Raw genomic sequence first — 144,179 nt, 5'->3', positions numbered from 1 at the left:
ATTTATTCACAACAGTTTTTTCAAACAGAGACAAGTTAAATAGAGCTCACAGAATCACAGATTGGTTTGGGTTGGAAGGGACCTTAAAGATCCTTTAGTTACAACTCCCCTGCCATGGACAGGGATACTGTCCTCTAGAAAAGGTTGCTCAGAGTTCTGTCCAACTTGGCCTTGAACACTTCCAGAGATGGGGCAACCACTTCCAGTGTCTTGCCACTCTCACAGGGAAGAATTTTTTCCTAATATCTAAATCTACCCTCTTTCAGTTTAAAGCCATTATCCGCTGTCCTATTTCTACACGCACTTGTGAAAAGTCCCTGTACAGCTTTCTTGTAGCCCCCTTTAGGTACTGGGAAGCTGCTAGAAGGTCTCCCCAGAGCCTTCTCTTCTCCAAACTGAACAACCCCAACCCTCTTAGCCTGTCTTCACAGGAGGGGTGCTCCAGCCCCTTGGATCATCTTTGTGACTCTCCTCTGGACTCACCATCAGGTTCTTCTTATGTTGGGGGCCCCAGAGCAGGACACAGTACTCCACGTGGGTCTCAGGAGAGCAGAGCAGAGGGGCAGAATCACCTCCCTGCACTGCTGGCCATGCCGCTTTCGATGCAGTCCAGGACATGCTTGGCTTTCTGGGCTGTAAGCACATACTACCAGCTCGTATTCAGCTTTTTGTCCATCAACACTTCCATGCCCTGCTCCTCAGGGAGGAGGAGCCTGCATTTGTGCTCAGGATTGAGCTGACCCAGGTGCAGAACCTGGCACTTGGCCTTGTTGAACTTTAGGTTTGCTTCAGCCCACCTCTCAAGCCTGTGAAGGTCCCTCTGGATGGAATCCCTTCCCTCCAGCCTGTCGACCACATCACACAGCTTGGTGTCATCAGCAAACTTACCTAGGGTGCACTCCATTCCACTGTCCTTGTTGCTGACAAAGATGTTGAACAGTGCCAGTGTTAATACCAACCCCTGAGGAACACTAGTCATCACTGGTCTCCACTTGGACATCGAGTCGTTGACCACAACATTTTGAAGGTGACCATCCAGCCAATTCCTTATCCACTGAGTGATCCATCCATCAAATCCCTGTTTCTCTGATTTAAAGACCAAGATGTCATGCAGGACAGTGTCAAATGCTTTGCCTATTTATTTTCCATGTGACTTAGCATAACTTCCAGGAGGATATGCTCCAGGATCTTGCCAGACACAGAGATGAGATTGCCTTGTAGTTCTCCAGGTCTTATTTTCTTCCCCTCTTTAAAAATGGAGATTGTGTTTCCCCTTTTCCAGTCAGTGGGAACTTCATAGGACCACCATGACTTCTCAAATATGACGGATAGCAGCTTAGCAGCTTCATCCACCAGTTCCCTATGGACCTGCAGATTTACCTCATCAGATCCCACATTCAGGTGCCTTAGATGGTCTCAAATCTTATCTTCTTCTAGTGGGTGGTTCTTTATTCTCCCATTCCCTTCCTTTGCCCTCTGAGACTTGGGTGGTGTGTCTGGAGCAGTTACCAGTGAACACTGAGCCAAAAGAGCCATTGAGTAACTCAGCCTTCTCCATATCCTAGGTAACCAAGTCTGCCTTTCCTTCAGGAGAGGGCTCACATTTTTCCTAGTCTTGCTTTTATCACTGGAGTACCAACGGGAGCTTTTCTTGCCCTTGATATCCCTGGCCAGATTTAATTCTATCTTTCCAAATGTGATACCTGGCTGCTTAGACAATTTCTCTGTATTCCTCCCATACTATCTGTCCATACTTCCACCCTCTGTAGGCTTCCTTTACGTGTTTGGGTTTTTCCAGGAGCTCCTTGTTCATGCATGGAGGCCTGCTGGTATTTTTGACTGACTTCCTATTTGTTGGGATGCATTGTTCCTGAACTTCGAGGTGATCCTTGAATATTAACTATCTCTTTTGGGTCCCTCTTCCCTTCAGGGCTTTATCCCCTGATATTCCACCAAGCAGATCCCTGAAGAGACCAAAGTCTGCTCTCTGAAGTCTAGGGCAGTGATCTTTCTGTGCACCCTCCTCACTGCCCCAAGGATCTTGCATTCCACCATTTCATGGTCACTGCAGCCCAGGCTGCCTTTGAGCATCACATTCTCCTTGTTGGTGATAACAAGGTCCAGCACAGCAGCACTTCTCATTGGCTTTTCTATCACTTGGAGAAGGAAGTTATCACCAACACATTCTAGGAAAGCTCATGCCAGAAATCTAGGGTTGCTTACACCAGCGTCTAGCAATGCAGCCCAGAAAGGATACACATGTGGATCTCACTAGTGGGAGGAGGTAAGTTTCCTGCAAGCCTAATCAAAGAAAGAGAAAGCACACAATGTGATACTTATTACAGTTGTGCCCTGTGAAACAAGAACACACATACACTTTGTACTCAGCTGAGACAATGTTGTGTATGAGCAGAAACAACTGTGCTGCAGCATCTTGGTGTCTGCTCACCAGGACTATGTTAAGCACAAGATGATAACAAGCTAATAGGTATTTCCTGCTTAACAATTATATGAATAAAAAACAGAGCAGCACATGCCAAACATCAGTAAAATGTGGCCAGCTCACAGCTGGGGAAATACACCCTAGCAACAGATCATAAACCAAACACAGGAGCAGCAACACTGGTGACCAGAGAAAGAAAAAAGCTTTTGTCAGTAACAGAGATACTTCATATAGTCGTGACAGCCAACCTTCAAGATGACAAGTAACTCCTCCACAGCTATCAAACCAGCTGACTGAAAACCAACTGCAGGAAAACAGCCTCTTCTCTTTTTTTCAGGGAGAGGGCTATCACAAGATACCCCAAGTCTAAATGACTACAGATGTGAGAAAACAGCTGTACCAAGAAAAACAAATAGCTTCCTCTCAGCCCCAAACCAACAGCATATGCCGTAATAACATCCCAGTTCTATCATCATGATTTATTTTTTTTTATTTTCATTCCATCAAAGAAGCAATTTAAGAGGTAACACTTGCTGGAGTGATCGCTACCGGAAACTGCACTGAGTCCTCTCCCTTGGACTAACTGAAGCTGCAGCAGAGCCTCAAGAAGTGTTTAGAGATGTACGAGTCATCTTCCCTATGGCTGTCCAATGAAAATGTTTGGGGTGTTAAATGTCATTAACTTGTCACAGCTTAAATTCTTCAAAAAGAGGGGAGGTGACAGATAGGGATGGAGAAACAATCAGTGCCCTGACAGTGCCATGTAGGAACATGGGAAGGTCCTTTCTGGGACTGTGAAAAGCTTCAGCTGGAAAAGTTTGAACATTTTATTTCAAGAAACTAAAACTAAAGATTTTGATATTTCTTTTTGAAACTACATATTTCCTTTTAATAGAAACATGTATCTTACAGAAAAGAAAAAATCTTGAATATTTTTAAAGTTAAGCTCAACTGGAAAAATTCTTTCAACCATTTTCTTCCAGTTTAGCTACAAGTCCGTTGCTTTCCTGGTTTTAATGGAAACCTTAACAACTTAGTGTAGTGATACGTCACCCAAGGCGCACATATGTGGAAGAGAAATGATGTTTTTTCATTTTTATTTTTTTTACCTGATCTTTGCCCAGAAATAAACACCAGAAATAAACAGCTTTCCCAATGTAGCCCAAGAGTGACACAGAATCACAGAATATTCTGAGCTGGAAGGTACCCACAAGGATCACTGAGTCCAAATCTTCAGTGAACGGCCCATACAGGGATCAAACCCACAACCTTGGCATTATTAGCACCAAGATCCAACCAACTGAGCTGATCTCATGACCCAGTTTGGGCAGTAAATCCCATCATCCCCATCTCTGCTGCCCACATTACCAGTAAGGGCTGGTGCTGAGCTGGGTGGCCCTGGGTAGAGGACCTGTAAGCAAACCGTGGGGCAGGCCTAGGTGGGGTCAGACCCCAGCTTTATGTCCAGGAGCAGACAGAGCAGCAGGTCACAGTGAGGGTAACAGCAGCAGCAGTGCACAATGGACAGCGAGACCACTGTGCAACCTTAAAATGACAGCGCTGCACCATCCACCCCGTGTCAGGGCTCCTGTGCAGGACTCTGTTTGGCAAGTGAGCTTGACAGACCACCACTGTGTTTCCTCCCCCTCTCAACAGTTAAAATTGCAGTGCTAAAAAGACGATATAGAAGAAAGTAAAGAAAAATAACAAAACAATCAACTAAGAGTAATAAAAACCCAGCTAATGTTCTTTGCTCAGCCAGAAGGATCCCTGATCACTAGTTTTTCCTGGTCTGCATTCACATGTCCAGCTCCTCCCGTTGTGCTCTCCAGTCAGAAACAAAGCCAGTAGGGAGGACTCCAGTGGGATGGTACAAGGACACCACTGAAGTTACCAAAATGAGAATTTGGAGGCAGAACCCACTATTGGCTCACTCATAAGCTTATGAGTGGCTGCAGGCAATTTCCCAGGTCTCATTTCATTAAAATCATTCCCCAGGAGCTGTACTTAATTACTTCAGTGGGATTCGCGTATGTTCTTAAGTATTTTCCCAAATCAGGACCTTAATTGCTCTGTGCCTTTGCTGCCCATCTGCAAGATAGGTTTAACATTTGCTTTCTCCTGAGCTCTTACTATTTAGATTTGCATTCTCCCAGTTGAAGCCTGTCTCGCAGTCTCTGTCTGCTCAGCACTTTGTCTGATAAGGCTGAGGTTTCACTTGAGCTATTTTAGGCCTCGTCACATTTCACACTTACAAAAGCCACACTCCAAAACCTGGTGGCCTTTGTGTGTTTTTTGTGTCTCTAACAGTGACAAAATAAGTTGCTTGTTGATTTGGGAGCAAAGCAGCAAGTGGTATTTTTTACTTTAACACCATCACAAATAGAATAATTACATGGCACTTTGAGGCAATTTGCTAAAGACACTCACACATTTCAAGAGGGTAAAATTACTTTATCTTAAGCAATTATAAAAAAACTAATTAGTGAAACTGACTGTGAGCTCTTATAAGTGTGCTTTGTGGAGATGTTGCTATTGATGTCAGACAGCAAGCCTCCAGTTTATGAGTTATTTTCAGGTAATGAAGAAGCTCTTGCAATGCAATAAACACATTCTTTTCATCTGAGATTTTCTTATCCAAGATGTGCATAGATTCCCAAATTAATAAGTCAGTGTTCCGGCCTTTCCTACAGTCTCATCACACCATTGTAACTTTGTCAGGTGAGCAGCAAGATAATCACTGGAGCAGCTGGGCAGCATCTTCATGAGAGGAAGGACAGCCAGGATATCACCACACTTGGCAGAAAACAGACTTGGGGCACATCCCAGGTGAATGCACTCACTGCTGCACTGTCCCCAGAGGAACTTTGTTTTGTACTCCAGGACTAGTGGCCAGAGAAAACAGCTTTGAAAGAGCTTTCTAGCTATGATATAAGGATTAATCATCTATTAATTCTTTCTGTCATCTCCCTGCAAACTGACAAAAGACCTGTGGGCAAAAAGGGGTTATTTGCCATTTGAGACAGTGGGATCTGTGAAAACAGAAGAGACTGCATTTCTGTTTAGATTCTACTAGCTGATAAAAAATGAACGTGGACAAAATGTCTTCGTGAAAACACTACTTTAAAATTCTGTGAGGAGAACAGTCACATCCAAACAAAAACACAGTTTCTGGGTTGTTGGAGTGTTCCTTTTATTTTCAGACAAAAGGTATCCGTTATGGATGCATTAATTGTTGCAGGCAGTGAAATTAGTCTTAAGCATTAGTGATGAACAGGAGCGACTTAGCTTTACAGAGTTAATAAAATACAAACCGGAGATGAAGTGAGTCCCCAGGTCTGGGCTTTTTTTTGGAGAGCTGTTAAAGTAATTGTCAGCAGAACATTACACCTCAGTGTAAATCTAGGGACATTTTGCAATAAATAGCTTTTATAAAAAAATCCAGACTTAGCATAGAATTTAGCATAGAATTTTAAACCATCTGTGCACTGTCACTCTTATACTGACATCTCATTTATTTGTGTATTTTACCCATAAGATCTGATGCGAGTGGTAATAGGAAGAGAATATCTCCATTAAAATCAGAGATAACACAGATAAGCATTTCATTCTTTTAAGGTATAAAATTTGTTTAATTTCATTTTAAAACCACATCCACATTTAGGTTCCTCTTAATCTGTGTCATAAAAGTTAGAATTTATGTTTATAAAGCTACGATAGCATAGATACTTTGTACATGAAACTTAATTAAGTGGAAAAATGGACAATTATACTCCTTCCCCATAGGGAAGAAACTATGGAATATACAAGTGTGTTCTTTAGTTATAACTTGTGCTTTACAAAATCGCTTGTTTTTTGGATTGATGTACAGACACATAAAACTTATGTTCTTAATAACCAACAACTCCAAATGTGGTATCCACATTTCTGAACATCTAATTATAAGTAGGCAATAGATCTGAGGTGATTTCAGTACGGGAAAACAGAAGAAGATGAACTAAAAAATCAAGGATTGGTAAGCATTACATGTTAGATCTTACCACTGATATCTCCCTTTGCTGGTTCATCCATTGCTCCAAGTAGTAATATAGTAATGTTGTCTCCATTAAAACATTTGGCTACCTTGGATAGAATCTGGGCTTGCTTACAGTTCCTGTATCTTAGATCAGAAGGGAATGACTTTTGCCCCCTGTCTGCTGTTTTCATAAAGAAGACCTCATTCCTTATTTTAAAGTGCACAAAACAGCCTCTTTTTTTTTAGCGTTTGGGTAATCCATTTATTTAAGACTTCTCAGTCATGATACATTAATAGCTACATATTCCCACGTATTCATTACAAACTTTTAAAATCTTTTGCAAGGAGCTGACCTTCACACCTGTAACAGTTATAATTGTATTAAATGCATAGCTCATCGCTATTGACAGCCATGGCATGATTTCCAAGCAAGAGAGGTTAACTGGTAGACATCAACAGCAAACTATGGTCTGGAGGATTTTCCTCCCCATTTTCTTAATGTCTTGTCATAGTTCTTTTTTAACTAGCTGTTGATAAGAAGCAATAAATCTACTCAAGTGCTGACAGGGACAATCCAGACAATTGTTGCTCTCTAACTGAGGTGGAACAGGTTTTCTTTTGGTTTGTTTATTTGTTGAACATAATCTAACACTTATTTCCTTTTGTATGTGAGAAATTTACTACCTGTTCCCCTCTGGCAGATGTTTGAGACAGTGTCATCCTACACGAAAGCTATATATTTAGAGATACAGCGAGGTCCAGACTTGGTAATCATCATTAATCTATGTGTCAGGCTGTGGTTTATGTGCCTGCTCCAGCATAATAGATACTCTCACACCCAGATGGGAGGCCCAGAAGGCATTGTGTGTCTAGGAGTCCTCTTAACCCTAGAACATCACTAAATTACACAGATGCTATACCTGCTAGGTCTGTCCTGTCAGTCCTGGAAAAGATATAGCATGTGCAGGTTTCTCTAGGCCAGCGTTCCTACCACTGTCTCCATAGCTTAGTCTATGTCTTTCCAACCCCTTTCCAGGCAGCCTCATCTTGAGAAAGATAGTCAGTAGCCGGAGGATGCATATCCCCATACCTTAGCCCTGGTCAGCGGATGCATACCTTGCATGTTGACTCCTGAACACCTCTATAAAAACTTTGACTGATAAAACCATTCAGCCTGAATGGTTTATGTTCAAGAGATATGTCATTGCAATGGTACACTATCATGCAAGTACAACAAACTGTATATAACAAGTAAACTTAAAAATTACAGTAAGACTCTGGACATCAAAGGTAAGTAGAGTTGTTCTCTGCCATTCATTCAAGGTGTACATTCATTCTTGTGCTCTTGTGTTCATTATAGTCTCTGATTTGTAGCAATTAAACTTGTTGCATTATGGTCTTATCTGAATTTATTGCCAAACTTGGCCATTTTTTGGCCTTCTGCCACTCCATCCTATTTCTGTTTCCCACTGCTCATCAGAACATGCTACCATGGGATGCAAACTGGGTGGAAAATGGGAGGAAAATATTTCAGCAATAGTCTCCAAATTGCAGATGCTTCTGATAAGATAATTAACTACAATGACAGCTGAACGCCAAGGATAGACACAAAAATAAAGATGTCAGTCTTTGACTTCTGCAGGAAATAAGAAACATTTGCTGCTTTCAGTTAGGAGGATTAGAAAACATTCTCAAATATTTTGGAAAGAAAGGCTGTTATTTCTTGGAGTGTGATATTGCCTCCTTATTCTAGGAGACTATGCTGGGGGAAGTCTCATGGAAGGAGACACTGCCTGATGGTAGGATGCCATCCAGACGGTAACACCTCACTGCCAGTAATATAGGAACTTTCAAATCTAACAATAGTTTTCCCCCAAGTGCCCTGTTGGCTACTGACTTCTTCTCTGGTGCCATCAGTGTGGAATTGTTTGAGTCTAACCCGGAAAGTCCAGAGAGCCTGAATTTCCTGCTGCTGAACACAAATAAATCTCCCAAATGTGTGGCAGCATCGAGATGGGTGGCCACCTCAGCCTGATGCCTATTTGAGATATACCATGCTCATTCTTCCTGCACTAGGAAACTCTGCAAACTCTGGACTGGTCTTTCAGCGTGGTAGACTGCTTCCCTTCCCTCCTACATAAGAGAATAGAATCACAAAATCATAGAGGAGTTTGGGTAGGAAGGGACATTTAGATGTCACCTAGTCCAATCTCCTGGCAATGAGTAAGGACATCTTGAACTAGATCTGGTGGCTCAGGGCTCTGTCCAGCCTGACCTTGAATGTTTCAGGGATGGCGCATCCACCACATCTCTGAGCAACTTAACACCCTACATTTGAAGGCTTAAAGCACTAAAAGGAGACATAGGAGACACAAAGATTTATTACTTTGTGATAAAGAGATAAATAATAAATGGAACATCCTTTAATATCCAGGCCTCTCACATCTCAGATAAGAGCTGCCCTTCCATCTATAGATTCTTATGGGCTTTGACCCAAGACAGTTATAATGAATACATAACTAATCCATGTAAAATGAAAGAGGGACTACAATCTTCATAGTTATAGACCAGCGGTTAGAAGGTAGCAAAGAAAGACTATGAGGAAGATTGAAAGAAAAGGGGGATCTGAACTTGAGTTCTGCTAAGGAAAGGACAGGAACCCAAATTCTTGTAACAGAAGATGATTATAGAGAAGATCTTTTCTGTCTGCACTTTATAAGAAGGCCTTGGCAAGAGGTCTAACCTAGGAGAGGTGCACATCTGAAAATTGTGCTCTGGTGGAAGTCTGTACTCAAGAGATGTGACTCCAGAGCCACTCTGTCCTCCAAAGTTCTTCCCCCTGGAGTGTCTAAGAACGATGTCTATTCCCTGGGTGGCTTGCAAAGGTTTGTGCTATCTTTGTTGCTAAATCCTCCTGTACACTGTAATAACCTGTGGGTCTAACTTAGTCTGTAGATTACACCACAAGCAGCGTATTTAACAGGAAGGTTTTGTTGTGCTTCAAATAACAAGACTGAAATCTTTTTGAGGAGCTACCCTAAAACACAATTTTGCTAATTTTTTCTATAAGAATGTCTAGTTTTCCAACACAAAAGATTCATAGCTGCAATGTTGAACTTGTGTTTTGAACTAGTGATGTTGATATAGTTTAATTTTCTAAATTAGTTTAAGGTCATGTCTGCAGCATGAATTTTTCCTTTTCTCTAACTATCTAAATTACAGCTAATCCGGTCCTACAAAACTGAGCAGTCAACAACAAGATTCAATCCCTATGCAAAGGAGTAGCAAAATGTAGACAGTATTGCAGTGTTTGTTATCACAGGTCATCTGTTCCTAAGCCAATTTTATTTCTGTTTTCTTCAACGGCATTATTGTCTTTCTCTCTCTTCAGAATGTGGTAAAGAAATTAAGAGAATTAGAGCAGCTATTCTCTACAAGCTTATTTCCTTTCTGGTTTAAAATAAGAGCAACCTTACTTTATTTTCTTTCTAGCTCAGAACAAGAGCCTCAGGCTCCACTACTTTGTCAGACTGCTTCACAGCAGTCTAAACACTAAAACACACACAATTATTTTTTAAATTATGTTAGAGCTTGATCTTTATTTTAATAAAGAATATGGTTTGGCTACTATTTCTCACATAAATCAACTGTTATAAATTCTAAGTTTAGTTTTGTTTGGTGTCCATATTTTTGCAAATACCACAGTAAAAGCAGATCAGATATCAGAAACTGCATTCTGTTTCATCAGCTTACAAATGCCAACAGCGCATATGGATGTTCCATAAGCTGCTATCACCAAAGCAATCGTCTGCAATGGATAGCCTTGTAAACACAAGTTGTGTGTATTTTACTTTCTGAAGTCAGGTGAAGTTCTTTCATCTTAATTCAGATGTGATTTACTGTAAATAACTCTGATGTTGCTAAGAGACAACTTTCAAAACAAGTCTCAGCTACAACAGTGTTAATATTAAAAATCTTAGATATTCATGTTGTGCAGAACACACTTTAACATCCTTTGATAAGGCCAAGTAACTTTTTTAGGGAGAGGACAAGCTGACTTGCCAACACTGGCAGGTCAGAGGGCAATAGGTCTGACATATTCCATACTGTACCTGTCACACGCACTTGAGGAATCCCTACACTCCCAGTAGCTGTTCTTCCATATGCCTAGCAGAGCAGGCTGCTGAAATCCAGAAAACTGGTATATTTGAGAGGTCTTGGGGAGGATTTTTTTTTTTTACACAAAAAAATCACTTTGTCTTTAAAAGACAACATTGATCTCACTGCTGATCCAGGGGATGGTTTGCTGAAATATGGTTGTTTAACATGAAGTATTGGAATTAGGCACTGAAAATACAATGTAAGACTGTGTCTGTTGGAAGAAGAAAAATGGCGCTGTAACTTAAAGCTGGGGGCATTTTATGTTGCTTTTTGGTGAATAATCTAAACCCAATAAATATTCCCTCATTTTAATCCTTCCTCCTTTTCCAGCATGTATGCAACTTTGCCTGACCTGGGCAGGGAATAAGGAGACAGCTTTGTCTTCCTTAGGGTAACAACGTAGATGCTATTCAGGAAGAAACAAACAAGCTTTAACTATTGAATGAGATGCATGGTGAGTAAGAGACACACTGATGGGAAAGAGAAAAAAAGATGAGTAAGCTTTCTAGGTGTCTGTGTGAGAGTCTTCAGGTGACACATGTTTTATCTAATGCCATTATTCATGCTTTTTTCATGTATCTATTTAAGTATAATGGAATAATGTACCTTAGCTATTACTGAATTGACATGGGCATGGTTTCACAAGACATTCATTTTAATTAATCCCAAGGTGGTAGCTGGTTTCAAGAGAATAAAAAATTAACTTATCAACAAGGATTTAGGAGGGGATTGAAGAAGCAGAGTGCTGAGAACTGAGGGAGGTTTCCTGAAATCAGACTGTGGGCACTTTGAAATCTATCAATCCCGATATGTCTCGGTTCTTTTTGGAAGTTGTTGTTCATGTTTGACCTAAATTTCAGACACAACCCATTTCACCTTGTTACCTTCTTCACAGAGTATTGAATTTGAAGTTCTAAAAGAAAGCAGACATTTAAAAATTAACATCTGTGTTAGTGGCAAGGCCAGGCAGCCAATATGGATTCTGGCCAAGGGACGGTGCAGGGATCCAGGAGATCTGGGAAGAGGTTGTTCCCCTGTCGTGAGAACAAGCACATGGAAAACGACATATGGAAGACAAAGGGATAAAAGTGATGAGAAGGAAAAAAAAAGATATAAAGAGGAGAAACAGGAGGGTCAGACCATGCTGTCATTATTTTAATTATACTGTCTACAGTAACAGTAAAATTAATTGGCAGTACATGCAGTTCTGCCTGGAGTTGAGATTGTCTTATGCCTAGAGACATTGAAGCAGAGAAAGAAAAAGGTATATGTAGTTTTAGAGTGCTTAAATATGACTACACAAAGTATCTGAAAATACATGAGAGGCCAGAAACTTTCTGGTTTTTACTGTAGGAACAAACTTAATTTACAATGTTCAAGTCAGTTGTGAAAAGATGGGAACTAAATGAATCCAAGCTGAATAACATTGGACAGATCTACTCTGAGAGACCTTTCTGAGCTTTGGCAAGCCTTGGTGAGCAGGTGCTTCATGCAACCCGTTGTCCACAATGATAGGATGCCAACTACACTAAAGTCTGGTGTATCCTTTGACAAGTGCTCTTTTACCATATGAAATGTTCAGGCTGTTTTTGAGTGAAGAAGATTTCATGACAGTAGCAATAGGAATAAAACTAATTACAACTGTTTGATGGTAGGACCTACTTTAAAATAATTTGCAACAAGCTCCCTAGGGAAATTTTTCCCTTTGAAGTGCCTCTTACTCCGGGGTTCCCTTTTGAAGTAGCTCCCCCTTTGGATTGCTTTTGAAGTGCTACTTTTCCTTTTCTTAGGTTTTCTTTGAGTTCTGCTTTGTTGCACCTTTCACATTGGATGTTCACAGCTGAAGATCACTGAGTAGAAAGGGAGACTTTGATTTAGACCAGTTTCTCTCTTACACTGTGCAGGAAAACCTGCCTGTGCAGGAAAACCTGCATCTCCCCAGAAGTAGCTATACATGGAGGATTAAGAAAACCATTCATTTCCTCACTGGCACCAGCTTCATGTGTAAACTGGCCACCATCCAGACTAATGTGCAGAAATGTCTCTAGCTGTCTAAAATGCCTGTTTTGCATGATTGCAGAACAAATCTTTTTTCATTGCCTTTCTCCCATCATCTTAGATATCTGGTTTTCTCCTCTCCTTCCTTACATGGCATAAGTCTCCACTGCCACCCGGAAAGCCCTTAATTCTGAGGGAGTTCATAAAGCCATTAGCTGTGATGAACAGTTTGGAAACAACACTTTACTCTGCCAGCAAGACATTCCCAGAAGTAGAAAAGTATCCTTTCCCACACCTTCATCCTGGCCTGAGCATTTGGAAATGCTGTGAACAGAGAGAAGGAAGCAAAGGTTTGAGGGTTCGGAAGGCTTACAGATCAGATAAGGATGACATAAGGATGGGGTTGGGAGTGCTTAGCAATAACATATGAGGTTTACCCATGACCTGAGAGAGAGAAGCTGTCTCTCAGGTCTATCTATCCCTTAAAGTGCCCTATCACTCCTCACTACATGCTATGCATCATACTATGGGTACAAATTGAAAGAGAGGAAATTTATGTTAGATATTAGGAAGCAATTTTTCACTGTGAAAGTGATTAGACACTGGAACAGGTTGCCCAGGGAGGTTGTGGATGCCCCAACTCTGGCAGTGTTCAAAACCAGGTTGGATAAAGCGTGGATCAACCTGGTAGAATGGGAGGTGTCCCTGCATAAGGTAGTTGGGGTTGGGACTAGATGATCTTTAAGGTCCAACCTTAATATTCTTATGATTCTATCCTATAGCAGTATTCTATGTTGTGGCAGTAGTTCACAACATTTTCTGTCATTCTGCATTGCATATCTGCATATCCCACCAACTGTCATCCCAGTCCTTAGGCCCCAGTGGTTTTGGTTTCCATACTTTGGAATACCTGGAAATACTGAAACAAGTGGTGAAGGGGCAGATCAAGTATTATTTAAAATTACGTGAGATCAGTGGAAATCCCTCTGAAATACTGTCATTCTCTTTATCATACTAGTAAAATACTATTCAATGAAGTGCTGGGGGCTTTGAAACATAGAATGATGCTGACAATACTACAATGCGCCTTGGGGAAGGGAGTCTTCCCTTTTTTGTTATACTGGGATCTTCTGTAACTCAGAATTGAAAGTCTTCCAGTTCTCTTGCTAGTGATCGTAATTAGCACCAATATAAAATTCTACCACTATAATGCCTGTTCATTAGGCATGTCTGTGGTTATATATTGTAGAGAGTTTAGTTGTTAAGACTTGCGTATTTAAACTGAAGCTTTATTTTCATATTATGTTTCTCCCAATACTAGTGCTACTGTGAGGAGAATATTTCCTCCCTGTCATTGTCCTGTCCCTGTCTTTACATACCCTCACTAGCTTGACTGAAACGTTTGCAGGTCCACAAGAAGGTCAGTGAAGCAATCTGATGCTTTTGGGTTGGGAGGAGTCTGAAAAACTTACCACTCTGGAACTGTCACCTGAGAAAACCTCTTATGAATCCATAGCCTCAGAGATTATTCAACACTCTCTATCGGTATTTGTCAAGCAGGGACACGTGTGTATTATGAATGAATTAACTATTGTCAGGGAAATTATAACAGTTTCTGGGCCACCCAGGGCGAGGTAGAGTTTCAAAAGCCTTTTTGCATATCAAAAGCTAACACTGTATCAAGTAGCTTTTCACTATCAAGAAGATCATAAATTGATAGCCTAATTAAACCAATTATCAAGTCTTTGGGCTACAGGAAATTCCCGGTGGTATTTAGACTCAGTTGAATTCACATGGAAAACACGGGTTCACAAGCTTTGCCCCGAGTACAGGTGCATATTGCACTTGTCATAGAGGGATTAGGTTGTTTGGGAGTATGGTCACATTTGCCTCTGGGCTGGTGCCCAGCCTGCTGCACAGAGGAAGACAGATTTTGACACCCTCCATCCTGTGTCCATCATCTCCTCCCCGTTCCCTTCTGCCCCAATGGTATCCACTGGACATCCTGATGAGCCAAATGACCTCACTGAAACTTCAGACAACTGTTTACTCCCTTTCCTCCTTCTGGGATTAGTTTTCTGCTGTTTTAGTGAGTTAAATCAGCTCATGAAAGGCTTCAGCAAGGCCCAGAACTGGTCCAAGGGACACACAGATGAGTAGCCACAGGATGGCATGTAAATGAGGTGTGTGACATCAGAGTAGGATCTGCCCTTTGATTCTTTGCACCTGTTTTACAAACCTAGAAGGCTTTTTAAAACAGTTTCTAGTGTAGCAGAAAAAAACTTGTTTTATTTTTTCACCTCAGCAGGATAACCTGTGAAATGTTGAGAGGTCACCCTGCACTAAGACAGATGTGCAAAGAGGAATCCCTTTTGGAGTGTAAGTCTTGTGTAGTCAGGAATTTTCTTGCCACTGAGCTGATAGAACCTTCTCAGAGGTCTCCAACACTGACAGACAAATTGTGGGGAGCAGAGTGTCAGTGGGAATGCATAGGAAAACTCAGTGGCATTAATCAAATGATAGGGATGAGTAGCAACCCCGAGCATAAGGATCTACCTACCCACTTGTATCTCTCCCTGATCAGCTGACAAATTACTCAAAATGCTTCTGTTGCCCCTCTTACATGCTGTCCTTGGTGTTACTAACACAAGTGATGCTGGAGCAGTAATAGCAATAGGAAGAGTGACCACAAGTCTTTCTGACTCATAGGGTAGGACTCACCACTCACCCTAATTTGAGCCCATCTGGGGTCAAGCACCCAGTATGCACCAAACTGACCAACTCCTCTGGTCACTGGGTGCTGCAGGACCATGGGCTTTTGCACTAACCGCTGACGGGGCTTTGGGAGGCAAATCAGACTAGAGATCTGCCAGAGGTGCCAAAGGGAAGGGACATTTCTAGCTGATTCTCACATGCATTCCCATTCTGTATCTTCAAAGTATGTTCAACTGCAACACAAGGCAGAACAAATTATCCTTTCTTCTTTTTGCAGTCATTGACGCAGAAGCCGAATCAAGTTGCAATCATCCCTTGAACTAAGTACTAGTTAAACACAGAGACTTTCAAAGCAAAACAAAAAGATCCTGTGTCTTTTCCTGATGATGAAATTATTTGAATTTACGAATTCCAGTTATTTCACAAAATGGTTCAAAATGTATTTGTTATTTGTTTCAAGATACTGTGAATCAACCAGGAGCTGACACAGACCCTGGGACACATCACTCACCCTGACCATAAAAAGCTGCAGAACAAACAACAGTGCTCATAAAGCATATCCATTGGGCTCTGGCCAAACACTGACTGTGATAAGGGAGGTGAGTGAGTGGGAAAATTAGTTTGATTAACTTTATCAGCAGGAAGGTGAGGAGTGGAAAATCCCCAAGCAGTAGAACAAAGGGGCAGAGGTGATAGAGCAGAGGCTTGAAGAGCAAGGCGGCTTTGGTCAAAAAGGAGGAACAAAAGCAGATATCTTCATGGAAGGGACTTTTCTCCCCTCCACCATCAGCCAAAGAAACAGAGAACTAGCTGAAGGGCTGGAGGGTCCAGAGAGAGGGCAGGAGGAGATTTTCAATGTGTTTCAGGGAAAAATTCATGTGCAGGTTGGGGAGAAGGGGTAGGTTAAAGGGAGATGAGGGTTCTGGCCTAGTTTTCAACCAAAACATCTCTGGATTTTTCCACACATGTCCACTTTCACTCTCTACCCAGAAACTTTGTCAGGAGAAACAAAGAGCTTTTTGGCCTATTAAACATGTCTGTCCATGTAAAGAGAGGAGTAAGGATAAATAATACTAATGGAGTCACCAGATTTCTGTAAGTCCCAGACACATGACCATCATACCTAGCAGATTGATTATGTAGCACATAAAACATGACATTGGGACATCCCAGACAGACCGGACTTTGCAAATAGGCTCTGTATGGCTACTCTGCACATGGACTCAGCACCAGAACAAGTCACGCTCCAGAGTGTGGAGGTATCATTTATATTGTCCCAGCAGATGTTTGGAGGCTATTCCAAAGGATGCTCCAGAAAGGTGCAGAATTTCAGGTGTTGAGATCTGTTTCTCCTCTGCAGTTTACAGTCAAGTATGATTGTACCAGAGTCCGTCACAGATCCTGGTTGCCATCATTTACTTAAAATTACTTCAAATATCATATTGCTTTAAATATCAAATCAGAAGCTAAACTATAAATTAAAACTCTAATGTTATTTTTTGGCAATGAATGTGTTTGCCTGTCAAGGGTTCTATGATGTGACTTAGGATGGACAGAGAATTCTGGTCCATTTTTGTGAGGAGTAAGAACACTGTCTATGCCCAAGAAGTATAAGAGAGAGGCTAAGAGAAAAAAATAAATATCGTCTCAGTGCATCCGCAAGCCTGACTGCACACAGCTCGAGCATTCTCTCAGCAGACAGCAACCTGACAGATAACTAGAAAGGGAAATTGTGTTACAGCTTAGCTAAATTCTTTTCATCAAGAAATATTTAATATCTCTTCTTACGTATTGGGAGACTGAAGTAAAGAACAAGGAACAAACTCCTCCAGGGTGACCCACTAAGAGAAGTGACAGAGATAAGAATAGACTCTGCCTTTCAAATTCTCACAGACTGACCTACAGATAACCATCACTTGTACAGTAACCTTAACAAGGTTAAGGACACCTCAAGGGCACTGTGAAGAACTAAAGGTGACTTGAAAGATAGTACTGTGACTATTGAGACACGAGGCTCATGGATTTTTTTGGAGATTGCCATGAAAAAGATCTGAAGATAATTATCATTAAAACAAGCATCATAAATCTTTTTGATGAAGGGCAAAATATTAGATATGTGGAGCTTAACTAGAAATGCACTTAAAGTGTGTGGGCATGTTCACTGCTTCCTGAGCTCTTTCCCGGGATGCCTGCATAGCCTTTCCCAGTGTCAGGTTTCCTTCAACCTTATGGTATCTTAGCAGTAAAATAAAATACTGCAGAGTGACTTCATTCATTGTCTTTTACCTCTGGGTGTCTATGGTGAATTTGTCTTGAGTCTTTAAAGACAGTGTTCTTGGTGGATGGATGGAGAACAGGTGTACTGAACTCACCCTGTTTTCATTTATGTGCTTTATCTTAGAGCTCAGTGTGTTCAGCTTGGAGCTGTATGTCAACATCTCAAACCAGGAAAATCTGACAGTCTGGGAATCACACACGCTCTTGGAATAATCAGTTAGCCATGGTGATTAACTATGTGCTGCAGCTGGGAAAGGGCCTTACAGGAAGAGACTTTGGGGAGCACAGATGGTCTTCTAGGAATCGTTCAAATGTGCAGCATTTTGTTTCGGGTAGCAGAGCTAGTGTTGAAGAAGGAAGTCATTTTAATGAAGGCTTTGGCTTCCGAGGCTGATCAAATCATGGGTTCAGAGCCTTGCCCCAATGCATCGCTTGATTTACTATGGTTTTGTCCAAGTGAGTACACAGTTGGGAATGAAGTCTTACCAAGAAGAATGGCAGAAAATTACTTTAAAATGATTATTTCAACATCTTTCAGTTATCCTTCATTCTTGTGCAAAATAAAATGGATTAGCATAAAGCGGTGGTACTTTTCATATTAACCTCCTCAACTTTGCACTGGACTGAAATAGATACAATGGAAAAGAGTTTTCAGAGGAAATTTCTGTGTCGTGGCTACTATTGCTGCACACCTGGCTGTCCACACTGCACACAGGAAGTTTTCCTGGACAGGCTGGCATTTTGCTCGTTCTTGGTTCCTGCTTGCTTAGTAGGAACCATGAAAGCAGGTGACAGAGTTCAGAGACTGAGGAGTTTGTTCGGCTTCAAAGCAACAGCTAAGCTGGGGTTTAACCAATAGTGTGGCCATACCTTTAGCTTCCAGTGTTCTACGGATGTGTGTCATCAACAAGGATTTGTGTGAGAATGAGCTGGGCTCTTGCAAATAGAAATGGAAATAAATAACTCTAAGTAAATCTTGGCCAAATGCAAAATTACCCAACAGAGATCAGAAAACCCTGCTTAGAGATCATCTGTTTGATTGTTTCCTTCCCTCAAAAATTAAAGGAGATGCAATGGGTCCTTTAGAGAATTCTTTCCTTAAGGTAGCTTTAAAATTACTTTACCTGAGTTAAAAGGGGTGCGTAGCTGTACAGTGGGTCAGCTCTCGGCTGACTGACAATCAGTGGGCTGTGTGGCTCTGATGGGCTGGGAAAGAGAAGAAGTACAAGGAAGACTCTAAGTGTCCAATATCACCTCCGTCTTCAGTATAGATGAGAGAAGTCTGTTCTCCTCCTGATCCTACCGAGGTGATCACCAGGGCATAGAAGTCACCCACATTTTTCATCTTGAAATTGAACTGACTGTGGGGATGAACTGTATTTGAAGAGAGGCAGAAAGCCATCACCTTTGTGGTATTTAGAGCCCTCTAGATAAATTTAAATATCTAGACAAATAATTTGGATTTCTAGATAAAATAATCTAGAGATATATCTAGAGTAAAACCATCTGCTCATGTCTGCTAAGGTCACACATAAACCTCATCAACTTGGACAGTATATTTATTTTGAAAGGGAACACTAAAAATTTCGTTTAGAACCAGCCACACTTAATTTAAGAATTAATAACTTACTTAAAATTTTTAAATGAGACCTCTTCGGTTGAGTAATATTTTGAATGTTAATTTTCAAGTATGCTGAACTAATATGACAGCATTGCAGGTGTGCAAAAGGAAGATGGTTAAAAATAGCTCTAATCCCATATCTGCTAATAACAACCATTTACTCATCACCTCCATGTCCAGCATGACTGTGCCAGTTCAGCAGCATCATTTCAGTGCCAAATGCCTTGTGCAAGCACACACTTGTGCTGAATAAGGAATAGAGCCCAGGAGGGAATCCCTCAGATGAGGGTGGGAATTGCACTGCCAAAAGTTAAGAGGAGGGATTTGTGCAGGGAGGGTGCCAGTGGAAAAGCAGAGATCAGCAACTGGCAGAGAGTAAAGACAGCCATGAAGAAGTGAGGAGGGCAGAGCTCACCTACCACAGACAAAGTCTAACTGGGAAAAGGATGACCAAAGCTCAGGTGCTGGGTTTTTACTGTCTGCTCCCATGATAGATCCCACATGTGCCTCAGGCCTTAGACAATTCTGGGATGTAAAACTCTCTGTTGAAGTGGCTCAGTGTCCCACAAGACAAGATTAGGCTTCATCCAGCATGAATAATCACCACACCTCTCTACAACAGCACCTGAAGTAATTGAATTTTGTAGCAGGTGTCCACATGCTAGCATCGAGAATGTTAATATACGTGTAGAAACATATACAGATAGCAGAATTGTGTTCATTGCATTGTTTGGATACTGCAATATTTTGATGGGCAAACTAATTGGTTTGAATTTTATTTTCATGTTTCCTGCCCTTATTGCTCACTCTTCAGGGCATGCCAAAGCCACCACATTGTTTAAAATACTAAAACTTTGAGAGCTGCATGTCTTATATCTAATGATCTAGTTAATGATCTAATAAATAGACCATTAAAAAACCTCACAGTACATATTTGCATTAAGGAGATGGAAATTGCAAGCACCATCATTTGCATTTTTTGTTTTGTCTGAACTAAAAGTGTTCCCCCTCCTCCCTCCTTCTCTTTAAACACTGAAGATAAAGCACATCTCATTGTATTCCTCAAAATTTCCAATATCAGAGAGTAAGGGAAGTTAGCTTCTGGTCAAAAGCTGCTTAAAAGATTTATGTCATCAAATACATAAAGAGGAATCTTGGGGCAAGAAAATGATGAGTTGTAGGAAAGGGTTGGTTGTAAGAAAGTGTTAACACATTTATTATAGCTCTAGGGAAAGGTGTATTTACATTCTTATCAGACCTGCTGTTAAAGTATAAAGGCACTAAATTTTGAAACTGGCTTTGAAAACCCAGAGTCACAAGATTGACCCAATACTGAGTTGATCAGATTTATTTTTTGACTATAAAATGCCTTGTTACATTAGACATAAAACTGAGGACAGTGGTCATCGTGGCCTACATACAACAGTGTTATTTCGGCTTGTATTAATTTTGTTGTCAAAGATACAGCTGTTGTAGGAAATATTTTGAATTTTTAGTACCATCTGGTGTGCTGAAAGAAAAAGAAGTGCTTTAAACTTGGCATAAATCCATTTTCTAAGTGGGTAATATTGGTGCTTTGAGAATGGGGTTGTCAGAGCAGGAGATGAGAGTTGTTTTTTGGGGCTGTTTCCATTGCTCTATTACACTACAAACCCTATCCCACCTTAATTAAAACAAACATGTTTATGACTCTTACAGGGTCCTCATTATGGCTTGTCATTGCTAAATATATTTGCATTATCAAACCCTTTTTTTCAGGGTACAACTTCTGTCTATGCTGGGAAATGACAGACATGGGGATTGCAGAATGCAGGGAATGGAGAAAACTGAGGCCTTAAGCTGAGGCAGTTATAGCAGCCTCCCCATGGGGGTGAGTGCCTGTTTGATGGCCCCTCTGTAGCGCTTGTGCCTCTTTTTGCCTCTCCACACTGTCTATGCGAGCAAAAATCTTACTGCTTTAACCTCCTTTTGTTGTGCAGATAACTGATAGTGCGATTGGCCTTTGTCATATAATTAGATCAGAGAGAAATAACTGGGCTTTGGTAGGAATGTTAGATGAGTGTCTATATGTAGTCTCCTAGTAATCTCCTCTCATGATGGCTTGGGTTACAGGAGAAGTAGCTGCTCTGATGCAGTAGAACGTTTCCACATGGGAGTCCTGAAATCTTCCTTCACAGAGTCTCCAGTGTTACTGTGAGCATTAAGACAGTCTTAAAACCACAGAAACTGTAGACAACAAAAATTAAACAACTTGTTCTAGGGCAAAAAAAATGAGATGAAAAGTCTCACATGCAAACATTCTCATACAGTCATCAAACCTCCTTTTTAAGGCAAAACACAGACCTCATTATCCAGGTGATTCAATCTCTAGAGTGGACATCGTGTCTTTTCAGTAAGGGAGATTTTGCAGTTGCAGGTCATCAGCACTGCATAAATCCTACAGAGTTTTAGGGAAACTTCCTGTCTTGTGGAGACCAGGAATCCTGTGTGTGTATACCACAGTTCCAATGTGGGCTGTATGCCTGTCTGTCCGGGGGAACACTCAGAAGTGGTATCACAGAAAGCAAGGAGAGTTACCGAGAACTGACTGCTTTTCTGTAAAAAAAAAAAAAAAAAATAAAATTAACATTTTTTTGAGAATCATGCAAAAATTAATTTTTCTCTCTTTCTCCCCATAAACTACTGGTTTTGTATAATACTACCTTGTTGAACCATTAATCTTGCCAAACTATAATTTTTTTGCTGAAATACCACTAAAACCTGTTAGTATCATCTCTTACTTTTCCTCAAGGGATTCTTTGTGCAGACAACCGGTTTCCTGAGACCAGACTTACATCCTGCCTCTCTGTGGGATACTTTCTCTTTCACCAATGCTGGGGTGTAATTTAACTTTATTGAGTCTGCAGTTCTGAAGAGCTTCAACACTTAATGGTGAGTATATATTTTATTTTTCATTTCTATTCCCCTCCTTTACAGAGCCATACTTTGGAAACACACCGTTCTCACACAGATCATTATAGTAGGTGCAGAGATGTTTTGAATACCACTTTTAATAAGCATTAGAACTGGATACTCTAACTCTCAGTGTTCAGTATAATTTAAAGACTGCCCAAATGAGAGCTCTATCACCACATCATAGAGTGGAAATCAAGCCCCTCAAAACAGGGTTGAGACTCATCCTAATTATCTCTTCTTGGAAAAATACTTGGTCTTGCTCTGGTATTTTGTAGCAGCAGGAGACCATCCTATGATGATATGTCCTTCCACCAGCATTATCACTTAATTCCCTTCTTTTTGAAGGCTTTTATAGGGATTGGGTGCAGCTGTTTTTCATCAGTCCCTTCTTATTAGAGTTTCTAAGAATCCTGATTAATTTAGAGCCTGTTTCAACTGCTGATTAAGGAGATTGGACATTTTGCCAGCTTGGTCTGCTTTCACAGCATTTAAAACATTATGTGCAGTGTTATGAATTTCTTTTTGTTGTTTATGGGCAAATATATGCATAAATTTATTGCTATTGGAGGTATTTGTCTTATTCTCAGGGTCTTAATTTCTTTCTTCTTCCCCATCTTTTAATTTCTTAAAATGTGTCTAATTTGTAGGACAGGACAAAAATGCATGGGAATAAATTTGAGCTCTGAGGGGACTGTTACGTACCGAATCCTGGAAAGGGTTGAGTAATGCTAAGCTCTACCTGAAAGCGGGTCACTCACAGTACCCTGCAGGACTTCCCATTTTTCCTAACCCATTTGGTTGACAGTGAATTTTCAGGGATTAAACATGAAACAATTCTTAGAGGAAAGGATGTCTCCTTCCCCATATAATCATTTAGCTATCCTGTAAAGGATTCAGACTTCTTTTAGCGTTACTTCCCTGCTGAACAGATTTGATCTGTCTCTTGGAAATTGCTGTGGTTCTGTTTGTTGCTGCAGTTTAAACCAAGCCTGAGGAATTGTGGTCACAGGGCTACGACCTCCTGGAGCTTGAGCTTGGGCACATCCAAGATGTTCTGCAAACCTCCTCCTCTTATTCTTGAAGGAAAAGGTGTTGAATGGTACAAGAGGGACATGGCACAGGTGAGAGGTTGCCAGAGGCAGAGAGCCATGAGATGAGAGCACAGCTGCGTTTGGGGGGTCACTGTCTCCCAGGGGAGGCTGGTGAATACTGTGTGGCATCTGCTTTTTGGTAGTTTTCGAGCATACACTGATAGACTCTGGGTAAACCAGAGGGTTTGTGACACCAAGAACATAGCTCCAGTGTTACAGGGTTCAAAAAGCAGGGAATGGTGCCTTGAAGACCAGCAGGGCTGTGGCTGAATGAAAAATTCTTTGCAAGTGCTGAAGAAAAGATCTTAGAAAATAGTTGCCTGGAAGTAGGGACAGAAATCCTAAATGATTCCTATCCATAGGTTATGAGAATTTCTGAAATACCTTTTTTTTAAATGGCAACTAACTGTCCTAAAAAAAAAAAAACAAATAAATAAAATATGTAGTTATTTTGTTGATTTCCTGCAGGTAATTATAGGGATAAGGAAAGTAATTTAATTCTGAAGGCTTAAGGCTTCTGGTGTGGTCCTGTTTTGATTTCTTAACCTCATCCCTTAGATATGTTTCACCAAATGCAAATTCTCTTCTCCAGAAAGCTTCCTGATTGCTTAGTATGGCATGACCTTGTTCTCCCATAAAAAACCTTTTGAAGCGTTCTACCCAGACCTTGAGAAGATGGTTTGAAAGCTATTTGGCTCCTGGATTGAGCGAATTTTGTCTGAATCCAGGAACAAGTTCACTGCTAAAAAGCCTTAAAATAATTCATTCACACATACATTTCAACTGTCATTTCCTTGTAGTAAATTATATTTCTGCTATTGTTTACTCTGGTTTCAAGGCAATGAAATTAGTACCAAACTGTTATATAAAAATGTTGGAGAAACAGCCTAATTTTTAATTATGTGGCGTGATAGGACCTATACACCTCAACCCAGTTGTCTTCTACTGTATAAATACTATATATTGCATAACACTTCTACCAGTTTATTGTAGGAAAAGCATGAATTAAGGAACAAACAGTTTTGTTCTTAGATTACTGAAAGGTCTATACACAGCCATCACAAGATTCTTGTTTTAAATACTATTTATCATTTCCTTAAGTCATCCATGAAGTTAGTAATATCTTAGTTTTATGCAGGGTATCTAATCAGTCCCGCACAGCGAATGTGTTATAGAGAGAATAGACATTTCCTCTAAACTAGAGAATAGGATCATGGCTTGAGGTTCTGTAACAATTTAGGCCACATTTGTAGTTTCTAACTTTCAGTAATATAATTTCAGCCTGACTTTTCTCCCCAAACAGAAGTTTACTTCTTTTTTAAAGTGAACACCCTAAACATCTCAGCACTACTACTATGTTCTCATTTGCTCACTGATTTGCTCCTCCACTTCACATTCCTGTGGAGTTTCTCCTAAGAGTCATGGAAATTGTGTAATACTCAATTTAACAATATGTTTCCAAACCCATCTTGTTAAAATAGGTCAGAAATTTGCTAAATCAAGCCTGATATTTTTCCTCTTTCCAAAGAGAAAATGTGACTCTTGAGGATATTAATGCATTTGCTGTTAGAATGTTTTAGGACTTTATTTTCAGCATTAGAGGAGTCCAATGAAAAATCCATTTACATTTGGCCAGTAGTTAAAAAAAGTAAGAGCTGTAATACTATCTAACACTATCACATCTACATTGTACAATATTTCCTTTCCTAATCCAATTTCATCCTCAAGTAGTGATTTGATGCAAGGTCTGAAGTGACCAGTGAAACTCACTTGCTTAGAAAATCCCAGTCTTGGTTTTAATGAGCAGTGTACAAAGTTGTAGCAGGAAACCGATGATTTTCATACATCGCTTACAATTCAGGTTTCCTTGTGAAGGAGGTACACTTCACAGACTGGTGTCCACAAGCACATACCTTATTTTAGTTTCACTTATTTAGCTGTACTATCACAAGTTCTTCATTTTTACAACAGAGTAAAACTCTTTAAGAGCCCAGGACAACGGTAAGACCACTTGGGGAAGCCTACAAAAGGTAAAAGAGACACAAGCATGGCTCATCTTACTGGTTCAAACAGAAGAGGTTGAGGAGAGCCTAATGATAAGTGAAAGGTAGAGAGGGGAAGCTTACAAAACAAGACAGAGTTTTTGATTGACTGATGTTTTGCTTAACCAAGCAAATGAATGTAGTGTTTAATAAAAGAGTTAGTTATGTTTCTGATATCACTGTCTGGTAATTTAGTTAAATTGTGTTAGTTAGACATGAATTCACAGGCAATTGATTCCTCTGTTTGCAGCAGGTTTATGGTTCAGTGCCAGTTGGGGTGCTGATGGAGTAATACAGGCAGCAAAAGTGACTGGCAATGGCACAGCAAATGCTGTGAGATTTGTACTCAGCTGTTGTAACACACTTTCTGCTTCTTACAACCTTTAGCAGCTAAGGTTCTTAGACAGTATTTATAATGTAAATTTCATTGTCTATCCAGGTAGCTTTGGATTTTCTGCTGCTAGAAACAAAGATGGACCATAGATGCAGGTGTTAGAATAATCCATAGAATAAACTGGATGTTTATTCTCCCTCCATCTTGTTTTACTTTGCTATCAAAACATATTTTCTTTCTGCTAATCTAGAAAATTAAACTGCAGTAATCTAAGGCTATTTACCCTGAATGAAACCATTCAAGTGCAACTTAAATATGCTATTACTTGCATAAGTTGACTTCACACCTTTAGCTGATTGATTTATTTAACTTTCCTGAGTGACCCTGTGTAGGCAATCAAAACCACTTAATTAGTGAAATGAGGACTGCCCTACGAGCTTTATCTTACAGCTTCTCTCAGCCCCTATCCTACACTTTTTTACAACTATGAACATTTAAAAGCTTGCAAGGGGCCTAAGGTCAGCTTGAGCTCATTGTTTGGATGACACTTCGAACTCAGCCTTTTTCTCACTGCCATAGGATCTTCGCTTCCAGCCCCATTCTCTGCAGCACCCCATCCTCCCACCCAAGCAGGGCTCCCAGTGCAACGCACGAGAGTGTCTTCCAGTGTTACCCAAGCACCTTCATTTTTCTTCTTTCCCTTTCTGACAAATTTTCTACTTCTTTATGGTATTATCTTAATTTGGTATTTTTCCTGGAACCCTTTCCAACAAGGATTCTCTCGGATACATTTCCTACTAACACAGCGTAAAGCAAAGCCCTGATGTAAGAAATCCATGAGTGCCCCCTCTCGTCTGCTCTCCAGTAAAACATCTCTGGCGTCTTTTCCACGGAGGAAGAGGAGAATACAGTAATTTTGCTTAATCAGTCCATGTGCATTTCTTTACCGACTGAAATGGAATAAAATAGAGACACTCACAGCATGATAAATGTAGATGCCTGCACATGCTTGCAGACTGAAAGGCTGAGCTGTCCTTTTTCAGTGGGGAGGAGATTCAGAAGTACAGACGCAAGTAGTAATAGTTTTTCTGTCTACTCCACATTCCTCATTTTTTTTCTCTGCAGACAGAGAGATGCTTTGGGTATTGCTTTGATCAGAGAGACCACAGATGATAAAATATTCCCTTTTTTCTCAGCCTTGCTTGAGTCTTAGGATTCACTTTTTTGTGAAACTATATCTTTGAAATGGTTACACTGTGATATGAAGTAGTTTGATTCCCCAGCTAGTCAAACTCATAAATATTAACATTCTCACAGCCCCTCTAGAATAATATAGAAAAAGAAAATATGTCTGTCCTTTTGAAATGTCCTAGGTGATGAAAATGGAAGTGGCAAATGGAAGCCACACAAAGAATTACCAGGAGGACTGATCCCCCGTGGTTACTGTAGTTGAGCTGTCATCTTGAGAGCCAAGTCTGCAGAGCTAGCAGGGCTCTGTCAGGTTGCTGTGCTGCAGAATGGGTTTGGACAGAGGAGGCTGTGGGGTAGGGTCCATTGGGAAGTGGACCCATGCAATCAGTATTCTTGGGGACAGCCTCTGGCTGGGAAACTATAAGCTCCTTGCAGTTAGATGAACATAGAGGGCTTGAACATGAAAATCCTAATCTGTGGGTTTAAATATTTCCCCATAAAAAGGGATGAAATGTTTTCATATCATAAATTGAAAGTCTACAACACAGTCTGATTTTTGTTCTCTCTTTGCCTTGTTTTCATTCTTCTGCACAACTTTTGGTTTGCTGACTGGAAAGTGACCCCTGGAGACAAAGTCAATCTTATTTCAGGAATTGTGCCCACAAAACAGGGAGATGAATGTTGAGTTCTGGATAATATTAAAGAAAAACAAAACATAATGCACCACTGAAGTTCATGTGAAGGTAGTGCTTTCAAGCAGGGCCACACTGACAGTGACAGGGAATAGAGGCTCTGATTTACCTGGGTAACATGGAAGCCCAATGCTATGTTATCCCACTAGCACATCTAGATGTCAGGGCTGTGACTCCACCATCTAATCAATATGATGCTGTGCCTGGCCTAATCAGCTCCACTTCCTTAATTAGGCCAGCCAGGATGCTATGCTGATATGGCTATGCTGCTTTGGGACTTTGGCAAGTGTCTCTGCACATCTCTGCACTGCACAGACTTGTCAGCTTGAAGAGATTTGAGAGGCCACCCCATGCTGTGAGGGACACAGACAGTGTAGTCCTGGTGTTTGTTTGATGCTCAGCCCTTGCTGAACCACCAGACTTGGTCTGACTGAGCAGCTGGTATGCTTTGTTCATGCTGGAGTCCTCTCTTGGGGAAATGAATGACCCTGTAACCACTGACAGGACCAAAGCACATTTCAGGGCTTTGTCTTAGTAATCTCCAAAAAACTGACTCCTCCATCACAGTTTCTGTCTCCTGGGTGGGTTCCCCAGAGGATTGAGTTCATGTCTCGTCCTTATTATAATTGACTTAAAATTCAGTCATCTATGAATGGCAATTCTACCAGAAATGGGGTTTGATGAGTTCCAGAGGCTTGAGAAAGGACACCTCTCCCAGGCCCACAGGGTGGACTGACACCAGCCTCCTCCTACATCTCCTCCTTGCCCAAATCACCCAGTGAGGTGATTTCACTTATATCTAATCTAGTCCACGTTTTTTCCAAGTCCTTCAATGCTAACACATTATTTTTATTTTCTTTACAGCTTCAGGATATTTTTGCTTTCCTAGGATACTGTTCCCAGTTGAGACTGCACTATATTGCCTTGGATCACTGCCAGAAAGAACTACAGATGTTTCAAAGGAAATGTGCAGAAACCATGAGGCTGAAACAGAATAAATTATGCTTAAAATCAAGGAAATGTCCTAATAAGTGAGAAATGCACCAATTTCTCTGAGAGCTTTTTTCCCTGCCCTACCACCTGTGTTTATTTTTGGAGTTCTTTTTATTTTACTGTATGGTACAGCAGATGGTTCTTTCACATGAAGAAGTCTGCAGGAAGGCCAAAGTTTGAGACAATTTTTAGAATTTATGAAATTTTCTAGCTTTATAATACTTTACTAAAATTTGCAGGTGTATTTCTTAGTCTGTACAGACAGAAAACATGGTCCTGGAGCTGATGTTAGAATTACAAGCCCTCCCTCATAAACTACAGATGGAACACTTCACCCATTAAGCAGAGTCCCAGATGTTGACAGAATTGTTCCCACTTTGAATCAGTGGAGTGAAAGGGCCTTCCACCAAAGGACTGCGTGTAGTCCACAGTGTTACATCACTGTAAAAGCCCCAGTGCCATCCCCCTCCCCCCCACACACCAAAGGTACCTGGGCATTCCCACCTAAGCATATATTAACCCACTGAACTTTGTGTTTCACAGGGTTTCCCCACCCCGATGGATCAAGACTGTGACCATCACTGCGACTAATAGACATTAAAATTGCAGCAATTATCTTATCGCTGGATCCACGGTGATATCTTTCTACTCTAATTCTTTCTTCTTTATTTTTCTTCTTTCTTTCTTTCTTCCTTTCTTTCTTTCTTTCTTTCTTTCTTTCTTTCTTTCTTTCTTTCTTTCTTTCTTTCTTTCTTTCTTTCCTTCTTTCTTTCATCTTTCTTTCTGTTTCTTTCTCTCTTTCTTTCTTTCTCTCTCTCTCTCTGTCTCTCTTTCACTTATTAATTTATATCTTATAAATATAAATATATACATATATTTTATATAATATATAAATAAATCTTATATCTGTATATACATATTTTTGTGTTATTTTTATGCTTTTGTGTTGCTATATTTCCACAGATAATAACCAATACATAACCAAACATGCCTCCTTTTTATTGTAACCCCATTGTTCTGAAGTAAACCAGCCATATATATATATTTATATATGGCCAATCATTTCTTGTCATTTCACTCTAATCCATCCCAAGGGATCTACTATTAGCAAGAACCTCAGTTACCCCACCTTCAGTGGTGGGTTGCAACACATGCTGTGTTCAGAGAGGAGCATTTCTCATTTTCTCATTTTTTTTCTCCCCATAGCTGTATCCCAGCAAAATTGAAACTTGAGTGATGTCTCTTGGCTCCTTGCTTTCCAATAAGCCTTTCCCTTACTTAGCAGTACCCGTTGCCTGCATATACACATATTCCGACAATGAAAAATACTTCTGACCAGCTGTATTCCCTCTTAAACTCTGCTTGTAAAGCCTAACCCAAAGTCTCAGAAAACCTGGTCCAATAGAAGATACCAGATTTTTATACCTTCCTTTCCAAACCACAGCAACTAATCAAATATCTGATGGGATCATCACATAGTCACCTGTTTCAACACTTGCTCATTCCATTCAAGTAATTTTGGAGAGAAGGCATTTACACCCATTTCAGTCAGGAAAATACTTCTTAGATTAAAGTTTATCTGAAGAGGATCTGCAAAGTGATCAAAACGGAATGTATTTTCCTCAGTGTAATTTAGTCCAAATTTGAATTCCTTTCTAGCTATGTATTTTAATTATGTAAACTATGGACTCAAAACAATTTTGCCATGTTAACAGAGAACACAATAAATTTTCCCAGTGCCAAAAAATGCAAATCTTCTCAGCCTTTACTTGGCTCCCAGACTTACTGTATTTTCAGGCACCTTAAAACGCTATGTACCACTTGCATAGTATCCCCCTCACAAAATCAGAATCTTGCTGTCCCAAGTTTGGTTTGTAAATGTGTAATTTGTTTTTTGTAGTTCATGAGTAAGCTATAGCTCCCACATTGTCTTTTTTTGTAGCATGTGACCTCTGGTTGTCTGGTCTACGTTTGGGAAGAAGTTGAGCTTTTTCTAACAAAAGAAAATGTTTGAAACCACTGAGTCAAAATGAATCATGAGCCTCTTCTCAATGCTCCCCATCCACAGTGTAACACTAAGTAGTGTGCCCAGTTAGGGCTTTTATGCCATTGAGATCTGCACATGCTACCCTGTGTCACTTCACACACTGCAACATATTGTCACCCCATGTTCCCCTCAGCGACCATAATCATACTTTCCCTGGTTATGCTGTCACAGCCACATGGATTGTTTTCCTTCAGACTTGAATAATAAGTCAATTAGAGCAGGATTAGCCTCTAGGAAATGAAACCAGTTACTCCCTCCCTCTCAGAATGAGGACCTTAAACGATCTGCTTGAACATTTTGATTCCCTTCCTTTTGTTTTTTTTCTTCAAACCAGTGAATCCCTTCTCTTCTAATTTGCTTACCAGTAGCCATCTCTCATTAACTTACAGACAGAAGAGTGCTTTGTAACATCTTATCAAGTTACAGCCAAGTTTGTTGTCTAGTCGAGCTAGAAAAAAATAACCAATCCATCCCACTCCCAAAAAAGCTCTGCCTGACACTGTGCTATGTTTTTGTGCAGGAACAAGCTCGTTTTCCTCCCTGGCTGATGCTCTCATTTCACTCCTCTAGCAGTTGGGAAAAATCACGGTGGAGTCCTCTTTCATAAACACCAGCATGCCAATGTTCAGACAAGGGGACTACACTTCTGGTCATGTTTTTCATTTCCTGGATTAAGACAGGCAGAAAAAATGTGGTTAGCCAATACAAATGAGTTTTGGCCTTGTTCTGTGTTAAAAAGTAAGCAAATCCAAAATATCAGCTGGTTTTCTGTGCCTAGAATTTAAAGGATCAGCACTGGCTCATCATCACATCTGACCCTTGCTGCAACCTCAGGAAAACCTAATCATTCTCCTGTTGGCCATGCTGGTCACGAGGGCAATTGTCCCAATGGAGTATCATTTGTTCTGGATGATCCTTAGGGTTATGAATTTCCCCACTGCAGTTTCCCATGAGCCTCTGCATCCCCATGTTTAATCCCAGCCAGCAGCCAAGCTCCACAAAGCCACTCACTCGCTCCTCCACCGGCAGGATTGGTGAGAGAATTGGAAGAGTAAAAGCCAGAAAACTCATGGGTTGAGATAAAGATGGTTTAATAGGGAAAGCAAAAGCCACACACACAGGCAAAGCAAGACAAGGAATTAATTCACTGTTTCCCACGGGCAGGCAGGTCTTCAGTCATTCCCAGGAGAGCAGGGCCCCATCAGACTTAACAGTGACTTGGGAAGACAAACACCCATCAATCCAAACCTCTCCTTCCTCCTTCTTCCCCGCAGCTTTATATACTGAGCATAATGCCATATGGTATGGACTATCCCTTTGCTCAGTTTGGGTCACCTGTCCTCACTGTGTCTCCTCCCAACCTCCCATGCGCTCCCAATTTCTTGCCAGCTTGGCAGTACGGAAAGCAGAAAAGGCCTTGGCTCTGTGTAAGCCCTGCTCAGCAATAACAAAAACATCTCTACATTATCAACCTTGTGTTCAGCACAAATCCAAAACAAAACCCCATACCAGTCACTGTGAAGAAAGTCAACTCTACCCCAGCTGAAACCAGCACACTCCAGGAGCAGCAGCTGAGATCACGAACGGCAGCTACAGGAAAGGCATGGAAATAGCCAAGGAGGTACTCCAGCTGTGAGCACAGCTGTGTGAGGTCTCTCTGCATCTCCTGCTGCTGCTCAAGCCATACAGCAGCTTCTCCATGGTGTTTGGAATTTTTGCACTCATGTTATGTATGAGATGCAAGATGCAGGTTTTGCTGCAGGGCCTCAACCATCAGTAAGCAAGAAGAGGAGGTAGAGCACGACAACAAAATCTGGCAAATGAGTTTTTGAGAAGCTGCTAAGAAAAAAATCTGCAAAGGTCCTGCAGCCTGGCTGTGGACCCCTTTTAGTCGATTTCTCTGAGTACTAGAAAATAAACATCTTGTTTGCAAACAGATCACTGTAACTGTAGTCTGGTTGTAACATGGGCCTTGATTTATCAAGAGCATATCAGAAAAATTCAGACTAAGCGAATCACAGCATGGATTTTTTCAAGCAAAGCTGTTGAGAAAAACTCGTTGTTTTCAAACCTGGAAATGCAGCTTCTGCTTTCATCTTTTCTACCAGCTGGCTGCTAGAAGCCTGCAGATGCAGCTGGATGCTCTGGGTGCTTTGCTTGGGGCTATGCTCTGAATCACACATTCGTGAATCTTCATCTTCTGAACTGCAAAACACATCCTATATTTTAAAGTTAATAAAGCAAATATCCATTGACGGGGAATGAAAGGTTAACGTCAGGTGGAGCCAGTAAGAGAGACTAATGTAGAGATGTGCACGCGGAAAACATCCAGGCAGTCACCAAACATCTCTTAATCAATTCTGATGACAGCTTTGCACGCAGCATTCAGCAGCACTAGTACTGGTCGCGGCTTTCCCTGCCAAAGAGCTCCCAGTCATCCAGGCTGGACTTGCTGTGCATCAGACTCTTCTCAACATCCTTCTTCTGGCACCGGGGCTGTGATTAACAGCCTGGCCAGGCTGGGCCAGGGGCCTCTTAATATATTCAGTCTTTTAGAACAAAGCCATCATTCTCCAGGGCAGTTGAATGTGCTGTAATGAACTCAAGTAAGGCAGAATGTAAAGGCAGGGAGATATAGGCACTCTGCTGGAAGCAAAGTCATTAAAAATAATGAGCAGTCTTTCACTTCCTTCTTTTTATTAATTTTCTGCAGAGGACAACCTGGGACTTTATTTTTAACACAGTTGCTGCTTTACTAATATTTGTTAGACAGATGGCTAAATTTTTTTCCACAACATGCCCCACAATATTTAGAAAAACACTTAAAAATATAATTTAAAAAAGCAAAACTGAGCTCCTCCCTCTCTGAATTCAACAACTCCTGCCATGCTCCATGGTGATCTCATGAAAAGTGATGCACTAAGGTGCCATGCCCAACAGAGTTTGAAGCATGTGTATATTAACCATCAGTAACAATTAGTGAAAATTTGAATGAATAAAGTTCTGCAAGCTCTTCCTTGGGACAGATGCAAGTCCATAGCCACAAACAGAGTCCTGGCATCCCGATTCAGGCTGAGTAAATCAGCCCTGCCCTAAGAAGCAGGGGTGACACTGGTGACAGAATCCACCAAGAATTTCATGTCTTGGGCTGCTTTTGAAATGGTTGCTCAGGCACCTCTCCCCAGCCCTTAGAAAGGTCTGATCATTAGAAACAGGGCTGTTAATTGCTCTAGCAGCTCTCTCTACTCCTATAACTGCAGAAACAGTCAGCTGCAGCTCAGAACCAAAAGGTCAGATCCTGACCCTGTTCTCCAGACCAACACCATCCTTGAGCTCCTCTGCCCATGCCAGCCGCCCAGGCTTGTAATGCAGGGATTTGTAGCCCTTTGTAGACACTGAGGTACCAAGTATGGTGAAGATTAAGCTTAGCTACAAGCAATGTTAAAATATTCCATTACTATAATCAGAAATGCTGCTGAAATCTTTGCCCCAGATCTAAAAAGCTGTTGAGTAGGATTTAGACTTCTAATTTATGCTTTTAGCTTGTATTTGTTGCCACATAAAACTGATCTTTTCTTATTTATTACTGCAATTCTACCGTCCTGGTCAAGGCTTCCTAGGCTCCTAAAAACCAAAGGGTCTCTCCAGACTCCCTTGGGTGAGATTTGTCCCTTCTGTTCCCTGAGCTGGGCTCTTAATTTTTGCCACTTCCCTCCCTACAGCCACGCACAGCACCTCTGCCCTCAGATTGTAAAACTCTGCACAGAGGCCAGAAAGGAATATTTGAGAAGGGTGTAAGATAAACTGAATGTAACATCAAAATGAAAAAGCAACACATTAGCATCAGGCTTGAGAAGGGGGGGTGTGCGTGGAAAGCAAGAGGGAGCTTCCTGGAGTCAAGAGAGCAACATCACACAGCCTGCACTACCTGCTGGCCACAGCCCAAACTGTCGGGAAAGCCTTAGAGGGAAAGCAAAAGGAGCCATGAGCAGCACATTAGTGCTCTACTGATCTGCTCAAGCATGTATTTTACAGATACATCAGTAGCAAAATGAGGGGCAAGGAAAACCTCCATTCTTTACTGGACATGGGTGGAAATATAGTTACCAAAGATGAGGAAAAAGCTGAGGTATTTAACACCTTCTTTACCTCAGTTCGCAACAGTAAGACAGGTTGTCCTGAGGACAGCTGGCTTCTGGAGCTTGTAGAAAGAGATAAGAATCTGAATAGCCCCCTGTAATCCAGGAGGAAACAGTGACCTGCTGAACTACTTGGATCCCCACAAGTCTACGGGACAAGATGGGATCCACCCAAGGGTGATGAGGGAGCTGGCAGAAGAGCTCACCAAGCCTCTCTCCATCATTTACCAACAGTCCTGACTCACTGGGGAGGTCCCAGATAACTGGAAGTTGGTGAATGTCACACCAATCCACAAAAAGGGCCAGAAGGAGGACCCAGGAAAATACAGGCCTGTCAGCCTGACCTCAGTGCCTGGCAAGGTTATGGAGCAGATCATCCTCAGTGCAATCACACAACAGTTACAGGATGGACAAGGGATCAGACCCAGCCAGCGCCGGTTTAGGAAGAGCAGGTCCTGTCTGACCAACCTGATCTCCTTTTATGATCAGGTGACCCGCCTGGTGGATGAGGAGAAGGCTGTGGATGTGGTCTATCTGTACTTCAGCAAAGCCTTTGACACCATCTCCCAGAGCATACTCCTGAAAAAGCTGGCAGCCCACAGCTTGGACAGGGGCACTCTGTGCTGGGTTAGGAACTGACTGGAGGACCGGGCCTAGAGAGTGGTGGTGAACGGTGCTGCATCCAGTTGGTGGTTGGTCACTGGTGGTGTTCCCCAGGGATCAGTGTTGGGCCTAGTTCTACTTAATATCTTTATTGATGATTTGAATGAGGGGATTGAGTCTCCCATTACAAATTTGCAGATGACACTAAGTCGAGGGGGAGTGTCGATCAGCTGGAAGGCAGGAGGGCTCTGCAGAGGGACCTGGACAGGTTGGAGAGTTGGGTTGATTCCAGCGGGATGAGGTCAACAAGACCAAGTGCTGGGTCCTGCACTTTGGCCACAATGACCTCATACAGTGCTACAGGCTGAGGACAGAGCGACTGGAGAGCAGCCAGGCAGAGAGGGATCTGGGAGTGCGGATTGAGACAAAGCTGAATATGAGCCAGCAGTGTGCCCAGGTGGCCAAGAAGGTCAATGATATCCTGGCCTGGATCAGGAACAGTGTGGGCAACAGGTCCAGGGAAGTGATTCTTCCCCTGTACTCAGCACTGGTGAGGCCACACCTGGAGTACTGTGTCCAGTTCTGGGCCCCTCAGTTCAGGAAGGATATTGAGGTGCTGGAGCAAGTCCAGAGAAGAGCAACGAGGCTGGGGAAGGGACTGGAGCACGAGTCCTATGAGGAGAGGCTGAGGGAGCTGGGGTTGTTCAGCCTGGAGAAGAGGAGGCTCAGGGGAGACCTCATCACTCTCTACAACTCCCTGAAAGGAGGTTGTAGCCAGCTAGGGGTTGGTCTCTTCTCCCAGGCAGCTGTCAGCAAGACAAGAGGGCATGGTCTTAAGCTCTGCCAGGGGAAGTTCAGATTGCATATTAGGAAGTAATTCTTTACAGAGAGGGTAATCAGCCCAGTGGTGGATTCTCCGTCCCTGGAGGTTTTTAAGATGAGACTAGATGGGACACTTAGTGCCATGGTCTAGTAACCATGGTGGTAGTGGATCAAGGGTTGGACTTGATGATCTCAGAAGTCCTTTCCAACCCAGCTGATTCTATGATTCTATGATTCTAGGTACAGACCCTTGTACAGACCCCTGAATTTAGCATCAGAAGATGACACCTTGCAGCTGTAGGGGCCCCAAAGACACTCAAAGAGCATCCTTTATGAGAACTTTCACAAGCAGCTGCACAGCAATTTGGTGTCTATGGTATAAAAGTCTAACAAGTTTGCATAACTTGCATGGCCTTTGTGATTTCTCTGGTGCAAATGTTCAGAAAAGTGACTGAAATACTGTGCCTGCCCTCAGACATTGACCCAAAAGCTGAAGCAGAAAAATTGATAGTAACACTTATCCAGAAGATTTCAACAATTTTTTATGTCACTTTGACATATCTATTCCTCTGTATTTTACAAAACATCAGCCTTTCTCTGAGGTGTCTTTGTGGCTGGGATTGCTTAGACATCCCTGTCAGTGGCAGGTCTGGTCTAAGACCTGGCCCAGGTCACATCCCTGACCCAAGATCCCTCACATGTCCCCACTGGCACCATCAAGGGGTGATGCGTACCTCCCAATAGGGTAGAATCATAGAATCATAGAATCATAGAATCATAGAATAGATTGGGTTGGAAAAGACCTCCAAGATCACCAAGTCCAACCCCTGATCCAACTCCAATTACTATATCATGGCACTAAGGGCCATGTCCAATCTCTTTTTAAAAACCTCTAGGGAGGGATGGTGAATCTACCACCTCTCTGGGTAGGCCGTTCCAATGCCTGATAACCCTCTCTGTAAAGAATTTCTTCCTAACATCTAACCTAAACCTCCCCTGACAGAGCTTGAGCCCATGTCCCCTTGTCCTATTGTTGGTTGCCTGGGAGAAGAGACCAACCCCCACCTGGCTATAACCTCCCGTCAGGTAGTTGAAGAGAGTGATGAGGTCGCCTCTAAGCCTTCTCTTCTCCAGACTGAACAACCCCATCATACAGGGGATGCCAAGACCTGTATCCCCTCAAAAATGGTCCCTGCGGACTTGGGGCACCTATTAAGTTATCTGTAGTCCTTTAAATCTGTTGTTGCCAGAGAAGGTTTGGGAATCTGAAAAAAGTCTGAGGGATGGGGCTTTTACAGTCAGTGCTCATCTCCTAAAAACCCTGAAGTATGTGCTAGATGAAGATGGCTCTTGATTCATCGCTTTTTAGCCAGCTTGTTTTCAGTGCTTTAACATTAAACACACATATCCCTACAGAAAAATCACCACCACTTGTCCCAGTGTTTTCTATAACCAAATCAAACCAATACAGCATTTTCTTACATGACTGCAGCTAAGCTCCCTATTGTTCATGTTAGCCGTATTAGTCTGGATTTACAGGGCTGTCATGATGACCTAGCACTGATACCCTGATAAGAGAACAAATATTTAGGTCTGGGTTGGTGGCAAATATTTGCACTCAAGTTATGCTTCTCAGTTGTAACTGTTAAAACGTGTTGCTGTTTCTGTCGAGGAAGTTCTGGTGGCTTTTTCATGATATCTTCCAGCAGGATATCCTTCTGAGTTTGCTATCCATACGCTGGCCAGTTTTACAGCCATTTTAAGCAGCAGCAGAATGGACAAGCCCATACACCAGCAGCAGGTCTGTGTTTCATATTGGATGTTGGATTTTCCATTTCAGATATTTTTAGAATTTCTTATTTGTATCTGTATTTGTGCGTATGTGTATGTGTAAAGATATGTCTGTCCTGGTTGGGACCGAGTCAAATTTCCAAAAACCTTAAACTTTTCATGAGCAGCCTGAAACAGCAGAGCCTTTGTTTCAGTCAGTTTGCTACAGAAGGCCAGAGGAAATTCACCTAAGAGAAAAATATTCCTTGCGCTTATGTATCATCACGTATTAGTCGTCTTCCTCCTGTTCCACAAATTGCTGTGGGCTATACTGGTATATGAGGTATACACCCGCTGAGGATTTGTTTTTGAAACCCCTTTTGGGCTTACACTCCAGCAGGGCCTGTGCCAGAGACTATCTCTGACAGCTCAGAAGAGATATGAACTGTAATTGATTGTACCCCTGAGAGCTTTTCTTCCTGTTTGTCTGTGTGTGTATGTGTGCATGAGGGAGAGAGGGAGAGGGAGAGAGAGACTTTTATTTCTTGCCAAAAGTGGCTTTAATCCAGCACTTAGCTTTTCTTCTTCACTTATGTTCTGAAATGCTTAACATTATGTGTTTTCAAAGTGGAATCAGCAAAAGGCAGCTTTCAGAGAACATCTTGCTCCAGAAATTTCAGAAAGGAGCTTTTTTTCTTTAGTTGAGAGGCAAGGGAAGCAGTAGCAGGGATGACAGAATTCAGTTTGGAAGATATGGAGAAAACGGCATTGCAGCACCATGACAGCCCCTCTGCCAAGTTGAAGGACTCTGTCAGCAGAGCACTGCCAGATCCTTCCAAGGCAGTTAGAGGGGTCATAGCTTGGCCACTCTCTGCCTCCCTACATTCACTTGCTCTGCCAGAAATCCCTGTCCCAGAACATGGAATGCCATGGCAATGAGCAGGCTGGATTTCACATCCAGCCTGTCAGCCAGTGACCTTTTCACCAGGCTGGGAAGTGCCTTTATTAAAAATATAGACAATAGGATGAGGTACACTCTCAGTGATTTTGCAGATATCAAATTTTCTTATATTCAGCAGTTGTGAAACTAGGTTTGGTGTACTTTGTCCAATTTTGGTCAGCTCCAGTACAAGAAGGATGTTGACAAAGTAGAGCAAGTGCAGCAGAGGGCTGCCAAGCTGGTCAGAGGCTGGAGCACAAGGCATATAAGAAGACACTGGGAGAGCTGGGCTTGTTCAATCCAGAGAAGAGATATCTTTCAAGAGACACTTGAAATTAAATGGGGGCATAGAGAAGAAGAAAACATACTCTTTTTGGAAGTGTGTAAGGCATCAGACAAATTGCAACACAGAAAATTCCAACTATTTTTTCCTCACTAAGAGGGTAGTCAAACACTGGAAGAGGGTTCCCAGAGATTGTAGAATCTCCATTGTTGGAGATGTTCAAAACTCAAATATCAGATGAGATCCTGAGCAACCTGATTTAGTCAGCGTTCTAGTTGGAAAGTCAACTAGGAATGGAGGGGCAGGACTCTACATTTTATGTGGTATTTTCATGCACAGTTTGATGATTTTTCTCTCATTGTATAGGGGGGAAAGAGCTAGTCCCTGTGGGGTTGGACTCAAAAAACTGTCATCTGAGGATGTTTTCTACAGTTGCATCTTTGTTGCTTCTGCTAATGAAAAAACTCATGATGATTGTGTTAAATGCCCTGCAGAAGCCTAAATAATTTTATCATTTTAAAACCTTTATCAACCAACCTTATTTTGCTAAAACTTCTGTGTTAAAATAGCTTGAAAAATGATACTACGTGAGTCTGATGAACTGTTTTCCATAAAACCATATGAACTGGTATGGCTGATAGCATTGTGCTGCGAAGAGAACTCTTCATCAGTAACTCTGATGTTTTGCCCAGGATTGATGGTTAGCCCAGAGCCTGCTTTCAGATCACTGTATTTATGCCTTTAAAATAATGGCACACAAATGAGCTTTTTTACAGGCCTCGTGAAACATCAGCCAAATCTTTCCTAATTAGGTGCCAAAGACTGCACATTTAAATAATGTCTGCAAAGGCTATGGGAATGGTAGATGCTTAAAATTAGGGCATGTTTATTTATATATTGAACATGGGTTTGGGCATCTAAGTTCTTATACAAAAATTATACAAGTGTGAATAGCCCACTTCCAGACAAGTGTGGTTATGCTTGTGATCATCCACTTGCTTATATGTAAAAACATGCTAAAAGTGGGTGTAGACAGCAGGAACTCATACAGCACAACTGTGCCAGCATGGAAGGGCAGGGTTTCCTCCAGTGTCAGGTGTCAAATTCAGCATCAAACAACAACAGAGGTGTGGAACAACATACAAATGAAGATGCACCCGCGTGGGAATTTGCCATGGAACAGGTATGGGATGGAGATTACATGGCATTTGAAGAAAGACACTGAGATGGAGGGGGAGGGAGAGAGAGGGAAAATAACCCTTAAAATTAGATTTAAAGTGGGAAAATTATAAGTCCTGCCAAGTTCTACAAAGCTACTGCTGCTGAGGACAGGGCTGTCCCCATGTTCAAGCCATCTCACTTGCTGCCACTTATACTGCCATCAAAGCATGCTTTTCCAGCTGGCTACATTCCATCTCCCTGTCTAGGAGCTGCATATTGCTACAAAGAAATCCAGCTGAAATTCATATATAGTGTTAAAAGTCATAAGCACATCAAAATCAGCCTGTGTTGGTTATGACCAAAATCCATAGGAAAGAAATTCACAGCAAATGTCTTTGCAGTGCAGAGGGTGGGAGGTGAGATTTTGGAGATGATCTAAGTACGTCTCAGTATGGCTGATTTTCTTGCATGCGCTGACGCATCACGTCTCATAGTCAAACAAGCTTGCTTGGAACAAGCTGGGCATCTCTGCACATCCTTGTTTTATCACAAAGGTTTTGAGTCCTGAATGAATAAATAATTTTTAAGTGGTACTTCTGGACAGAAAAGGAATATATTTAGACACCAAATTTGTATTTAAATGACAGAGAATTAGATGGCAGAACACCTTTGAAAATCTGATCCTGTGGCTTTCAAGTCACATCTGTAAGTTTTAGTCAAAGGACTAATCTGATCTTACCATCTCTTGGTAGAAATTCATGACTACAGCCGGAAATGTATTTTTTTTACAATCTTTTTCAGACATCTGAAAGGTCAGAGCCATTCAGTGTTTGAAAATCATCTCCTGCCCTCACCAAACTGAAGAGCTAGTATTTACAGGATATTCATTGTCCCTTGAAAGGCTGAAAAAAGGCTATGTTGCCTTTATTGTTTCTAAAACAACATGATTCAGGAAAACAACTGTTTCTAATATTGGACAATATATTTGCTCTTCAAAGACCAGCAGCTTATAATGTGGAATGCCTACTCCATCTCCAGTCCCAGGTTGAGGGCACAAATTCCAAGAGGCAAATTCTACAGTTTAGGCCCCATTCAGGTTTCTCCACTTTATTGCCCAAAGAAGAAACTAGCCCAAACTGATCATAGTTAAAAATAAAAAGGAAGTCTAATAAACTATTTGGGGACTAAGGGTAGGGGAGAGGGTTTCCAGCCCTCCTGTGCTTCTAGAGCCTCACTTCTTCCCCACTATGCTTGTTCCTAGCCTTGCCTCTAGACAGCAAGTATCTACTCTACAGTGGCCACCTTTCTTATGCCTAATGTACCATGCCACTTTTTTCATGCTTAATTCAGAAAGGAAGGCATTTATGGACCGTAAGACATCACACAAAATAAAAATCACAGAGGGAGGGAGAAGAAACAGGCTGGCAAAGGGATGGATCAGAAGCAATAAAAGTGCTTTTCCTTCTCCAGCAGCTAGGGAACTTGTGACTTCTACTGTGGGAGGACTGAAACTTGCTGTGTAGTCCTGAAGTTAATTTAAAACAAAATCAACAAAATATTTAAAAAGAATGAACTTCTGTCAAGTGAGTGAGCCATTAAAATATACCCAAAGCATGTTATACAAGTAGAGTTTCATGTAACTGCATGGTAAGAAAATACTTGGAGTCGCTAAGTCTGTACACAGCACAAACCAAAGTGTTGTGTAATTAGAATTATTTTGTCACCATCTTGTGGGACATTAGGGTAACATCTGGCATGCTTCTGATTTCAGCTTGTGAGTTCAATATGTGCTGAAGAAAATGGTGAGAAAGTGATAGCTCTAATATTACACTAGTGCCAGTGCACAGCATACTGTAAAATTTCAGATTGTTTTTAGAGCATTTTAAAGCTCCTGCAGTTTTACAGTGCTGCTAAACAAACTTTCCCATTTGCTGGCCAAATACTTCTCCCAAAGTGTGTATGCAGATTCTTATAAGAGTTGGCACAATAAAGGGGGAAGAGAAATCAGATTGCTAACATAAACAGTTATGCCTTCTCAGAGAATGTCTCTGTTTCAGCCATCTGATTTCAAATGGTTTCCTTAAGCCCTAATTTATTACTTCAAATTCAGAAACTGTGCCTAGTCTGAAGATGCTTAAGAAATATGCTCCCTCTCTCCGTCGGTCCAAGTAGTCTGAAGCAGACTTTTCTGGGTAAATGTGAACCAGATGTTCCCCAATCCTAATTTGTGAACTTCTGTCCCAGGTTTCTACCCTGAGTCAGTGCAAGAGAGCTGTGCAGCAGTGAAGGGCTGTCTGAGTAAGTGTACTGCTCCAGACACCCATTCACTGTCACAGCACTCCTCTTTCTGTGTTTGGCCAGCAAAATGCAAAGCTTCCTCTTTCCAGGGCCGCTGCAGAGCACCCAGCACAGCAAAACAGATTTGTAGTGAACAGACACAAGGCACCAAGCCTGCACAGGTTCATTATGGCAATCCCTCTGTGCCAGCTCTGCCCATGGATGTCACTTCACAGCCAGCCCTCCCCCTGTTGCTGTGATAGCTGAGGACATTGAACCCAAGAGGTCTGTGAGAGAGAAATCTGAAGTCAGATTGTGTTTCCCAACTATTAATAAAACTTCCCTTGGAATAAAAGTAGAGGAGTTGGTGCCGTTTTGTGTTATTCAAAATCACAAATTTCCCCTCTCCTGCAATCTACCAGAATTATAGGCTCTGTCGCAACTTCTTAAAAATACAAGATATTTTCAAGTGAGCATGACCCTCCTTTGAAACTCATCCAGGGAAAAATAGTGATACACTTTAACATTGCTGTTTATGAGGAGAGGGAGGGGTGATACTGACCCAGCACAATCCCATGGATTGAGAACATATTAGCAAGAGTTTCATCCCTGCATCTGTCCTGCCTTTTGCAGCAAATGTGTCTAGGAATGATGCTCTGCAGCCAAGGTGATAGGTATAAGCTGTATGCAAGAGGAACTGTGTGCTCCCAGCCTCAGGGCTGCTCTGGGGCCACTAAATTACACAGGTCTGAGACAGAGGGTGACTTCTACCTTGTTGGCTCTGGCATTAAATTGTTATCACATTTCTTGGTGCTATTTGGCCTGTACTGCTCTCCAGACAGTGTGTGGGCATGTTTTGGAGCAGCATACACCAGAGACTCCCTGCAGCAAGCAGGGACCCTGCCTCAGAGAGGGGACTTATACCTATAGACATACAGAGATGAACGATGTTGTGCCACTACTTAGTAGGGCATGAAGGCAAGAATTTAACTGATGCCTGGTGAGACTTGTTAAATATCTCTTACCTGTATTAATAGTCACATTTTCTTATTAAGAAGTACCTTTGGCTCTAGTGCAGGTATGTGGGGAACGGGATGGAAAATCATCAGATTATTTCCTGGTTTTTAACATCGTATGTTACCTTATGTCTTTAACTGCTCAGTGTTTTAGTCTTCCTGTCCTGAGGCCTCTGGTTGTATAAAATAGACCACTGATGTCAGCTGGAGCATCTTATTATTGCTGTAATGATCTTATGAAATTTGTTACACGTAATAAATGCTAAGAACAGTCAAGAATCCTAAACCATCTGGCTCCTGAACATAAGCAGGGCAGAAGAAGGTCTGTCCTGAGCAGGACATAGCATAGAGCCCAGTGCCAAACCTTGAAGCTGCACGCAGGACACCTGGTCTCCTTCACAGCACCTGCAGGAAGAACTAGGGTTCAGATATGAGACTGATGGATGGCCTGTGATCCTGGGGAACCAGCTACTACACTGCCTCTTGGTGATCTGAAGGCATGAGTTCCATGCTGACCATTGAAGCCCACACTGGAAGGAAGCAGCTCCCTCCCTCCTGCCTCACAGACGAACCCCTTCATGATGACAAAGGATCAGCACACTACCTATCACCGGAGAAAAGACAGGGTCAATGAGATGAGTAAGGATCGCTTCCCAGATGAACAAGCAGGGATTATATATATGCAAGGGAGATTCTTGGACATACTCTGTAATTCAGCAATTGGGAGCATGCTTTTTTTTTAGGAAGAAGATCTAGATTTGAGACTATCATCTGCTACTTGAAGCTATGTAGGGATGACAACCTGTCTCCTCCTTGCCAAGAGGTCATTTGAATGTCCTCATATTTAATTTTCTGATATTTTTAGCACATACTTGGCATGGTACTGAACACATCATTTAGCTTTGGCTCATATGATAAAGGCAGTGTGAATTAGCAGCACAATACGCAGTCAGAACTTTAAAGTAAAATATGCCCTCAGATTTGTATGAAATTTCTGCTTTCAGAGAAAGTGATTCTTGTGTATCTATGGGGAATTTAATTGGCAAATAATACAGAAGTTTTGAATAGCAAGTCCTATACCACAAAAATACCACAGGAGTTACTGTGTTATACCATTCATCCTGTATTTCTACTAGCAATAGTAAACTTTGAAAAATAATCACATGCTTTGTCCTGAACAAAATGCTAGAGGGAGGCACATGGCCAAGAACAAACATTGAAAAAACCTCACAGCCTAAGGTCTCAAGCATGGGGAACTGAATCCCCACACGAGATCTGTGCAACAGTGCAGAATTACATGCCTATTACTGGGATTCACTGAAGGGGTGTCTTGGTATGGTGACTTGTGGAATCAGAGCCAGAAGTCTTTTATTGTACTGAAGAGTGGTCACACTAATTCACAAAAATTTTTGTAATGTACCACACTACAAAGTTGCTTCTCAAGCTTATACTAGTTTCTGCCTTCTGACATGGAAAATACCACTAGCTTGATGAGGAATGTAAATGTGAGGGTGGGTAGAAATACTTAAATATTAAAATACCCAATTGCTTCAATGTGCTTTTCTAGAGGAATACCATTAAAATATAACAGCTCACTTTTTTCAGTGAGTAAAGCAGAAAGAAAATTTTTTTAAGAACTAATTTCTTCAGACTAAGACTTTTTTGGCTAGAAAACTCAAACTCATCCAAAGGGTATGAAATAATGTTTTGGTGCACAGAATAAAACAGTGAGAAAAAGCCCCTGCACAGCACAGAATTGCCTGTAGATACATTTTTTTAATTAAAATTTTATGGTTCTTACAGCTTATATATAATTTAACATGGCAGTAACAACACAACACTGATAACAACGATGAGAGGTTTGTTTGCTTATCGGCTAGGTAAGTTTTCAGGTAGCCAGGAGCATGTTTCCATATTAAAGCCCTCCCTCTCCCTTTGCTTAAAGAGGGTGTAAGTTACTGCTGGAAACAGCGTTCCACAGTTCACTTCCTTTGCTGCTTGGAAAATATTCTGAACATTGAATTTCATATGAAGCAATGCTGTCGACAGCTGGTCAGGCAAACACATTGCAAGAAGTACAATTCCAGCCCAAAGATTATCTCCCTTTTTTATGCCTGCCCATCTGCATTCTCCATAGATCTGTCTGAAAATAATTCCTCTAAGTAAATATTTGGCAGCATGATACCAAAAATACACCCGGCCACAAAAGAAAAAGCAGCAATGGATCTCTAATCCTGGCATGGAAGAGAAGCCTCTAGAAGGAAAATACTGTCATTATTTACCTTGTACTTTCTGGTCCTGCTTTTATGTTAGCACACAGGTTGTGTGGTTTCCCTTTGAGGTAGCACCTATGAATTTACTTCTCTGTTTTCCTGCTCTCGCAGAAGTTAGAAGCAGGAATTTAGTTAAAGAACTGGAGACAGCATTACTTTTCTGGCAAGAGTAGTAATAAACCCAAGACAGAAAACAATAATTGAAGGGCAAAAGTATTCTTAGTTAAATACCTTGTAAATCCTGATGAAAGGGGCTACTGGTAGTTGCCTTCCTAGCCCTGTCTGAGTTGCAGAGCTTCCAGGAATACAAATATGAGCAGGGATGCTGGGTTTTTTACTGAAGTGTTAAATAAAGGTTTTACGACAAGCCTTTTCTGCAAGATCCTTTAAATACAAACCACTAAAAAGAAACTTTCAGCTCCCTGATTTTACAAGTACCATTTTCCACTTATGTTCTGTGCAACCACATTTTTAATTATTGCAGCTTCCAGAGGAACATCAAAAAACTCATGGAAAATGATGAACTGACCATGAATGTCATTATCACGATCAATGAATGACTGACAGAGACAATTGAAGTGCAAGAAAGGATTTCATCCCATAAGGCGTAAAGATATGCTGCTGCTATGAATCACTCTAGTCTTCTGCATATAGAAAATTCATGAGCTCTCCTTGAATGTTTCTTGCTTCTGTAAATTAGACTGTAAAATAAGATCATACAGTGATTTCAAAAAAAGTCTTTCAGTATTCATAAATGAGGAGTTTCACTTAACCAAACAAAATAGTAATGATGTGCAACACAGAAATAGCTTGTTTTATTTCAGCTCCTCCAAGAGAGCCATTTACTACCATTTACTTGGCTTGGACTCTTCCTGTTGCATACTTCATTTAATTATACAAATAAGATTTAAAAAATGTATGTGGACAAGAAAGTTTTGTTTCAGGAATAGAGATAAAATGCACACACACACACAGAGATTAAAGAAGAAAACATTTGTTTATTAAAAAGGAAAAGGTTCTGGATGGTAGCACAGAGTCAGACGAGACAGACGAATGCATGTACAGCTGTTCATGTTTAAAGGTAGAATATAGACATAAATACAGTTAGATTTTTGCTCTGCTCTGCTGCTACAGTATTTTTATACAGTCAATTGAAAGGAATATCTGTCATAACTGAACATAAGGAGAAATTTATCAGGAGCAGAGCACAGATTGCATCTCTAAAGCCAGGATAAACAAAGCCCAGAAATGCCTCTCAAGCTATGGTATAGCAAAATAAACTTAATTGTACAAAAGCAGATCACCTTCTCTGGATAGGAAGGTTAAATGACAGATCCAACTCCGAGTCAGATAGCTTGTACTTCTGTTTAAACAAAATGCAGCTGATTTTCCCCTGCTATTGTCACAGTTCTGCTCTGTGGCAGCAGAGCTGAGTGCTTTCTAGCCTTTATATGGACTGAAAAGAAAACGGTCCTCCTGGGGATAGAGGTGAACTGCAGTTTCCCTTCTGTCAAAGCAGCTGTCAAGGGACGATGCTGTAAAGGAATTGGTTTGAGCTAGCACAAGGAGAAGGAAGATTATTTCAGATTTCTAAATTATTTCAGTTAATGATTTACAGGGCAACCCCTTCAAGAAAGGTATAGGGCAATATGGGTGGACAAAAGCAAAGAGCACATAGACATGAAGTTTATCCCTCTGAAGCAGAATTTGCTTCCATAGAAAATATTCCTATGACTATAACCTGCTTGTGTGGCAGTTATTCGAGCATAAGTCAACATATACCATTGCGAAGACGTATTAAGAATGCTGTTATTCTGTGCATAAAGAAGTTTAAACGTTTTTATAACATTTGTACTAAGCACACGATACTAAAAAAAATTCCAAACAAAAGTATTCTGGTATCATTCACACAAACATATTTATTATATAAATATTTTATAAATTACAAGATTTTAATTGTAAATGTAAACAGTTCTAGGAAAATAATGTTTTATATTCTTATTAATGTTTACAACTATTACAAGGCACATAGTGCAAAAATACATTTCTGATGCAGAGATCACAAAATAATTACATACATGTGTTATCTAAAACAGGAGCTGCATACAATTCTGTGGTACTGTATTGTTTTTAATTAATACATGTTGCTAATTCATTACTAACTCTTTGTGGGTAAAAATATGATATAGCTGCCATTTGACCTACTAATTTTACTAGCATGCAAAATAAATATTTGGTATACGGTATGCATATTTTCAGAAAAAGCATGTATAGTTACCTGGTACGTAATATATGTTATTATGCAGGTAGAAAATTTTATTCTGAATACCTGAGTGTTGGCCCTGAAATGTATTATCTGTATATGCATATATTTCTACAGTTCTGTACTGTAAAGTAACACAAAACAACAAATCAAAGAGCGAAATAATTTTTTAAACCTTGTAACTTTTTCATACACTTACTTTTCTCAAAGAAATAATTTTAAATAGCAGATGTTAGAACTGTATTTGCAAACATCGAAAAATCAAACCAAGTCAAAGATGGACACCAAAACCACTGTGGGGCTTGATGTTGCCTCTGTCAAGGTTTTTGACTAAGGTTATTGAAAATTATGTTGAACTGGAATATGAAGGACATATACTTCAGCCTTTACTAATATGCTATTTTCCAGAGTAAAGGAGTAAGGTGTATATCGAAAGTGCTTAAGCAAATACATAGTTGTACAACCACATACAAGATGGTAGGGTAAACAGAATACACTGTTTTTACAGTATACTTGGATGAGAGGCAGGGATTTAAAATCAGTTTTCAAAGCAATTTGTTTTCTTATTTTCTTTTCCTGTACCCACAACAAACCTAAGCCTAGATGTTTAAAATGTGCCATAGAGACTACAGAGGCTAAACCACACTTCTCAGGATTACTGCTAGGATTTGAGCACCATGAAGAATATAATGAAAGGGATGGGGAAAAATGCTTATACTGACAGTGAAACACACAGATTTATAAAACTATCTCAAGTATTTTGGTTATGTACTTTTCTACTGTAAGTTCTTGACAGATAATCCCTAAAAGTTTGCACAAAATTGTAGATACTTGAAATTATTACCTTTCTTCTCTATAGAGCAATAAAGCTTTCCTTTCTATATTCTAGTACAGTTGACCAAGAAGATCAGTAGAGTGTAAATTTTACTGAATACCACATAAGGAATCACACTGATCAGTTGCAGGTAAAGAATTACAATTATGGTAAAATTTAAAGTGTTACCCATGGTACTAACTTCAGTGTAATTTACTTGCTAATATATGCTGTATATTGCATTAATGCCCCCACTAACCTGAAGGTTTATGGCTGTGATTTATGCATGTGCTAGCCCACATACACACAACACGACCCCAAGTAAATCCTGAAGAAAACAGGAATTTTTAGTAGTGAGTGTTACAGTAATGAGCATTACAGAGATGAAAGAATTAAAATATATATACATAGCATCTACAATTTGTGCCTAAATGGCAGATGTCCCTGCTTTGATGCTCTTAGTACATCAGAGTGCTCATTGTATTTGAAGCTGGAGACCGGTAGTTGTGCTAGGAACACATTTTCCACAAAATCCTCCACATCTTCCATATATTTTAATACCATCCTGGGATTTAGACAAAGAGAACAGTCAATCAAGAAAAGCAATTGAAATCACAGTTGTATAAAAAGCTTCTTGAAGTTTTGACAAATTGTACTTGCAAATACTAAACCAAGCAACAGTGTCAAATTAGAAAAACAGGCACAGAGATCCTTTATCACTATTGCTTTATACCTTGTTTCCTGGCTTACCATCCGATGTTGCCTTAAACTGCACATACTTGCTGTTCCTGTTCAACTGGTCTTGGTTTCCCATGAGAATCAATTTGGAGGTAAGCAACCTATAAGGATCATCTGTACTATGATATCTCTAAAAAAACGTGAGGGTTTGGGTGTTGTGTTTGCTTTTTTTTTTTAAAAGGTATCTTAAGAAGATACTTGAAGATCCCTTTTAAAAGGCATAGCAAAACTTCTTATGGACCTAATTAATATAACAACAATCTTAAAGTCAGTTAAGAGAAGGGTAGGCAGACAGTGTTGGTCTAAATTAGATACTAGACAGTGTGATTAAACATGGTTTTCTCCATTACATCTGAAAGAAGACTTAAATGGGTCAGAGACCTTGAGTGCTATTTTTGATTCACAACTAGCTTTCACTACAGTCAACTGTACCTTTTCAGGCATAATATTCCGAGCCGTAAGAGCAGATAAAGGAAAACACCACTGACTTACATGGGATTTGTGTATGTCAGCAGTCGCATAGTTGCCCTGAGCAATCCACCTAACTGTACTGGATAGTCTCAGACCTGTACCAGTTAAATTAATGCTGAACTGTCCCTAGGAAAAAAAAAAAGAAAAAGACAAGGAAAAGAAAAAGAAAATACAGAGCTGATAAACAACAGTCCAAACCACTAAAACACTTCACATTGGCATATCTGCACATATAACTTACAATACATCTAAATATTAAGTACTCAAAGGTGTAAAAATAATACAGGTTAGTTACACTGCAATATACCATTTCTATGGACTCCCAGGACATAGACACAAAACCCAAGTTATTCTTGTTGCTTATGCAGTAAGCACCACCTGTGCATCAGCTGATCTGTAGCATCTGTTTGCAGAGTTTGAAGACAAAACTATCATCAAACAATTTAAATTATTTTTGCCTTTTCTGCGTAAGATATTTTAATTTACAAAAAGTACAGACTTGAAAAAAGGAAGAATGAGGTTGGTTTTCTTGAAAGACTTTTTTTTGCTTTTTAAAGTATCCAAACTTTCTGGAAACAACATGGTCAAAACATAGTGCTGTCTAGAAAATTACAGACAAATCACTTCTTAGCCATCTAATTCTCGAATTTTTGCAGGCACACTGTCTAAGCATCATTATTTTATCATCTTCTATTTCTTTTTCAGTATAACCAATAAGATAATTGAATATGAACATAAGTGGAGGTTAAAATAAATAAATGTATTGCTAAATGGAATGTTTTCCAATGTAAGCCATTTGAAACAGATATAGAAGCTATTTATTCTAAAATATTTGTCTATGCAAATACTTTGAAAACTAGTTTCTGTATTTTATTACTTAATAATGTCATATATATATATATATATATATAATTCTGTGGGTATATGTATGTGTGCATGTATAAAATTACAGCGTTCAGCTTTTATTCTTGTGATTCACCAAAATTCCTTTGCAAAAATTCAGTCTTCCATTGTTCAGCATGGCAGATCTATTTTGAGAGCACTTCTGTGTAAAGTTGCTGTTCTTATAGCATTTAACTCGGGAAGAGCTAACGCAAACTTTTATGGATAGGGTAGGTTGTTCTTCAAGTGCCCACAAAGTGGAAGACTTCCATTTAATGAAGGAGGAAATTCCTACAAATGGTGTGGAATGCCAGTTAACAGGCCCAAAGTAACTTCTTTCACAGTGACACTTTGCAAAAATAAATGAAAAGTGCTATGAACAATTATAATGATAGCTTATCAGCTGTCTGACATATCATGCAGCATGCTCAAGGCCAGGAACAGATTTCATGGATGGAGAGTACAGGAATGGAGGTCTTTTGACTGTATCAAAAGTGTAAGATTCAGTGCAGATCTCATAGATGGAAATGTGTCAGTGCCAAACCATGTAAGCAGAATGACCTCACAACAGAAGTTACAGATCGCAAACACATTTGTATTGGACTGCACCAACAGAGTTTGCAGGTTGAAGGTATCCAATACTGTCATGAACTCCAACTGTTTCTTGTCAGGGCTAAAGTCTGCTGAACCTAGGCCCTTCATTTGTACATAAATTGCACATAAATTGTCTATAGCTGCCCTTGGTTACCTCCACCCACAGAGTTTAAGTTTAGGCACCCAGGATAGACAGACAACGTAGATAGATGTCCGTGCAAGTCTGAGCCAGTCGGTCTTAACTCCTTTATAATCAGTGAAAAGAAATTCACTTCCAGAGGACAGTTGACCTCATGCTAAATTGTCTAATAGGGTAAGGTTAGCTGAAGTGTTTTCTAGGGAATTCTATTTCTGCCAATAAGCTCCAAAGTCAGCCTAGGTTGACTAGTTCAGACTAGGGCTACATCTGTCTTATTGAAAAGGACATAGAGTATTAGCAGACCTGTAGAGCAAAAATGTTGACTCAGAGAGCCCAATATCTATAGACAGTGCACAAATCGGGGTCTTCCTTTGGACTAACTCTCTTCTAGTTCCACAGACTGAATCCTCATTAGAGTGTAATAAGAGTGTAATAACATCCTTCCCCTGAGCTCATTATTTGATTTAGCTTCATTCCAAAGGCATCCTGTTCATGTCTTTCAAAACAGCCCTTCAGAAGAGGAAACAAAGGATGCATCACATCCAGAGGGAGGGAGGGAGAGTAGTACATGAAACACATAGAAAGCCGGATATTCATATATGGAGCCTACAGGGAAAGGGTAGAGTAAACAATTTGAGGGAGAAACTGTGAGAGCGGGGGATAGTGGAACAGGAGAGAAGAGAGTAAGAAAAAAGTACTTATTAATGTTGTACACTGACAACACAGAATAGGAGGTTGGTTTAGAACCTTACAGCTCTAATGAGTCACACAAATATTTTTTCTTCCCTCTTATGTGAGTATTTGAAGGAGATAAGAAATAATTGCATCATTGAATACCTGTGGACATTTGGCAGCACTGTAGCAATCTCCAGCTGTAGCGAACGGTACTGCTCTCCCAAGTATAGTCCGAGCAAAAAGAAAATCTGTGGCTAGAAAACAGAAAATTACTCAATACAAAATGCTGCATCTGAAGTTCAGGTGAAAACAGTATGAAAAGTCCTTACAGGGTGTTTTAATTTTTTTATTTGGGTGGGGTTTTTTTGGTTTTTTGTTGTTTATTTGGAGAGGGAGGATGTGTGTTTTGATTTGAGGAACTGCGTTTTATTTAAATTTTGGTTATTGCAACACTAGTCCAACCTAAAAGCCCAGATTTCTTTCTGAAATACAAAGGTGCTAGGAGGAAGATGGATGTACACTTGGACACTGTGCCAAGTGTGCTGGTTATGGGCCAACTTGCCAGCTTCAGGCAGGGGCTTGAAAGCGCTGCAAGATTCCCTGTCCATTTATTTAGTGTGTGCCAAGCTCTGAGAAGGGATTAAGCACAGCACAGGAAGAGTTCCACAAGAAAAATAAGCCGTGGACTAAAACAGAAAAAATTTATAAAATGAAGATAGTTCACATATAAAATAGGAATCTGTGAGATTCATGCCACTTGACCACCTGGGAGAAATTAACATGGGAAGTAGTAGTGGTTTTTCTTTTTTTTTTTTACCTTTGAAATTCCCATTGAACTCCTAAATTAAATAAGAATTTTCTTTGCCCCAAAATGGCACAACTGGATCTGTAAGTGGATCAAAATGGTAATTTGGTAATCATAACCCTGTACAATGTCAATAGAATGCTCACATTGGCTAAAACTGACAAAATACTTACTTTTAATTTGCATGGAAGCTACATCAAATCTTATTTTGCTAAAAACTGTGAAGCCAGCTGCAAGGTAATCATTTCGACAGGCACAGTCTTGCCTTCTACTTCCATTAAAAGGACATTCATATGGATTCTGCAACCTACAGAATAGCAAAGATTTAGTTTTCCTTTTGACATTTTTCCATAACATAATATCATAGTGAAAAATAAGTGTATATGCCACATAAAAAATAGTAAACAACAATTTCTGAACAAAAAGTTCAGCTTTTAATCTTAGCTCAACTGAAACATTAATGTCAATTGAAGCTGTTCCTACTAAAGTCAAGACAGAAAACAAATATAATCATTTAGTGTAAGTAACATTATTTCAGCCTGCAAGTACCCACATTTCTGCATGTGTATTCACATGCCTGGATATTTAAAATAGAAAATCAAGGACAAATCTCATCTTTCTCAGAGAAAGTATTATTTTATTATTTTATTTTGGAAGGAACAAATGCACTTCATAAAATTATAAGACTGGTTATGTACCTTAATCCATATACTTCAGAAAAGTTGTCTGCTTCACCTTTTACCAGTGTCAAATATTCTTTGGGATTCTCCAAGTGCATGCCTGAGCAATAGATCTGGAAGAGAACATACAACCCTTTAGCAAAATCTTTATTAGAAAAGTGTTATTTCATAAAAACATGTGTTCATAAAAGCTCATAAATATTAACAGTACCTTTATCATCCTTCCCTTAATGTTAAGTAGGTATTCACCATCCTTTCTAATCCCTTTTTTAATTTGCATATCTTTGCAGGTGGTAAGAATTTCACCTTCAAAATGAATGATTAAATCATATTAATATTTCAGGAATAGAGCTTACTTTTAGAACTTTATTTTGCATAATTGCATTCTGAATATATTTATAGCTTTAATATACATAACCTGGGAAAACATTAACTTCAGGAGAAAATTAGAGCTGTCACTTACATTCTTCCTCATGGCAGATCCTTCTGGCATTTGGTTTTAAATGTGGCAGGCACAAGTCACTGGATAGGCCGTTTTCAGCCATACACTCTACAGTTCTCTCCTTTATCCCCACTCCACAAGATACTGAGCACTAGACATGGATAGCCATCAAGAGTTAGCTTAGAAAGTAGTAAATAATTAACATCATTATGTCAGCAAATTAGTCTTTTTTATGTTAGAGACAGCTATCAAAAATGAGCTTGCAGATCTCTACTCACTTTGGTCCACTTCCCCACTCTCCAGGTAGCTGCTTGTGAACATCCATTGACATTACATTTATAAATGTATGGGGATGGCTCTACCGGGCATTCTCGGTACGCTACAGTTTGAAGGCCAGGGCTATGCTGATTTTGAACAGAATGGATTCCAACACAGTACGTGATCCTCTGCTGGTAACCAAACCCACAGCTGGTTGAGCACTAAAATAAAATTCCCAAGTACAGACATTATTAATGTGAAACTGAACCTTTTTGCAGAATTGGCATTACAGATAAGTCAGCTCTGATCCTTCCTCTGGCAAAAGCCTGTGATCTGATGCATGCCACCTTGGATGGGCATATCAGTATGCAGGAGTGAAGGTCTACAAGAGTTACACATGCAAGGAGCTGGAAAGGTCAATGCTGCTCTTTTTTCAGAGCTCACAGAGGTTCCAGAGCCATTCCCTTACAGCTGCAATGCGCACACAGACAGGCACACACAGGTAGTGCAGATGTGCAAGGGAAACAAAGCACCGATCAATCGCTTCACTGACATCAAGGAAAAGACTTTTGGTTACTTGAGTGATGTCAGTTTGCAAGACAGTTTCCTGGGAAACAGCAAAGCAATCCTGTGGTAGGGGCAGCTCTCCTATAGCTGGTGATCACAGGACCTGGCAGGTTAACAGAGGGCTGATAACAGCTGCTACAATAAGTCATGGTTGATTGGGAGGGTCAATGTGGAGAAAGTTTAGACAGCCATGTTTAAATGAAAACATACCTTTTTTTTTGTTTTTGCTACACACATAAAGTATATTTTACAGAAGTATAATATTTTAAAATGTAAAGTTATATAGAAGATGTGTGTGCATTATAATTACTGTACCTGTGACAGGTCTCCTGTGAACACAACATATTTGGAGGGAGCCACTCTGCAGGTTTTGGATGATGGAGGCTTTGTAGCAGGATCACAGAAGCTTTCATCCACTTGGAGCTGGTTTCTATTCACACACTTAATGATCCGGTATATTTTCTTTCTTCTAAATGATGCTGAGCACTAAGAGTGAGAAAATTAATCAGTTTTTGTACTTTAACTAGACATTTACAGAATGAAGTTTTCTACTGATTGCCACACACCAGTAAAACCCAGACAGCAATCCCTTTTATGACATCTGCTATCAGTATCAGACTGAATTACTCACTGAATCAGAATCCTTTACATTGTTTTCAAAGTTCAGTTACCTCTAATCAGCTGACGAAAAACAACAGTGTATAATAACAACACTGTAACTGTTGGGTTAGGAGAAAATGAAAATGTCAAGCCAAGATGATAAGGTGAGTGTAAAAGCTCTTTTGTATGAAAAGGGAAGAGCCAAAAAAAGATTTCAGCAAAATATGAAAGGAATAAGTTGGTCTTTAAAACAAAACAAAAAGTATCCCTCCATGCATGTACATTCATTTTCATGGCTAGGTTTTGCGAATGAAAATTTAGGAAGGCTCTATCCCCATTTGCTACAAGCACACTGGTGGCTAATGAGGTCAATACAAGATAGACATGTCCAATTGCAAAAGGCACAGCAGAAAGATTCCTTAGGTGGTATATTCTGCAAGACATGATTCTTTCTGCATTGTCTTCTCCTCCAGAGTGATCCTGCGTGTGTTCTCAAAGGTATCAGCAGTGTTATAGATGGTGTGCCCCCAGACCTCCTGATTGGAGGCCAGAGTAGACCAGTTATGGTGATCAATATGGCCAAGGCTGAGATGTTGTTTCAGGGAGTCCTTGTATCTTTTCTTTGGGGCTCCTCTTCTGCGGCAGCCAGTGGCAAGTTCACCATAAAGCAAGATCTTAGGGAGGCGGTCGTCTTTCATCCTTGAGACGTACCCTGCCCAACACAGCTGTGTTCTCAGCAACATGGCCTCAATGCTTGTGACTGCTGCTTGTTCTAGAACAGATGTATTGGTCACATAATCTGACCAGTGGATGTTTAGGATTGTACGGAGACAGCGTTGATGGAAGCATTCTAGGAGACACAGGTGATGGCAGTAGATGACCCATGATTTGGAATCGTATAAGAGAGTAGACAGCACAATGGCTCTGTAAACACTGATCTTGGTACTTTTCTTTAAGTGTTTATTACACCATACTCTTTTGTGGAGTTTTCCAAAAGCACTATATGCCTTTGCTAACCTGTTGTCTATCTCCCTGTCAATATTACCATCTGAGGAGATGAGGCTACCTAAGTAATTAAACTGCTGGACTGATTTGAGCTCTGATTGGCCAATGGTGATATGGGGATGATGGAAGACTTCCTGAGGTGGAGGTTGATAGAGACTTCTGTCTTCTTTAAGCTGACTTCCAGCCCAAAGAGCTCAGCAGCGTCTGCAAAGCAAGATGTTAAACGCTGCAGAGCTGCTTCTGTGTGGGCAACTGACAAATAAAATGAAAAGAAAACTGCCTATTAATCAAGACAGTGCCAGCTTTGTGTAGCAGTAACTGTTGAGCCTGTGCCTTTGCCCTTAGGGTCCTCAGACCTCTTCCCATGGCAAGCTGTTGGAATGGAGAGTCATCACAGCTCAGCCAGGACATGATGAGAACCTGCTGCCACCAGAATCCAGAAAAGTGCAGATACAGGCTAAGTAATACATATCAACATCATGTCCCCAGCTATGGGTGCCTCAACTAAGGTGTTTGGACTTGCTGTGATAAAGAAGAAAAACTCGTCAGTCTCAGCAGAGGTGATAATCAATAGCACCAATAGGCTGCTGGCCATCCTTGCTGACAGGATGCACAGCTGGCCCACTCTCAGCTCTCCACTAGGATCCCAAGGTCCCTCATCCCCAGTCTGGGTTGCTGCAGGAGTGCTTCCTTTCCAGGGGCAGCGCTTTGCATTTGTCCTTGCTGCATCTCACGAAGTTCCTGTGGTCCTATTCCTATAGCATGTCCAGGTCTCCTGTATGGCAGCCCTGTCCTCCAGCAAACCAAACAGCCTCCCCAGTTTGGCACCATCTGCAAACCTGATGAGCAAGTACTAAGCCCCAAGGAGCTTCTCCACAAATTTCGCTGACCTAAGTACACTAATGAAAGAAGATGCAAAATATACACGTAGGCTTACAAACTCCATTTAATCTGAAAGCTGTTAACATGCACAGCCCCTGATAAGGGGGGGGTAGAGTTTGAGGAAAAAAAAATCTGACAAAAATTCACTTACATTAGATAGAAGCAAGATTCTAAGACTGAAGGAGAAATTTAAGCATTGACTCATGACTAGGATATTAAGTGTTTATAATCTCCAAGTCTTGCTGTGTGATAACCTTCTTTCTTGAAAAGGTGAGGTGACAGTGAGGATGGCAGGAAATCAGAGAAAGCAGTGTAAGTAAATCAGTGAGAGGCTTACCTACCTGTTCAGAAGTCCTGCAAGATACTGTGGCCCAGTAATGGAAGCCTTACAGGCATTAAGCCTTTAAGAAACCTAGTCACTCACAGAATGAAAATGTTGTGTGGACTCCTATCAGGGGATGGAGTGTGGATACAGTTGGATGGTTTGACTTACAGAAATACCTGTTCTTTTAATGGCATGGAGCAGCTCAGATTATTAGGTACATAAAGAATAACCCACTCATGAGGTAATGAGGACAGGCAGAAGAATACTTTTCATGTCACTTTATACCTTAGCCTTGTAGACATTCTTCTCCTTAGGATAAAAATGCTTCAGCCAGTCCACCAGCCACAAGCTTGAGAAACACTAGATGTGGAAATACCTCTGCTGTGCTATGACTGGTGATGCAAGGAAATGACACACGAGCACTCAGAGCTAAGAGAGTTGGGCAAAACATTGTGAGTTTGGTGGAGGACATAGTGCACCGGGAGTGGAATACAGATGGATAAGCACTTGAACTACTATTAGAATCATAGAGTCAACCAGGTTGGAAAAGACCTCTGGGATAATCAACCAAGACCACCCTTGATCCAACACCACCGTGGTTACCACACCATGGTACTAAGTGCCACATCCAGTCTCATCTTAAAAACTTCCAGGGACGGTGAATCCACCACCTTCCTGGGTAGCCCATTGCAATGTCTGATTACCTTCTCTGTAAAAAATTTCTTCCTAAAATTCAACCTAAACTTCCACTGGCACAGCTTAAGACCATGCCCTCTTATCCTACTGCTGGTTGCCTGGGAGAAGAGACCCACGCCCACCTGGCTACAACTCCTTTCAGGGAGTTGTAGAGAGTGATGAGGTCTCCCCTGAGCCTCCTCTTCTCCAGGCTGAACAACCCCAGCTCCCTCAGCCTCTCCTCATAGGACTTGTGATCGAGTATCTTCACCAGCCTTGTTGCTCTTCTCTGGACTTGCTCCAGCACCTCAATATCCTTCCTGAACTGAGGGGTCCAGAACTGGACACAGTACTCCAGGTGTGGCCTCACCAGCACTGAGTACAGGGGAAGAATCACTTCCCTGTACCAACAAGGAAGAATCACTTCTCTGGTCCTGCTGGCCACACTGTTCCTGATCCAGGCCAGGATGCCATTGGCCTTCTTGGCCACCTGGACACACTGCTGGCTCAAGTTGAGTTTTCTCTCAATCCAAACTCCCAGATCCCTCTCTGCCTGGCTCTCCAGCCACTCTGTCCCCAGCCTGTAGTGCTGCAGGGGGTTGTTGTGGCCAAAGTGCAGGACCTGGCACTTGGCCTTGTTGAACCTCATCTCGTTGGAATCAGCCCAACTCTCCAGCCTGTCCAGGTCCCTCTGCAGAGCCCTCCTGCCTACCAGTAGATCAACATGCCCACCCAGCTTGTTGTCATCTGCAAATGGTACACTCAATCCTCTCATCCAAATCATCAAGAAAGATATTAAACAGGACTGGGCCCAGCACTGATCCCTGGGGGACACCACTAGTGACCGGCCGCCAACCGGATGCAGCACCGCTCACCACCACTCTCTGAGCTCAGCCCTCCAGCCAGTTCCTAACCCAGCACAGAGTGCCCCTGTCCAAGCCGTGGGCTGCCAGCTTTTTCAGGAGTATGCTCTGGGAGATGGTGTCAAAGGCTTTGCTGAAGTACAGATAGACACATCCACAGCCTTCTCCTCATCCATCAGGCAGGTCACCTGATCATAAAAGGAGATCAGGTTGGTCAGACAGGACCTGCCCTTCCTAAACCCGTGCTGGCTGGGTCTGATTCCACTACTGTACTAACACGACATGTACAGGGCTGTATATGAATGTGGTGAGAGAAGGGAACAGAACACAGGAATTTTAAGCAAACAGCAATATCCATGTGGAAGAAGTTATGAAATAACTGGAGGATGTAGTGAAACACAATGCATTTGTAGTGGAGAGCTCCAAATACCCAGTTGGAATATACAAACATTTGCTGGGAAAAGAAAATTCACCATCATTCTTTGAAAGTGTATATTTGTGCTAAAAGGACATTCTGAGCCACTTTCACTAATCTCTGATTTTAACAACAACAAATGAGAAGAGAATACTTGGAAGAAACATATATTTTTCCCACTTCTCTCAATAAAGCTTAACAGAGTAATACGTATGTCTAAAGTGCATTACTATAATCCAGGTTTTGCAGAGCATCAGAAAATGTTTTATACATTAACAGTTGTCACTTCTACAGAATTGTGTCCATGAGACTTTTGAGTCTTCATTTTCAAGGTTTCAGGGAGGGTTGCCCTACGAACTTTAGCAGTGCAGATTCTTAAGATGCCACAACTGTACAAATTGGGGTTTTGTTTAATGTTACAGCAAGAGACAGGTCTTTTGTAAACCATTTCAGGAATTATACATAATTTTAGTTTTTCCTCTCTCCCTCATCTTTATATGTTTGTATGTTCGCATAAATAACAAAAGTTATTGAATTTTTAGAATGTAGAAAATAGTCATCACTTCTTGAGAAATGACAGTTCTTTCCTGAAGGTAAAAGTAGATTTTCTTAAATATGAAAAACCATATTTGGTAGGAGAATGCTGAGTTTAATTTTCTTAACTTGCTTCATAATTGGTAGGAGAATAGTGACTTTTATTTTGCTTCTTAGCTTTTCTTTAAGAAGAAAAGATGTTTTAAGTTTTTAAGATGCTTTAAGTCTTCCATACAGAACTTTTTGAAAACACTGCTGTCCAAAGATTTTACCTCCAAGTTATTTATTTCCACATGACATTTCTTTTGCATTTCTATTCTTGAAGACTCCTTTTTAAAACGATATTTCATAATGAGGATTTATTAAACATCTTATGCACTATGTAGGGAACTATGTAGAGACAGTCCTATCAATAGGTACCTGCTCAGACATCCACCAGAGCTTTTCTCTACAAAAATAGATAAGCAAATCCTGTATTAGAGAGTAAAGAAAGTCTTAGACGTTTTTTGTCAGTTTTTAAGTTTTGCAAGCTTGACCTTCAAAATATACAGCATGCTCACTTGTTATTCAGCAGCATAACAGCTACTAAAAATGCATCCAAATGGGAAAAAAAAGAAAACAGCATGACATATGACATCACTCGTTTACTTCATACAAGTTGAAAGCCTTACTTACCTCTTCCCATTCATCTGCCAACCACTGGTAGGCCATGCAGGCAGGCAGCCAGCAACGTCTCTTGCTAGCAGGGCGGGTCTCATGGCTACACATTGCTTCACTCACTTGCCCCAGGCCTGTCAGCTGACAATAGATGTCCCTTTGCTGAATCCCCACTCCACAGGATACAGAACACTAAAATTGATCAAAATTAGTTATGTCAGTGTGAAATGAAACAGTCCCCAGAAGGGGATACAGTTGTCATTATTGAGAGTCCTTAGGATATTATTTAAAATATACTTTACAGCCCTTATGAGTGTTTCTTATACCTAAAGAAACTGATGTTGAAAATGCAAAACTACAATTAAAATAAAAGTTTTTAAGAGAGACAGAAAACAAGTGCATCTGAGTTACCTATCTGAGCTCTCTGCTTATCTTATTTCACAGTATGGACAATCACTATAGGCATATGCAAAGCAAAAGTTTACATTTTTGCAAGATCAAACATTTGCAGCTGCGGGTTTACATCTTGCCTCTATTAGAGACTGACAGTCATGTCTGTTGTTTTAAAATGCAAATATCACAATAAAAGAAAAAAATCTCAGCATTTCATGTTAGAAAATCCCACAAATGGTGCAGTATTTCGAGGACATTTCTCTTTCTTTTGCAGGTAGTACTAAGGATTTTGAAACCCGAGGAACTTAAATGCCAAGTGCCTCTTTTTGTTCTTCCTGGCCAAAGGCATTTCACTATACCACTAATGCTTACTGAGATAGACAGACCCCTTTTACACCAGTCAGAAGCAGGACTAGGTCCCAAAGCCAACCCAAAGACTCTCGAGCCTAATCATAAAGTTCATATTGTTTTATCAAGTGTGGCCAAAATGTGGAGAGTGACAGCTTACAAGATGAGAGATGGCCACACAATATTTGTGTCCACAAGCCCTTTTTCTTGTCCTTCCCCCACAAACCTGGCTTCATTTCAATATTTAGATTAAGATAGCAAATACAGTGATACTACTGAATCCATCACAGAAGGTAAGAAGTAAACTTCAAAAATTTACTGTTAATTTGAATTTCCAAGTAAGTTTAGGAAAGTCCTAAGTACCTATTCAGTATAAAATTCAGCTTATCAAATACTTAGTTTCTACAGACTTTTATTTTTCATTACTTTTAAAAGAAAGAAAACACAATGAACTACTTGCTAACTTATAGATTTCATTGTGATATGCATATAAAAAACCTTCCTGACAATTATTTCCATTGAAGCAGCATGTCATAAATATGATCTTGCCTTGTACTCTCACGAAGAAGATAGTTATGTCTGATTTTACTTACCTCTTTCCATTTGCTGGCTTTCCAAGCAGGACATCTTCCAGCTCTACATATTTTACGTGTTCGTGGTTTTTTCAAATGTTTGCAGTTTTCTTCTTCTATTTTAGAGTGGAAGTTATTAAAACAATGCACATCACGAAACTTCAAACCTTTTCCACAGGAAACAGAACACTGAAAAGAAGAGTGTTTTTCATTACTTTACTAAAAGTCTCAGAGAAGTAAGAAAACTCGAAGTTGTGGCGTCACCCAAAACAGACTCTGTGCCTATAGGAATAAGTTTCTGTATTATGACACAACATCTGCTGTACGTATCTGAAACTTCTGTGTAAGTTCTCTTGTACTGAGCATTACTGATCAGGTGCCAAATATTTCTCACATCTTGTTTATTCATTGATGTCATTATTGACAAATACCTGAGCTCAGTCATCTGTATCCATGCAGGAGACAGCTTGATACTATGATCTCACAAGAACATACTCTAGTGCCCTCCTGTTTCCAACATACTGCTATTTTCATGTAAGCATAATGCTTATCACAAGCATTAAAGAAAGGAAAAGGTAAAATCATGGCTATGTGTCTTTCCAGCTATTAGGCTACAAAGTCATGTTTGCTTGGCATCACCCTTCCATGAGCTTTGGGTGTCTTGCTGTATGTGGCAAAGAGGCAAGAGAACAGGTATAAAGTAGACACCATCAGTTAAGGTGCAGTCCTTGGAGGCATGGACTTGCCCTGCCACCCCAGTATTCTGTTTCCTCCAGGAAGCTGCTACAATGTATACAACTGTCTCTAGGATCATCCTTGCTTCCTCCAAGGTAAAACTGATGGGGCTGCAGACATATTCTGTGAAACTCACCTTGGTAGTATGCCCTAGCTGTGACTAGAGTGTGTCTGACAGACCAGACTCTTCCAGAGAAATGGTCATTCCTCTGTTAAACTGCTGGACTGCTGTCAGACTTCAGTGACGCTTGATTTTAATTTTTCACATCAGGGTTGCCCTATGCACCTGCACTACCTGCACCTGCTTGCTTTCAGTATAAAACCTGGTCGAAATCTGCCTGAGAACAATAGCTGAGTGACAGTTTTAAAAATATAGAACAAGCACCTATAATAAATTAACCTGCAAGGAAAGAAACATTTTTCACAATAATAACAGTTTGTTAAACAGAATCTCAGCTGACTCAGTTGTCCTCAATACTGCAGCAATTCCTATGTGTCCTTAAACATTTCTATGTGTTATCTTAAAGGTTTAATTAAAACTGCCACTCTGTTTAAAATTAAATCTTTGCATAATAAAGCAATACATTTATCACACAATGCAATGGGTAGCATGTTTCTCTTATGCAACTGTATTTATAAAAAAATAAGAGCACTGATTTGGTCACAGTTTGCCTTTTACTTGTCTGCTCTAAAATCTCAGTAAATAAGAATGTTTGTTTCTACATTAAATCATTTTTCTCTCAACAAAACCTTTCAATTTATCTTTTTTAAATACTGTTCATGTAGTTTTACAATTTATGTTTTATTAATTTGGAAATGTCTTTAAGCTAGGTAGATAACCAAATTACCTGAAATTTTAATAATGTAGGTCAGAAAACTTAAAACTCTGCAAACCATATCATTATAAAAGCCTCTCAGAAAACTCAGCTCTGAATTAAAACTATTTATTTATCAAAGCAAGTAAGATAACTTGTATGCACGAAAACTAAAATACTATTGTCATTTGATAATTTACTCTCCCTTAAAGTTTTTTTTCAGGAATTTCAAACATAAACTATAGACATAAACTCTAAAGATTCTTGCTTTTAATTCTTTAGTAGGAAGTGAAGTGCAGCACAGAGTTACTTAACCTCTGCCTATGATGTGTTAGGAAAATACTACATGTCCCTCCTTCCTCAATGGCTTTTCCCTCTGCAGAATAAATCAGGCTCCAGAGTGCTCCCTTGAGAGGCCTTATAGCCCTTGTGGGGACATCATTCCAGGCTGAGAGCTGCAACCAAAGAAGCTGTCCCAAGAAGTCCTCACTTTAGGAGCTGAGACTACCACCGCACAGAATTATCTCCCAGCACAACATAATCTCACTCTTTACTTTCTCATTGCACTCAACATTAAGTACTAAGACAATACTTTTCAGTAGATAAACATGTTTGTTTATACACCTTGTGCAGATATCTTATATTCAACAAAAAAATACATTTATCGTACAGGGCTAATGGCTGCTAACAGCAACAGACTATACAAAGAAATCTCTTATCCCGCATCTCAGTCTTAGAAAGATCTTCCCATATCTCTTCCCACTAGATATAACATTACATGTTTATTTCTACACAGGTTAAAACTTGATCTCAATTTTTTCAGTAGGGTTGTTTTTCCCTTCATTGGTCCAAATTCAACCGAGTTATCTCTGTTATATTTAAATGGACTAATTTCGTCTTTATAATTTGTGATATTCCTTCTTCTAAAGAAAGAAACTGAAGGTTTTCGTGTTAAGTTAGTTTATTTAAGATAATGTTAGCAGTTCCAGAGCAATGCCTGCTTCTCTTTCATAAAGATGTTCTATTAAATTTTGTAATTACAATAGAATTATAGAGGAATTAAGAGAATCCACATTTGACTTTAAGTCTATTAGATTGGAACCTGAAGAGGGAGTTCAGAAAGGAAAAACCAGTTTAGATGTTAAAAATAACAGAAGCTTTATGAACAGTTATGTCAAATATTTCACTCAAATACTGTTCAGCTCTGATGACTAAAGCTAGCTGAAACCTAGTTATCTTAATGTAAAATGCTGGAACACAAATGGAAGATACCTAAAATCTGTAGGTAAAAAATATTTTCCATTATTTTTAAAAATGTTTGCATTTAAAAAAAAAATTAAATCAATTATAAGGAATATACTTTATTTTTCCAGTAATATAATTTTGTATAAGTCATCTGATTTATTTATTTTTCTTTGCTGTAAGAGACAGTAAGTTACAGGACATTGCCAAATTATACCATGAAAATATTCACATTTAAATATCTTTTTTGAGGGAGTTTTTTCACTCCATGTTAATGTTATGTTAAAAACTTTAAAAGACACATTCAAGAGGTTGGGATTATATAAAAAAATCTTAAATGCATCAAATCCTTAAAAATTGTAAGTTTTCCAGAAATACAGAGGCAGCATTTCTTCATATAGATTTGCTATCTTATTCTTTCACATACTCATCAAGACACAGATCTGATTTTCTGTTTCCATACATCCAAACCTCCTGTTGAATAGATCTTACATTGAAAAAAAGGACCTTCGCAGTGCAAGGGGTGATTCAATAGTATCCTAATATTATGGGTTTCAAATTAAGAGCTTTTCGATTTGTTTTTTGTTGTTATTTTGTGTTTTAGTTGCATTTTTTTAGCTTAATTCATGTAAGAACATTGTTGTTAAATTCATTATGTTAATGTGTTGTTGCTCTGAAGGAATGAAAGCTCCTGATACTTTTAAAAGCTAGAAGACACCCCCAGATATTAAGCATTTGTAAACTTCTGCTTACATACAATTGCCAAAACTTAAAAAAAAATAAAAGACCGAACTAGGATGTGCCTCCAAGCAGTTTTGCTAGAACCAAGTGCTTGGGGTACTTCAACTCCTGGAATGTCATGGAGCAGCTCCTACCTGCTTCAGGTTGGTTCCACAGGGCCAGATTCTTACAGCTGCTGCAATGACCGTCTCCCACCAACAGCAGCATGAGGAATAGAAACCTAATTATCTCTAAGGACCAGATCCTTTATGATTTCAATGAGACCTTAATAAAATTTAGGCAACTAACTCAAGGATTGTTATTCTTAAAGCCTTGCATACATATCAGTTACAGAAGCACCTAGGTTGCCCTGAGCCACAGTCAAGGACCTTAAAAATCTTCACTTAAAAAGTACTGAACAGTCTAATTCTACAGGCATGCCCAATCTTTTTAACAGACTACCAGTTCATTGCTTTACATGCCCATAAGGATCACCAGCATTCTGAAAAGAGATTTTCCTCTATTTCTACTAACAAGTTAAAAAAAGAAAGCAATTGCTCTGAGTGTATACTGAGCACATAGCAGTTGAATGAGGCACATTAAAGAAAGAAAAATTCTCCTAATTTTTATTTTTTTTAACACATGAAAAAGCTAATACACTTGCTCTGGATGTAGCAGATCCAGGATTGTCAACGGAAAGTTCAAGAGGATATGTTACTCTGTATTTACAGTATTCTCCTGAAATTGGGCATATTCTGGCTTCATTCCTTAGATAAACTACAAAAAAAAAATTCTTAAAAGGATCATTTCCTCCCCAAGTGTCTTGGCATCAGATGCAGGCAGGTGTAGCTGTGTTCTTTACTGGATAGTGACTCACCTCTAGCAAGAGAAATGAAGACTATTCCTGTCCAGTATAGCTTCTCATGGGAGGCTCCTGACAAGAAGGCGTTGCCTACCCTCCATTACAGAGAATGAATAGCAAACATAGCTAATCAAGTCACTCAAATGCTGAATCAAAAGTTTTAATCAATATAATAAAGTGGGGATGACTCAACATTTCTGTAGGGCAGAGCATAGATCCTGCTCAGTCCTCAGAATGAAAATATAGAATCCACAGAAGATCCCTGAGTGGGACTCCCAAGTGCCCAAAGGTGTCTAAGCTTACAAGGAGACGTCTTGCCCACCTCTATCCCCACTGTCAGTATATTCTTTAGAGAGCTGCATACTGAACGTCGACCTAAGACACCTGCCTGACCAGCTTCCCCTCAGCTCTGTAACATCAGTAAGAAGTGTCGAATTCTCACTGGTACAGGAGTAAAGCCTTGTTCTGTGCTCTGGAAGCCACTTTTAATGCTTCCATCCTATAGAACATTTCTTACAAGGCTGAACTTTGCCCTTCATAAGCTTGTGTTTCTTCTTGAAGCTCCCAATGTGTTATTACGTGGTCTGTCTGGAAAGACTGGGGAAAGTGTAACTGCACGTAACTCTGGTTGCTTGATATCCCTCATTCAAACTCAAACATGGTCAAGAATAGCGTAGTCTTTACTGCTCAATTTTTCTGTAATGTGGTTCCACTTGTATGACATTCCACACAATTGGAGGTTTACGGAGAGTACAATTTTTCATATATTTTCTGCACATGTAGGGAAAAAAAAAAAATCCATAAAATCTTTAAATCTCACAAGAAATTTCAACATTTCTTTAAAAATTGCAAATTGAAAAAACCCCATCTTGTAACCATTTTACACAGAAATTCTAGCACTGTCTCAATATTGGCAAACGTTGTATTTCCCATATGTCAGGTTCTTTCAAATACATAAATCTGCAGTAAAAGCTGGCCTTCATTACTATTGTTCAAAGTCATTCCATAACACTGGTAACTAGGATTCATCTGTTTGTGTTTTCTTCATAGCAATAATGTTCTGTGAGGATCAGCCTGACAGAACTCCTGGTGCTTTCTGTGGCACAGATGGACTCTCATACAGGCATGCCATCATCAATTCCTACAAAATTGAGGGTCTTTCTGCAGCAGACATGCTAAAAGCTTTTTGATTCTTTTGCTATTATTATTTAATTGAAAAATTGAAGACCTTGTATTGTTTGGTGGATTGAACTCCAAGAGTTTGGATGCATACCAAATTTCCTTAACCTTTTCTTTAAAGGAAGTGTTTTTAGCTGGTGGCTCAGTGGGCTTCTGGATACTGAAAAAAAGGCCAGTAAATGCAAAGCATGCAATAGTTTCTCTTTATATTCATATTAGATAGATAAAGACTTAAAATATAAATGAGTGACTAGAAGCAGTACTGTAACTTTACTGGGTTTGGCTGGGATAGAGTTAATTTTCTTCACAGTAGCTACTGTAGGGCAAGCTTTTGGATTTGTCATTAAAATAGTGTTGAAAACACATGGATCTTTTAGTTATTGCTGAACAGTGCTCACACAGCATCAAGGCCAGTGAGGAGGCTGGGACTGAACAAGTGGTTCGGAGGGGACACAGTTGGGACAGCCAACCCCAAGGGTTATCTCGGAACAAGTGATGCTGCCATCAGCACTAAAAACTGTGGGGAACAAGTAGGAAGAAGGGGTATGTGGAGTGATGCATTTGTGTTCCCAAGCAAATATCACACACGATCCTCTGCTTTCCTGGGGATGGCTGAACACCTGCCTGTCTATGGGAAGTGGTGAATGAATTCCTTGTTTTGCTTTGCTTGTTGATGCAGCTTTTGCTTTACCTATGAAAATTACTTTTTCTTAACCCATGAGTTTTCTCAGTTTTACCCTTTCAATTCTCTTCCCCATCCCATCAGGGGGGAGGGAGAGAATGACTGTGAGGGGTTCAATTGCCTACTAGAGTGCAGCTACAACAGTAGAAATGAAAAAGTATAAAATATATTCCAAATGTTTAAAGGTATTTTCTTCCTCTCTGTCTTTTTTGATCATAACTTCTGTGACTGGACATGAAGATCAGTTTAAAACCTACAGGATTAAACATGGTAGTTGCTTGAGCTGTCTAACAAACTGCATTTTGATGATCCCTAGTTGTCCCAAAAGTCTGTTTAGACTCTTGTAAAACTATTCTAGTAGTACACTGGGATCACTACTACACAAGACACTAATAAAACACTGTGAGCAAAAGACACATGGGGTTTTCCTCCCTGTTTCTAATAAATGGGTAAATTTCTGGACACACTTTCCAAATAGAGAACAACAGGTGTATCTGTGTCCATCCAGCAGTTGTGTTCACAAACCCCCACGAAAACCCAAAGTGAATCCATTTATTGCTTCCAAAAACTGGACACAGCTTAACAAACTGTATCACAGGGAGGTTAGACTCCTGCCTCCTGTGAAGTTGGGGAAAACTGAACAAATGTACAGGAATGACACAATCTGCACTCACTGAAAAGTAATTTTGGCCCCTTGAGAGGAACATTTTGTTCATAGGTCTTCACAATGAGTGTTGGACCACATTTTTAACATGATGGAGGATCTCTGCTATGGAAGTTACATTTGCACAAAGGGGTCGGACAGTAAAAAAGCATTAGTTTATAATATTTTCACAATTTAACATTTCATTTTATTATCTTTAGAGATAGAGTCTTTTCAATTAACCAATTACAAAAGTAACCAGACATAATGAAGTCTTACAACAGTAGACAAATTAGTTTCATCCGAGTTTGCAAAAACCTAAATATGAGCAGAAGAAATCCTGGATGCCAGCAAGTGCAACCCCTGATTTATCATTTTTATTCATTTTAGCAACAGCAAAACAGTAGCTCAGAAATTAAAAGACTGCCAAATACATGATCTCTTGTGTGTTTTTCTGCTCTATAAAAAGTATCACTTCATATCACTTCATTTTTTTCCATTTTATTAAAATCTAAGATTTTGTATTTGAACTTTAAAAAACCGAAAAGTCAAAGCAATATATACTGGAACAATATAGCATTGTCAGAATTTTTTCAAACTTTTTTAGAAATATACAAAATATAACTCTTTCTATGTCACTGAACTAAATATCACCCAAAGAATTATGCCCTCCCCCCAAATTTATATTAAATATTAATTTGGCATGAAAATATATTTTAGATGAGAAATGAAACATTTTACCTACCTTCATGTGTTGAAATCCAGTTTGCTTTTAACCTAAGTCACTCTTCTGTATATTTTCAATTTACTAACAATCAAGGTTTCCAACATGACGTTTCATGTGCATAAATATGAGCACGCATGAAAGCTTCCAAATGACTGATTCAGCAGGAAATCTAAGTGCCCAATCCTGCTTTCACTGAAGTGAGAGGGCCAGGTAGATACATGCTAGAACATATACTGATATGAATATCAGGCTATTTTAGTGGAGTCACCAGTCTCCCACACTTAATGGTTTTCAAAGAAAGGACTAGGAACTCCTGCAACACAGAACTAGGGAACATATTGCTCATTTTCCAACCCACGCCAGGTAATAAAAATATTTGTGTACTGACCCTCATAAATCCTTGGAAATGCTTATAATTTCATATGTTTAACAACTTCTAAATGTGGGTCTCAAAAACACTTTGAACCAACCTTTATGAGTTCTGACTGTGGTTTTTGAAACTGCCACATCTCATAATGATTTTCACACTGATCTGACCACCTAGAACACTTCAGCTTTTCTGAAAGTTCTAATAAATACATCAGTAACTTCATATTCCTTTCATTCTCATTAAATGGTTGTATGTATTTAGGCACAGTATTAAGGGTCACCTGCTTCTTTGCCCCTTTCATGATATTCTGGTTGTTGGGGTTTTGTGGGGTTTTTAATTATTATTATTATTATTATTTTTGTTGTGACTATGTTACCCTCTACTTGTCCTCTTTCTAAAAGCATGGTCTGAAAGTTCTGCAAACTTCTTCCTGCAAAAGTGTTTTGGGAATGTAAAAACCCATGTTATGTCTTTGAGATTAAGAACTGAGCATTATGTTATGATCCTCAGTTTTCTATGTCTTTTGTCACTGACTAAGTGGGAGCAGGACTGTGCTGTAAAACTGAAGATCCAGCAAAAAAAGAAACATCTAGGATCTTTAAGCTTTGTCATCAAAGATCATGTGCCAACTACCTATTTCAGTAACAGTATCTTTTTTCTAAGAGCTCTCCCCACGAAAATAATGTCACTAAAATATCATATGTAGTTAATTTCAACACAAAGGTTACTCTAGAGTAAAAAAAACCCTCACTTACAGCAAAGTGGTTAGCTCCTGTCCCACCCTTTTATTTATTTTTTAAAGACTTTAAACATTAACATTCCTTAATAAAGGGCACAATAAATATAAACACAAAGCCACACAACATGCACGAAAAAGAAGGGTTAAAATGCAACTGTATTTCACAGACACAAGTCACAGTCATTAAATTAAATTATCACACATACATTATAAATTATTTATTATTTCAAGCTATACAGGCAACATAGCACCAAAAAGGAGAAATTTCCTTTAAACTTGATTAACATCACACAAATATTTGCTTTTGAATTTTGGAAACAAGTATTTTCTTTCATTTTTATCAGAATGACCCTAAATGAAATTCATTATCCCAAGTCTGTTTTATGACATTATTTGGGCAGTGACATATGTCATCAGTTATCTCTGAAAAGGCCTCCCACTATCAATTTCCAAAGTTTTAAAAAATGAATAGCAGATGCTAACATTAAGATTTCAGGCCATGGGATATTAATTTAATGTGCTGTATCAGCAGTGAGGTATTTTGAAGTTTGACATTAGGCAGCAGCAGAAGTAGAGGTAAAGACCGAAGCTGGTTTTGAAAACCAAGTTCACTGATCCTGAATTCCCTTTTAATATAAAAGATTATTTTTAAAGACATAAATACTTTTTACACATTAGAAAAAGTGAATGAAGGCACTTATCATACATAGAAAGATTTTTTGCATTAAAATAAAAACAAATAAATATTTTAATTATGCAAATTTGGGCTGTTTCTGCTCCTGCAGAAGTCAATGGGATGACTGGCAGTAACAACACTGGAAGGATACTGGGACTATTTTAAAAAAAATAGATTCATATTCATTAAAAGTAATAATAGATTTCTTCCACTACTGCAAAGACAGAATTACATCGAAATTATTCTGGAGCAAGTAAGTAGAAAATTGAAGAACTAGAAAAGCAGCCACTTTAAACAATATTACATTATGTGTCTGAAGGGCAGTAAGTAATAGCAGTAACACTTAAAGATAACTTTGAAGATGATCCACTCTTTTTATGCCTATTTTCTCTGAATCACAGGTAATAATTATTAATTACATACAAATCCTAAGAGTGAGAACAAGATTTAAAAGAATTTAAATCTATATTTTATGAACATTTCAGACAAACAAAATATAACTATCTTTTGTAAAGAGCTATGTATTCTTTCTAAAGGAATGAGAAAGGATGAAAAGCAAACATATATTTCAAGTTAAAATAATTCAGGTTAAAATGTTTATGATAAAATTTAGGTAGCTATCCACGCTCATATAAGAATTAATGCCCAAAGGAAATATAAAGCTTTCAAGGTAACATGAACTGCTACTACCAACTGCCTAAGCAGGAACCTTGCTGTTTCACTACCTGGACCTTCAGGGGTTTTTGTAAGCACTGAAAAACCACAGGGGGCCAAAAATAAAGTCAAGCTCCTAAATATATTAAAATTCTTGTCATCCAAAAATGTGAACAAACTTTCCTCACTATGTGAAGCCTGAAGGTATTGTCTTCCCATATATGAATAGCTTATTCTATTCCCCCAGTGTAATACCTGCCCACATTCCCTAAGATTTTTAGAAAAATATATAAAAATTGAAGGTACACAGCACAATAAAAGTAGATATATATCATATCAGGAATTTTGAGAAAGGTACACTGTTTTCTATTGTGCAGGCAACAAACTAGGTGGCATACTGTGGTAGTAAGGAAGATATGACCATTTAACCAAGAGATAAATACCACAACCCTAAAGAAAACTAAGATAAAAAGGTGACGCTTCACTTAGTAGTCAAATACAATCCTTGACGTGAAGGTACCATAAAAAACCTCCATCAGGAAACGCATACTAAATGTGTAGAAGAGTTATCACTTGCTGAACAGCAGAAGGAAGAGTAAAACAAAACGTATGTTCACATTACACATTTTGCCCAGGTACCAGGCAAGGGCTTTGGCACAAGAAATCTCCTAACTTGCTACAAATTATATCAAATTATTTCCCAGCCAAGTACTACTAAAAATAATATTTTATTCTCTAGCATGCTATACTTGGAATCTTTTCAAGACTGTAACTATATGTGCACTATGTATCTGCGGATTTGTTGTGCCTAAACATAACCATTGATCCAACCAACATTTGATTTGATTGTATTCCCACATAACTTTTTGTCAGGTCACAGACAATTGTTTGTCTAAGAATACTAAAGCGTGTGGATATGGGAAATATTGCTCAATGGAAAAAAAGCTTAGTATTGAAAGTAATAAAGCATTATTCTTGAAGTCAATTAAGACAGATTATTCTACAACTCTTCTAGCACAAAATTGTTAAATCTACTAATTATGGTTGAGTTTAAAAACCTTATGGTGTCTTTGCAAATTTGTAATACTCTCTAATACTCTCTCTTTTCATGCTTTAAGTAAAACACAACTGGTTGTCATTAAGTTCAGAAAAGTAGAACTACTCTGACGAAAATTAATACAATAAACCAGAAGTCTTACTGCATGGACTAAACACAGAAATCCAACCATGCACTCTGGAAAGAAGGGATACAATAAAAATCTATACTAGAACAAAGTATTCTTAGCCAACTGTCAGAATGCTATGTAATTTTTCTTGACATTAGATAATGTGACATGTGTTTTCCATACTTTTTAGCTTGTACTTTCTTCATTCTTTCATGAAGGTTTGGAACATTGCCTCAATCTCTTCACCAACGAAACTAGAGTAGCAGTGGTGCAACTACATTAAAATAAGCAGCTATATTTACCTCAAGTATTATTTAACTCATAAATACATTACATATATGTGTATATCAAAATATATACATCTGTATTGTCATTTCTATATATCAAAAAAGAGTTGGTGTACTTAAGCACATAACAATTTGGCAATGAAATTGAAATCAAATGTTTCAAATTTTGAAACACTTGCATTTAGGAATGCTTGTATAATATTTATCAAGCTCAATTACATCAAAAATTGACACCAATATTCTTTAAAGAAAAAGGCAGTCCTTCAAGATGAATGGACTAGGTGCAAATCCATTCCATTTCCTCTGAATTTTGGTAAAAAGGCAATCAAGAAAACAAAAGAGGAAAACGAATGAACATGATTCAGTTCTTACTAAAGAAAATTCACTTAGAAACTTGAACAAAACTAAGGGGGCAGAAGACGTAAGCCACATTCTAAAAAGATCATTGTCAGAGTCTAGTCTCTCAATGACCTTCAGATCAAATGAATTTAACTTACAGGCATAAGGATGTGTTTCTTAACCTTCCTCCCTGTAAAACTTCAGAGTCTTTTTGATTTCAATATCATTCTATGAAAATACTGGACTGAATTAAAGATTCACAGATTACCAAAAAATCAAAGTTTCTGCATATGCATGATATTTCTGATAAAGCTTCCTGGACTGGTATGAGCCTTCAGAATTTGAGATTTACTTGCCTCACATCCATTTGGACAACTGCAGAAACCAGCAAGAGAGGAGCACAGAGCCTTTAAGCTTGTGATGATCAGCTCCAGAAGCCACAGACAGACATTACAAAGTGTAACAGCCCATAGCTGCTAAACTGCAGAAAGCATCAACCAAAATTCTGGCTTCAAATCAGAAACAGAGCCTTCCTTGCAACTGCCCTATTGTGCATTTACAAGATATGTTTTATTTTAATTACACTGTGTAAAATTAATCAATAACTGAAAGAAATATACTTGGTTAAAAGTCTTCTATTCTCAAATATATAACAACAGTTGTTGGAAGAAGTTAGATTCATAGAATCACTAAGGTTGGAAGACTTCCAAGATCATCTAGTCCAACCTCTGATCAATCACCACCTTGTCAACTAGACCTTGGCACTAAGTGCCATATTCAGTCGTTTCTTGCTAGAATTCTTGGCTAGAAAGAAGCTGGAATGCCCCAATATCAAAGACAGAACAAAAGACTTTGACAACGGCTAAACCAAAACAATCCTTCTGCATGGTGGATCAGGTTCTTGACTCAGGGTTCTGAATTAGTCTTAGATAATTTGACCTTTTCTGAATCTATTTCTGCTGGTATCTAAAATACAACAGGAAACTATTTTGCTATGAAGAAGTTGGAATAATCCATGAGTGAAGCTTTTAGTTAAGACATGGTTTAGACAAAGCTACATCAGAATAAGAAAAAGTTTTAAACAATTTTGATACACATTTCTGAACCGGCTGGGCCAGAGAAGAGCCCATATTCAAGCATGTCAAGGAGTTGTTCCAAGTAAAGCAATTAGTCAGAAATTCCCTTCTTTCTACTCACTTTCTCCATGTATTATCTTTGCCATGCATGTCAGAAGGAAAAGGTGGCAGAATCTATCACACAAAATTAAGCTACAAGTGGGAATTCTTGCATCTCAGTTTCTGCTTAAGTTTTAACATTGGAATCTCACTAGTAGACACAAAAGTGCACTGCATCGCTGTTCTGACACATAAATATTACTCGATACTTTTATGAAAAATATAAGCAGTGTTTTATCTGGTTCTTGCTGTCTTTATAGAGAAGGGAGTAAGCATAGATATGGCAGGCTTGAGGACTTCTGTCTCCAGCCATTAACAGTTTCCTATATTAGAGCATTTATTATGTCAAAAATGCATAAGATAGTCAGGGCCAAACTAACATATCTCTAGTCAATCATGGCTAAAAAAAGCTGTTTGTGCTAGGCTACAACAGTGTTCCTGCAACTAAAGCTTTTATTACTCCTTTATAATAGTCACCCTCAATGAATATATTTTGCTTTGTTTAAACAGCAACAAAAAATAACTAAAGATTGTTTGTTGGCAGCATTCAGACTATCTAAATTACTAAAATTAGCATATTCAATATGTGAGCCTGCTTTTATTTCCTGAACCTGCTATGTTTGTTTCTGCACAACACCATGTGATAGTGTAATGAAATTAAATCTTTTACAGATTAACCACAATGCCACAAACTCTCTCTGATAAATAGAATCAACTCTAAACTTAGTTTTTTAAGGATTAAAATGGCTTTTCATATCAATTGAGATATAAACCAACATGAAAATCTTTATAAAACTAAGCCATAGGTAACGTTTACAATATAAGAGCTTACAGGTAACATTAATGCAGGACAAACTGCATCACTGAAGGAATGAACAGGCTGTGAATAATTCTTGCTCTAAAAGGAAAATAAACATAGAGTTCAAAGGCAACTGTGTGCTGAACCCTGCTTATCTTTTCAGCACTTGAAGTACACACATTTATTAAGCATTAGCAAATCACCATTAATTATTTGGCTAATGGTTAAATAAGATACTCTAGTGCCTGCTAAACACAAACCAAAACTCTGTTTTACATAGTGGAAGAAAGAGATAACTGTGGTAAACCATTAATTCAAAGTTTCATTTTACAGTCTATTTGCAATAAATTAGAATAGATTATATAAACACTAGTAAATTATTATATTTGAAACTGGACAATACTTTTTAAATGTTCCCATATTAATTCATAGAACTAAATTACATATTTATCTTAATAGAAAAACCACACAACTGTTATCCCAGCCCATCTCCCAGGGATGTTAATGACAGGTTTTTTGCTGATTTTGATGGAACCAGAACTGGATCCAACCTCCTTCAATTGCCATTAGTCTCCTTAGAATTTAGCACAAAAATCAATATAGTTATCAAATTCACAGTTTGGGAAATATAATGTATTCTGTATTGCAGAGCTTGTTATGATTACTTCAGTATGTTAATAATATGCTAGTGGCAATTTCAAAGATTAATGGTGATTACAGTAGGCATTTTTACACATTAATAGACAGTGACATATAGACAATAACATATTATAGTTACATATATAATTATACATAGATAGCTTTAATTAGTCCCTATTTTAAAACTACTAATATAAACTTTTATACACAAATGTACAGTTAATATGGAGTAAAATGTTTGATGACAGAGTGTAATATACATGTGTGTAAGTTATTTTATACTTAAATATACTGTAAGAAAAAAGTTACACACTAAAAAGTTTGGGATTTTTTTACAAATATAAACATGTAGATAATACTAGAGCATAAATTACAGCATATCCTTTTAAATTTAAACACAGATCAAATCATAATCCTTCAAAATGAAACAACTGTGATGATTTCTGGTAATTTTCAAAATATTCCCTATAATCTTTTACAGAGCATGATACTGTTCCCACTGAAGGAAATGACTGCTTCTCATTTAATTCAATGACTGCAGGAACAATTTCTTAATAAAAATACATAGCCTATATTCCACATGCATTACTATTTCACTGTTATCAAACCAAATAATAATAGAACATTTAAAAGACAAGGTGAAATAGAGTGACACAAAAAAGTAGAAAGCAAAAAATATTAGTGAATGCTATCGTACCGATTTCCACGGTCCCCGATGCCATGAAACATCACCAGGGCAAGAATGCACATTACATTGTGCCATATTAGGTGGCTTGTCTAGAATTTCACAGTTTTGATCACCCAACATTTGGCCAGTAGGAAGCTGACAAATCACCAGTCTTGTTTTTATTCCATCTCCACAAGTCTGAGTACACTGAAATACAGAATTTTATATGCAATAATTTTCTTAAGAGAATCATCACATACCATTAAACCAAAAGATACAGCAATAATCAGTACATGTTATTATTTACTATGTTTATTTCCATATTCCCCTGACATCCTGTTCATGAATAAGGACTTAAAAGTCTAATCTCATGTAACGAAAAAAAGTTCTCTCACCAGAATATTTACCAAACTACACTTTTATGATTTATCAAGTGATTTTCTGCAGAAAGTCTCAGTTAGCAAGACTGTACTCTGTCAGGGAGAAGTAAACATTTGCGAGAATAAATGTGCATGTATCTCTTTCTTTACTAAGAGGAAAATATGGAAATTTGTCTTAAAACTAGTTTTCACTGCCAGACACTGGGCAGAAAACTTAGAGAAGACTCAGAACTGGGCATACTTTTACGTAGTTTAATTTATAGTGACTAAGTGTAAAATACTTATAGGATGTGTTTTCAGGGTTTCAGTTTGCCTGCAATTTGCAATACCAGACAAAAATACTAATTCTCGTTCCTAATGAGCTAGTAAAACCAACCTATAATAGTTTATAGCATTTTACTGTATTCCAAAGGACTCTAAATTAGACAAAAACTACAGCATCTGCAGTAACTGTATCCCAAGTGTATGGCTATAGACAGAAAAAAAATGACACTCAGACTGACCTTGAAAACTGAATGGCTAAATCTGGACAAAATGAGGGTAAAAAAAAAGTAAAATAAAGAAGTTACTCAACCAATTTTTCTTCTTTTTTTCAACTCAACACATTGATTTATCATGAATAGGAAAAGTGGGCAGCAATCATATGAGGTTAGATTAGAATAAATGCAAAACTAATCAGTTTTAACTCTTTCTGTAGTGTTTGAGCAAGAATGCGTGGTCAAGATATGACTTCACATGGCATGGAGAAACTGTGCTTTGTCCAACAACATAAAATGCTTAATCAAAACATTCTAACCCAGGCACACCTTTTAGATGCCTGATCCTATCTTCATACTTCTAATTTGTGACTACAACCCAGTAGCTACTACTACTTGCAGTTACTCTAGTCAGTACCTATGAAATTAGATGTAATAAAGTTTCTCTACAGCTTCTTGTGCTCATTGTTTTCTTAGACTAGCTATTGCACTGAGGTTTTTCTGCATACAATTCATCTTTTTGTAACAGAATATAATTTTGTACGTCTCAAGATTCAAGATGCTACTGCAACACTATTCTTAGCCTTACAAAATACTTTCTTCTTTTGTTTACGCCACTCATATTTCCACTACAGTTCTGGATTTATTACAAACTTTATATTACACTATACATATATTAAATTTATATTTACAAAGTTTAGATAAACAGGTTGAAACTCATTCTTTTTAAGTAAGTAAAAAAAAGCTGTTCAGTTCCATGCACAGTCAAACAATTATGTTGCTATTTCTAAGCTTATGTGGTAAACAATGTTTCCCTTTGAAAGTGAAATGCTCTTACTTCTCCCCAGTTCCCAAAGTTCCACCGTGGGCAGGGTCCAGAATCACAGTGTCTCGACTCTGGAGGTTTTGTTGCCTCATCACAATAACTAGCACTTCTTCCTTCCTTATCTTGACATACTACAACTCGACGGTGAAATCCACCTGCACAAGTACTAGAGCACTACCAAAACATGTAAACATATGTATCGCCATTCCACGATCAGAAAAATGTAAAATATATTGGTTAAAACAACTTGGTTTTAAACGTTAACTTTCAAAACTGAAATTTGCAAATAAAAATGACTACTATGTAGAAGTATTTTAAATTTGAAAACTCACATTTAGAATTTAATATATTCTGAATAACAATAACAACTACAATAATAATAATTTTTAAAATTAATGTGCTTCTCTTTCAACCAGATCTGTACTGCAATAACATTTCTAGAAATGTTAACACACATGTGAGAGAACAGATTAATATATTCTAAAAAAATTTCTTACTGCTCCCCAGGGTCCAGTTCTCCACTGATATTCTCCCACAGAGGGACGGTTCCACTGGTTTAAATTGTCTTGTGGATGGTAACCTATTTCTGGAAAATGGCTTGGAGGGTCATGCATTTTCGGCATATGATGATAAACCCGTGGACATGGTTGCATGTTACATTCTTGTTCCTTAGATGGTCGGCCTTCAGGATCACAGTAATGCTCGTTGATTTGTTGATTATAGCTGACACAGACAACTTGTCTTGTTGCTATTCCACTATCACACGTAACTGTGCACTGACCAAAAAATTAACACAGTGTTTGAAACACAAAATTGATAATTAATAACAGAGATATTTATATTTATTTTCGACGAGAAGAAACATATAGTTTATTTTTTTCAAGGGATAATTAATTATTTGCAATATAATCAATTTCAATCACACTTGCACAAAATATGAATTCCCAATTTCTAAACAGAGGCTTTGGCCAATAATCTAAGTAGACACCAAAAAATTTTACCATTAATACTTACAGGGGACCAATTTCCAGCTTGCCACTCTCCACATGGGCTAAAGCAGCTTGCAATTTCAGCTGGTCGTGGTAAATGAGCACAGAAAGATTCATCTGCTATTCCTCCATCAGCATCTCTACAACTCACATAGCGAGCACGATCACCCTTCCCACAGGTTGCAGAGCACTGTCAGAGAACAATCCAAGCTCATCACATTTAGGAGAACAAACCAAGATCATGCAAACATCTAAAATACTAACATAGCTTAGTATCAACTTGGCTTCAGAATTAAATCAGATCTCCATTTCACAATAATAGAACCATGCATCCAGAAAGGAAAAGGAAATACTGCTGGATGGTATGGGACTTAAGAATCCTGTTGGCTTGGAACTGAATTGCACGGCCTTAATTCTCATGAAGCAATTCAGTGTATAGAAACAGGCAGCATTTAAACAATAACATGGAATAATTACACAGTTGCAAAGGCAATTTTTTTATTTATTAACAATAGAAACATCAGTAACTTCCAGAACATTTTAGTTATTACAAAGTGATGCAATATTTACATCAACTATTAAAATAAAAACTGATATTCACAATCCACTAGCTATTATAGTTTGTATTAGCATATTCCATTGAGCCTCTTCTGATGCCTTTATGTCTGAGGAGTTCAAGGTGGATTTAGCGAAGAGTTGCTGAGTAGCCTCAGTCCATGCACTCTTTACTGCTATTTAGTTAAAATACTTGTGCAAAGATATAAGATATAATTAACAGACACACACATTTTTATAGATAATTTTAAAATTTCACATTGCTATTAAGAAAATCTAATTTTCCACATTATCAAAATAAAAAACTCTTCCATTGAAGAAAGTTTGTGTAGGAATCATTATCATAATGCTGATTTTACAAAAAATGGCAAATTAGACCTTTAAAGACCCAAACTGTTTAATATTACTATTCACATAAGAGATTTAAATGATATTTTAAAATCAAAGATGTTCTCCATAGTCAGAGACTGATCAATTACTTTTAAAAACACTTCCTATAACACTCTCAATCATATGAAAACTATTTTGCTCAGTCTCATCTCCTAGAATCCTGATTTTTTTCCTCTCTTTTTCCCTGATTAGATTTGAAGCACATGGTTTGCTGGGAGTGTCTATCTCCTCTTAAAAAGAAGGTCCTTCTCTTAAAACAATATTAGAATTCCTTTTTAATTTATCGCAAGTAGATTTAAGTCTGAAAAATATATTAATGAGAGCTTTATGGAAAGATAGGTCAATGACTGGAGGACTGCTCTGCAAGATGTGACTGCTACATTACATACTGGTGTCCATGATCCGTATCTCCATTGGGTCACTTTCCCCCCATGAACTAGAGGAAGTGATGTAGTCCATAATTTTGTATTTTCTGGACAAGGGGACAATTCACATTCCTGTGGGGGTGAGGAAAAAAAAAAGCTTTCAAAATATACATTTTGGAAGAGCCAAATGTAAAGCAAAAGGCTCTGCAGACATAGATCCTACCATTACAATAAGTCAGTGTTATTTAATAAGAAAATACCATCTGCTAACTTCTCCCTGGAGTTATTCAGAGATTGTTTTGTTTTGTTTCAAATCAAGAATCAAAGAAAATTTATTTGAAGTTAAAACTGCATTAGTAATAACTAATAATATCGGCACTTGGAGAAAGAACAGTTTTGGGCAACTTGCTGGAAGCAAGGGACATAGACGTTACAGTGTCCTACTTCATAGCCACAGGCAGTACAGAAGTCAGCAAAGACAGTGGCTGTGCTGTCCTGTCCTTTATACCTTCACCTATTGAGAACACAAATTTGCCCAGTTTTAGTCAGTAGCCAAACAGGTCCCACAATTGAAAATACAAAGCATACTCAAACTCAGTGTTTTCACATGTAAGTGGAAATAAATTTATACCAATTAACTGGCTTTTATATTCAGAAATCTTATTCAAGAAGCCATGGACAAGATGGCTGGTAACTTGTGACTGGTTTACTCTGGACCACAGAATGCTTTTCTTGCCCTCTTCTCCTTGAGACAGGAGGCAGAATACGTGCTTCACGAAATACATGGTTTCCAGTTTAGCTGGACTTCCATGAGATGTATCAATGTAGTGGCCACATCAACATATTAATTAATAGCACTTAAGACATCAGTTGCTTTCAGGTAAAGATAAACTCACTGACTGTATTGAAACCATTTCTTCTGAAAAATGACAGATTTAAATTAAGCAAAGTGATGAAATAAATAAACCAAGGTAAGAAAAGATAAGGAACCATATTGAATTGTAATACATTTCTACAAAGTTTTTAATTAGTATTATTCCAGCTACTGAATCTTTCTTCAAGTAGAATTTTAGGGAATACCAAGCCAGTTAGGTAGTATTATGTCTGAAGCATGATGGAAAGTAGTGCCCATTCTACAGGTTGGAGCTTTCCCAAATAATCACAGGCCTTTGGATGCCTTCAAATCATATACCCTCACCCTTCAATTATATACCAAATTTTAAAACCTTCAATGTCCAAATTACTCTTCTTTTGCTTTATTCCTGATGCTGAATTTGACATTTGTGAGAAAAAGCAGACAGTTTCAACAATTTCTTTCCTCATTTTAGAACTTATTTCCACCAAATTCCCTCAAAGAGTCAGTAGACAACACTTGTATTTAGATGCTTTTAACTAAGAAGAAGAGAGGTATTTATTAACTTACTTGGTTATCTCTAGGACGAGTAGCAGCATTGCACTCCCTGTCATCACTCAAAATAACACGGTAAGTCCCAGTTACACATTTGACTGCACGCATCTGGTATCCGCGGCCACATGTTACAGAACACTGTTAAAGTCAATAATTTCACACACTTGAAATAGCACCATTTATAACCAAATTTCACTTTTACTAAATTTTCTATTTTAACACTCTTTCCAGACTGAATAGGAATGACTGCTGAGATGGTGTTAACTTTCTTTGTGGCAGACCATAAGGTACTTGAACAGCGTCCATAACACACCAGTGTTTTGGCTATTGCTGAACAGTTCTTGTGCAGGATAAAAGCTTTCTCTCTTTCACCCCTTCTATCCCCTGCAGTGAGTAGGCTGGAGGTGGGCAGGAAACTGGGAAGAACGCTGCCAGAACAGCTGACTTGACCTGATCAAAGGGACAATCCAAGCTACATAATGTCATGCTCAGCAATAAAATCTGGTGTAGAGAAAGTGGAGGTGGAGGAAAGCGAGAGTAAGGAGTGGCTTCCAAATGAATCACTAGCTGCAGTTGTTAATGTCTCTCCATTATAGAGTTTGACAAGAGCACACTTAAGGCAACTAAAATGTCAGATGGCTGAAAAGATCTTGACATAAATCCTATCCTAAAAATGTTGTAGTTCAAGCACAAATACTTGTAAAAACTTGGCTGTGAATGGCTACTACCAGATGGTACAGTAGAAAAACTGCAATGAAAAGCTCTGCTCCAGTGACATGGATTGGTAAATTGCTTGTACAGGCTATTCCAGCATGCTATTTTTAATTCAGAAGAATTCTATCATGGAACTGAATTAATTTTTTATGTAATTTTTTAATTTAGTTTGTAGGAATGGAAAGCCATCACCTTGTGATCAAAAGGTTATACAAAAGGAATTCAACATTCAACAGGGTGGTTGTCTCTAAGGTAAAAATAGTAAAAAAATAAAACAAATTCTAGTGAAAAATGTATTTAATTTCCAAAGGTATAATTATTCTGTATTTTACTAACAGATACGTAAAAAAATAAGTATCAGCTGCTCTTCAGTTATGATTTCTCACTAACATATGAGAAACACTGAATAATCCAACACTTCTGCTGGTTTGAATAAAGTGATCTATAAAAGCTACATGAAATTGAGTACCTTATTTTAACTAATTCTCATTTGGGGACAAAAGGTTCTTTTGCAAATTAATTCACTTTGTTCCAGAATTTTGAAGTCACTCTGGTATACATTAGATGAGCATCATTACACACAGGAACATATATTTCAACAGCATTTTCACATAAAGAGACAGCAGATCTTTTATCACTGAAGGTAAAAACAAAACATAACAACAAAATACTAAGTTCTTTCGCCTACTATTATTAGCATATACACTTCTATGATCTTAATTGTAGCTATCACTTGAGTATGCCCACTCCCCTATAAACATTTGTCTTTTACCCGTCTTATTCACCTGAACAGTTTGCTATCCACATTTTCATTATTCTGGTGATGTAACGCATTGATGTGCAAAAGTGTCTTTGATATTAAGGCTCAGGATCAACGACTATTTTAGGCATTTAACTTACATTTAACTTACAAGTTAGATAGCCAATAGGATCCTGCAAACAAACATGTTAATCAATTCAACTGAAATAACTGCTTAAAGATTCAACTAAAATGTTTAAAAGGTATTGTTTTGTGATCACTCATAGTCTGAACTATAAAACAAGAAGCTAGGAATCCTTATGTACTCACTGATCCCCAAGGCCCTACTTGCCAAGATGCACATTCATGAAGTTCACACGGCGTCACTGTTTCTGGTCTGTCATTTGGATTACAGAAGTCATCTCTCATTTGTTCATCATGAAGTTGGCACCAGACTTGACGATGCTTTATTCCTTTGCCACATGTCACAGGACACTGTAACATTATTAGAATCATCAGTTTGTAAAGATGTGAATCTACATTAATGGTTTCCATTTCTTCTAGTAATTTGTCAGATTTTAAAGATCACATACATTACAAAAATATTCCATGAATGTAAGTAGTCAAAAAAACCCTAGTTCTTTTATGAACTGTCCATTTCCTGTAAGCAGTAACTCAAGCGCTAATACAAAGGAATCACTATTAAGATTCTAAAGATACAAAATATGAGAACTATGTACAGATCATTTATTTCTATTAGAATAAGGAATACTTGTTTAAAATATGAGTACATATAACACAGTTTTCACTGGAAAAATGTTTAAACTAACCATGATTCTTTTATATCATATAATCTGTAATAAAATAAATATAATTCTATTCTTCAGTTGGCTGCATAGTTCTCATTGCTTCATAAAAAGGGAAGGCATGCATAATATTACTGTAAATAGATTTACTTTAAGTAGCTTCACTACCTCCTATTAATGTGACAAAATCTTGGAGAAAAAATGAATTCTAGGAGTGTTTTACAGAAGTTCTCATGCAATTTTCTTCTCATACATCTGGGATGTATATCAGATAAATCATAAGACTTCAGAATTTTTACTGCTGTGTGCCCCAAAATAGAATAAGAAACCATAAACACTTAATGAAGCTTATTTTAATATTGATGACCATGACCAAATGTGCCTTAAGTCTTCCATGGTTTCATTACCTCACTCCAGTCAGTAACTGACCAGCTTGGACATAAGAATTCATTGCAACTCTGTGTTACAACTTTTGGAAGTTCCTGGCATTCCCTGTCAGGAAGATGACGACCCAAGTTATTCATGCAAAAAGCTTCTCTGGTTCTGACACCTCTTGCACAGCTCCTGGAACACTGCAGTGTATAGAAAATATTACAAAGCAGGAAACAGAACACAATAAAACCAGGTAAAAATACATTATTAATCCTAAAGGTGTAAGACATTAATGATTGTGCTAGACAAATGTGTCCTGCCTATAATGCACAGACTGATAATATGTCCATTTAAGAGAAATTCAGCACTTTGTTTAGTAGTTCCAAGATACAACTCTTGAATGAAGAATAAAATTGAATTTGTACTTACTCTTTTTTCTCCAAAATACTCTCAGAACTAAATTATTAAGACTGTAAATAAAACACACATCTTCAACTACCAGATCTCTGCTAACTTCCAAAACCAAGCTGCAAACAAGCTACAGTTTCTTACAAAAGTATGAGAAAGTTGCTGAAATACAAAGGTTGGTATTAGCTGTTTCAATAAATCTGTATTCATCAAACACTTTTTCTTTTTAGTTAAACTAAAAAAAATAAAAAAGAAATAAAAATTTGGTATGAATGCTAACCAGAACTATAATGGTACACTCATAAAGTTTGTAATTTGTACCTGTGACCATTCTGAGTAGTGCCAGTTTGTTAACATACAGTCACCATGGCAGGGCTCTCTGGTTGGTGGTCTCTGCTGATCAGCACAGTATCTATCATCCACTGGAGCACTGAGTCCTTTTGAACTAGAGAACTTCATGCAGCGGATCTCAATAGACCGATAACCTGGACCACACCTTGATGTGCAGTCACTTTTGCCAACGTTGTGCCACCTACAAGGACAAACTGTTGTAAAAAGCTAACTATGTTTTAAAAAATACGAACGTGGCAAATAAAGCACTCAGAGAATGAACCAAGGATTATAATGTAAATATAGATGTACATTTTAGGGAACAGACAGAACTGTAAAGTCTCTCTCATGACTGGAATTTTCAAAGCAGTATAAAAGGATTTGACTCACGGGCTTAAAACAACTTTTTAAACTTAAAGGATCTTTTGGCTCAATCTCCTAGGTGACTTTGAAAAATGTAAGCTATAATTCTAACTCTTCATCCTCTGAATACTTCAGCATGGGCTTTCTTGGAGTGCAAAAACACAAATCTGTTTCAAATTAGTTCCAGTTGTGGGTACAATTCTGATGGAAAATGTTTTCTACACGGCAATACAAGTTTTTGTGCCAGAATATATAGAATTGATTCACAATCCTGACAAAAGACTTTGTACTTACCAATAAAAAATTAGAAAAATACCCTAGCTCTACTTAGATTCAGAAGTGTAAATATAATGTACCCATTATGCCAACAGGTTTGAGGAGAAGTAGGAGAGATGGGAAGTATGAGGGAGGTAGAGAGGGATGGAGGGACAGAGGATAAAGCAATCTGAATTACTTTGTTTCAATCTCAATTAAAAAAAACCATATAAGATCATAATAGCTCAATCAGTTAGGAACCTCTGTTTACCTTAATTCACACTCTGTATTACACTCCTCAAAGACACTTGGTACAGTGGGTATAAGTTCACATCTTTGATCAGACACTACTACACGATCACTTTTACGTATACATGTCATTCTCCTTCTTCGAATACCTTGAAAAAGTACCAAAAAAAGGAAATAAGGGGCTAAAATAAGAGTGCCTTTGGATTACACTCGTCATTTAGGAATTTAACTGAGATACCCCATTAACACTAATCACCATATACAGCAGATTCTGCCCAAATATGCTGACTACATTCCAGGTGGAGAACAACCTGTGATCTTTGCCACCTCCCAGCTGTCCTACAGGATATCAACTTCCAGAGAACTACAGAAGTGCAACAGTCCATTCACTCATCAGGCTAAGTATTCCAAATGTATCATGTCTGTCCTTTGCTAATTAACATATTTCAAAACACCATGTCAACTAAGAGGTTGTGATCCTTTCCTTTCAGGAAGCAGAAAATTTGATCACAGGGTACCTAAAAGATACCCTGAGTGCTGGGAGAAGTGGCACAGTCGACAGATGCGCTGCTTCTCTAGCACATGATCATGTCTACAGCCAGACTCAAAAACAGAAGAAACTCATCATCACATAACTTCAAGCTTTTCTAGCACCCACTAATATGAGTATCTGTCAAAAAGCTCTGTACATACACTTTTATGTACTCATTTCATAAATATTGTGCCTTTATTTTTACACTAGAATGGCCCATAGAATAAGAGTTTAAAATAGTAAAATATATTTTTTAAGAGCTTCATCCCATGTAGCAGATAACAAAAAAAGACAAATAAATGTATAAGAAAAATACTAGACAAGTCAGTGACCATCTGGAAATAGGATAATAGAAGCCTAACACATATTAGTAGATATACAATACCACTTTCTAAGGATGCATTAGACTTGATTCAACTTCTGTTTTAACAAACCACTCCTATGTCTACAAAGGTAGGTTTGAGTATTGACTTGCATTGCATAAGTACTGAAAACAGTAAAAACAAAAATCAGAAACTATTCTGTCCTTAAGGGCTCTGTGCACTTAAAGTTTACTGAGAGTAATAAATTTCTTCCTTACAAATAGAGGTGAAAAATCAGAGTACTTAGGACTAGTCTCGTCCTAAATGCCAATCAGGTCTTTGGTTCTGGTAAAAAAATAATTCACAGTACCTTGGCACATCCTGCTGCAGTCTTGCCAGGGTCCGTAAGGATCCCACGTAAATAAATCACTTCTGTCTTCTATTGGGATATTGAATGAATAACGCACATCAGGGTTGTGTAAATTCCCTACACACAAAACCTTGATGAGATAAAATGATAGCTGTTTTACAGTGAATATGAACATAAAACTATGAACATAATGTTCATGTACGAAATTAAAAGTAAACATGAAAAAAGTAAACACGCACCTGTAAGGTTATCTCTTCTTCAACTCTATCAGTGCTGTTAATTCGTTCTATCGTATTGTTTGACCCACTGTACTCAAAAATGGCTCCTTGTACATTGACTTCTTTTTTTGACATGCTTACAACAAAATTTCCGTTCAAGATAAAATTTCCATGAATATCAGATAAAGCTATAAGTGAAATAAAATATTGGAAATAAAGTATGTACTTAATTAAAAGGTTCTATCAATAAAAACTCTTAATAATATAACTTCTCATCAACACTCAGCTTTATTTTAGTCCATGTATAAAGTTGTATCAAATAGTTTCTAATGAGTGAATTCAATCATCAATAACTTTCACCTGAGCAGTTGTCATGGATTTTCTCTGCATTATACTAATATAATAATATTTGTTCTGCTGAAGGGCTGACTGCAGTCATGACTTCTAAATTTGGTTAGGTTCTGCTATGTAGAAGGAAACAATAATTATCTGTATTTCTGCCCTATTCTACAGCCCACATCCTTGTATTTGCTAGAGCTACTTCTAGTGAAGTGGCTTTCAAAAGTAAACTTGAAAGTAAAAATAAATTATTAAGCATTTATAATAGTCATTTAATACAATGACCAATCTACAATAATGAAGATTAATGACAAGTTAAACTTTTTAAAATCAGGTAGAATTTGTAGTACAGGCATGCTATTCAGGCGATACTACATTTGAAATGGTAGCTAATATTGGGGTAGGGTTGTTTTTGTGTCCTGCGAGCTGCATGTGGGCAACAGCTGACAAGGAAAACATTTTGAGAACTCTGAAGTTTGTTGATTAGGATGAAAACGGAGGACAAGACAGAAAGTAAATATGCATCAATATTTTTTCAGGCACTTCAGACACAACGTAACTACTGTGAAATAGAACAACCAAGATTTTTGGTACAATGTGCTTGTGAATTCTCTGTTACCTGCACACATGCAAATATATCAACGACCTTTATACTCAGACATATTAGAAGAAGAGAAATATGAGATAACTGGTAAGTTTCCTGACAGTCAGACTGCTGACCGTCCAAGATTTAAAACAACAAATACCTGCATTATTCTCGAGTTCACTTTAATGAACACTGTGACAAGAAAGTAAAAATTTGACAAAATGATGCCACATGCTATAATTCCTCTTATCTGACAAATAACGCACTCCTTTAAGAATCAGAAACCTAACAATATCTCACTCATTTTTACGGAAACTAATATCTACTGAGAGACTCAGGTAAATAAATATACAAAGTAATTAGATATTTCATCTAAAATCTTTATCAGACTTCTGATAATACACATGTCTAGGACAGATCCCTGCTACGAGCACAAAACCTATCCACCAACGTTGTACACAGGAGGCTTTTACCAAGGTAGTTGTCATCTTCTGGTTTCCCTGAGTAGCTGTACTGTCGAATATCAATGTTTGTTGCTCCTTTGGGAATATTTACTACAACATTGTAACCTGCAATGTAATTATTCACAAATTAATTATATAGAAAAATAGTCAAATACTAGTAAATATGAACACAGATTTAACCAGTTTTATCCACAAAACCCTACAGTGCACCAGAGGAAACCAATGCTGAACGCCCTAATGTTCTAGGAAGTGTTAGGTTCTGTGTTCAGAAAAGTAAATTCAACTCTTTACCACTAACATGAGTTCAACCTACTCAGAAAAATCCCTAGAGAGCAGTACTCCTCTAGAAAGCAGTCAAGTGTATCAAGTGGGACTCAGGAAACACTGTGACTCCTCAAAATTTAACCACAAAACTTTTATAGAAATCTGAATAAGTCACTTAACATGAAATATCTCAATTCCCTGTTTATACAATTGAGGTAGCTTTTCTCTCACAAGAGTATTTCATGACAGCACTTTAAAGAATGAGTCTTAAATAATAAGAATATAATAAAATAATAGTAAAAAGAAGGAGTCTAAAATATTGCAGTGTTGCAGGCCATATGCACAGGTAGATGTTTCAGTTAAATTAGCCATGCTTAATCCACATTCTCCTGCTTAAAGGTTGACTGCACTACCTTTAAAATACAAATGCTTCACAAATAAACCATCATTTCTTGTAATATCTCCAATTACTACTATGGTAGCCTTGTCATGAGGTAACAAAATAAGGCGTGTCAAGATCTACTTCTTAAAACAGTCAGTCTGAACATAAACATAGGTTAAAAAATCCAAACCTGTTTCTCACAGATGTGCATCACAAATTCTAAAGGATTCTTATGGCTGAGAAAAACTGAGGAAGGCAAACATTGGAAACCAATAATAAACACAAACATGCAATCTGAAGTATTAATATAAGCTTTGATAACTTTTCCATCTATTTCACTGTGTTTAACAATCTTACTGGGATTTAACTTTAGTTGACTCACCTCTGTGGATAAAAATTTAATTGACAATATTCTTTTCATTTTGTATTGGGTTTGGTTGGGATAGAGTCAATTTTCTTCACAGTAGTTGGTATGGGGTTATGTTTTGGACTTGTGTTGGAAAATGTTGATAATTCAGGGATGTTCTTGTTATTGCTGTGCAGAGCTTACACAGAGTCAAGGTCTCTTCTTCCTCTCATACCGCCCCACCAGTGAGGAGACTGGGGATGCACAAGAACTGGGAAGGGACACAGCCAGGACAGCTGTGCCCTGGACAACTGACCACAGGAATATTTCAGACCACAGAGTGTCATGCTCAGCATATAAAGTTGGGGAAAGAAGGAAAGGGGGATGGTCGGAGTAGTGGCATTTGTTTTCCCAAGTCTCTGTTATCTGTGATGGAGCCCTGCTTTCCTGGGGCTGAAAACCTGCCTGCCCTTGGGAAGCGGTGAATGAATTCCTTGCTCTACTTCGAGGCTTTGTGGCTTTTGCTTTCCCTATGAAACTAAACTGTCTTTGTCTGAATCCATGAGTTTGCTCACTTTTACTCTTCTGATTCTCTCCCCCAACCCACTGGGAGGCAGTGAATGAATGGCTGTGTGGTTCCAGTTGGGGTTAAACCATGACAAATCTCATAACTCACTAACTTTCCAGTGCTTTTAACCTATTAAAACTATGCCATGCATTTAAATGATTTCTAATTACAGGTCTATCACATTTACCAGCTGGGGGCAGCACTGCAATTGCAAATTGACACGACAAGCTCTGAATAAATACAGCTTGATCAATCTTCCAGTATACTGGGACAAAAAACCAAAACACACCCAAAAAAGCCCCTCATCTCATACATTAAAGACCTTGTGACAGTAGAATGAAAGAAGACAAAATATGAGGGGAAATTATAAACAAAACTGCACAGCACATTGTCAAGGATACACAAAGAGAACAGATCACATACTAGGGCACTGAGAATGAGCATCGTCCAGGAGATCCTCAGATACTCTAATGCGATGCAATAATAATAGCCAACATAATAATAATGTGTACATAATTAGATTACCATTTCCTTAAATAGTAGCCAAGTAAATTAGTGTTTTGATGTAACGAATTTTTGATGATCGCTTCACTACTGTTTAAACAGTCACTGACAACATTATAACTGCATGAATACAAGCACATACCACAGGCTGCTATTGCCAATTCCAAATTCTGTCTTACAAGTAAAATGACTTATTTCAGTATGAAATGGAACCAAATGAAGTTATAAGAAAAAGATAAAGTGCACAGACTTTGGCATACTTATTTTGTTATCCTAATTAAGAAGGTTTTGAAACAGAATATTTCCTCAGACAATGTCTTCAGTCATCAGCCTAGGGATGTCTTAGACCTGCCATGGACACTGGAGTTTTAATGGTCAGCTAACTACAACCTCTTGTTTGCATTGCTGTACTCCTAGTTGAGCACATCTAAATGATAATTCCGAATGTTTAGCATACTGTCTAGTAGTACAACTCAGTATCATCTTTTATATGCTATAATTCCAAGAACTTGAACATAATTTAAACATTCAACTAAGTATAAAACCAAATAGTAAATCAAGGTTTTCCTCATCCCAAAACATGGGGCTTTTTTTTCCCCTCTAACTTCAATTTGAAGCAAATAAATCTGTGACGATGGAAAGTTGATGAACAGCAAGAGAGTGACAGTCACAACCATATTTGTATAAATGGTAGTTTCACATAATAGTCACTTGAATTGTAACAAATGTATTTGTGACAAAATTTGTGTACTACCTATAAGCAGCTTTTCGGGACAGACACAAGAAAAAACCCATGTATTTGTATGGGAAAGGTACCTGCATCCCACCTTCAGGATTTTTGGTAATTTTCAATTGGTGCAAGCCCTCTGCCAGGGAAGAGAAAATCCAACAGGACACTTGGCATACTTTTCTCTTCACCAGCAACTCCTTTGTTCTATGAAGATCCTATTTGGCAGCTCTCCAGGTATCATTTTCACTTCACCTGTCTCTTCCAACCAGTGAAATGGTATAAAGGAGCCTTTAGGCTGATACCGACCTGGAGACTTCTCTCCTTATGTTCTGTGCTCTAACTACTTAATTGCACTGCTACACATGTACAATAGTCTCTCCATACTTCCCAAAACAGACTACATATAGAAGAATTATCAGCAGCTCTGTTAGAGAAACTAAATCAAATAAATAGGAAATATCAGGGTTATTCAGAAGATTCTCATTCAGTACCTGCCAATGAAGAGGAAAGAACATAAATATTGCTATCCCTGTTCTCTGAAAAGATAAGGCTTACATTTCACAGGCTATTTTCTTCACTGTAGGAGAAAAGGAACCTCATCAGCTGCTCACAACAGACTTCTTGCTATTTCTTTACACAACCAAAAGCAGACATTGGAATACGCCCTTCAGCTGCATAGTTTCAGACAAGAGAATGCAAAGTACAAAGCAGGAAGCATTCTTCCTTTTAAAATACTTTTATTCTCAGCATATCTTTTACTAATGTCTTTTGCTTTGACCTTGGGGCAGACTGACTTTTCTTGCCACCTGAATGGGTTACTATGTCACAGTGCTTGCCTCTGCATCCTTAAGAGGGAACGTGACTGAAAATCAGAAACATTTTTTGTTGATAGAAGTCCTAAAGAACATACACTGATATCCTACTTCCTTAAATGTAAAGCATAATATTGAAGCCACACTGAAATGTGCATTAAGATAAAAAAAAAAAACCAAAACCAAAACAAACATACCATAACGAGCACTGTTGAAAGTACCTGCAAGTGTCTTACAAGAAGAATTATCACCACCACAGATTCCACATTTGTCTATCCTTGCCTTGGAATTCAAAATGTGATCACAGCCTGCTTGCTACAAAAAATAAAAATAATAAAAAAGCCCTGTGTCAGTCAGCCCAATGAAAAACAGTGAAAACAAACAATGTAAGCTTCCCACTACCCCAAAATATTCTTGTTCATTGTAAATATCTAATGTTCCTTGAAATTCATTAAAAGCCTTTTAAGTTTTTGGGTGCTGAGATGTAAGGGTTAAACAGAGTGGTGCTGTTGTATTAAGAATGTACAATTCAAATAGAAGACTTAATATGTAAAGAACTGTATAAGAATACATAACAGTACATAAAGATTTTGCATAAAAAATCAACATAGTGTATAAATTTTAAGTTATATTTACATTAAAAGTCTTGGAATCCTAAAAGCAGTATGTGGGTGTACATGGTCATCAATTCTTTTAAAGCCTGTCATTACTGCAAAATAAGCAAAGGAATATGCGTAGACTATGCTGGTTAAAGTAACACAAGCACAATTTTTGTTTACGTATCTTTACTTAAACTTCCCTTTTTATTGAACTATGATAAAAAGAACAGTTCTCTGGCATTTCCTCTTTCCTCTTGATTCAACACTATAAAAAAAGCTACATATTCTCCTCATCCTGAATTTACTGTTTCACTGCAATCAGCAGAACAACCTGGGCTTGACAAAAAAGTCTTGAATTGTTATAACATAGCATCTTGCTTCTCCCAGCAAAATCTTGTGGTAATGCCATAGTTGCTATTAAGCAAAGAATGCTGAATTGATCCCTTTCAGGAGTCAGTTCCTCCTGATTTTACCATGAAATAATAATTATGTAATCTATCTACCGTTGGATTTTCTACTTTTTTACTTCTCTGGTATCAGAAATACAATGGTAATAAACACACAGCATGTTCCTTTCTTCTCTTTATTTCAATTTTGGATCAGTTTCTCTCTACTTACTTGGACAATATTAACTCTCTCACATATGAGGCTTAATGAGGCAAGACTCTGGGTCTTCAGATTCAATTATATGTTCTTCGCTTAATTGCCTCAATTTCTAGATCTCTAATTTGATAGGGAATAAAATTAGCTTAAGCAAACTCAGAACATCGTATTTTCATTAATGTTTATTTGGATTAATATTTAATATCTACTTTACCATCTGCTAAAATTGATTTTAATAATTAATAAGTTTAGATTTAAATACCCTGCATAAGCCTTGAACACAAAGGTCATTGGTTTCTGCTCCACAGGGAGTACCATCAGCAACTCTGTCCTTCAGCTGATAGTAGGAAGTTGTTCCAGAAACTCGGCAAAAAAGTTTACAGCGATCTTTCATAGAAACTGGAAAGAAAATCCAACAGGTTTCTTGTCTGTTTTAAAACTTTAATTAAAGTAACATTTTTATTTTGTTAGTTCAAAAACCGCATAATTACTTACTACCACTGTATTTTGGAAGCCAGCGAACCGCAGATGTAAGACCATTGATGTTGAAGTGTCTGCCATCAAATTCAGAGCACTGTTGCTCCCGGAAATCTTTTTTGCCTTTTGGACATGAATCCGTATTACATGACCGAAATTTCATCCTGCGACCAACACAGTACTTTCCTCCATTTCTCGGCCTAACAAAAAAAGGTAAAGGTAAAACACACTCATTTTCTAAAATTGCTGTTTTCCATTAAAAGTGGCTCAAGCCACTGATATAAAAGGCAAAATCTCACACAGCATTCTGTCAGCTGTTACTGACTTACACACACACACGCTTAACTTCTATTGCACTGCGCATTCATTTATACCCAAGAGAAGAAAATGAAACAATACTTGTAAAATACTACTGCTGAGGTAGGTGGTAATCAAGCTACTGATGTTTATTAATGCCTATTACACTTTTACTTCTCTTAGAGTTATAACTATTTTGCCTGGGAAAAAGCATTATTTAATGCTTTTATTCATTGAGCTAAGATTATAGCTTTATTTTTACAGAAGCAGCACCTCCTCAGTAATTTGAAATTATTATTTTACAGAATGACAAAGAAAGAAGACAATTAAGAGCTGACACACTCTTTTCTGTAGTCCTAATATTGGTTTCAGTTTGAGGATCAAAAGAAATAACAAGAGAAAATTGTGGAAAACACCCCATTTACAGTAAAGTCTAAAATACATTTCCTAACAATCATAAACCCTGACACAAAATAATTCAGTATTAGTATGTTCTTGGGGAAAACAAGAATAAATCAATGGCATATTGATACTATCAATTACTACAGACTGACAGAGGATATCTAATGGTAATCTAGTCTACTGCTTCTTGCTCATCAGAGAAAATAAAATAACCTGGGGCCATATGATAGAAGTTAATTTATCCCACTGATAATATCAAGTGGGCATGGCTTCCTAGAAAAACCCTGAAACAACCCAGGGAGCAACTGTGGTTCTGGTTCTGGACAAGTTAAGGGTAAAGTTCTCTTTGTTTTTTATTACAGAGAACGAAACTCACATGGAATTATTCAGTCAATGGAAGTTTCTCATTACAAAGGTAAGCTGTAAATGACTCTGCTATAACCAGTGTCCCTTGTGGGGCATTACTGGTGGCGATGTTGTGGAAAAGCCTTAAAGTAAATCAAGTATTTCACTAACCAGATTAGTAGGGAATACATATATTTCTTTTTTAAGCTCCTACTCGAAAAAAAGCATCTCGATGTTTAAAGAAACTTCAACAGTTAATCTTGAAAAAAAAAAGACCCTGCCAACGTAAGTCTTCAGAAACATCTATAAGTATAAATTATATTGTTTAAAGACAAGGGTGATCTAAAAGTTCTCTGCATATTAGAGTCTGTAGGCCCATATCTCTTTCCAAACACGGCTGAAACAAGCATGTTTTTACTGGTGCTTCAAACTAATTTGTGCAGCTCACAATACCTTCATTTTGATTTGAACCAATCCATTCTTAATATCTTCATTATGCACTAATGTAAAACACAATAAAAAACATACTCTGGTCGATTACACAGCCTGGTGGTGCTCTTGATTCCACCTCCACAAGTTCTTGAACATGAGCTGTAAGGTCCCCATGGCCCCCATTCTCCATCTACAGGACGCATCTCCATTTCTCTGCTCACACAAATTCCATGGCGGCAGTGCTGCACAGTTGACAAATAAAATAAAATTTTTAATTCCAAGCAAAAATTTACTGTATATTTTAGTCACAGAAAGAACAAAATTTAAGAACTCACTACGCTTATCTGGATCCAGATATTTTCTAAAATGTTCAATTTCCTTTGAGATAACTTATCCAGTACTCATATTTTTAAAAATGCTGTCTAGATTTCTTTGCTCACTATGAAAGCTACTGAATGCTGAATACATATTTAAGTCTTCTCTAAATGCCTTTACAAGACTCTTACAGTCTTGGATTCCCAATATGTTTTCTTGCACAAACTTCAAAAATAGATTTACAACTGTCTTTTATGTTTGAGATTTTCCAGTTTAATTTAGAATTCATGCTGATACAAAGAGTGAAACATCGTAAGAAACCACCAAGAAAATCAGGGTGTTTTGAACATCTCAAAAGCTAACTATCTAGTGGGATTGTTTGGGAAAAGCAGCCAAGCATTTAAGACATTGGTTATGGTAAAGCAAAGTGATGCTATAGATTCGTGGTTGAACTCAGACTTTCATGTCTATAACAAAAGGTGTGAAATATTTTATTTATATTTTAAAAAAACTTTTTTATTTACTACTAATTAAAAAAAATCGTTATTACAATTAAAATTGAATTAATAGTTAGAGAAATAATAATTCTTAGAGCAAGATACTACTTTACAATGTCTATTCTGTTACTTCAGATTTTTTTCCTAGTGAAGAACTACCTATTTCCAACTAAAAATTTACATAAAGGAGTAATTTTTATTTCATCTGCTGGGATTTACATTATTAAGAATACAAAGATTGCAAAACTATTTTTTTGTAGTCGTGTCACTTATGAGACCTCAACACACTGTAACTGTAAATGGTTATTATTTATAGACAGGTTTTTTTTCCCAGAAGCATAAAGTGATCTATCTCTTGCTTCTAAATATTTACTGTCCAGTATCTGACTGCACTTCAGTGGTTATTCAAGCAGTACATGACTAAAAAGTCTAAATGAGAATCTTATGATTGGTGCATGTGTGACTTTTTCCAAAGAACCCACAGGAATTACCAGCACTAATCCTACTGATGACTTATGGCAGCTGGAATTCTAATTCACTTGTATGCTTTAGAAAATCCCAAGTGGTATATTTGATCACAACATAGTGGAATAGTTTACATACTAATATAGAATATTTAAAAGATACTATAATATCAGCACAATGTATCCTGCTGACTTCTGTCTGAACAATGTGTCAACTTTGTCCTTGACTCCAAACACCACCTGAGGCATCAAAGACTGCCTGTATCTGGAGACAAGACACTGGGCAGGGCTGAATACATGGGGTCAGTGCTCATACATAATAGAGAGAATTCTTTATTTTAGATGCCTGTTTGCAGACTCAGGATTAGACTGATCATCAAGTAGGTTCGTAGTCAGGAGGGATTCTTCTACTCATATTGACAGAGAGTGGCTTATTCCATCTTTCCCTGCAGTATATACACGGATCAGTCACTAGAATCATCAAGAGAAGATTATGTCTACTCAACTGTTTATTTCTGAAGCTTAGGTTTTGCCTCTCTACAACAGGAAACAGTCTTGTATTACCTTAAAGTCTAGAAGATTTGGGTAATTAAAGTCTCTGGCACATAAAACAATTTCAGAATCTTTGATACACAAAAGATAAAATAATTCAAGGATTACACCCCTTTTTTTACAACTATAGCATTTTACAAATTTATTGTAGGAACCACCAACTAACGTAAATTTTACTGAACATGCAAAAATTGTGTGCAATCTTTCTGAATACAGCAAAATGCCACAAAACTCAAATGTTGTTCAGTGGTTTTATTACTGCATAAAATAATACCTAAATGATTTTTTTCCTAATTAGTATATGCTTTTATTATATTAATACTTATGTTCTTTGCTACTGATCATTTTGCTCTCAAAACAGGAATTTGTTCCAGAATCTGATTCTCTTTTCAGGGTTCTACCCGAGTTCCTAATTCAACCTGATGACAAAACTGCCTGCTTGTATAACTCTTCATCACACCAACTCTTGCACATAGGCCATATCTTTTAAGTCCTGGATGCCTTCCTTTAAGAATATGACCATTCCAGGTGATTGTAAAGCCCAAAGCAAACACAGAAAAAATTCAGATCTGTCTTTTCATATAACCATTTAAATGATCCAGTCAATTGGCCAGATCATCACTTGCTTGATGCTAAGACTAATGCTTTAACTTAACACCAAGAAAACTACATATGTGCATATGAAGTCTCACAGGAGTGGTTACTGTTAGTTTTAATTATTTTTTTCAAGACTCCCTTAGGGTACTGGTACCTTTACATACAAATCTTCTAGTATTTAACATCAAGTACCTAGCAATAAAAGATAGTGCAGCCATAAGGTAAATGAGGAAATATTAAAATCTTGCCTTTCCAAGAACTGTCATTAGCATCTTAGGAAATAACTTTTTAGACTATAGGTTGAAGATTTTAAATCCTCCTTCACAAAACAAATACTGCATTCTAATATGTGACAATGACCTAGCATTTAGGTTTTTCTTCCATCTAGAAAAATATTTACAGTAACTTGAAGGGAACTTTCAGGAAGAGAGTTGTAAAATGAAATTTTATACCCACAACAGCATTATTTTGATCCATAAAAATGCAAAGCATATGTTCACATCTGGGATTTTAATAGCTTATTCAACAAACTTGTCTCAGCTATTATTCTGCTGCATTCCTACTGAAGCAACATGATGAAGTCACGGTAGAAAACTCTGGCACCAGACATGTTCCAGATGTTCCTCTGTGCTTGATTGAATCATTGCTTCACTGAGAATACTAGGATATACAAAACTTCCATAAACTTAAATATAATTGCTAAACAATTTTTTCCTGCATTTTTAGGGCAAATATAACATATGCATCATGTAAAGTGGGTATCACACTTAATTCCAAACATACTGACTGCAGTAAGTGACAATGCTGCTCTAGCCAAGATCAACAGTTGGTTTTCTGTCAAAAAGACAGAAATTCTGACTCAAATCTGCATCTAATTATTATATCTTCAGAGATGAGAGGAGGATTAATGATTCAAATTCGGTTTGTATTTTTTAATAATCTCTTTATAATAAACAGTTTGAATCTTACCTATGGATTACCCTATAATTTGATAAATTGACTTTGAATGCTTCCAACTTATCTCCTACTGAATTTGCCAAATTTCCAGGAAAGCAACTTTGAAAGAAATTATTAAAGCGTTACTTGCCAGGCTATGCTTGATTTTGACTGAATCAAGGAGAGTGACAGATGCATGCGGAACGGGACTCCAGCTCCTCTGAAATCAAGCACTTCCTACACAGCCTTTTATGACTCAGAGCAGGAAAAGAACTCCAAGTTCACTCTTATTGCCTATATTTTCCAAGCTACTCACAGATATACACATGGTTTTTGAAGACCTTAAGACAAAGACTGACACACTGATGCTCAGTATATGAGGACATCATTCCATGCACTGGAGCCCCACATAGCCTTGCAGAAAAAGAGATGAATAAGTTTTCCTGAGCTTATTTCCAGATACAAACATGTTTCCATGGATGATACTGGTGCTTCTAAAAGGAAATAAGATGATTGAACACCAAAGACAAGTATGAGGAGAAAGTGAAATGGACAAAGCATTGCAGAAGTGGCCATGAAGGTCTGTATTTTGCCTGCCAAATATCCAGTTCTATTGTTCTGACTCTTTCTTTTGCCTTATAAAATACAATCCAAACAGCACCCTGAGAATGCCTGTGAATAGCACAGGAAGAGAAAGTTATAATGGATTGAATGCAGGAAAGGAAAATGGGCATTGCTGGTAGCCACGAAACAGAAAAACCCTAAACAGTGCTGCAGCAGATCAGTTCACTATGATGCATTTGGCCTGTAGCTGAATTATGAGCATGAACTGTCTCAAAGAAGATTGCAATCACAAAGAGCTGGGAAAGGAGTATGAATCTTCGAAGTTACACAGATTCAGCAGAAAACCCCAAGAGCAGGGAGGGAAGATAAACACTCACTCGAATGCCAAACTCCTGTTGGTGCTGCCTGTGTCCATGTCTGTGCAGTGTTGCCATTCATTCCCTTGAATGAATGCACTGCTACAGGCCTCGGTCTTAACTGCAAGTGGATGTAACAAAACCTTTTACTGTACACTAAACCTATGCCTCCTCTCTGTCCTATAATACACATAGTCCAGAAAGCACACTGCTCTAAGAACCAAGATGAGAGTAGGACCATAGAGCATAAAAAAGGAGTAAAAACAGAGAAGTTAATAAAACGAGTATAAAAGACAGAAGAAATGCAGCTTGGAAAGACATCTAACTGAAGTTGTAACCACGGCATCTCAGGTATCTCTCTCTGTAGCACGGATTCTCAGACGAGTCTAAATTTATAACTCAAATACATTATCCACAAACCCCACAAAATTTTATTTTTTTTAACATTTTCAATTTGTTCTTACAAAAAAATCTGCATACTTTATTTTTTCCCTTGAAACTTTTGCTTTTTCTGTAATTATATCTCATCAGAAAAGTATTCCTGTGAAATCCCAGTTTATAGAAAAAATTCTTGGTTTGAGCCCATACTTTACTCTGTTCTTACAGTTCAAAAGATCTGCTGCTGCTTTCCAGATGGTGAACATATCCCCCTATCATTCAACTCTGATAAAATCCATCTGAATTTTTTATACCTACTTTACACATATACACATAAAATGATTTATTCTTTCAGATTAAATCTCTTAATGCATTACATTCATGAGGTAGTCAAGCTATGCAATGATTTTCAATAGAAATCAATACATGAGCAGTAACCTACAACTGAAGAACAGCAAACATGCTTCAGAATCAGGCTGGTACTTCTTTTACTGTTCCAAGCAATTCTTTGTTGCTCTGCATCCCTATTCTCAATTGTCCCTATAACCCTATCTTCTATGTTAAAATGATGAAATCTTAATTCACTTGATACCTATTCTAGATATTTTTAGATGCTAGCTCAATATACACTATACATCTACAGTGAATAGCAGTGGTAAACATTTCTCTAGAACAGACAAAGGCACATGCTTTCCAATGAAACTGTTACTGTATCATGTGAATTCCTTCTTGCTGTTAAACAGTTCTTTTCCAGACTTCTATGACATTTGCTTTTTTCAATGTTTAAGCAGCAAACTGTCATTATGTAGAATGGGACTGCTCCAGGACATGGAAAAGCCTGTCAGAATCACATAGCTACCTCCTACCTCTCCATTCCAATGTCCAAGGAATCAACAGAATATGGGCATATTTCTATATTCCTCAGGAATCCAGGAAGGACCAGAGTGTAACCCTTTCAAGCGTCTTAAAATATAATTATAAAACCCCCACACTTTATTGGGTATTTTTGCTGTTATTTTCATAGCAAAACCAACTTGTTCTGAGAATGCCACTCCTAGAAAACAGACGGTTTAAACAACTATTTTTCTTTGGAGATTTTTTTTTTTGGGGGTCAGATGTGTATCACTAACTCCAACCGATGAGTTACCATTATAGGAACGAATATCATATAAATTACACTGCTAAAAACTGCATCAACTTTATTATAAAGAAGCCATGATTCTGAGTCAGGTGTAAGCTGGAGATGGATGTGTAAGGAGAGTTTGTATATCAGTTGGCTTGTAGCTAATTTGGTTACATATAATAGTGTAGATATTTATTTTCCATAACACTTCTAGCTTCCTATTCCCTTTAATTAGATCCACCATGAAATGGGATTAAGTATTTTCTCTGAATGTCATCAACCACACTGTGAAAACTGGTACCCGGAGATTTAGAATTTTGCTTGGGTTTTTTTAAATATGAGCAAAGACATTCAAAATACCAAAACCTGAATCACTATCCAAACTCACTTCTTTGGAAATTTAGAAAGAAGTTTAATAAAACACCTCAAAACTTCTCATGTTTAAGGTGTGGAAAAATCATTTATACTATCCCAAGAGGTCAAATGCAAGTCAATTCCTCAATACAGAAATCCAAAAAATAAAAGAAACAGATAACAAAATAAAAAAACCAAACAATTGAAAACATAATCCAAACAAGAGTCTGCTGGTCTACAGAAATTTCAAAGCACAAAGAAATTTTTCACTAGAATGCAACAAGGAAACCTAAGAGGAAGCAGGGCTAGAAGTTCTGCTCTAAGTTATTCACATTTCCTAAACATCCATCAAATTAGCACCTATCTGGAACATGACAACTAGAATTATGACATTTAAGAGAAGAAAACTAGGCCAATTAAAGCAGTTCAGTTTCTGTCCTAATGGAAAAACATTCTCTCATATATCTTGTAATGCATAGGAGAATCCTCTGCTATCTTGGTCCTCAATGCAGCATATAAATACTGTTCTTACTTTGATTTATGTTTTTAATTTATATATAGTTTATACCATGACAACAACAATTGCAACTGTATCTACAAAATTCATTGTGGCATCCAGTGTGCAGAGTACATCTGTGTAATCATACAGCACTGTTCTTAATTTCAAAAAAACTCCCATAGTAGCTTTGATGACAGAAACAAAATACAAAAAAGCACTAAACATCTAATATTTTCATGGTATTGTGCCCCATTTCACAATAAAAAAAATTTTAATACAAACTTTATTTTGTAGTTATGATATATAATTGTATTTAGGAAGATGACTCAGGAATATATACCTTTGTGTTTAATAATATCTCTCATAAAAGAACACCAGAAACACTTTCAAGTAATGACTAATGTAGTCCTATGGTGTGTAGAAATTCACACCCGCAAAACTAATAAGTGTTTACACAGGGCATGTCTAGTTATATTTGCTATCATTTTGTCTCTGAAGTACTGAATAGGCTGCACTCCCTGCTTCAGGGAAGGTCTGTTTGGTGTTAAAAGAGCTGGAAGAAACTTCGAGTTCCTACAAATCTTTGTGAAACCAAATAGACAAACAGCACTAGAAGTGATGAGACACAATGTGAGTAGTGATGAAGTGAGAAACTTTACTCAGACATGGCAGAATTGCTACTTATAAGCTACTGTCAACCCTTAGCGCTCAGAATGTATAACAGGAGCTGAAGAGAAATTTTCAGATATTTCAGCAGAAGCCCAACAAGCAAATATAATTAATTTTTACAGGCAACTCTAGGACAAGCAAAGTACAGTTTGATCAGCTCAAAGAAATTTAACGAGTCAGCAAATTGAAGTAAAATTGAAAGTTTTCTTTTTTAGAAATAATAATTATACATAATAATATTAACCCTGTAGAATTAATACAGGAAATGTTCAGATACTCAAGAAAATATTTTCTTTATTGCCTGTAAGACTCTGAAGAATTAGGTTGCATTATCCCTTTAATGTTTTAAGAAAATGCTACCCATACCTACTGAGGATATTATATATATATTAAGAAGTCACTGAGCTCTACAGACGTGTGCACAATGAGACATACAAAACAAATGTATTCAAAATGTGTGCATGTTGATAGATTGCATATGGCAAGAAAATATTCCACTAGGAAGTGCAGGCATTCAGGAAAAACTGTTTGCTCATATGCTTAAGAGTCTCTGAAATTATTAGATTTCTATCTTCTTGTAAATTTTGGGAAGGAAAACACAAGGACTCTTAGAGTAGTCCATAGAGCAAGATCCATTAATCAGACACACAGCCTGTGAAAGTTAGGCTTAGAAAGTTGATACTAAAATAACAAATTTCTTTAATGGACCTTTTCTGTATTCATCACTGCAATAATGTCACAAATGCCAAAGATAAATTGATTTAGCTTGCTGTTAAATATTAATATCTTATGCTCAATAACATCAACAGCAGCTTGTGGACTGAACTTGAAAAGAGCTGTCCCTTAGACAGAAACAGACGACAATTTGTCAGACTAATTAATTGCTGTTCTTTCTTACATCTTTCAGAGGTAATGACTGTAATTAGCTCTTCACTTCCTAGAGAAAAATGTTTTCACAGCACTAATTACATAAAACAGGTTTTTGTATTCTTACATAAAAGAAATCCTCTGATGCTGCCAAAGTAGAGTCAATTTAACTGAAGATTACACATGAAGTTTACATAAAAGATGAACTTCTTTTCTGATCAGTGACTGACTGAAAAACGGGTTAAACATTGTAACACCAGCTGCATACATAGACTATAATCAAGCAAAGCTTCCACTGCAACCTTCAAGTAACTTTTTATAATCTTGCAAGACAGAAAGAAACCATTTTAGACAGTTTAATGCCTAAATTGTTATCCATTAAGACGCTGTTTTCAAACCTCTCACCAATATTGTCTTGTCAAACACAGAGTCTGTAGAGATTAAAAGTTATTGGGGGAAACGTAGAAATAACGGAGTGAAATCTATCAGCTTATTATACATAGAAATTAAATTAGATTTTTTAATCCTTTGAACATATAAAACCATTTAAAAAAAAATTAACATTGTTCCCACAGCCCCTGAAGCTGCCAAAGCACACTACTGTTAAAAGCAGCTCAGCATAATAATACATCCCTACTTAGATAATCATTGTCATACCTGAACATATAAAAAATCTGAAAAATATTTCTTCTCACAATGCTTTGTTTGCCAGTGGTGAAGTGAGACATGAAAAAGCCAAAGACTAGACCAATAAAGAACTCAAGCATCTAATTTCTGTTCACTTCCCAAACTACATACAAATCCAAAACTAAAAGCCTCAAGTCTCCACTGGTAACTGGATTCAACTAGCCTCCCCCACTACTTCTGTTTCTATCAAGGTTCTGAAAGTGCCTTGTCTACTAATTAGATATTCATGACCCTTATGGACAGGTCAAGAAAGGTTATATCATCCAAGGATACAGACCAAGATCTGCATTCGAAAACAAACTCTCATCATCCAAACGCTCTTTACCAAATAAAAAAATGAGCAGGCTATAGGAAACACAGCTTCCACTTCTTTTTTTTTTTTATCTGACAAAGCATTCAATCCATACTTCAGACAGCCGGGACATCCTACACATTAGGGTATAAGTGAGAAGACAGCTCCAGTTTTTAGGACTGAACAGATCCAAGTATCCTGAATTATGTTACAATAGGCAAGACAGAAAACGAACACAAGTTATGTGTGGTTAAGGCATTTCCAGGACTAGTTGAAGAGGTACTGACACATACTTTCATATTTTGTCTGAAACAGATACAATGTGCAAATAACTACTGAAACAGGTGCTAATCCAGAGACTCCCTCTTTCCAAAAAGTTGCACACCTGTATCTAAGTGACTCATACTTAATTTGTTTTGGTTCAGTGAAACAGCCTTAACAAGAGCAACTGGGGGAAAAACAGTTTTGGGATGTCATATTTCAGATAATTCTACTTTGGAGCACTACTGATCAGGAAAAAAAATAAGTTATTATGCATGACCTGAACTTTTCAAACAGAAGGAAAGATGGCCATTTCCCTGAGTTCTCTCACCTATTTTTAACCAATGTGGCATCTGTAAACTTTAATAATTACTCTGAACACACAATTATATTTTTTATCACATAACATTACAGAATTGCAGGTGAAGTGAGGTAGACACTCTTCACACAATCAGTGCACTACAGGCACAGTATTGCCACACAGCAAGCACTAGTCTTTCTTATCTACATCAAAAATTGCAAGCACTGAGAAACAAATCAAGGCTTACCATTCCCACACCACAAAGCGTTCCATCAGCCAAAGGCATGTGCTGAGTACGACAACCTTTGTGAACACCTTCTGTGCTTGTGCACCACAAGCGTTTGCATTGTTTCTGAAAAGAAAAACAGATTACTTTTTTTGTACCTTTAACACCATTTTAGACAGTAGTTGTGATATTTGTATTTTCTCATACTGTGTGGGCTTAGTGTTTGCTATTAGTACTACCATTTTCCACAGACAAAATGCCACAAAACTAAAACAGACCTTGATTAAGGTCAAACAGCAAAGTGGAATACTAGAAAGTGATCCCATGAGAGTAATAGATAACTTCATTTTCTATTTCAGTTGGAAAATTAATTTAAAAATATTCAAGAGCTTATGGTTAATACCATGCAGCACAGTTTCCACATAATTCCCAACAAAAAGGCTCTGAGTTCAACAAGAATTAAATATACTGCCTATAAAATTAAGAAGAAAGCCTGCTTTTCAAATCATTAAAAGACTCTTAACAGACAAATAACCCTTATGGATTATAGGATTTAAAAAGCAGTCTTCAGAAACACCATCTTCAGTCTTTGGAGTACCCTTTTCTTTCCTTTTCTATAATATTCCCATAAAGTGTGACTCCTCCAAAACAACAATTTGCCTCAACTCCACTTAATTCAGTCTGAATCTGATCTTAAATTCTCTCCTTTGAACAGCTCCAACAAGCCATACAATATTGGTAGAGGTATTTTACAACTTAGTACAAAATCTAACACTGACATCCTGACAGTAACGATAAAGTCATAATGTTTTATTTGTGTTTATATTGAAATGGAATATCAATGTGGAAATCAAAGTTAATGCATCCTACTTTTTATTTCTATATATTTCTTGCATATGAAATTGCAGTGCTGTGCACTGAATGCTTCCTCATTCAGAAGAATATAACGTGAACTTTTACTTATTTCAGGATAAAATTATTCCCAAACCAGTAATTTTCAGTAACTTTTTAGTATAGATTGAGCACAACTTTGTCTGGTTTTCACTCACCAGATATGGGCACACTTGTGACCCAATACCAAACGTAAGTTCACACTGCTTGTTGACATCATACATTGACCCAGGCAGCTGAGAGGAAAGATCATATATTCTTTCACTAGGTTTGTCTAGGAGGCATTCACCATAGCCAGTACTGTTGTAAAACAGGAACAAAATGTGAATAAATCACTCTTAATTCATTGGAAACCTTCTCACTACTCACCCAACACTTACACATGTATATCTCAGTGGAGTTACGGGTTTGCATGCCTACTTGCCTATATAATGACTTTAATTAAAATTCATGAATAATTAAACCAGGTTACTTGGTTTTCCTTTTTTGCATTTTGCATTTAGATCCACCAAACAAAATGAAGTCGGTTTTTTTTCTGCCTGACATTGCTCATTAAAAAAAAAAAGGAAAGAAAAAGAAGATGGTACTGCCTAAATTATACTTATCATTTATTTTTACATAAAAACTTCAGAAAATAAACAGTTCCTATTCTAACCTATTAAAATCATACTGAAAATTTTTTTCAATAAACTATGCCACTATATTTAAAAAAATAAAAAATCCTTTAGCTTTGTATGTTCAGTGCAACTTTAACAAAGTCATAAACCATGTATTTTTCTGGAGGACTATTAGTACTACCATTTTCCACAGACAAAATGTCACAAAACTAAAACAGACCTTGATTAAGGCCAAACAGCGAAGTGGAATACTAGAAAGTGATCAGTATGTTGTATGTTCAGTGCAACTTTAACAAAGTCATGAACCATGTATTTTTCTGGAGGACTAAGGCCCTACAAGTTAAACCCTCTTAGGTCAAACAAAAGAGCAGTGCAAAAACTGTATTTAAGCAATACCTTTTAAATGCTTCTCAGAAATACATAAAATTGGAGAAAAAAAAAAAAAAGAAAAATAACACTCTAAACCACAGCATTATATTGACACTCACTCGAGAAATTCAGTGATATATTTTTGACTGCATTTTGACCAGGTCCATGGACTTGTATGATAATTTAAAGTTGGAGCCATTACATGATACTGATGTTTAATTCCAGCTTCTTTACATTTGAAACTGTCATCATGAGGCACATTAAATCTAAAAAGCAAAACAGACAAACTCCAAAACAAGTTCAGCAATAATTAACTGAAGCTCTCTTTGCTATAACAGTAAACGTGTTTTCAACTCAAACGAGCTTGAAAATGCCTTAAAATTTAATGGAACTCAATATATCTATCTGATATTATGGCAATAGGTATCTTTAAAATGCCTTATATAATTCTCTCCTTATCCAAATACCTTCCTGGGTAGAGGAAGAATTTTACAATTACATAATTTTTTAGCTCACCAGAAAAATTCCAGTGTTTTAGGATTATGCCACTGTATATTCTCCTCAACTGTATATACAGGTCATGGCTAGACTGTCCACAAAACGTTACTCCAATATTCCCATCGTAACTCTTACTATTCAGTAACAAAAACTACAGAGTACATTAATATTATAATTCCTGCAAATAACACATCATCTTACTTTACATCTCAGTTTAAACACCATGACAAATAACACGTGTCTAAAGGAACTTGCAGGAACATGAAAATAAACAAGCTAGCTACTGAGCTCTGTAACTTGTTACCTACAGAGTAGCATGCCTCATGGAGCTAGAGTATAGCACCTTTCTGCCATCACTGATGAGGTATGCTTCATAAAATAAAATGCTGTCATCTCCTCTTATTTTTCTGTGTAAAGTATTTCTCTTTGTCTTACTCTACTGTATTCTGAAAGGATCAAACACAAGGAAGAATATTTCTGTGTTATATTAACAATTGTCTTTTCTTAAAGGTAAATTCCTAGCAGGGCTAGAACGCAGATGAACTTAGCAGGACTATGTTGTACGCCTAGGACATGTCCCAGTATCTCGATCAGTTCATATGACAAAAGGACAGAACTTAGTTGTTTGGCCAGTCTTTCCTATAATTCAGGATACCAACCAGGTTATAAAATTCACAATTTCTTTACCTCTAGATGACATGCAGAGCTGGCTCACTGGAAGAGGCAAAAATAATGACACTTCTAAAAGGAAGTGTCAGACTGCGCTCTCTTAGAAACGCAGAGCCCATGGCTGGAAATTGGTTATATCCAAAAGGAAATAAAAAAAATTACCTGCTGGGAAATAGGTACTTACACATGTCCAAGCTCATGTGCTATAGTGAAAGCAGCACTCAATCCATTTTCTTCACTTACGGAACAGCTGCGTAGTGGATCACACATTGTACCTAGCTCTGCTAAACCTGCAAAATTGAATCCTTAAATAAATGCTTAACAGAATGAATTTTCATGTAGTGCTATATAGTGCAACAAATACTATGGTTGAAAGTCATTCCTCAAGTATGCAGCAAATTTATACAACCCCCTGGCACCAAACTACATGCCAGGAGACAACAGCAGTAAGAAATGAGAAACAATTATTTTTGTCTGTGTGACTTGAATTTTGGTTCTATTTTCTGATTTATTCCTAATTTCCTAATTATTTCCTAATTATTCCTAATTTCTCTGTACAGTGAAATTCTCATGTATTTTGTAATATAACCATACTGATTAAAAAAGAATAACTCACCAAGAGTATCACACTTCTCTCTAGCTCTGCAGATATCTTCCCTTGAAGAAAAATATTTATTTAAAATTATTACAGCATGTAAAAGAATATTTTTAAAGTAATTCACTGTCGCTATACTAAAGTAATTGCAAATCTGATTCTCAATTTTTAATCTCACAGTCCATTCAAACAATTTGTATTGTAATGAAAGAAATAATTTAAATTCACCAGACTAAGCTCGCAGCACTGTTTTCTATCTAGTGTGAAAAGAATAAAACTTAAAATACTATGCTATTTCTCTACAATGCAGACAGTAGACAATTATGATATGCTGCTGAAAAACATGCAGATTGCAAAATACTTGAAACCACCTTATGTTGTGGACCGTCTGCCAAATTAACAATGTAAAATTCAGGACTAACATCAAACAGTGTGATTTGCTGGAGTGTGTCCAACTTGCACACTGGGGGGAAATATTAGTGAAAAAGAAGAGCAAAACAGAGATTCTATTTCAATGAATGAACATCAGAACCTTCACTAAGGTTATTGGTGCACAGGAAGAATACATACTAATATATAAATATTTTCCATTTTAAGCTTTTGATTGTTCTGATTATGCCTGGGCTATCAGGAGCTGACCATCATTGCATCCTTCACTGATTCCATTAAGCACAACACTGCCTCTATCACATAAATGTACAACAGCTAAAGACTTCGTTTCCTTGTCACAATTTCAGGTGTAAGTAATTTCTATCATCTTTAATGAAAGGATCATCAGATGCTTATCTATCAACATAGTCAGAATAATTGCTCATGTATTGATAATCAGTGGTTTGGGAAGCAGAAAATAGTCTTCATTCACTTCAGCTATCTATGAACAATATCAGGGGAATGGTTGAAAGCTGATGTTGTAAAAAAAACCTGAAGCATTTGTCTTACCTAGCTGAGTAGTTGTGGCTATTTTAGATACTGTACCTAGTGATGAGAACAGCAGTATCATGATGAGAAGGGTGAGTGTCATCCAAAGTGTTTTGGGATTGCTGCCATAAGCAAAAATTACGAAGTGTAGTAGCTGCATTAAAAGTGATAGCTGGTCCTTCCTAAGCAAGAAATGGTCAAAAATATCAAATAACTGTTTTAATATTCATGCACTTGCACTTACTGTGTTGTCATTTGTGCTGCTAATCTGTAAAATAATGACTGTGCATGGAAAGTCATGTAAGAGTTCCCTTAGGATCAGATCTGAATTAAGCCACAAGTCATCAGTCATGAGAACCCATTATTTTAAATAATGCAATGTGAGCATTTATCATGTGTTAAATATTTTTTAAAAAGTGACAAGACATTTATGATAAATAAATATAAACCCCATATATTAGATAATAGATAAGCATATACTTCTTATTTAAAATATTACAACTCTTAGGGCTGAAAACACTCCAACAAAGCACTCTATAAAAGATGTCATTTCCCTGTCAGATTTCCATGTGTATAACCACACTTTAGGTTGTTATGCCATAAGCTTTCATATACTATCTGATTTATGTCAATATAAGTCAACTGGAGGTGCTAATAGAGAGACAGGGAAATAGAGGTATTAAATACACACCCTGAAGTTAACCTCACATTTCACATTTAGTCTCCTATTCTAAAACAAAATTTTATAGTTAAAGAAAATTAAACTTTGTAATTACAATGAAAATTCATGCATTTTGTTTCTTATATTAGAAAGAAATCTTTTAAATATTTATTTTCCTTACCTGTTCATTGTGAATTACAATTAATTTGACAATAACTATATTTATAAGATTTCCAATACTTGAATCTTTATAGATTGCTGCAACCTAAAGAGAAAAAAAAGTCAGAAGATTAGAATATTTAATTCATCTGGTAAACCATATGTCTTTTAATCAAGAAAAAAAATAACAAAGAAAAACAAGTCACTACACAATAGATATATCATGCATCCTTCTGCACCTTTTACCCAAGGATATGGTGACAAATCAATAGTGTTGCCCAGGTTTTAATACCCAAATAACTACAATTTTATATTCACTTCCAAATACTTAGACACCATGTTGAAATGTTAATGTAAAAAGTGCATTTATTATACACTGTAAAACCTGTAGTTTATTGATAAAATATCAAAAGAAGAAAAAGTAATATTTCTGCAACTATCAGGCATAAGCTGGTTTATGTGGATGATTTGTGCAATCAACACCTGACATAAAAGAGAGTTTTAGAAAGCAAATTTGAACAAGTAAATTTCTGCCCTTGCTTTGAGTGGAAGCTGGACTGAGTTGTAAATCTGTATTGCAAATATGCAAGACACATATATGAGTTTCTTTTCTCATCCATAAATTTTGTATTTACACACCCAATAAGCATTTTTATACATAAGTCTTGCAGACAGATAGTAAAAATCATGAGTCCATTCCATACACCAAAGTAAACCACTTTAAAGTTATTCTTCATAAAATCAGTAAAAAAGTTTATACCTTCTCAATAACAGCTTCAGATATCTCATCCATATGGATTCTACAATTTGGCTTAAAGCAGTTCGAATGACAGCCTTATGTAAACAAGAGTTGCCACTGCACACAGAAGTACTGACTTTCCTCCCTTTGAGCTTGTGCTAAGGCTGCCAGGCTACAAAAGTGATCAAGGAACTGATCCAGTTGCAAAATTATTTTTTTTTTTTTTAAATCCTGTTATACTGATCAACATGATCTCATTCCTGGTGCAATTCCTCCAACACAGGTGCTGACAGAGGGAGAGATGAAGAAGAACAGACTTCTCAAAAGCCACCTACACTTGAACTGGCTCAAGTTGCTTGTGAGACTACAGCCTTGTAGTATATGAATTCTATTTACCTGAGATCAAGTAATCCTGCTAAAACTTGGAACTGACAGAGCACTGGCTCATGCCCCATCTTTCTCTAAACTGGAGAGAGTACAATGCACAGCATTGTCCTTCATTCATTTGTTGATATACAAGCTGGAAACAGAGGATTCAATGAGAGTGGGGAAGGAGCCAGAGTTTCAGAATCCATGTGGAGAACACATTTCAGAGTAGTACAGCTATTGTTTGCTTCTTCCCATACAGACTCCTTTCTTGGTTACTAACCAGCAAGCATCCAATTATTCTGAGGTGGGAATAAGGAACATGTCTCAAATACTCACTGAAGACTTGAATCCATTGGGCACGAACAAATTCAGAATCCTTTATCAAAGAAAAGGTGTCTGAAATGCTCAAGCACTATTTAGACAGAACTCGAGTGGAAAAAACTACCATTTTTCTACTACCAAAATGACTTTACCACAACCAAGCTCCTAATGTGTTCTTCTACCTTGAGATCCACTTTAATAAACTTAGAAAGGATATTTATCTTCCCCAAAAACCATGTTCCTATAAGAACTGTTGTCTTAGAAATAACATAACACAATTATCACATTCATCTCAGCTTATGTAACTAATTAACAGTAAGCAAGTTGTCTAAATTTCTTCAATAGTCAATGGAGAAGGAGAAAGGATGAACTGTTCTGTAGACATGACTATCTAAAGATACGTATTTAGACATACATATTTTCATACAAGACAGTAAAATAAGCTATTTCATTTCTTCATTCCTTTACTATGGAAGGAGATAAGATTTTCAGATGTATGAGGCTGAGGGAAATTAATTCCAGTCCAAATCTTTCAAGTTTTATTTCTATTTAGCAAAGAAACAGAAGATAGGTTCATATGGCATTCCAAAATCATGTCAGAGAGGAATCTGAAATGAGATCTGTGAGGATCTTTGGCTTGTAACATGAAGAGGTTTGTTCCAAGGACTGACTCTCATACCATTTAAACTGATATAAGAGCTACTTACAACTGAGAATTTGTTACAACAGAAACCTATACAAGAAGATTACATGTGTATAGCATCAACAGAGACATCGTTCACTAGACCTGGTTGTTGCATTTGGCCTTGTAGATCTTCATGAGGTTCACATGGGCCCAATCCTCAAGCCTGTCAAGGTCACATTGGGTGGTACCCCTTCCCTCAAACAACTCAACTGAATCACTGATCTTGGTGTCATCTACAAACTTGCTGAGGGTGCACACAATTCCACTGTCTATGTCATTGACAAAGATATTAAAAGTATTGATGCCAATATGGACCCTTGAGGGACACCACTCACTACTGGTTTCCATTTGGACACTGAGCCATTGACAATAACTCTTAGGACATGGTCATCCAGTCAATTTCTTATCCATCTAGCAGTCCACACATCAAACCCATAACTTTCCAATTTACTAGCCAGAATGATGTGGGGACTGTATCAAAGGCCTTACAGACATCCAGGTAGATGACATCAGTAGCTCCTCCCTTGCCCACTGATGCAATCACTCCATCAGAGAAGGCCATCAGATTAGTCAGAAACACCTTTCAATTAACTAGTAAATCAGTCTAGTTAACACCTTCTTTTGGAACAGAAAGCTCTCAAACTCAGGAAACAGATGCATTTCACTGGCTGTCAAGTAAAGAGCATGCAGGTCATCTGAGGTTGTGAGACAGTCGACAAAAACCAATACAGGATTTGTCCAGTACTACAAAAGCATATATCAGGTAGAACAGGCAAACGGACTGAGAACTGAATGGGGGAGTTAACCAGGTTCAGCTAACACCAAACAATACCTGAGTGCCTAAACTGTGACTATCAACCTTCAGTGCAATATCAGCTCCCAGTTTCTTAAAGGCCTCCTGTACCATATCACCACAGCTGTGGCTGCCAGTTGACTAGAAGTAAGTTGGTCACAAAGTTTAGTTTCTCTTGATATCCCTGTTGTAACTGTCCGTTAAAGTGTGACCGTGAATAATGGAAAAATATCCTGTTTAGAAAAGTGACTAATAAACAAGCAAGTACGCCTAGAGGTTGGAAGATAAGTAAATGATATATCCAAATCCAATTGGACTTCTTCAGCTTTTTTTCCTTTTTTTTTTTCCTAAATATTGTATCACAAGGCCTCTTTTTTTTTTCCTCTTGTCTGTTACACACAACCATGACACCAGGAGAATACAAACTTTCATATTCCTTGAAAGAAACAGGTATCACTTCATAGGTTGCATGTCTTTTGCAGGCTCCAGTAATCTCTTATTTTCACTGTAGTGATGAAAGGATGTAAGATAACCAGGATCCATGAGACTTCTCCAGGATCTGGGACATTTCTCCTTCACCCCCTCTACTGTCATATCCTTATTCTGTCACATATTTCATAAGACCCCCAAATTGTCTGAAGTTATGAGATATGAACAGTCATTGCTTCATTGAATGAGAAAGAGCTGTGTTATTTCTGCTGATGTTGCTCTTACTCAGTTCCGTGCATATTTCTGAACTAAACTGGCTTCCACCAGTGGAACCTAATGCCAGAAGAGACTTCTCATGCAAATTTGCACAAGTACACCTATATGTCTGAGGGTTACCATTTTTTCCACTATGAGTTTTAGGTCATCTCCTGTCTCCTCATCCAAGTCATCTTCAATATACTATCCCTTGAGTTAACCAGGTAGAGGTTCCACATGACACCTAGTAGAATGCTTTAGTGAAGGTAGAAAGAAAGAATACATCCCTTTTAAAGGCTGAGTCACCCTGTGTGCTGGTTTTGGCTGGGATAGAACTAATTTTCTTCACAGTGACTGGTATGGGGCTGTGTTTTGGATTTGTGCTGAACACAGGATTGATAACATACAGATGTTTTTGTTATTGCTGAGCAGGGCTTACACAGAGCCAAGGCCTTTTCTGCTTTTCACACTGCCACGCTGGTAAGGAATTTGGAGGTGCTGGGGCAGGTGATCCAAACTGAGCAAAGTAATATTCCATACCATTTGACATCATGCTCAGTATATAAAGCTGGGGGAAAGAAGGAGGAAGTAGAAGTTTGGATGGATGGTGTTTGTCTTCCCAAGTCACTGTAACGTGTGATGGGGCCCTGCTCTCTTGGGGATGGCTGAAGACCTGCCTGCCCATGGGAAGTAGTGAATTAATTCCTTGTCTTGCTTTGCTTTTATGTGTGGCTTTTGCTTTCCCTATTAAACCATCTTTATCTCAACCCGTGAGTTTTCTGGCTTTTACCCTTCCAATTCTCTCCCTGATCCTGGTGGGGACATGAGCCAGCGGCTGTGTGGGGATTGGTTGCTGGCTGGGCTGAAACCACAACTTATCAGGAATGCCTATGCTCTTTCTTGTGACTGAGATGGGTGCAAAGATATCCGTTTAATATTGCAATAACTCAGCAAATGGTGACTTAGTCATGATCATTACCATCTACAACCATTTGATGAAATTATGCACCACAGCTATAATCAGATCATATCAAATGCCATCACGCACAGCTCAGATATCAATGTATCCCTCCTTTCAGTATCTGAAACAGACTACCTCAAAAGATCATTTCACAAGATACAACCATAGTCAGGCATCTCTAGCCACTAGAAGCTACTCAGAGAAAGATATGAGTGTTGCTTGGCTCGTTATTCATGAGATGGGGCCCAAATAGCTCAGAGTAAGACCTTTGCCATAATTAAAAAGTACCAAGGCTTCGCCTTAGGAACAGCCCTTGAACCCTGTACTACTTAGGAGAAAATCACAGAGACAAGTACTTGTCTAATCATCAAACATCTAATCAACAACCACCACCAGCACCTAGGTTAAAACCACAGTAAATAGTACTAACAGCAGTGAAGCGTAAAGATGGGCAAGTATGTGCCTCCCTAGGTACTGCAAAATTTCATAGAATCACTTAGGTAGGAAAAGATCCTTAAGATCATTGAGTTCAACCATTAACCTAATACTGCCAAGTCCACCAGGAAACCCTGCCCCCAAGCTACTATCAGGTATGGTGACTCCACCGCTTTCCTGGGCAGCCTGTTCCAATGCTTTACAACCCTTTCCATCAAGAAATTTTTCCTAAGCCTTCCCTGGTGCAGTCTGAGAGCATTTTCTCTGGTCCTGTTGCTTGTTACTTGGGAGAGAGCATTGACCCCCAGTTCAATATAACCTCCTTTTAGGTAGTTATAGAAAGTGATAAGGTCTCCCTGAGTCTCCTTTTTTACAGGGGGAAAAAAAGCACCTCACCTCCCTCAGCTGCTTCACATAGGACTTGTGCTCCAGATCCTTCACCAGCCTCGTTGTCCTTCCCTGGACACACTTTTGTCCTTCCCTGGACACACTCCAGCACTTTAATGTCTTTCTTGTAGTGAGGGGCCCAAAACTGAACACAGTGCTTGAGGTGCGGCCTCACCAGTGCCAAGTACAAAAAGGAGAGATTACAAAGTTTTTGCTGCAAGCAGACTCAGAACAGACCAAGTAGTTTTTTACTACCAAACTAACTATATAAGCAGTACAGTAGTTAAATAATCAGGTACTTGATAGAGAAAAAGAGGACAGTACCTCAAAATGTCTCATGAAATCAGATTGGAGGTGGTTTTGGTGTTTTTGTAGTAAACTTCAATGTCTTAATTAATTACTTCAGTTGCTAAGATCAAGGCTTCATGTTAGGGGCCTTGAACTTCCAGAACATAGTGTGTCTAAGATAAAGTCTACCAGTTACTAAATCTATGAGGGTAGTGCCTACTGCCTGTTCTGCTGATACAACACTTGGAGGAACAATAAAAAAACAGTGCAAGTTAAGCAATCACGGAATTCTTTATTATTTATTTTTAATTTGACATTAAATAATGCCACTCTGTATTGCATTTCAATACAAAATTTTTTATAAATTCCTACGGCAAAGGTATGTAATTCAAAATACATGGAATATTTCAATTAGAACCAATAAGTATTTCCAAGACACAGCGTAAATAATGTGAATACTCATATTGCCAACATTTATGCAACTTTAAAGAAATTAGAAAATGCATTCCAATTCCAGTTCAATGGGATTACTTGCATGCGGAGAGTTAAGCCTTTTGAGGTTGAATTGGATGAGTGACAAGACACTTAAAACCCTAAAAATATTTAGCAGTATATTTCAGTTCTTATTTTCCACTCACAAAAGAGCAGCAAGTTTACTTTGTTGGCTTTGTTACTGATAAAAAAAACCTCAAAGAAAATAAAAGAAAAATGGGCCAGGATTTCAAAGGTTCTTCTGGGAGCTAGATGTCTAAGTTTCATTAAAATTTAATGGGATTTATATGCTTAAAGTTTTTAGGTTTCTTTAAAATCCAAGCCAAAACTGAATAACCTTAAAAGTTTCAGAATTATTACAAGACTAGAGTATAATGCTTGTTTCACTTAAAATGGCAACAACCTGACAATTTCCTATAACACGAGAAGTTGCTTGACCAGACACAAATATCAGTTAAATTCAATAATCAAAGCTATCTGTATAATGGCAGAAAGGATAAAATTTAATAGCTTCATTTCTTTCCTTTAAGGGTTATTGAATAAGACTAATAATGCTTTTATTTCAAACACTAAGAGGCTGTGGGTTAAGAAATGACCCACCTGCATACTGATAAATTCTAATACAGATTCCATAGCAAAGAATGGTAGTCATTTGTTTTCCTATCCTTCATATTTTTTTATTAGTTTACTGAAAAATAACTATTATGGGAAGGAGAAGGATGAGAAGAGACTGAAGACTGTATATTCATTATTTGATTTGTATATGCATTATTATTTGTATATGCATTATTTGATTTGTTTGAAAAAACAATATATATGTGAGGAGAGGGTTGGACCCAATGACTTCCAATTAGTCTGATTCCAAGACATTGCTGAAATGCTTCAAGGAGAAGGGAGATCAGCTGGGATATGTATTCTTTGGGGTGGGGGAGGGGGATAGAATTCACTGAACTGTAAAGAAAATCTTTGAGAATTAAGATCTGATTTTATATTTTTTTTAAATCTGCGTTTGTAGGAGCTCAACATTGCTATAAAAAACATTTTAAGAAATTTTTGTTTCAAGTTTACACTCAGAAGTAGCAGATACATATGTTAATAAGAGCTGCCAGAAGATGCAAGTTATACATCTTACCACCTAGAGTGGTAGTCAAAGATACTACATTCATGCTAAAGAGGTAGTGTTTTATCGTATGCTATTACCTCAAAGCCAGCAGCAAGTGTAAAACCCTAGTTTTACAGTACAGATAGGTAACTATAAGAATTAAATTGTAAGTTTTTTAGCAAAGAACTGGTATTCTTTCAGTCATACATTATATGTTAAATAATAGATCTTAAAAATAGTTCATATACTGATTCTCTCTAGCAGCAATTATACAATGCTTCTCTTATTTACCTAGAAGTCCAATTATGTAAGTAAAGAGACTTTAGAAACATTGCACTGTGAAGAATTGTAGTGGAATGTACAACAGCTACAGATGTTTTTAAGAACAATGTTTTGTTCTTAAAAAAAAAAAATCCAGGAATTACATTACCTATAACCACAATAACACCTTATGGAAATGATATCATTAATGTTCTATTTCATCTTATTGTAAAGTACTGTAAAAAACAGCTTCCATTTTAAAATAATGTTTTGACCACTTTGCTTTGTTTCTTGGAACAGCTCTTTATTAAAAAAGTGCCTATAAAAATGGCATCTTTGGGACCACTTGTTTCTAAAAGAATTCCAAACTGGGTCTGCACTATAAGTTAAAGAGAAAAAAACACTTTCAGTACTGATTTTTTTTGGTAGTACATGAACTTTCAGACTTTCACACCACTGGAAGTAGAAAAATTCAGAAGACTTAATAAAATTAAAGTATGCTAATCTCCCTTAAAGTATAATTATTTTTCTTACAAACCAATAAAATAAAACTCCATCTTCTACATTTAGATCTGTTACATCATCTGTGTAATAGATGACAGCACCTCTACTGCCATCAGCTGGATATGCAGATATTAGAGCGAGCAGAATTCAGTTGAGTTGTCTAGCTGCGTATTATCTAGCATCCCTTCACGTGATACAGGTTATCAGACACCTATACACAACTGGCAGTTATGACTCGTCATTTACAGGAGACTCGCAGAGATTTGACATCACTGGCATAAGTGGAACCCGGTGGGATGAGACTTGTGACTGGAGTGCCCTGATGGACAGTTACAGGCTCTTCAGGAGGGATAGGCAGGGCAGAAGAGGCAGAGGGGTGGCACTGTATGTAATGGAAGGGTTAGAATGTATGGAGCTCACAGTTGGCAATGGCACCTTTGAGAGCCTCTGGGTAAGAATCAAGGGGCAAACAAATAATGTAGATGTCATGGTGGGAGTCTGCTACAGACCTCCTAGCCAGGACAATGACACCAACAAATTATTCTTTGAGGAACGAAGAGATACTTCCAAGTCAACTGCTCTTGTCCTTATGGGGGACTTCAACTTGCCAGAAATTAACTGGGAGCATCACATAGCTGGTACAACCCGGGCCAGAAGATTCCTAAAAAACCTAAATGACAACTTTATGGAAGAGGTCCTAAGAGAGCCAACTTGGAAACATGCCCTCCTTGATCTGCTGCTTGTCAACAGAGCGGATCTTGTGAGCAAAGTGGAGATTGGTGGCCGTCTCAGCCACAGCAACCATGAAAGGATCGAGTTTAAAATCTCTGTTGACAGGAGGAAAAGTGTCAGCAAAATCTCAACTTTGACATGAGGAGAGCAGACTTCAGGTTGCTCAGGGAATTAGTAAGTAAGGTCACCTGGGAAAATGTTTTTCCAGGTGCTGGGGTCCATCAGTGCTGGTCACTTTTCAAACATCACCTCCTAAGGACACAGGAGCAGGCAATTCCAAAATGTCAGAAGTCAAGCAGGCAAGACAGAGGGCCAGCTTGGCTGAGCAGGGATCTTCTGTTGGAAATACGGCAAAAAGGAAGGGGTATGCCCAGTAGAAGTGAGGTCAAGTGACACAGTAAGAATTCAGAGACGCTGCTTGGTGCTGTAGGGAGAACATCTGTGCAGTCAAAGCTCAACTGGAGTTGAAGCTGGCATCAGACAAAGCATCACCAGCTGGTCGAGGGAGGGGATTGTCCCACTCTGCTCTGCACTGATGTGGCCTCACCTTGGATATTATGTGCAGTTTTGGCACCACAATATAAGAAAGATATTAAGCTATTAGAGTGTCCAAAGAAGGGCAACAAAGATTGGATCATACTCTCAAGCACATGATGTGACTCTTGGGGATGGTCCTGTGCAGGGCTAAGGGTTGGACTAGATGATCCTTGTGGGTCCCTTCCAACACAGCATATTCTATGATTCTGTGATTCTGAGCTTTGTGAAGCAGCTGAGGCCAAATCAGATGCCCTGTGGCTTCTTAAATGGCACTGGGCACTTCTACAAAGCAATTTAATTGATCACAGTGAAAACCAGAGAGCTATTCTGTCCATTGAAAAGTAGATGTCTATAACTGGTCAAGTGAATAGCTGTCTATAAAGCAGATGTCTCTATAGACACCCATATGGCAGGTGCTTTAATTTGCAAGCCCCAAGGTAGATGCAGTTTCATATAAATTAAGCTTCTTGAACAGATGTAAAGACAGAAATCTAGAAACAATTATAACGCAGAATATGTTAGCATGGCTTTTGCCATGGTTCGACAGATGTTATGGTAAACTTCTTGATTATACAGAGTTTATTGTACTATATTCTGAATCAACACAAGTAATGACTTTTGGTTCAAAAAAGGATTTACTCCAGAAAGATCGCAAACAAATTATGCCAACTCAAAGTCTGACCCATATTAAACTGAAATTACTTGAAAACTAGAAAAACTAGGATTACTATAACCAAGCATTTTTTCACAATGCCTTTTAACATCTGTCTGCTGTAATTAATCCATACAAGTAACTCACTGAAGCTTAAGAATTCTTCTAAAGCAACAGAAAAACAGGAAATCTGTCACATCATTTCACCTAGACACTGCACTAAACTGAAAAGATTCACAGTCTGAAATTTTGGCCCTACTTTTTTATTTATGTTTACGGAATCTCTTTCTTTTGATACAAAATTTGGTCAAACCGGAAGACAGGACAGTTCCAGAAAAGAAAACAGCAGAACAGAAATAACTGAAATTGTTAATACTTAAGAACTAGAGTTTACTTACTATTGACATCAGTGTTAATACGTAGTGCTGTAAATTCTGCCCATGGTGACGAACCATTTTGACATCAGCTGTAACCATCACTTCTACATATCTTGGATAGGAGAGAAAACGTTTTTTCCTGGAATGTGGATTGCCACCATCCTCTATAGAGAGGTTATTTAAAGCATACTTTAAACCGAGAGACTTCTGTAAAACACTGCTGTCTTCATTTAAACTGCTGAAGGTTGAACGCAATAAAGCGCTCTTCTTCAACTCTTTATCTGCAAAGTAAAAAAGATTTGCTGTTAAATGCACTTTCTAAACCTAAAGAGGCAAAGAGGTTCCCAAAATAGACAAAGCAAACTTATATTTATGATCTTATTTCCAAGAGAAACAGTGCAAGAACTAAAAAAAAAAAAAAAAAATATGAAACGCAGAAGATTGTAATAGGAACGTCAAATTAGATGTCTTGTACATTTTCATACAGCTCTATCATAAATGGATTCTTTGTTAAAAATTAGTTATAAGGCAGGACTATTCTGAAGTTCCTAGAATGCAGTATAATCCGAACAGGCAGGCTGGAAGGAGAAAAGCACTACAACTTAAGCAGTACAACAAAGGAAGCAAGTTAATTAAACAAGACTATTTTTACACACAAACTTTTGGCACCAATGGAACAAATCAAAACAAACTAGGCCCAACTCCTGAATTCAAGTCCCTACTGACTTTTAAATTTATGTAACATATTTAAATAAATATGGAGTTTACTTCATAAGCAAGTACCCATCAAAAACCTTCAGTGACTTCCTTGACAACTTCGTAAATATTCATCATGTAGGATCAGGTTCTAAAGGAAATATACAATTTCAGATATCTCCAAACTAAGTACTGTAATACTTCCAATAACACTGTATAGTCCAGCCACCAGAGGCTTCTGATGCCTGACACATAAAATCCATGCATTTTTCAGAATCACCTTAGCACCAACTCACATAAAAATACTTAACTGAGAAGCACACGTGAATTCTCACTACTCTTCAGAAACTACACAGCTAACTAGACACTTTAGCCCCCTCCAAACAAATCTCCACTGTCTTTCTGGAAGCTAGATTTCCTTCTTAAAAAGTAGCTGCCAAAGAACATGTCTCAGTGTCCTGAATAGGCCAAAGTCCTCCCTCTAGAAATCCAAGGTAGAAGTTTTGTTGACTCCATTCCTTACTTCACCAAGAATCAAAAACTCAATCTCATGGTCGCTATGCCCAAGACAGCCTCTGACCACCACATCTCTCACCAGCCCTTCTCTGTTCATAAATAACAGGTCTAGGAGGACATCACCCCTGGTGGGCTCACTTACCTGCTGTGTCAGGAATTTATCTTCCACACACTCCAGGAACACCCTAGACTGCCTCCTCTCCACTGTGTTGAGTTTCTGTTTCATGAAATGTCAGCCAGCAGCTTATAGAGCACTTTATCTGCCTCTTCATCCTGGCTGGGTGGTCTACAACAGACTTTCACCAGGATTTCTGCCTTGTTAGTCTTCCCCCGATTCTTACTCAGGCACTCAACCTTATCATTATTGTCCTTGAGCTCTATACAGTCAAAACACTCCCTAACGTACAGAGCCAGCCCACTGCTTCTCCTCCCTCACCTGTGCTTTCTGAAGAGCTTGTAGTCATCCATGGCAACACTCCAGTCATGTAAGTCATCCCACCATGTTTCTGTGATGGCGACTACATCATAGTTTTCCTGCTGCACAAAGGTCCTCCTATTGGTTTCCCATACTCTGTGCACTGGTGTAGATGCACTTCAGCTGGGCTATTGACTCCACCCCCAGCACTTGCAGGACATCCCCAGGCTCATCTCTAGTGAGCCTGGTCTTACTGCCTTCCCCCTTTAAACCTAGTTTAAATCCCTCTCAATCAGGCCTGCCAACTCACAGGCCAGAATCCTTCTCCCCTTTTAGACAGGTGAACCTCATCTGTCTCCAGCCTGGTGCCAGGCAAATCACCCCATGATTGAAAAAGCCAAAATTCCAAGGATGGCAGCAGTCTTTGAGCCACTTGTTCATCAGGTGGGTACTCCCGTTCCTTTCAAAGTTCTTCCCTGCCACCGAAGGGAGGGGGGAAAACACCACCTGGGATCCTGTCCCTTCAACTAGTTGTCCCAGTGCCCTGAAGTCCTTTTTGATTGCCCTAGGACTTCTCAACCTCATCACTACCAACCTGGAAACGAGAAGTGGGTAATAATCAGAGGGCCATGATTATGATTAACCTATATACTGTAAATCTGTGACAGTCACATATCCTAATAATGTGCTTGTAAATTACTCCACTCTATTTTAAATACAACTAAATATTATTAAAATGTAGCATGAATAAATTATTAAAATACTCATAAGGACAAAAATCTACATTAATGGGTAATATTAGATACTTCCATTATTAAGGAAGACAGATGTCCTGTACTATCTGTTAGACTTACAATAAGTTCATTATCTTTTGTGAATATAAGCAACAACTTCCATGGATCTACCCTTACACCTACATTGTCCCATATGTAAACACTGAAAAATCAAACCCACAGAGAAGTTCTTGCAATATCATGATTTCTTTTTTTATATGCACATTCTGTCCTACTTTTGAATTAGCCACTGACACAAAACAAAAGGGAGACCTGCCAAGCCCATGTGAAAGAAATATGCAGGTTCAAATGGAACAATCTGGAGAAATATTACTTACGACATCAAATCTTGCCACTTTTTTTAAAAAAAATCTGACATTTGAAAAAGTCACAACGAAATTTAAAGTATGACTATACCTGAAACTTCACAAGGTTTATGGGATTTCTGGTACTTTTTTTTAAGTTCTTCATGTCTGTATATTAGATGTGGTTTGTTATGTTCATCTTCATGTTCACCTCCATCTGCTTTCATCAGAGGTTCTAAAATGTATTCACCATCATGTGCCTTAAAGATGCCCATCTGAAAGTAAGAGAAGTAATTGATTTATTTTCCACTAAAAATACTGATATAAAAATAAATTTCATTGAAATAAAAATTATTTATTATAATATTTTGAAGTTAATGATAATACATTTACATGTGAGACAGAGGAAACCTCAGTGGGCACTGGAGATGGAAGCTGGAAGAGAATTTTGCTTTCAGAGACTTGTCCCACCAGGGTAACTCAGACTATCTTGCATATTAACAAAGGATCACAGGTAATCACTATACAGAGTTAATGAAACAAAGGGGATAACAAAAATAAAGCAAAACTAGGTATAACCAAGTAGGACCAGTTGGGAACGCTGCAAAAGAGAGCAGAGGCCATCAAGAACTTCAGAATTTGAATGCTTTCCAATTTCTGGACTGATTTGTTGCCTTCTGTCCTTAACATAATTTATATAATATTTTTCTTCTAAAATTGATTTTTCCTCATAAATTAGAAACAATGTTAACCTGATATTCTTTTTAAAGACTTTGAAACGAGTACCAGGAATTCAAAGATGACAGCGACATTAAAGGGTTTTTCTCCTTGATTCCCCCAACACACACACACACCACCCATCTCAGACACACGTTAACTAAGTAATGGGAACCAAAAGAACTTGATTACTAACAAAAACACATACACAAAGAAAAAGAACAAAAATTAAGCTCCTTTTCCCCAACCCCCTGCCTCACAATCCTTTTAATTATGAAATCCTAAATCACTTCTTTCTCACCGCACTTCTAACCACATTTATAGTTTCCTATGGTTTAAGAACTTCACTTCAGGAGACCATGAGGAGGAAAACACATGTAAGAATGTCATCAAATTATTTTCAGATGTTTTAGCAACTTTCTCACTTTAGTCAATTAAGCATCTCAAGTGAGTAGTTGTACTGCATCGTGGCAGATGTTTTGCCAGTTAGGTATGTTGACCAATAAGATAATAGCAATAATCTATGTAATGTGCTTTAAGAGATGAGGTGTTCATGTTAACCTTGAAACTCCAGGTTATAGAGAGAGTGGCAGAGCAGGATAAATGAGAAGGGTTTTTTTTAAAACAAGCTACTAAGTCTTTTAAAAACTGCTGCAGACTACCTTAGTGTCCAGGATACTGTACTGGAACTGTAATATCCCTTGAATTTGGGATCCTTCTAAGAAGTTATCAGTTTTCTTTGTTTAAGAGTCTATTAGGCTGCAGGTGTGTGTCAGAATATTTGTAATCTTGCCTGATACATAACATTATTAAAGATACTGTAAACGCAGCACAGATGGATCCTCTGCACTACACAACTAAATAGTATTTTCCTTTCAAGACTTTTTAAATCTAACTCATAGAGTTATAACTAACATCTAAATCTAACAGTCCTTCAAGACTGTTTAAATCTAACTCATAGAAGCACTTTTTCCATTCAGCTTCATTTAAATTCTTTGCAAGTAGTCTTCATGCCAGATCCTTTTTACATTCAGTTTAGCCTTCTCACATCCAGTGTTCCCAGGACATGCAATTTGTAGAGGACAGCAGACCGAGTGTACTGAGAACACCACGTGTCTCCTTGAAAAGGGCCTTGGGAAAACAGACATGACACAGCTTGTCAGTTAGTCCTAAGGTGCAACCTTTGGGGAAAAATGACAGGGACAGACAAGAGCATGCCACTCAGGGACAAAGCATCAATTCTTGCTGCTAAGATTCATGCATATACTATTAAAGTCCCATTAAACAAAACATCATAAATTTGACCCCATATTATTGGTCAACACTAACAAGCTAATTAATTCTATTCTTCTGACATACCATAAACCCTATTTCTAGACAACACACATTTAAAGCACGTTCTTTCAGATTTAAGTAAGAACTTTATTGCTACAGCTTTATTTCACGCATACATTTTACTTCCATCCTATTCTTTCAAACAGGTTAAGCAGATATTCTGAATTTGTTTCTTCAATGGCTTTTCCAATAAACAGACTTTTGGATTTTACAAAGAAAGGGTTTCAGCTACAACAAACAAAGATTATGAGAACAGTAGCCCAGAACTAAAAAGTAAAGAGTTTGTACTACATTTTAAACTAAACTCAACTTCCAGAATAAAATATCAGAGTTCCACTGGAAAAGATGAACTGCAAGAACACGGCTATATTATTTTTCTACACTTTCACTCTGGAAAAAAAAAAAAAAGGAAGTAAAAACCCAAACCCTAGGACATATGTTTTTGACTGAGTCTTCTCAGTTTGAAAATTCACAATAACACACCATAAATTTATAGATCAAAAAGTTAGGACAGATAGCTGGAAGGGAAGAATCCCTTATTATGCATCATGACCTCACAATTATTCTTAGTTTTTTGTTTTAAATCAAAAGATTAATACAAGATGGTAAAAGAACATCTTCAAGACTGGAGAGTCCACCCTCACAAATACTTGGCATAACTATTTTAGAAAAATGGAGTCAAGCTTCCTCTCACTTGCTCAGTCAGGCCCACTGATTCTCACACAGTATCCCAGGATCAACTGCCTGTTTAAGTATGGAAGAAATAGCTGAGCAAAAATCTATAAGGCAACAAGCTTTAATTCTTTCCTCAATCAATTCTCTCCTCTTCAAAAACATACAGGTAAAGAAGTAATTACTACTACTGAGCAGTTAGGAAGGCCTCCCACCAGTAGATCACAACAGATTTTTGCACATCCCCTATCCAAGTTGAGAAGAACTCATTACGTTGCATGTGAGAAAGAGCAAAGGTTAAACATAAGCAGTGCTCTATCTTAAGAAAGGTATTTGATATTTGTCATTCAAAATCCAAGAAGACATTGAACTTCAAGCCACCAATTCTAATCCTTTAATTTCTCTATGAAAACTAAAAGCAGATTTTGATTAGCTATACATGGTTAGCTCCTCATTTTCCTACAAAAATTCAGTCACCAGCTACACTGTCAGTTTATAATCTTCCATTCATGAAAGTGATACTTCACGTGGTGCTAATACAAATAGAGCTGTTACATCTTGGGGGCACAAGGAAAAGGGCTATGAGATCCAAATGAAAAATACTTCTAGCAAAACAAAATAAAGAAAAGTCACTTACATGTACTCAGCAACAGAGGCAGAGTGCTGAAACAGGAGCCCATTTTTAGGAAATTAAATCAGAAATTAACTGGATCTACTTATTGTCTACAGATGCCTCTGTACTGGGTTTGCATGGCCAGGTTTTGGTAGTGGGGGGGCTACAAGGGTGGCTTCTGTGAGAAGCTGCCAGAAGCTTCCCCCATGTCTGGTATATCCAGTGCCAGCCGGCTCCAGGACAGACCCACCGCCAGTCAAGGCCAAGCCAATCAGGAATGACAGTAATGCCTCTATGGAAACATATTTAAGAACGAGAAATAAAAGTTGTTGGGCAGATGCAAATAGCAGGCTGAGAAGAGCAGAGTGAGAGGACGTGAACAACAACGCAGACACCAAGGTCAGTGGAGAAGGAGGGGGAGGAGGTGCTCCAGCCACTAGAGCTGAGGTTCCCCTGCAGCCTGTGGTGCAGACCATGGTGAGGCAGCTGTGCCCCCGCAGTCCATGGAGGATAACCAGGGTACAGAGACTCATCTGCAGCCTGTGGAGGAGCCCATGCTGGAGCCGGTGGATGCCTGAAGGGCGCTGTGCCCCCACGGGAGACCCAGGATGGAGAAGGGTCCTGGTAGGGACCTGCGGACCTTGGGGGAAAGGAGTCCATGCGGGAGCAGGTTTTCCTGCTAGGATTTGTGGTCCTGTGGGGGAACCATGCTGGAGCAGCCTGTTTTTGAAGGACTGCATCCCACAGAAAAGTGACCCACAGTGCAGCAGTTTGTGAAGAACTGTTGCCCATGGGATGGACTCACGCTGAAGAAGTTCATGGAGGACTGCCTCCCGTGGGAGGGACCCCACAATGGAGCAGGGGAAGGACTCCTCTCCCTGAGCAGCAGCAGGAACAATCTGTAATGAACCGATTGTAACCCACATTCCCCATCTCCTTGAGCCACTGGGGGGAAGAGATAGAAGTTGGAAGGAGAGAGGGGTGGGAGGGAGGTGTTTTTAAGATTTATTTTACTTCTCATTCTCCTGCTCTCATACTGTTAGTAATAAATTTAATTAATAACCCCACTTCAAGTCTGTTTTGCCCGTGACAGTGATCAGCAAGTGATCTCTCCCAACCCTTATCTCAACTCATGAACCCTTCGTTATATTTTCTCTCTTCTGTCCAGTTGCAGAGGGGAGTGAGAGAGTGGCTTAAGTGGGTACCTAGTATCTAGCCACGGTCAACCCACTACAGCCTCTCAAATTATCTAACAAGAAATCTGTCTGTAACATTCTATTTCTGTTCTCAGCTAAAGAGATAAAAGTAAATTTAAAAGACCTCTTCAGCAGCAGTGGAGTACAAAACTGAAAACAGTCTCTTGCACATCATAAGTAAGTGGTCCAAAGAAGCAGTGCTACCCAGGACTATGAATATGCATATATTTGAGGAAATTTATGACAAAACCCACACGAGAATGATAATTTATTTTTTGGATTTAAAATACTATGGATGAGTTAAACACTTTATATTAAATCAAGGTTCAGTGGATCAACACAGCTACTCACTATATATGGTATGACTTAGTGGTTTAAAGTGGCTTCAAACTGTACAGTCTTAATCAATGGATTGCTCTATTCCAAGAGCAATAGAAATAAATATTGCAGAAGTTACAGTTAGAGAATACATAATGCCCATATAAAAATTACATCTTTGTGTATAATAGCAACTTCATAGAATGCATGGAAAACATAAGGGATATATAGCAGGTTTCAGAAACGAGGAATTAATATGTCCAACAGCACAATTGAAAAGTTTTCATAAAAACTCTAAAAGAACAACTGATGTTCTGGAAAACATGACTCTAAACCAGCACACTCCCCTCCAGGTAAGCTCTATTCCCATGCTCAAGTATTTTTCACATACTCAAGGTATGGCTTCTCAACTCAGCTTAAAAACCTGGAAGTAGTTTACAGCAAGAGCACTTTAATGGTCAAAGTAAATTACAAAATCCCTTCTTTTTACATTATTCTCTTCCTCTCTTCCATCCCTCCCCCCTGTGTTTATTCAAAACTCTTGAAGGATGTGAGAAGCCCTTCACCTTTTTCTTCCTGTTTCACTGTTATGTTTTCTAATTAAAGACTTAAGCAGCATAGCTTAATTAGTTCACTAAAGAAAGAAGTATTAGAGGCTATCTGATCATGGTACACTGCCATCCGGAAGCACTATTTCTACTAGAAGATAATTCAGCTAGAAACACAACAAGAGCTAGTGGCTGCAAGCTAATTTCTTAAGACCAGAGCTAACATAAGAGAAATAAGAAAACAGCAATACAATCATAAATAATACACCAGCTAAGTAGCAGGAAGAAATATCTAACACCTTTTCAGAAGAAATTGAAAGCAACATTATGTTTGAAGTTCTTAGAAAGAGAATAAAATGCTAAAAGTTTGTTATAGGCAAAAACACCTTTCCTCATAAGTTTAACTATGATCTAACTACATCTCTTTTATCTAGGTAGCCTCATCTCCTTGGATATTAAGACTGACAGAGACAGACAACAGGTTAGCAAAGGCATATAGTACCTTCAGAAAGCTTCATAAAAGAGTTTGGCGAAATAAACACCTGAAGAAAAGTACCAAGATCAGTGTTTACAGAGCCATAGTGCTGTCTACTCTCTTATACGGATCTGAATCATGGGTCATCTACCGCCACCACCTGCGTCTCCTAGAACGCTTCCATCAACGCTGCCTCCGTACAATCCTAAACATCCACTGGTCAGATTAGGTGACAAATACATCTGTTCTAGAGCAAGCAGCAATCACAAATATTGAGGCCATGTTGCTGAGAACACAGCTGCGCTGGGCAGGGCACATCTCCAGGATGAAAGACGACCGCCTCCCTAAGATCCTGCTTTATGGTGAACTTGCCACCGGCTGCCGCAAGAGAGGAGCCCCAAAGAGGAGATACAAGGACTCCCTGAAACAACATCTCAGCCTTGGCCATATTGATCACCATAACTGGTCTACTCTGGCCTCCAGTCAGGAAGTCTGGAGACACACCATCTATAATGCTGCGGATGCTTTTGAGAAAGCACGCAGGATCACTCTTGAGGAGAAAAGACAATGCAGAAAGAATTGTGTCTTGCAGAATATACCACCTAAGGAGTCTTTCTGCTGTGCCTTTTGCAACTGGACATGCCTGTCTCCTATTGGCCTTTTTAGCCACCAAAGCGCTTGCAACAAACGTGGGTGGAGCCCTTCCCAAATCTTTGTTCGCGAAGCCCAGCCATGATGATGATGGTGATGAACTATATCTCTTTACAAATTCTGTGATGTTAAGATTTCATAAGCTGACAGTAATCACACCTTTAGCATGCTTAATCACACCTCGAAAAGAATTAATGGGGTATTCACCTAAGCTTGGAAGCATTCAGGTCTGCAAAGGCATCTAATCACTGGTTAAATAAAATTATCTATTTATAGACTGAAATTTAAGTTCCATGTAAATGCCTAAAGAGATCTTACCTATTTTTATGTTTACATCACACGTTATATAACCATAGCACTGGATCCAGTGTCCTTACTGCTGAGTTACTTTCACTCAGGAACAAATAACACATAGGAGAAAAGATTATTCTTGCAGGAAGTATAAAACCTGGCAACAGGTACCCTGAATATCACTTTGTAAAGCTACTCTAGGCAAGAAAGTCTCGCTGAAACCTAATGAAAATGGTATTTCAGGAGTTTCTAAATACAATTTGTAACAAAAAGAGGCTGGCTAAATAGCAGAGAACTTGAGAGAATGTTACAATAACATTACAAAGCCAGCTGGAAAGATCAGAGGTTCATGGCAATTAACAAGATTCATTGGAGTGGAAGGAAGAGAAAGAGGCCACTTATTTATTTTTACCTTTATATACGATTCACAGTGGACAAGCTAGACAAGTCAACTAAAAATATGCATAACAGTTTTTTTCATAGTTATATGCATGGAGATTCCATTACGGAAAGGCAGCTATTCTGCAATACATATTGAAACTGGCAAAACAAAACGTACATATACATAAAAGGATATTTTTGTTTGTTTGAGGTTTTCTGGGGGAGGGTTGCTGATTTTCAGTTTTTAGAGGGGTTGGTTTTAACACAAACTATCATGAAGCTAAGTATTCCAACAGACCACAGATCTAGGAAATCCATACTCTTAATCCTGGAGGAAACTCCATCATATGATCTTGCCTTGACCATCTCAGATAACGTCAAGCAAATTTACAATTGCAACTTATCTCCATTTAAAGAGTACTTCCTAGTTTTGATGTTTTCAAGTACATGCAGAACCACCTTTTCCTCTCACTGGGAGATGAATAGTTCTATATAGTCCTTTCAACCTCACAAGCACCATCAGGCAGTTCTTGCTCAAGTACACAGTCTGGTTAGATTTTCACCTTAGTCAGCCACACAAGCTCAAGCTACCTTGAGTACTTCTGTCAATATGTACATTCCCAGAAGGTATAACCTGTTCTCACAGGGTCTGGTTTTGCTACCATAACCTTGTCATTTTCTACATGAGGCTACGTCTGAAACAGAATGAGAACTGAGACTACCACAGATACATTATCTCATGTGGCAAGCCTATCTATTCCAAGAGTACAAAGTTTCCCAAGATACACAATGGCTAACTATTGACTTGTTGACTGCCACTTGGGGATGGAAGCATTAACTTCAGACAAACAAACAAAAAAACCCAAAGAAACCCCAACCAACCAAAAAGTGTTTGCACACCATTTCAGTAATTTAGCTCACCTAGTGACAGCAAAGGGCCTTGTGTGTTGTCCCTCTGCCCTCCCCTGACACTCCTATGACTCTCACTCATGCACAGAACCTTCTGTGTACTTCCTGGAAGTTTAATGAACATGTGTAATGTAACTATATATATAAAAGTAAATCAAACTTCCTGTGGCTGTCCACAGCTTTCCAGCAAACTCACCTGTGTCACATACATCCGAACTATAAAGGCAGTAGTTAAGAACAGGTTGCAGCCATCAGAACCATTTATTTGGCAAACAGAATGTGCCCAAGTAGCCATAGGGAAGGAAGGCCACCAGACACAGGATGTGGGTAAAAGGCAGGCCAGTGATGGCTGAGCACCCTTGACATAAAACATTACATAAGCAGGTCCCAGTCTGTTTAAAGGACAATTCATGCAGAACCGCTGGTGAACAGCAAGACACATACTCAGGTCCTACTGCTTTCAATAATGACGTTTTCTGTGACAGATCTTCAGCTGCACAATCAGCAACTCCATATATTTCCTCCATTTACAATTGCAATTACCAGCTGTATTTGCTGATCTGTGCTGGTCCATGTGAGAAGGTATAGCATCTGTGGAAATACTTTCTGGAAAAGTAGAGCCTGGGGAAAACATACTGGAGAGGTTTCAGGTTTTTTATAACAGCTGAAGGGGGGGATCTAAGCTGTCTCACTATTTTATAACAAGTTGTGTGATTAATAGTGATTTTGCCAAGGCAAGCAGGCAGAAATTGACTCTGGGATACAGGATCACATTCAAGTAAATTCAAGTGTTATGGTCCATTCTCAGATGTATGCGAAATATGTATAGTGACTATATGTGGGAAAACAAAGCTAAAAAAAGATGAGATAATAGTATAAGATGTATTTCACTCATTCTGTGACCATCAGGGCAACACTGGGAAGACTTGAGACAACTGCAGTCATTAAAATGGACTTTTGTCGAAAAATGCTAGATCAAGTGTCACAGAAGTGGAAATGTTTAAAAACTGGTCCTAATTGTGAGAATACATACTAGGGAAAAAATAATAGGAACATAAACCAAAGTAAATGAGATGAAATTGCCAAAGAAATTAAGTCAAGAGCAAAAGAATAAAGAAACAGAAGAAAGCAGGAAAAAGGAAAATCAAATGAAACAATCAAGGACAAAATTCTTAATCTAGACCTTTTCCAAGTAGTAAAGACAGAGTTTAATCTACTTCCTGGTCACTTTTTGTTCTGTTTATATACAAAAACAACAGCCAAAAAGAAAGAACGTTGTATTTTCAACCTGCAAAGTAAAGCCTTTTACTTGAAACCACTCCATGCTGATCAGAGACAATGCACAGGATTATAATGCAAGCATGGAAATTTTTCCTGGTTTGCAGAGATTCAGGGCTGGAGTCTCATCTTGTATACCTATATGACAGGAGAAACTAGAACTACTAAATGGAAGTCCTCACATCAGCCAGTCATTAGCATTAAGACTTGGTTTGTTAAAACAAGAATTGATTGTCTTGAGTTGACATTTTCATAGGATTTTTTTCCTAGCTTATGATGGAATCAGTACTTTAGGACAAAAACCTAAAAACCTAGCATGCGCTTTATGGATGCTCATAGGTTTATAAACGTGACCTGAATGATAAAATCCCTTTCAGATTTAGAAGGTAACTTTCTTGAACTGACAGCTTTTAAGTTAAAGCATTAAGTTACATCAAGGTAATAATATCTTTCAGTTACAAATGTTAAAGCTGTCTTGGAAAAAACAATGTAGTTTGTTCCACTCATTGAAGTTATCAGTACTAAGAAGCACAAAACCGGGGAGCAAGTATCTGGAGTCTGTGACCCCTACTAGGTCTTCACAAGAAAATAGATGCTGGCTATGCTAACACTAGCTTCTTGGGCTCTGTTTTTTGGGGTTTTATTTACCAAACACTTTAAAAAAAAATCACATTTCATTAAAAGAAATTCCAGGACTGCCTACTTTTCCTTAAAAGGAACCACTGTATCCATCCATAGTACCAGGCAGAATTGTTTTCAAAACCTCTCAGAAAGGTGATTCACTGACCCGTATTAACAAAAAAATAAACACAACCTCTTTTACTGAGGATTCTGAAGATCTTCACGTAGGTTCATACTCCTGCCATTCTCCAGACAAAAGTAAGTCTGATGTGCAGTAAAGGAGTGTTACTGAGGGGCTTCCTTGAGCTGCTAAGGAACTTGTCACACAGAGCTTGTTACACTTCAAAGATACATTAGAACAAACCAGTCCTGCCCTCCCTGACTGCAGAAAGCTGACAGCTAGCAATCCATGCAAGAAGAGATTCATGTGTACTTTTCTACTCTTAACTTCCACCAGTCAGTGCACATGTGAAGTTGCTCTACATACCACAGATGAGACACCCAAAACAACACATTTTTCCTTCTTTCTTACCTTTCCCTCTCTCACAGTAGTCACCTTTGGCACATCCTCCCAGCTCACAATAACTGATTTTAACTATCCTCAGCATCAGTCAACATATTCCTAATCCCCAAGAAAGAATACCAAGTTTCTCAAAGGACTAAACAAACTGTTTTTGTAGCATTCATTCAGGATTTAAAAAAAAAAAAAAAGCTCCTTTCTGTAGATGGGGTCCTGCTAGGAATTGAAGGTGCATTCTAGTAATAAATGGTGACAGTTCCTTTATTTTAAGACATTTTATTCACTGGTATTTGCTTGTATCTGTCAACAAACTTGCAAGTCAGAATGTTCTCAAAAGTTAAATGATTTTTAAGCTTTTGGGTTTTTTTCTCTTTGATTTTGCTGTCTGGCTAACATTTGAGAGCTCTCTTTAGCTCTCTACATGCATCCAGGGACATCCTCAGTAGATCTTGTTTCCTGTGTTTGTACAAAGCTATAACTGACTAATACAGTAAAAATAAAAAATATACAGAACTTAAGAAAATAAAGTGAAATAAAGCATGAAATCTCAAAAATTACTCTACAGATGTAAGAAATATGCCCGTATATGATCAGATGTTCAACTAGGCACCCAGGCCATCACTCCAAATGACCTTCTGCCTTTGATGGATCCCAAAGTTCCTTAATTACACACTCCCTCCTTGCAATTACTATAGACTCCCTGCTGACTTTCTAACGTCCCTGTGCCATTTGCACCCCTGAACCCAGGGCATGCTCTGAAATGTAACACAACAAAACTGCACACAGGGTGTCAAGAGCCATTAAGCAATGCTCCATGGGTACTCTGGTTCATCCATGCTTGTAGCACACCAGAAAAAGGTTTAACTGAGGGTGAAAAGGCAAAGCAGAGTGGAGGGGGAGAATACACTCAACATAAGAATGCAAAAACAGAAAAGATGGAACTTGAGAAGCAGGAGTGAAGCTGTGAATGAAGTAGTGCAGAACTTCAGGATAGATGCCTACAGGATAAAATGAACACAAGTACCTGGTTTCACTTCAGATGATTAAGGTGCATCTCCAGAGCAATTTTTAAAATTCCATTGTTACATTTCTTGTATATCTTTATATTTATGTTCAGGTCATTTTTTCCTCCCTAGCTTTTACAGCATTGGTCAAATATAAGCAATTGCCTCTTATATGCAAAGCTGAAAGACAAAATTATACCTAATAGTTCAAAGCAATATTTTTTTAACTTCCATTACACTAAGCTCAAGTTCAGCATCAAGGAAAACAGATCTACAAAAAGAAGGGATTTACTTAAAATAAATATAATGCTAGACTATCAAGTCACTGGTTTTCTACTGTCTCGCTCACAATAAATAGTATCTTACCTCAGCAGCAATCCGACTTTAATGTCTGGATATAATCATGAAGCATGGCACTGTTCAGTAAAAGAGCAGTAACTGACTGGTGTATTTTTGCAGGTACATTTGTTGAATGCACCTATGAAATTTTAAAAACCTTGAGAATAAAAACACCTTTTTGCTAATTTTTGAGGGTAGCCCCATCTGGGAGTGGGGAATGCATTCAGGGACAATGCATTCACAGGACAATTCCACTTGGCCTCTATTTCCCTCTTTTCACATCCATTTTTCTCTGAACTCCAAAAAAGTTTTCTCCCTTGGCAATCACACAATGAGTGTCACATTTGCTTTGAATCCATGAGGATGAGGAAGAACATAAGCTTGAAGGTTCTGAGTCAGGTTGGAGGACACTCTGTGTAGTTATAGGCAACCAGCTGGCTATGACCACCTCTTTGTCCCCACACAACCCCTCCCTGGGAAACTATAGGCATGTCCCACAGAAGTGCACCAGCACCCATGCAAGGTTCGGCTTCTTCTTCTGAACATCTCGCCAGCTTCATTAGTGAGGAGAAAGCAGCCATAATGCTGGGTATGCTGCATGCCCTCAAAAGCTGTGCTTGCCCGGGCAAAAGGTGAAACAAGAGGTAAGAGAAGGTCCTGGGAGCATCAGAACAGAAAGGTCTTTGCTGGTGGCTCAGGTTGGGCACTTTGTCAGTCAGGCAATGACTGAGGACACAAAGTCCAACTGGAAGCTGCAGTGAAAGTTCACAAGGCTCATCTAGAAGAGGTAAAGGCTCAGTTTAAAAGCATTCAGGGACTTCTGAGTGGTCACATACATGATGCAGGCTGTAATGTACCAGTGAGGGACCACGGAGGGAAGAGAGAGAAAAACGAGAAGTGGAACATTCAAATTGGTACAGAGAAGAAGAGGGTCTTGTGTTGAAGAGTTTGAGAATTGCTAAATAATAGGCAGTTGAGACAACTTTTAGGTGCAATAGGTACATGTTTTTCAGAAAAATTGTTTTCAGTGCACATGGTCCCTTCAAGTAATGAAGAGCAATGGTTTACAGGAATAGAATTCAAACAGGTAAAAAAGGTTAAGAAAAAAGAAAGGTTTGAAACTTCTCATATTTATTCCATATAAAGTATGATACTATTCTCAATCCAATGGTATTTGAGCAACTATTAAAACATGAAACATGGAAAAAATAAAACAAAACCAACCATAGTTGTGTTCCCTCATCTTTCCCACTCTCTCTGTTAGTTAGTACAACAGTGTGTGTTCAGCATAGGTTTGAACCGGGGTTTGGATAACGCAGTCAATAACTAATGACAGTTGTTTGTAAAGCACGATATATAGCAAAACTCAGACGAATACAGAATTACTGTTCTCAAATGCTCACTTCTCCCGTAATTTCCAAGGACTAGACAAAGTCTACACACCTCAACCCAAAGACAAGGTTGTATACACCCAAATATTCAAGAATAAGCACAAGATAGAGGTGTCTCTCAAGTACAAGTTATGTCTGATTCTGTCTTTCATCATGTGTATCACCTTCTTTTAATACACATTAAATGCTCCTGCACACATCCAACGAACTCCATTCTGTTTTCTGTAGGCTAGTAGAAAGTGACTAGAATAGAAAGTTGGATGTTTTCAGGTTCAAAAATACACCTTTACTTTCCTGAGTGACTGTAAAAAAATGGAACAACCTCAACTTAAATTCTCAGTAATATTTACAACATCCTATTTTTACAGTGTGTGCATCACACAGACTTGCCCTCAGCATTTCAATAAATAGTGATATGGTAAAGTACTAGATGTGAGTCTTCATGACTTCCAGGCAAAAAATTATAAAATTCAGCAACACAATACAACTGTTTTGATAGACAGTTATGTGATACTATCTCTCCATTATCAGTTTAGAAGACATAATAAATTTTATGAAGGGATAAATAAAGAATGTATATCATTGCAGTTTTGATTTGTTTACTCAGTTCAGTTCTTAAGAAGCATTTAATAGACATACTCCCACTGAAGTTAGCAGGAAGCTTCTCACTCCCTTTTATCAGAAACATACTTAGAAAGCACTGCTCCCACTTTCTAGAATATCACATACCTCTACAGTGTTGCTGAAAGCAGAAGAAGAAAAAAGATCAACACTAGCTCCCCTCCCATCATCTCAAGCACCATCATTCCTCACTCACAATCGCAGTATCTGTTAAGCTACGAACACATAACTGATGCCAACTGACAGCATCATTTTATCAAATCAATAGCTTACTGTGTTACTAAGTTATGCTTTTTCCTCTGTTATAATGCTCTTGGTGTTAGGAGTTACATCAACCAACTATATTACTGGCCAGCAACAGATCCTTTGAAAGTAGCATTTGTATATCCCACCAAAAAAGTATCATCATGACTGCACACTGCTGATGCCAAGACATTTCATGACCAACTATTTGGACCGATGCCCAAGAATTTCCAGCTTAGCTCTCCGGCAAAGGCATCCCACTACATTTCTTTCAGGGAGAAGAATATGAATGGAGACAGGAAGCAGTGACCAACATGCTTACCAAGCCACCGCAGATGCTGAAGACAGCCATGTGCGTCTCCTGGGCATTGACATGACCGCGGTAGAAACAGTGGCGCAAATCAGAGGAGGACTGCTTCTGCGGGGCGCCGACGTGCACCACCGTGTACTCAGCAGAAACGAAGCCCGCATCAGCACTCAGGTTGAGCTGGAAGACCTGCCCGTATGCATTGAGCTGGTAATGGGTTCGGAAAGCAGCAGGCTCCAGCGGTGCCTCCAAGCTCCTTTTCCTCCTTCTGAAGTGATGCGTCTGCGGGAAAACCTCTCCAAACTCATTCACTCGGACAGGTGTGATGATCTCATAGGAGGAGAGCTGCTTCACTAAGGTCTCTGCAAAAGAGTGCAGGAGGCTCAGCCTGCCTCCGCAGCACAGCAACCCCTCGCTGGCATCCGCACGGCTCCTGGCAGGGCACTCGTGGCGCCAGCCCGGGCTCCGGTGACAGGCGGGGGGCGGGGGGCTGCCGCCAGCACGCCCGGCGAGACCCCGCGGCGGCCGCCCGGCCCCACCGCCCCAGGGCCGCCCTGCTGCCACCGGGAGGCAGCTCTGCCTCCTCCCGCCCGCCGAGGACCGGGGAACGACGGCTGCCCCGCGGGGCACGGCGCACGCCGCAAGGCCAGGACCCCCGGGGCGGTCGCCGCCTTTGTTGCCGCTCGCTTACCTTGTCCCGGGTGGAAGCGGACTCCCCATGACGCGGTGAGGAGTAGGGAGAGTGGGCACAGCAGACCCGCCAGCCGCCTCGCACCCCGCATGGCTCGCTCCGCGGCTGCCGTGCCCGCAGAGCCCCCGGGCCGCCGCTGCCTCAGTGCCTGCCGCCCGCCCGGGCCGGCCCCGCACCGCGCCGCTCCTCCATGCGCCCGCGCCCCGCCTCGTGTCCCGCGGTCCCCGCACACGCCCGCGGAAAGCCGCACCGCGCCCGCACTCCCGCTCTCTCTCCTGCCGCCCCTCGCCTCCGCTCCCCCAACTCCCTCTCCGCCGCCGCGGTGGGCGAGGGCGGCCCTTCTCTTCCCGTCCCTGCCTCCGCCTCCCGTGCCGCTGCCCCCGCGGCCGGCGGGGCGGCGCGGAGGTGCCCGCTACCCTCAGGCGGGGCCATCCCCGCACTCCACCGCGGGCCGGGCCCAGCCCGCCCCCGGGGCACGAGCCGCCCAATGGCGGGGTAGCGCCCCCTCCCCGCCCGCCCCGGGGTGGGCAGGGCGGCCCGGGGGGCTCGGCCCAATCCAGCCGGCGCTGCCACCTCGGAGAGCTGTCGCTTCAGCAAAAGTGTGGTCTTTTGAGAAGTCTGGCAACGCCGAACTCGCTCCAGGAGCGGCAGAGGCCGCGTGGTGAAATCCAGGGGTGTCAGTGTCCCACAGGATCAGTGTCACCCATGCGCACCCACCGCCCATCACCGTCCCTTGCCCCTCAGCTCTGGGGTGAAGATGTTTCCCCACGCAGCTACGAAGGAAGGGCATCTCAAGGCAGAGCCTGACACCATGGTGTCGACAGATGGGACTTGTTTTAACTCCGGGTCCCCCATTTCAGTTGTTCTCTCTGGACAAAGTCTTCATAAAGCTGCTTGTTCCAGCATTCAGGTAGCCTGGCATCCTTTGCATGGAGCTTGTGGATTATCTGCCTTACTGAAAGCAGGTTGTTAGGTGGCCATACTTTTCTCCTGAAGTGAGGAAATGGGCTGATCTGTACTCGAAGAGCCTCCACTACTAAAGTCATACATCCCCTGTCAGAGTCCAGGACTGTAGAAGGGATATCTGAATTGTTCCAATGTATATTGGTATCCAGCATAATCTTGAGAATATTGAGTCTTGTTGGGAATACCAAATTGTCTTCTTGACTACACAGAAAATGGAAGCTCTCAGATGCATATTAAACTGTCTTCTCTGTGCGGGGTCACTGATAAGCACTGTCATATGAAAAGAAATAAATATTTGAAATCTGAAGACTTCTGCAAAGTGAGAGCAAACAGAAAGCCTATGTCTCCAAATACCATGAATATCAAAGTAATCCAACAGGAAGCTAGCATTCCAAACTATTTATTTTAAACTGTACACACTGGAGAAGACTGATCATGATATGTAAACAAAACTCCAGTTCTGAGAATTGAGTGTGAAAAAGAATAGGAGGTAGGAGGAAAGAGCTCCATCCTTCCCACCACAGAAGCACAAAGATATAAGCTGCATTTTAGTACCTGGAGATGTTGCAGAAAACTAATATATGCACAGAGTAGAGCAAAAGTAGAGCAAAGTTTAAGGATGAATGCTTTGATTTTACTGACATAAAATATATGAACAATAGGAAGGCATTAAATTGAGAGAAGCAATTGTTGCACATGTCTCATTTCTCCAGCAAATGAGAATTTTCCCCTTACTTGAATTTTACTTATTGAAGCAGTAATCAGAGTGCAGCAAGTTATCTCCTTCCTAGTCAACTTGAACGGTTGTCAGTGATGAAGTAAATGAGTACAACTTCATTAAACGTAAGCAAATACCCACTCACTGAGATGCGATGTTTCACTTGTTTGTGATTTGCAAAATTACTTGTTCTAAAAATAAACAGAAGCGCTAAGCATCAGGAAAGTCAAAAGTTCAATGTTCTCACTTCAAGAACAAAGCTTTGTTGTAGATCACTTCAAAGCAAGTATAAGAACATGACTCAATTTTTTAACAATGTATTTTTAACAATATATTTTCATTATTTTAGAAAAGGCAACGCTTATTTCAAATGAGACCATTTAAAAAACAATAAAATTACTTTTCTTAAATCTCATTTTAATGTGCTTAACTTTCCCTGTATTTTTCATGAGAATGGAACACTAACTCTTCTATAGTAAACACTGAAGGTCTATTTCTGCCTAAAGATTGACTGTTTAGAGCAAATTAAAACTGACAAAATTTATTTAGATTACTAGTTGTTCCAGTAGCTCCTGTCAGCGCCATGGACAAAATCCAGTGCCAGCTAAGCCACTTTTTTCCCTAACTTTCAACCAAAACAAAAAGTAAACTTCCAAATATGAATCTCATGATTCAGGTAACATCAGGCCAGACAACTGAACACCTTTTTATACTTAGCACCTTTTTATACTTATGTTTTCAGAAACCACTGAAATTCTACAAGTATTAGGCACACATCTGATTTTCAAATACTAGATGGGTTAGCTGTGTAGGAGTAAAGGACAATAAATGGGTTTTTTAAGGCAGTAAGTTCTAGTATTTATGTTACCTGAATGGCTTTGGGCAATAGGCTATAGTCATTCAACGTGACCTCTACCCATATGGCATCAGTTTGAATCTTCTGAGGAGCAAATAAAATGCTGCATATCAAAACAAGGGGTATATTTCTAATACAAAGAAGTATAAGTATATCAGAAAATTCAGAAACCATGAAAATAATATGTTTGCTACAACTTTAAGAGGTAGAAAGGTGGAGACAGGCACAAGGATGAAACAAAGATGAAGAATAATGGAAGCTGTTTAAAGGAGTAGAACTGCAAAAAACCCATAATGTAATATTAAAAATAAAAATTTTAAAAAAAAGGGGCTGAGGACTGGAACAAGGGCACAGAGAGGTTATGCAGCCTCCATCCTTGTAGATACTCAAAACTCAATTGGTCAGGAAGCCCTGAGCAATCTGAACTAACTTTGAAATTAGTCCTGCTTTGAGCAGGAGGTTGACATAGGTGACCTCCAGAGATTCCTTCCAGTCCAGATTATTATATGTTTCTATGAAATAAAGAAAAAAGGGTTCCTGGAGAAAGCTGAGAAGACTGAAGTGGAGATGAAGAAGAGAACCATTAGACCTATTAAAAGAACAGAGATGTAGGGGAAAAAAATCAGAAGAAAATAGTTTACAAAGAAAGAGAAGAAGAAGAAAGGAGATGAAACTGAAAATGTTTGAAAAGATTTTTCAGGGCTAGAAGTTATAGACTGTTAAAACTCCAGCTAAGGCAGTGGAACTATACTGGTTTGCATCTAGAAATGCTGTCCTCAGCAATGTAATGTATTCTGACTTCATTAAATCTGCATTGACATTAATGCTTGCTACTGAATAGTTGCTTTTAAAATGCCTCCTACATTAGTGAAATACATCCATCTATTTACAGTATTTATTCTTCTCACTTATTTCTCTCAGTGGATATGTTTGGAATGAAGTACGTTGCACCAGTTACTTTGCAAGTGAATAAAATAGAAGGATATTCTGTGCTCACAGAACCCACTTGCCCTCCTTGGGGTTTTGGTAGGATTACAATTATGCCATGATTATTCAAATATTTGTATTGTGCACTTAACATGCTGCAGTAGATAAGACAGTATGATTTTTAAAATGCATACTGAATAGCTAATGAATTTCTTCCTTAGGTCCAGTACAGCCTACCACAGATTAGCTATTAAATCTTTTCACTTGTGTTTGCTTCAATTTTTTTAAGTGGTCTTTTCTAAGTGATTTTGACTGAAAATCACAAAGTGCAAAGTAGTAGAGGCATAAAGGTCAATTGTTCAAAAGGCAAAGGCAGCATTTAAATAAGTGAATTTGTTATAAAAAGTAAGACTTATTACAATTTTTTTTTCAAAAAGGAGACTATATGAAGTATATCTTTTACTTCCTAATTGTTATATCTTG

At 38.5% G+C, this 144,179-nt stretch overlaps 1 protein-coding gene across 4 annotated transcripts; it reads right to left on the bottom strand.

Moving 5' to 3' along the window:
* Positions 1–47,852: 47,852 nt before the first annotated feature.
* Positions 47,853–140,358, bottom strand: ADAMTS20 (ADAM metallopeptidase with thrombospondin type 1 motif 20). 4 transcript variants are annotated; one of them, XM_027663670.1, is made up of 39 exons: positions 140,230–140,358; positions 139,554–139,900; positions 125,221–125,383; positions 122,425–122,684; positions 112,107–112,190; positions 111,322–111,446; positions 110,368–110,408; positions 109,936–110,041; positions 108,704–108,850; positions 107,757–107,898; positions 106,729–106,833; positions 96,866–97,011; positions 95,312–95,493; positions 95,079–95,215; positions 93,812–93,929; positions 90,018–90,113; positions 88,641–88,807; positions 88,402–88,531; positions 87,220–87,346; positions 86,322–86,532; positions 85,628–85,792; positions 84,745–84,909; positions 82,977–83,099; positions 81,578–81,685; positions 80,269–80,433; positions 79,752–80,030; positions 79,267–79,428; positions 77,603–77,779; positions 62,478–62,645; positions 61,162–61,335; positions 55,503–55,673; positions 54,641–54,841; positions 54,384–54,513; positions 54,132–54,226; positions 53,939–54,033; positions 53,414–53,547; positions 52,598–52,689; positions 50,167–50,271; positions 47,853–49,501 (listed from the first exon to the last, which is right to left on the bottom strand). In XM_027663670.1, the coding sequence occupies exons 1-39, from the start codon at positions 140,318–140,320 to the stop codon at positions 49,412–49,414; spliced, it is 5,724 nt and encodes a 1,907-aa protein (XP_027519471.1). In that variant the 5' UTR covers positions 140,321–140,358; the 3' UTR covers positions 47,853–49,411. The 4 variants fall into 4 exon arrangements, with proteins under 4 accessions (XP_027519471.1, XP_027519479.1, XP_027519489.1 ...); XM_027663678.1 differs by having other exon boundaries at positions 93,836–93,929; XM_027663688.1 differs by lacking the exon at positions 81,578–81,685.
* Positions 140,359–144,179: the final 3,821 nt, after the last annotated feature.

The sequence above is a fragment of the Corapipo altera genome, unplaced genomic scaffold, assembly GCF_003945725.1.
Source record: "Corapipo altera isolate COAL_440 unplaced genomic scaffold, ASM394572v1 1, whole genome shotgun sequence".
Lineage (NCBI taxonomy): Eukaryota > Metazoa > Chordata > Aves > Passeriformes > Pipridae > Corapipo > Corapipo altera.
The sequence above is the reverse complement of the archived record's forward strand: the minus strand, read 5'-3'. Positions and strand labels throughout refer to the sequence as shown.

What these genes read in the sequence shown, in the direction of transcription:
- ADAMTS20 (XM_027663670.1), bottom strand. Translation starts at nt 140,320, where the DNA reads ATGCGGGGTGCGAGGCGGCTGGCGGGTCTGCTGTGCCCACTCTCCCTA. An exon ending in AGGCTGTGTAATCGACCAGA is followed by an intron (nt 95,494 to 96,865) that starts GTATGTTTTTTA and finishes TTTTTTTGTTAG; the next exon opens with GCCGAGAAATGGAGGAAAGT. An exon ending in CAGTTACTGACTGGAGTGAG is followed by an intron (nt 84,910 to 85,627) that starts GTAATGAAACCA and finishes ATAATGTTACAG; the next exon opens with TGTCCTGTGACATGTGGCAA.